A 144179-nucleotide genomic window follows, 5' to 3' on the forward strand; every position below is an offset into this window, starting at 1 on the left:
ATTGATTCCCGGGCTTATTACATGATTGTCTACAAATTCCTTAAAGACTTCAACTAAATCCTCTTTCAGCACTTCCCAGCAATCTTGATAAAAACCCACTGTAAATCCATTTGGACCTAGAGCCTTGGATATATCCATTAGAAAGACAGCTTTCTTAATCTCTTCTTCCTCAAACTTCCTTTCCAACCACCTTGCCATTCCGTCCTCATTCTTGGCCATTCCACCCCTCCCACGACTGCTCTCTCACCCAGAGGTCTTCTATAGATCGATTTAAAGTGCTCCACAAATTTTCTGGCTATGTTATCCTGGTTGGTATCACCTCCTCTTCTATCTCTAGCTTGATCACAAAATTCATTCTTCGTCTCCCATTGGCCAAGTCATGGAAAAATCTAGTGTTCCCATCACCTTAACGACTTGTGTCTAGATTTTTGTCTCCAACTGATTTCTTCCTTTAGTAACACCTCTTCAAAATCCTTTTTCACTTGTCTCCTTAACATTCTGTCATCCTCAGCCAAACCATTTTGGGATTCCTTTACATCCAAGCTTTCTATCCAAGAGATTAGGCTCATTTTTTGCTCCTCAATTCTGCCAAATTGATCTCTATTCCACTCTTTTATTTTGGCTCTCAACCTCTTTCACTTCTAATGAAACTTGACCCCCTTCCATCTTACCCCCTTCACCTCCTCACCCCACCATTCCTTCACTTTTTTCACAAAATCTAGATGGGTAAGCCACATACTTTCAAATCTAAAAGGTTTGGGTCCAGTAGAAAAAGACTCTGCGTCTATCTGGATAGGATAGTGATAAGAGGTGACCCTAGGTAATGCTCTAGCAACCAAGTTATCCCAACTATTCTCCCAGGCTAAGTTAAATAAAAATCTGTCCTACTTCGAACACAAAGGGGTTTCCTGAAGGTTGGACCAATAATAACTAGTTTGCAACAGAGGTATTTCCTTCAACTCACAATCTTTAACAAAACAATTAAATTTCCTCGTGCTTGTTGTGATTACCTATTGGGGATTACTGGTTTCTTCAGAGAATCTAATGACATTAAAATCTCCACCCAAGTACCAAGGGCCATCCCATAACCCCTTGATTGCATATAATTCCTCCCACATCTCATTTTTCTCTCTACAGGAGTTAGGGCCATAAACATTGGTTAGAACCCATACACACCCATCCTCTACATTCTTAAGCTTAATGGAAACGAAGAGTTTGCCTATCAATTCTTCCACTACTTCCACCACGTCCTCCCTCCACAGTGTTACAATCCCCCCCCCCCCGAGGCTCCCCAACAAGGAGACGAGGTCCAACCTACACCTCTAGACCTCCAAACTCTTAACCCATCTCCCATCTAATTCCATCAATTTGGATTCTTGTAACAGCACAATGTCGGATTTTCCCTTCGAAGTAGATCTTACCCTTCTCTTTCTTGCACTCCCTAGACCTCTTACATTCTAACTAATAATTTTCATCGAGACAAAAATAGCAAAACACCCGTGAAGAAGCCTTTGTCTCCTTATTTTAGGCCCTTCCCTCTTATCCCCTCTACCACTAAATTCTAAATCTCCCTCAATGTCTAAGATTAGCCTTTCCACTTCAGATCTTTTTTTCTTTATTCCTTTCCCCGGGCCCCCCCCCCTTCCTGATACAATAAGCATCATCTTCCTTCTCTCCATCCTTTCCAGCCAATGTCTGAAATAGATCTTTACCATGCCCGCACTCATTTTGGCTACAACAGCTCTCTATGACTCCTCCCTTTTTTTTAGTTCCTCCAGCTCTGTACAAATCAAATTCCAAATTTTGTCTACCTCCCCCTTACTACTTCCTTCCACCACCCTCTCTCCTTCCACTATCACCCTCTCTCTTCCATCAAATCCTCCTGGACAGGAAGTTGGAATTTCTGCTATAGGCATAGCACACAAGTCAGTGCCAAAAAAAGAAATGACACCCATACCTGGTAGGACAGGGGTAGGACTAGGATCACTGGATTTGAGTTGCTGACAAACTTTGTTTGGTTTTAAGGCCTTTCCCCTTTTTGGACAATGTTGTGAAGTAGAAATAGTGAAAGTATCACTTCCGAATGACCTACCCACTTGGAATTCCTTTCTTTGTGTTTTCGACACAAGATTATCCACACCCACCCTCACAGCAGATTGGTCTCCCTCTCCACCAACATCTTGCAATTCATTAGACTCAGGGTCAGCTCCCTCAGCGGAGGGGAGAGGAGCTTGCGCAACTTTAGGACCAATTTCTTCACTATTTCTAGTCTTCCCGCAACCTACATCTTCAAACTCTTCCTCTATAAACAACAACTCTGTGTGCAAACTTTCTGTTTCAAGTAGATTATTGTTGCTTTTCAGAGACACTTCCCAAACTTACAATTTCATCACTATCAAAATGATCATTGCATCTTGTTCACTCGACCAGTCTTCGAACTCTGTTCTATTAATATCCCTATGTTTCAAACATCTTGGGTTGCACCTATCAAGTGAGAGACGGTTTGTCGTTGTGAGCATCGGAAAACGGCTCACTAGGATTGGAGTCACCACCCATCAAATTAGAAAATGGAGGTGATGGGACCTCTAGGAATCACACCAAAATTCATTTCGGTTTAACAGTGACTCTAGAGCCCGAGGCACCAGCTAAACCAGTCTGGGTAAGCCTCAATGGGAGAAGGAAAGGGGTTAGGCACCTCTCTCCCGGGTCCAATAGGTGGGGCCCACATGGTATTATAAACAAATAAACAAACATAACAACTATAAAGAAAGAAAATGATAAGTCAACACAAAGAAAAAGCTTCCTATCTTTTTATTTATGTATATTTTTTATTGATTATTTTTATCATTTTTAATCTTTTTAATTCTCTCCCTTTTTATTATTGTTTATTCTCCCCTACCATCTAGATATGGTCGGGTGCCCGGGTCTATCAAACAAGCCATCCCATTTCATCTTTGCCCGATTTGCTTACTATTTTATTTATTTTATTGAATTTTCTTTTGTTTTATTTTATTTTATTTATTCATTATTTTTTATGATTGGTTTAACTTGACCTTCTCCAGACAAACCCCTTGTATATCGATGGCTTACTTTCAACATATTCCATATTCTCTTTACTTTAATTCTCTTTTTTCTCTTTTTTTTTGTTATTTTATTATTTTCCTTTTCATTCCCTGATTTTGGGCTATCACAACCAACTCCACACTGAGGGTTTCCACCAAGAGACTGAATAACCAATAGCTCCAGGATTCCCCATCAAAATCAAAATTTAGCGGGGTTAGACCAGCAGGTTCCTTCAGTTTAGATGCACTTACTCAAAATCATAAAAAACCAATCTACGCACCAGCACAATAAAAATTTGCATTCAGATCTACTTTAAACATAGCAAGTATTGCAAATTATTAAAAGGAAACAATTAGGCAAAAATAAATGTAATGAGATCTGAAACTCACGGGCTTCCTCAGTTTAACTAGACTTAATATTCAAAGGATTTAACATTTAAAATAAAAATAAAAACGAAACAAGATGAGATCAACAACCAAAAAAGTATGGAAGCGATTGGCTTCCTCTCTAAATCACTACTGACATCCGCATTCTAGGTCTATATGTAGAGACCCCATCACCAACTTTATCATAAATCACAGGGATCTCGTTATCAGCCTCGTTGTCGGTCAAGATTTACAGAGGACAGCTCGACTGAGCTTCCGAATAGCTAATAGTCAGATGGAGAATATTTTTAAAAGAGAGAGAGAGAAGAAGAAGAAATTGTAGGTGAGAGAAGGACACACTTGAGTCATATATTGGCCTGAGAACGGTTGACGCTGCAAATGATAATTCGGCCGATGACCACGATAAACAAAAAAACAAAGTATACAGATGGTGTTCTAACAAAGTGAGAATCCGGAGATTGAAGGGATAGTAACGGAAATGAAGGAGATGTAAGATGAGGGGGTTCAGTTGCCGTTGGTTACATTCAAACACAGTGCTGCAATGATTTGTAGCAACGGGAGCTATGCCCAGGGCGATCAGGGCTACATAGAGGGAATGACGGAGAAATAAAGAGAGAAGAGAGAAAAGGAAAAAGGACTGAATAGCATAGACTAGAAGGAGAGGTCAAGGGAGAAGGAGGTCGAAGAAGGGGTTGTCGTTGTTGGTTCGCCGTCTCTGCCGAGAGCTCCAAGATGATCAATAGTGTTTTTTCTCCCCTCTTTCGAAATAAGAAAGGATAGTTTACATTAGTGCGCGGTGGCAATTCTATAAATTTTTAAAAGTTTGGGGCATCTTTGTGATTTCACAGAAACTAGGTATTTTGGTTCAACCAGGTGTAAGGGGGTCAAACCGGGTTTCACAGGTCGAAAGGGTCAAACCAGGTGTACGGGGCATCTTTGTATTTTGGTTGTTTTGGAAGGATCGGAAGGGTTTGATTAAGCATTTGGGGTGAGTTGGAGGTTCAGGCAATGGACTGAGCAAAAATCGGGTGTTGTCAGTCGTGTTGGAGGGGACCCACTATAAAGAACTTCGAGACTGAGAACCTTGAGACCTTGCATCTGACGCGTTCGATTGATAGGAGGGATTCGATGTAGAAGAAGATAGATACTTATTATCGTCCATCAACTCATCCCTCCCCCCAATCACATGAGTACTTAAAGGGTCCCTTGGCCCATTTATCCTAGATTGAGCCTTGGGCTCGAACCTTTTAAATTGAGCACACAAATTAGTGGACTTTGCTTGGGCTGCCTTTTCTAGCCCACCAAGAATGGAATCCACTCGAATAGGCCCACCTCCTAAATCTTTTCCTCCCACGTGACTTTTTAAGAGGTCATGCCCCCTGTTTTAAAAGTTGAACCAGCTACCTTCCCTTTTGAACTAGTCTGAAGTTGTTGGTTCAACCCCTCCCCCCCCCTTTACCCACCTGAAAATTTGTCTTTTCCCTTGAAGCCACCTACGCATATGATCTGCCAATTGTCAAAGGGTTTCCTTGCTCTCTATGTGTTTGACCTTCCATCTGCCCTAAATTTTTTTGGCTTCCCAAAATTTGTTGGCCCTTTTTAGTGAAACATTCCTTCCCATTTGATCTAGCCAATCTCATAAATCCACATAGAGCTTCTTCTTCCTCCTTTTCACCTCCTTCCATGTGAGCCTCCTTCCACAGCCCTGCTTCAATGGAGGATGCCAGCCACATAGAGAAGAAACTCCCCCTATTCGTACCTCTACCTTTTGTGGAATATCTTCTGGCTTTACACCACTTAGCAAAATAGCTGCTGAATAAAGATCACCCCAAAATGCTCCTTCTAAGCGTCCTCCACACAATAATGCTATAGATTATGCTACTTGTTTCCACAAATGAAATGGCAGGCCTATTACATGCACCACCACACCATCTTCGACAAAGAAAGTCCTTGGAGTTAGATGTTGGACTCCATTTGAAGACTATGAATGATCCAAACTCAACCTGAACATTGAGAGTTTATATTTCCATTTCATTTTCTAATGGATCTAAGAGGGCTTTACAATTATCGAAGGGGGTTACTATGAAGACTCTTTTCAGCTTTAGACTAGTTGTTAGTAAATCAGCTACCCTCCTCCAACCATTAACATGTTCCTTGGTTTGTATCATAAATTTACTGGCCCAATCTTTTCTCTCTAGACCACCCACCATTTTGCATTGGCTTTTTGTTTTTGCCATGACCACTGGCTCTTGTTCTACCTTGTTGTTGCTCTGGTATGCCTTCTCCCTTGTGAAAGCTTCTTTTTCATTTGATACTCTTTGAGCAACCTGTAACTTCCCCATCCTTGGCTCTATTTTCCTACTGGTAGATACACCAATTGCCTTCGTCCCTTGCCAAAATATTCAGCCAAAGCTATGAAGGAGCCTTTTCTATTCCTCTTACATTCAACTACATATCTTCTCCCTTCTAATGTACCAAGTTCCCGCTAGTTTATCTGCTTGCCTTTTGAGCAGGCTTCAACTATGAAATCTCTTAGTCACTCAACAACTTCTAATCCTTCTAGCAATATTTTACCCTTTTTCACTTCCCTTACCTTCAGACTTACCTTCCCCTTGATTCTCATCTCTTCGATCAGAATATTTTTTGCTTCTACCTTCAAGGATCTCCTCTACCGATCTGCTTGCACAAACTCCATTTCTACACCCAACCAACCATTCCTCCAATCACTTGGTTTCCTTCTAAACATAGGGCACCAAACTATTGAATCTCCTAAAAAAAGACCTTTGTATATCTTCCCCTAACTCCTTTGTATATCTTCCCCTAACTGTTGTGTTTTTGTGCAAGTCTAATGGGGAGAACTATTACCACTTACTATTCTCCTGCCCCTTTGCTGCAAATATCTGGGAAAGGTTTTTTTTTCTTTGTTTGGGCGCAGGTGGGGAATTTGCAAACCGAGGTGGAAAATTCCGCCACTTACTTGATTCTGCTCCTTTGCTTAGGCCAAGCGAAAGTAGAAGGGCTGATTACACCCAATTTCTTTGCTAAGATATAAGAACTTGTTCCTACCACCTGAGTTTCAATCCGAATATTCTTTAAAAAAGGTACTAAGGATGTGTTTGGTTCGAGGAAATAGAAGCCTGGAATCAGAATTGGAATGGCCCATTCCGATTCTTGCCATTTGGTTGAGCAGAATGGGAATCCCATTCCCGAACGCTCCCTAGGGGATGCGATTCCCATTCCTGTCCATTTATTTTATTTTATTTTATTTTATTTTATTTTTTGACATAAAAACCCATGTTCAATTCCAACCCTTTGTTCTAAAATTTGAAGACTATAATCAATTCCTTCGACTTCCATATTAGTTACCGCCATCACCGACCCCATCCCCGACAAAGCCGCTACCGACCAACTCCATCTACGGTGAGGTAAGACCGTCGCCGACCAAATTGCGTCCTCTCCTCCTTCTTCTAAACCAGCAATCACCGTTCTTTGGGTTAACAAAGCAATCTAGAGCTAATGCTACTCTTCTTCTTCTACTACTTGTAACTATAATAGCATCTATCCCAGACACCGGAAGCTTGTTGTGAGATTTTGTCGCGCAAGACGTTCACAATCTCGACAAAGAGTTCGGGTCTCAAGCTAATCAACTAGTTTGGGTCAACCACCTTGAACATTGATTTCAATAGGTGTGGGGCGTAGGCTTGAGATTGGTAGCTCCCACATTGCAAGACACGAGTCAAGCAATCTACGAATCCGCCCTCTCTATTCATGAGACTCTTGAGGCGAGACTATGAGATTTGAAGATGGTAAAGGAAGCTAAGTGCTTCATCATTGGCTGTTGTGAACTCGAGTCCATCCTCCACCAATGTAGAAATGTCACTCTTAACTATTGTGAGCATCAGAAAACCGGCTCACTTACCACTTGGGCTAGAAATAGAGTCGCCACCCATCATTTATGAAATTGGAGGTGATGGGTCCTCCGAGAGTGATTTTCAAAATGCTTTATTTTAATAGTGACTCCAAAACCCAAGGCACCAGTCCAACCAGTCCGGGTAAGACTCAGATGGGAGAGGGCAGGGGTTAGGCACCCCTCTCCCGGGTCCTACAGGTGGGGCCCACATGTAGTTCCAAATAGGGAATGTACCTTATCAACATTTTTTATTGTTTTTATTTTTTACATTTTTTATTTTCATTTTTTAATAGTTTTTTATTTCTTTATAAAACCGTATATTTATTTGTTTATTGTATGGATTTATTATATATTTTTTATCTTAGATTTTTATTTTCATTTTTTGCCTCTTTTTTTATATTTTTTTTTGTAGCTGATTCTTCTTCTTTTCCCATCTCCTGAGCTAGCAACCTAGCTTTTAGGGACCAAACTCATTATTAGGGATTCTTATTTTCTCCTCCTTTTTTTGTGTAATCATATTTTTTTATCCTTTTTTTATTCTTTTGTTTCAACCTCTACAAACGGCACTCTACTCGCGGTTTAACATCATAGACGAGGGATTACATCGATCCCTTCACATCTTACTAATTTTTCTCTGTTTTGTTCATTTGAATTTCCTGCACAAATGTATATCCTATTTATTGAGATGAATTAGAGTGAATGGAAATCTCACACCTACCGTCTTTTCACTTTCTGATTGACATACCACACAACCCAGTCATTGTAATCCTAGAGATTGAACTAGAACATATTTCCAATTTGGACCATTATTTTAGCTAAGTGAAGACAATAAAAAGAACACGCCAAACTAAAGATTAGCAAGAAAGCATGGCAAAATTCTCCTAGCAGATTTGGTAAACAGTATTGGACAAACAGTTAAGAGAAATATTACACCCCAAATTAATCAAACAACTAAACAGAAAAAGCAGGTCCTCGGTTGATCTCAAACAGGGTACATGCGATAGAAATGAACAAGAAGAGAATGGAAACAACGCTTTAATCAAGCAAAACAAACGATGTTAACAAATGGGGCGAAAATATGCAAAAACTTTTCTCATCACCGTCGGCAAGGATTTCACATAGATCGGCTCAGTGAAACTTCATTGCCGTCTCTAATGGCGGATAATCGAATGCTGTTCAGCAGGAGGTGAGAAGAATACAATAAAATAAGATAACAAATAGGAAAGGTGAAATCACAGAGGGTGCGGAGACATACCTGAATCGAGATTTCGCCTGAGAAACAATGCTGTAAGGGACTTTTGATCTGCTTCGGTACTGGATTGTTAACACTTGAATGGTGAGGATTTACTTGGATTACAATGGGATAGCAACTGGAGTGAAGACGACCTTCAATCCCAAGGTTCAGCAACCAATTTACATCGGATTTTCAGATCGGCGCTACGGTATCTTACACAGTTCGAACAACGGAGTTTACAGATGGAAGGAGCTCGACGGATGATTAGGACCGGAAGAGGTTGGGTTTCTGCTAGAATCGAGTGGGGAATGAAAGGGGAGTTGCATCGCTGCTGTTTACTGGATAGAAGACAATGAACAGTGAGGATTTCGGGAGGATTGGAAGAAGAAGAAGAAGAAGAAGAAGAAGAAGAAGAAGAAGAAGAGAAGACGAAAGGAGAAAGAGAGTGGTCGAAAGTGGGAGATCGACTCTGGGTTCGCCGCCGCTGTCGAGAGGAGAGGAGAGGGGAGGTGAATAGTGTCTCCTTGGAGTTCTTCTCCCCGGTCAGGGCGAATGAAGAGTTTGGCTTGAATTTATATGGGAGGTAGGGCCATTTTCGTAATTTCGAGTAATTCGGGAACATTTTCGTAATTTTTGACAAATGAGTCAAACCGGGTTCAGGGGTTGAACCAATGGTGAGTGGTTTCGGGTCAAAAGGCGTAAGGTTGAATGGGTCTAACTGCAAAGAGGGGTCTTGTATCTATGGACTAGCAAGATTGGTCGAAATGGAATGTTTTTAGATGAAAGGGTAAATGATGATATTTTGGTTGAAATTTTACATGATGGGGTTTTCAAACATTCTAAGTTGATTAGCAGGGTTGGATTGGCCCAATTGGGATCGGAATGGGAAGATCGGGAAAGGACTCGATTCGATTAGTCTAAAGTCTCAAAACAAAATCTGGGTACGATGGAGGGGTAAACAAGGGTGCTTTGGGCTAAAATTTTACAAGTGGATGTTTAGGGGTGCCCGGGATTTGATGATGAGGTCTAATCAGTGTTAAAGGGTCAAGATCGTAGAAATTTAGGTCAACAAGATATTTTGGAATGGAATCTTGGTTTGATGGAATGGCAAATGGAGGAATCTGGGGTTAAGACTTTATGGGCATGTATTTTAATGGGTCCTGGGTCAAATGGTTGTGTCTGATCTAACGGTTGAAGTATAAGTGGGGGTCAATCGGGCCCATTGGATAGGTGTCGGGTTTTTTTGTGTTTTTTGGTATTTCGGATGGATCGGAAGGGTCTAATCGGGGATTTGGGGTGAATTGGAGATTCAAACGATAGACTGAGCAAAAATTGGGTGCTAACAACTCTTGACACCAAGAATTGAACTACCCCTACAACTTCCATGCATCTCTTGTTTATATTGCTTTCGGACACCATCAACTTTAGCTTCTAAAGACATCTCATTTGCAACTGTGGCAAAAGCATCATTTAGTATCTTGGCAATCTTGGCCTTATCGACGGGTGACTTCGATGTCAGGAACCATTCAATCCCTTAGAAAGACGTTGAGGGTGCACCATGCTTGGATCAATCGTCAGAGGGTGTGGTTTGGAGTTAAGTCAACATCTGACAAGACTTGTTCAAAATGTTCCTATAAGAGCGGAGACGCATACTGGGAAGCCATTAGAAAGCAAGCAACGGTTATCAAACGTCAGGAACCCATTTTGGCAAGTTTGCTTGTTGGTGATTGCAGCACTCAACCATGTTTAAGAATCAAACCGATGTTCAATAATGGATGCCATGTGTTAACAGAACATTTCGGAGTCATTAACAATGAAATTGTTGAATGTTGTCATGTTTGGTGTTCACTCAAACCAGCTTAAATCTTTCCCTAAAACTATTAAGAATTATAGGTGGGTTATTTCTTCTTCTTCCTCTAGTTTGGGATTGGTCACTTCTTTACTATTACCATTGAGGTTATTTTAAGCAGGGTAAAATTGGAAATTTAGGTTGATCTCTGATTCTGACTTATAATTGAACCAAATAGCAACAATCTCCTAACTAAACCAAACAGACTCCATGAATAGGTGATTCCAATTCCGATTCTAATTGCAGTCCTGTATGCAAACCAAACGGACCCTAAGTCTTCTTCTTCAAACCAGGTATGCTCCAATTTAAAGCTCGACTTTCTTCAGGCTTGCCCACCACAAACTAGTTGAAGAGGGGAGTGGTCTAAAATTGGCCTTGGCAAAGCCTGTTGTTTCAGGTTTTGAAATAGGTCTTCCCACCCCGAGGGGAACCAAATATCTATCAAGCTTTATTAGGACAGGATTATCATGGTTGTTTGTCCACGTAAATTAAGCCCCTGATAAAGGATGGTTTATCAATTCATCTTGATTTACAAAGTTTTCAAATCACCTCTTGTCTCTAACTCCATTTCTACCTCCATTTTTGTCTTCCAAAAATCTAGCAACATTGAAGTCTCCCCCTACGACCCAAGGAATTGTAGAAGACCCTATTGCTTCTAATAAGTCCTCCCAAAGCCTTTCCCTTTCTTCATTTAAAATTGGATCATAAACGTTAGTAAATAAACCCTTCACTCCCCCCTCCCACTCTAATTCAAATGAAATAAATAAATCGCCAGCATGGGAGTCAATCAACTTGCATTTCAATCTATCCCACATGGTAATTAGGCCTCCTACACTTCGTCTAGACGCCTTGCCGATCCATTTAACTTCCCCTTGCCCCTAGATACTTCTGATTGTTTCAGCTTGCATCACTTCCAATTTGGACTCCTAAAAGAAAACTACATCCAACCTCCATCTCTTCAACAAGTCATACACCACCATCCTTCTTCTCCCCAACCCTAAACCCCTCACATTCCAAGACAACTTTTAATTCCATAAAGAAAGATAAGATCCCCCCCCCTTGCCCTAGCCTTCCACTTTTCTCTCCCCCTTTTTCCCCCTCCCCTCCCCTTCCCCACCTTCTCATTCCAAGTTTCCAACCCCAAAAAGTCCCAGCATTTCCTTGTTTTTCTTGATAAAACTCCCCCCTTTTTTAACGTTTAATTTTTCTTTTTCCACCGACAACCTCTTCTCTATCCCCTCTAAGTAGTTAATTGTCTCCTCCTATAAGCCCTATATCGATACCCCCAAAAACTTCCCCAGCCCCAATAATTTTGAAGTCACCCAAGCCGAAGTAGAGTCGACTTTCTTCATTCCCCCATTTTTCTCACCCCTCTCCCCCCCCCCCTCCAAAAAAAAAAAAAAACACTTCCTTTCCCCTTTATTGTCCACCCTACCAAACCAAAAAGGAATCACATACCTGGAAATTTGAGGTTTCAACCGATGACTAGAGCTATTTTGTTTTCAAAACATCTCATCATAGCATTATTGCAATTCTTAAAATTTAACTTTTAAGCATTGCTTGCAAGTTATAAGAGCAAACAACTTTCTAATTTTCCTTTTCTCCATTCCTTTTTTCTTTTTTTTTTGTAACATTTATGTTTGGTTAGATTTACAACTTGGTCAATAAGGGGTTATTCAACAGTTTTGCACCTAAGAAGGATAATCTTTCTAAACCCTACATCTAGTAGAAACTTCTAATCCTAAGTGAACCCACAACCTACTTTTGAAGTTGGAATTTCATTGAGGGTCCATGATATCACTATGTTTGAGTCCCCTTCTATCTCCAAGTTCTTAAGGTCTGCTTGCTTGGTAAGTTTTAGCCCCTGTAGCATAGCTAATAGACACCCCTAGCAAGGAAACTCAATGCCTCGTTCACATGGATTAGGAGAACTACAAATGGGAAGGCCGATGTAGTTTTGTAACACTTCGTTGTGTAATGTATGCTTTCCACTTGTTGTAATTCTGTAATTGATTCTCTTAATTGAATAAAATTATTTTTTTTTATTGATAAAAAAATAAAACTCATTAAGGGAAGCCTAACCCTATCCATGAAAATTTTCAAACATCCTAGCTTTTAATTCTTCTTAATTCATGAATGCACAAGAAGGAAGTAAATAAGATAGGTCAATAGGTCATGATTCACTTCAACAATCAAAGCACTTAGAATGGGGAGAAATATGGCTAAGTAACTTAACACATGTCATCTTCATTTGCTCATCTCAATTTAAAACTTAGCTAAATTACAATCATATTTGGAAATTGAGTGAAGCATAAAATTATAAAGATGAATTCAAATCAAATATAACTGGATGCAGCCATCCCTAGTCCATGTTCACACACTAGTGGCTGTCATTCAAGAGCATAAGTTTTAGGCCATGACTAGAGACTAAATCTTCCAAGCAGACATTAAAGAGAGTGAGCTAACCTCAACGCTGAACTCTAAGATCATAATTTAAATTTCGATTATTTTGAAAACTACCCTGTAACTCACTCCAAAGCCTAACACTTTTGACCTTAGCTTCAATACTAGTAGTTCGAATTTAAAGCAAAACTTTGAGTAGGGCATTCAAATTTAGAGAGAAATCTAAGACTTGTTCTACACCATCAAAATTTTACATTGGCTGAAAATTATGCAACTCTTCAAGGACTCCTCTTACATTGTGCTATAGCTACTACCTCATCAACTTCTCATATAGTGCAAGAGAGTTGGTCCCCTTCTCTACAATAAGGTTCAAAGTATTGAAAATGCTAAGTGTATCGAAAAAACAAATTTAAGAGACGTATCGGGATACACCTTGGATACGCATAGAAACGGACGAAAATTCTCCCAATGTGATGTGCTCCATTTAGTTGAGGGGCAACCTATTATTCTTCCTTATGTCGGGGTGTAGGTTGGGTTAGTCAATTTGGGCCAACCTGGCTCTATCCGACTTGTCCCCACATGGCGCTAAGATGTCAGTAAACGGTTTGGATAGGACATGTGTCCTGTCATAATTGGTTAGACAAATCACCCTTCATCATATTTCATTGAGACTTGGGTCCAAACACCATATAGCCTCAAAACAAAATGGTTTAGGTCCATGACACCCTTAACAAACTATTTGAAACAATAGAGGGAGTGTGGTTTGATGATTAGAAGGGAAAATTAATCAAATTACTCTCCAAAAATTCACATCTCCAAGACACATTACTACTAACCCAACCCAAGCACTCTTTTGCATTACTATTTTTCCATGTGAATTGATTATCATTCATCTCCATTTCAATAAGGTTATAGTAGTCTTTTAAATCATTAAAAGCACAAGTTTGACTAAAAAGTACAATTCTCCAAACCAACTTGTTAGAAATGTTTCCAAGGGCACTAAAATCTCCCACTAGACACCAAGCCCCATTGGTGTTGTTAACAATATTTTTAATCTAATTCCACATGACCTGTTGTTTAGATTTATTTGGTGGAGCGTAAACAAATGTGTTAAACCAAAATTTTTTTGTCTCATGATTGGTGAAAATAGAATGAATTAGTCTTTCATTAGACAAAATCACACTGATAGAACATTGACTAGAATCCTAAAGTATCCATAAACCACCAAAAAAACCCCACATAATCAATAACATGATAGCAATAACAAAGAAAAAGATCGAACAAGTTTCTTAGCTCTAAGCAGGTTTACCCTTATTTCCATTAAAAAGAAACTTGGTTTGTGGATTCTCACAATCTCATTCACATGGCATCGAAGTCAAATCCTTCCAACACCCCTAACATTCAAACTTATCACTTTCATTGCTCATCATTTGTTAACTAGACCCATATTGTCCATGGCTTTGATCCTTCCATCTATCTTGCATTAATATCGATTGATACATTGCCATTCATGAAATTACCATTATGGTCATCCCAATCTTCTTTTCCTTCCTATCCATCATAATCTTCCTTCATAGCTTCATCACCCTCACCTTCTTCTTCTCCATAATCTTCATCACCATCTCCATTATCATCACCATTTATCTTAATATTATCTTATTATTATTATCTTTCTTAATAGATATGTGATTTTCACCCTTGATCTTGGCTGGATTAAAACCCCCATTATTCTTATTATTCTTGGATCCATTCTCATAGACAATGGATTTATACTATTTACAAACCCAATGTTGAGTATTGTTGGTAGGACGTTGAAGCAATATTGTGACATGGGCTTGGATTAAGAAATAGGGCCAAATTAGTTTAATGCACACAAAATTGTCTCTAAGACCTCACTTGAGGGCAATTAGTGGACTTAGACCAATTATTTATTCTATTGGAATTGCCTCCAAAAGTTTTTCGACCATTAGGATGGAACTACTTGTCAAGTTTCTTCTTTCCATTAACCTCGACCCATCCTCCATTCCCCTTCCCTTTGATGTTTAGTGAACAGTTGAAGTACTTATGCCCTTTCTATCCACAAGAAGTGCATATATCATGAGCATTCTCATAGAATACCTTAATGGTATCCTATTAATTGTCAAATGCAAGAGGAATCTCTAGAATGAAAGACTTTGATCGGTTGACTTCTACACAAACTCATGGGAATAAGGTGCAAGACATCCTTTTGGGTGTCATTGTCAAGTTTCACAACCAACCCCGCGTATCTAAGAATGACTTCAGTGTCCTTGCAAGGCTAAAATTCTAGGGGTAGGCCAAACAGTCTAACCCAAATGTCTACCTCTTCAAGCTTGGTGTTCAGGGGATTGAATCCATCTTTCCATTGGACAAACACCAGATACTTACCTTAGACAATCCAAGGCCCTTTCATAAGTATATTTTTGTAGTATGTCTGAAAGGTGAATGGTAATAATAAGAAGCCCCTACCAATTGTTTGTATGTTTATTTTACTCTCAAAATTCCAATCATGAACCCTATCAATAACCACCTTCAGGGATCCATCTTCCTTGAGAAATTTAGCGAACAAGAATAGAAACATTCATTCTCTAAAGATTTATTGGTTTTCATGTTGTTGATATTGATAGCTCAAGCAACTTTAGTTCCAAGATCCCCCAACAACTACCAACTCGCTAATATTAGTTTGATCAATATCCCTCTAAATCTCTAATGAGAGAGCGTTTGGCTCTAATAGCTTTCACCATGCCTTGGCCTTCACACAAATTGCTATTCAAAATATTATGCCACCCGTTGCACTATGAAGGATCCGAGGCCTCAATACCTTTCATCCAATTCTCTTTTATGTTTATCTCCACCAACTTAGTCATCATAAAACCATTATCATTAAATTGCATAAAACTCGTTGCACTATGATGGATCCGAGGTCTCAATACCTTTCATCAAATTCTCTTTTATGTTTATCTCCGCCACTGCCACTTGTGTGGCTTTATAACTATCAACACCCAATTTTTGCTTGATCCTTCAAATAGAGAGTTTACAAAGCCAAAATTCCATTCTAATGGCCCTACACAATTAAAACCTAGATTAACCATTTCTCTTTTAGATAAGAACCATCCACTTGACTCCTCACCTTAATCTGTGCATACCCACCAAATTCCATCACAAAATTCCCCCGTTTGGCCTACCATTAAGCATAGATCATATTTCAGTAAATCTCATTGATTAGAGCTTATCATCCATCATCCCAACTTCAGTTGACTAATCAAACCTCATCATTGTGATAAAAAACCAAAAAAAACTCTAACACGTCAAATTTCACTACCAAACTCCATTTGACCATTAAAAATTTGAGATTCCATTTTGGATCATCTCGTTTATTGATAAATCATTGACTAAAACCAAATATGCCAATCTACACCTTTGATTAAATATCCATCACCTCCATTAGATTCAAGACATTCAAAAGTGCCTACCCGTCAAATTTCATCCCAAAATTCCCTCGTTTGATACACCATCAAGCCTATATTTTATTTCAACAAAAAATTCCCCCATTTGTTAGCCATAGATCTCCATCATCCCAACCCTATTAGACCAATCAGACCTCACCACTGTGTTCAAAGACCCAAAAAACTCCATCATGCCAAATTTCACAACCCAATTCACTTGAGCTGTTTAAACACCTATACCAATGAAATTGAGTTTAGTAGAGCCAAAAAACCTAAAAACCCAAAGATACTCCCACTTAAAACTAAGAAAATACAAAACTACTTCTAAAAGTTCATCAAATTTACATTTCTGCCACTAACATACCCAAATACGAGACTGTCATGACAAGCACGACCCAAACTCCCATTGAACACACAAAACTCATGAAAACCACCCCTAAATCGAAGAAATTCTTTAATCAAAGAGGAAAGTTTGACTGAACATTGTTTTCTTTGAAAAATCCTTGCCTATTCTCTTGTAAAAGCTTTCTTGAAGTCCAAGTCCTCTAGTTGGACGAATTTTAGAATTCTCCCCCTCCCTTTCTCTATAAATATTGATCAAACTTAGGCTCAAGGGGGGAGAAATCTAGAAAGAAAGGGAGAATAAAAGAAAAAAATAAAAGAAAGAGCATTTTCCCAAACTCAGTGATGCCTCAATTCTACCTAAAATCCTAAAGTCCTTGAAGATCAAGCCTTAAATCTACTTCCCCTATTCTCTAGACTTAAGATTTAAAACCTAAAACACTCACCTCAACTCAACAACTCGTTCAAGATTCATTTTAACTTTTTCTAGTTGCTAAAAAACTCTTCCTAATGTTGCACACAAGAGGTAAGTCTCTCATTCCACCATTTTTCTAAGTTTGAATTTGTAGTATTTGCTTTTAGCTTTGTCTTGGGTTTCTTGAAATTCCAAAATCATGGGAAACTTGCATTCCCAATTTCCTCGAAATTGAGAAAAAGAGGTAAATAAGCGAGGGTCTTAGGGAAATCGGTACTTAAGACCCGATAACATCACCTCAAATCAATTCTAGGTGAAGTTGGGAGCATTTTTGCTTGATTTCAGGAGCTCTGAGCAACCCCTTTCGTTGTTGTTTTCCGTTAGAAAATGAGCCTGAACAATTCCTGTATTGAGCTGCTATAGCGGCTTGGAGAGAGGGGTGCCTAATATCTCCCCTCTCCCAATCCTTTCGGATTTAGAATCTCTTGGCTATGCGTCTTTTCCTGTGGAGAAAAGAATCACTATCAAAGAAATAAAATAAAATTTTCAAGTATGAAAAACGGTGGCCCAATTTCCTCTGAAAATTGGTGGCGATTCAATTTCTTTGAGCCAACCATGATCTTCCTAGAACTCACAATAACGACTACATCATTGATCTTATTTAAAAGACACACCTTGTAGATTCTCTCTTTAATAAGGGGAACAATAAAATCATTGAGTCTATAAGCATCCTCATTAATATGGTTATGGAGAAATGGTTCACATGACTAGTGCATTCCCCCATGTATGCGAGTTTCATAAGGGCTAATGATGGCAAGGTCATTAATGCCATTTTCACCAATGGTCTTTGGGTTTCCCACAAAATAAATTTTTGAATCATTCACAATTAACTTAGCTATGGAAGATTTAGATGATAGTTAACCTAGATCAATATCAACATCTAGAGTCAATAACGTGGAGTTATCCACACACATTAGGCCCTTCTTTTCATCCACATGCTCACTCAAATAAGAAAAACCAATAGGTTGGAATTGTTATGAGGTGATAAGTTCTAATAGATCATGATTTCTAGATATCTCATATGTGAAAAAAAAACATTTGTTGGAATTGTTCTAGAACTTTAAAGAAAATATCTCCTTCTTCTTGCCCTCCTTAAACCTAATAGGTGTCAAGTCACAACATGAATCAAACCCCCATTCATGTGATATCCAAAAATGGGTGAGATAGAATTAGGAGCAATGAACCCTGTCTAATCCTTTCGATTTATTTTCTTATCATTATTTTCTCCTCCCTTACTCTTCTGACAAGTTTTCTTCAAAGCATTTTTTACGATAAGGAGTAACTCCTTAGGGCCCAATCCCTCATTTATGGTTTTGTAGTATTTCCTAGACTTATTCATAAAATCACAGATGCAACCCTTCACATTTTGTGGGATGATCGCTAAACTTTTGGTCATTTGATTTTTTTTTCTCAAAGTTATTGTAATTAGCTTTGTTGAGAACATTACGAGAGCTATAGATTTAAATGAGTTATTTTAATATTTTATTTCTGATTCCTTTAATGCCCATGGAAAATAAGGGCACTATTAAAGTGAAAAGGAAACTATAAGGATCACTAAACTCAATCGAGCCCAATGATGAGACTTACAACATAGACTAAATTTTCGCACATCTACTCAAAAGAAAGACAACTGCGATGAGCCAATGAAGGCACCCACTCAAAAGGAAAATCATAATACTGAAAGAAAAGCAATACAATTATCAATTATAAATGAAACAAGAGCAACTAAGTAGACAGAGAGGAAAAAAGGAAACAAGGGTATCAAAACTTCAAAAGAAAAGACTAAGTCAAATTATGAAACCATAAATGAAAAAAAGGTACTAAGAGGATTAGATAGAGTTTATAAACATTTCCTAAGAAACATCAAATGATTGTTATTGATTCATCCATCTTTGATCATAAGCATTGCCAGATAATCTCATATGCCTTTATATGAAAACCATTAGTCATGGCTTCTTACAACAAAACCCATGAATCTCCTTCCTCTTTTAGTGACCTTTTAATTAAAAGAGACTTTGATACAATACTAGCAACAACAAAATCTTTCACAAACTCCTTTTCACCAATTGAATCCATTGTGCAAATGAGTGGTTTGTCATCATCTACTAATCTAGCTATTACAAGCTAGTAGAAGTATAGTTCAAACCTTTCCTAATATAGAATATAGGAGACAAGACTAGCAAATGTTATGGGTTTCATATCCCTTTCCTCTTGAGGACGACACAATTTGTGACAAAAAATGAGTTGCTAATAACATTTGAGCATCGATAACTAGACCTTGGAGGCCAATATAGAGCTTATCGTGAATCTGGTAGTCCGTTGGAAATCAATATCAATGGTCTCAAGCATTACTCTAATGTGACGGTTGTTGGCAATGGTGAAGCAATTCTTCCCTACCAATTGAGAGGCCATATGGGACCTTTGACATATGTTGGGTTTATCAAAAGACAAGGTATTGTAATTTTCTTTCTCAACAAGTTTGCTAGCCATTGGAGAAGACTTGGTGGACCTACTAGTGTTGGTACCGAGAGTTTGTCAAATATGGATGAACAACATTCGCTAATTTGCTCTAAACCCCAGGTTGTTTCCATATAGAAGAGTTTATAATTTCCTACTATTAGGGATGGAAACTTTCCCTATAAAACCGCCACCCTAAATGGTGTGCGTCTTCCCCAATCTTAAATGGGGACGGGGCAGTGACTAGGAATGGCAACAAGACGGGGTGGTATAGGGTTTTTCATGCCCCATCCCAATCTTGAACTCAAATCATATAAAACTTAGTCCAGGATGCATATTTCACTACTTTTTGAGGCACAAGAATGCCTTTCCCTTACCCAATTCCCCTACACTTTACCTATTCATAAGCCAGGTTTAGGCCAAGCTTTGTCTCTTTCTTAACATTATACATTAAAGCTTAAGCTCGAACCTAAAGATTGGCCTATAAATTGGGCATTTTTTTTGTTTTTATTCAATAAAAAATGATTTACTTATATTAAATGACCTTAGAAACCACAAAGTTGAAAGATCTAATTATGGCTCAATAAAAGATAAGAAAAACACATAAAAAATATATTATATATATTTTATTGTATAAAGTATTATTGGGCTTGGGTTTGAGCTCAGGTTGGGCTTTTTTGAAAAATGTCCGAGCCCAACCTAAATAAGTCAAGCCAGAGCTTGAAAGCCTCAAATAATGTCCAAGCCTAACAAAGAATAAGCCAAACTGAGCTAGCTAGCTAGGCTACCCGACCCATGAAAAGGTCTACCAACACCTAATTGTAGGACTGTGAATGTTAAAGTCACCTCATTGGACTTTTTTCTCTTTTTCTTTAAAATGCAAGAGATATGGTTTCAATATCCACATGAAAAAGTGATTATACCTACAACTAGATAAAGCCAAATATTTCACGGTCATATGGCTTGCGTGGCATTTTGTTGTATCTTCTTATTCGTGTATCATAGGTTGAAAATGCAATGCTAACTTAAGAGGCCATTACTGGAGCTGAAAGTTCAATGTATAAAATGCTCCACTTATCAATAACTTATTAAATCATGGGTCGGGTAGCCCAATGGCTCGACTTTCTTCAGTCAGGCTTGGACATGTTCTTAAGCCCATGGGCTTAACTTCGGGCCCAAAATACCAAGCCCATTTGTTTTTCGAGAAAGCTTGTGATTTGTCAAAAAAGTCAGGTCTGACTATTTCATATAATATTATATATACATAAATATATTTTTTTCATGACAATTCAAAATTAAAATTAGTGTTTGTCGTGATCTCCTGGATTCTTACTCGGTTGGGTTCTTAGACTTTTACTTTTAGTTCTCAACAATCAACTCTCAGGCTAGCAACGACAACCCTTATCTTTGGCATTGCCTCCTCCTCTGACCCTTCTCCTTGTTCAACCTCAATGTGCCCCTTTTCTCTGTTTAGTGGCAGCGGCAACAACACAATCACCACTTCGCACTCACCAATCACTAGTTAGGCAGTCATCGCCTAGACAAAGTAGAGAACAGAGCACCACCTCTCCAAGCCTGACCAAGTCTTCTCTCAATGTGTGTATTTTGTAAGACAATAAGTCAATAACTGTGTTTTCCCTTTTTTCCCACAGTCACCACCACTGCATAAGTCTATGACTGTACTATGATTAGTGGTTCTTCAATAGAGTTTGACTAAAAGGAGGGTGTTATAAACTCATATATCCACACCCTTGAGCGTGTTTTGATTTCTACTCAAAGCTTAAGGTTTAGAGATCTTCTTATTTTTGGAGATGGATTATCTATTTTTTACTTGATTTTATCTATATGTCTATGATTATTATAGTTTTGATTGATTTTTTTTTCTTTATTGATTGGATTTGTGGGTCATTTGCAAGTTTGTTTCTTAAAGCCTTAAAACCTACCCCAATTGGTATTCAATGCATATTTTTTAGTCATCTTTAACTTGTTTCCAATGATATTTATTTGGATTCCAGGCCAGACTTAAGGCTTGAGTATGGGCTTCGGGCTTCTATGAGGGTTGGGCTTGGGCCCAAGTTGTAGGCTCGATGGTTGGGTTGGGCTTGGACTCAAGCTTGAAGAAATCCTATTAATGAAGAGTGAAAGCCTGACCCTTGAATAGGTTTAGTCAGGAATGAAGTTATGAATCCAATATGTGATAAAATGAAAACACATAATATTATATGAATTGATTTACTTGTATGCATACATGAGTTGGGAGAAATAATATGTTACAACTTACAAGTTAAGGGGGCTAAAAGAACTAAGGGTCTGTTTAGTTCAGACATGAATGGGAATAGGAATTGGAATCAAATAGAATGGGGTTTTATTCTGGCGGGGAATTGCCATTCCCTCAAATGGGGGAATGCCATTATATCAAGAATGGAAATTAGATTCCAATTCCGTCCAACCAGACAGTTGGAATTGAAATAATCCATTTTGATTCCGATTCTAGACCCTTATTCTTGCAAACCAAATGAGGCTTAAGAGAAGTTAAAAAGGGACTTGGGTGGAAGTTGAAAGAAATAATTTAAACACCTATGATTTGATGATGGATGTGGCAATGAACAACATGGAATGGTGAATTAGGATTCATATAACCGACCCTATATATATATATATATATATATTGCCATCGGTTTTGGGTACGGTTCAACCGTCCAGTTTGAATGAATGGCCCGTTCTGACAACAAAAAACAAAAATTACAAGCAAAAAATTATGAAACTGTTATGGCCACCGACTTTCGAATTGACGGTTCGACTGTCTGGTTCGAACGGACGACCCGTTCTAACAACAAAAATTACAGGGGAAATTGAATGTGTGAGGTCCATTAAGCAGTATCATACGTGTTATGCCATTTGAGTGTGTGACTCATACGACTTGAAAATGGAACCGTTCTGGCTATCATTTTTTGGGTTGACGGTTCGATTGTTCGGTTTGAACGGATGGATGATCTATTAAAAAAAAAATGACCAAAAACCATTGAACGAGTCAAATTGGTTGACGGTTCGATCGCTTAGGTCAATGGGTCATTGACCGATTCAATGGTTTTTGGCCAGGGATCGGGATTGGGGTAAAACGGAACCGATTGCCTAGACGGTTCCTAATTAAAAAAATAAAAAAAAGCGGTAGTTCGACTGACCAGTTTGACAGATGACCCATTTTGACAACAAAAACTACAGGCAAAAAATTGAGTGTGTGAGGTCCATTAAGCAGTATCATACATGTTATGTCATCCGGGTGTGTGACTCATACGACCTGAAAAAAGAACTATTATGGCCACCGGTTTTTGGATCGACGGTTTGACCGTTTGATTCGAATGGATGACCCGTTTTGACAACAAAAATTAAAAAAAATAAATAAAAGCGGCCAGAAACCATTGAATGGGTCAACGGGTCGACCGCCCGAGTCAATGGGTCATTGACCGATTCAACGGTTTTTGGCTAAGGACTAGGATTGGGATAAAACGGAACTGGTTGCTTGGATGGTTCCCAATTAAAAAAATAAAAAAAAGGTCAAAAACATTGAACGGGTCAACATTTCGACCACCCAGGTCAATGGGTCGTTGATCGATTCAACAGTTTTTGGCCAGGGACTGAGATTGGGGTAAAACGGAACCGGTTGCCTATACGGTTCTTGGGCCGAAATGTTCGTCTGTCCGGGTCAATGACGGTTCGAAAACCATGGTTTTTTGTGCTTTTGGATTTTCACTATTTAAAGGTTTCTTCTACTATTGGCTTTATTTGAGCGTGTGCAATATGTCATTTTTTTTTCACTTTTTTTTGTTTGGTCATCTTCTTCAAGATCCTTCAAAATGGTATAGGGTTTACCACCATTTTATTTATTCCTCTTTGTTTTTTTTTTCTTTGGGTTTTCTTATGCAATGTTTTTTTTTTTAATTTTATTTTCTTACAAGACAATATGCTTTGTCTCTTTCTTTGATTTCATGTATATTTAACTCCGTTTCAAAGCGGAATTTTGAACTCGATTTTCTGATATTTTTTCATTGGGTTTTCCAGTTTGGTGGATTTATAGTTTTTTTTTTTGTTTTTGTTTTGTTTAAGGTCACTTTGGATTTATCTTTCAAGGTTTTGGAATCCTTTGCAATGTCCACCCTTCCCATGGCTATTACTACAAATTTATTTCGTCTAATTATTGACATCTAGAAAAAATGTCTTGGAAATGGAACCGTTCTGGCCACTAGTTTCCAGGTCGACAGTTCGACCATCCAGTTCGAACGAATGGCCAGTTCTAACAACAAAAATTAAAAAATAATTAAAAAAATAAAAATGGCAAAAAATGTTGAACGGGTTGATCGACCGGGTCAACGAGTTGTTGAATGATTCAATGATTTTTGTCCAGGGACTGGGTTTGGGGTAAAACGGAACCGGTTGCCTTGACGGTTCTCGAGCCGAATGGTCCTATTGTCCGGGTCAAATGAGAGTTCTTGATGTAAAACAAAGGACAACTATGAAGTAGAACTCAGAACTCTCACTGTATGATCATATTAATTCTTTTATATGAGATGCTTTATTAAAATAATATTTAAAAAAATGAACACATGATGATCTCTTTTAATTTTTTATATAAATTTCATGAATTGGATACTTATAATTGCAAGTTTCTTATTAAAAAAATTGTATTTTTTAATATAGTAAATACAATGTTATATAATTCCCAGCCTGCCCTCCTCTAGTATATACAAGCAATAACTTATTTTCTACATTTTTATTTTAAAAATCGATTTATTTTCAAACTAAATTGTTTTGATTTATTTTTGTAGTTGAAGCTCACAAAAAGAAAAAATAATTCAGAGTTGCTCGGAAGAACATCCCCCCGAGTTGGCGGGAATCGTAAGCTTCCAGCATGAAAGAGTTCACGTGACATTGTGGGCAGTACCTCAAAGACGGCCAACGGCTTGGTTGTGCAACTTTCACAGCTCAAAGCTCATAAACTAATCTCCCTGGCTTCATTCTCCAAAATGCCCATGTCACTGCCCACGACATTACCGTCATTTATTTCATGAATCACGCTTTGATTGCCTTGTTCGCTGGTCCGCTCTAATGTTATAAATAAAGGGTATTTTAGTCATTTAGATAGAAAATAAATGCCTGGCTTGTCCCGAACCGTTTTCGATCTCTCTCTCACCCACGGAGTTCCGGTTCTTTTTTTACCAACACGGTCGGTCTCTCTCTCTCTCTCTCTGGTGTGGTAACTTGAAGAAGCGAACACAACAGCCATCTCGCTCTGCTGATTCGACGAAGCAGTTGGCTTGTTTCGTAGGAAAAAGAAAAAGCCCTAGTTTTCATTTATTCAGATCTGAAACTCTGCTAGGCTAGGTCGGGAATGGCTTCTTCGGAAGCCGATTCCCGTTTGAGTCTTGTAATAACTCCAGCCCTAGAGAAGATAATCAAGAATGGTTCGTGGAGGAAACACTCTAAACTAGTTCACCAATGCAAATATGTAATCGAGAAATTAGCTTCTCCCGACAAGCTTCCTTCTACTCCCGACGATGCTGAATTGGATAAATCAGTTCCCGGTCCGTTGCACGACGGTGGCACTGTTGAATTCTCTCTCGCGGAGTCCGAATCGATCCTCAGCCCTCTGATTGCCGCTTGTGGATCGGGAGTTCTTAAGATTGCCGATCCGGCTATTGACTGCATCCAGAAGCTGATCGCTCATGGCTACATTCGCGGTGAAGCGGATCCTTCTGGTGGGTCCGAAGCCAAGCTTCTCTCCCAGTTGATGGAGTCTGTCTGTAAGTGTCATGACTTGGGTGATGATGCTGTTGAGCTCGTGATACTTAGGACGCTGCTCTCAGCTGTTACTTCGACCTCATTGCGGATCCACGGGGATTGCTTACTGCAGATCGTTAGGACTTGTTACGATATCTACTTAGGGAGCAAGAATGTTGTTAACCAGACGACTGCCAAGGCTTCTTTGATACAGATGCTGGTGATTGTGTTTCGGAGGATGGAGGCCGATTCATCCACTGTTCCTGTTCAGCCGATTGTGGTAGCAGAACTGATGGAGCCCGTGGAAAAGTCCGATACGGATGCAAGCATGACACAGTTTGTCCAGGGTTTCATTACGAAGATCATGCAAGACATTGATGTGGTCTTGAATCCTGTGACTCCAAGGAAGTCATCGGCGGGTGCCCATGATGGTGCATTTGAAACTACGACTGTTGAAACCACGAATCCGGCAGATTTGTTGGATTCAACGGATAAGGATATGTTGGATGCCAAATATTGGGAGATCAGCATGTACAAGACTGCTTTAGAAGGGAGAAAAGGGGAATTGACTGAGGGTGAGGCTGAAAGAGATGATGACTTGGAAGTTCAGATTGGTAATAAGTTGAGACGGGATGCTTTCTTGGTGTTTAGAGCACTTTGTAAGCTCTCAATGAAGACACCTCCCAAGGAGGTCTTGAATGATCTACAGTTGATGCGGGGAAAAATTGTAGCACTGGAGCTGCTGAAGATACTGCTAGAGAACGCTGGAGCTATCTTTAGAACCAGTGAGAGGTATTTCTCTCTCAACTTTCATTATCTTAATTCATTTTGTGAGGATGTGTAATTTCTTTTTGCTGCTTTTTCCATGCTGAAGTTGAATGAGCAGTGTTAAAGTTTCATATTACCCAGTAGTTTTATTCTTTTATTGTATCTATTTCAGGGTTTGGTTTTAGTGCGAATTGTCTGTATGTTTTGCTATTCCTGCAGCTTATAGTTTTGCTGCTGAAAGGGAGTTGGCTAGTTAATCTATAAATTCCCTTGGTTGGTCAGCTCCTTCTTCTTTATTGGTACATATATCAGAAATTCTTATTAGCAAAAAAGAGAGTCAATCTGCACAATTCAAGAGTCATTTTTTTTTGATCACCAACCACAGAAAATATTAATGATTAAAGGAAATAGATACAACAAGAAGTTGTGAGCAATTAACATGCCTGATGCAAGGCAAGCCACCCAACCCTTATTACAATTGTGTCCGGTACATAGGTTGTCTTTGAACCCCTTGCTTAGCTAAACTATTTGCCAAACTGTTGGTAGATCTTCTAACCCAATGAACTTGCAAGTTCATGTCTTTTGACAGCAACTTAAAGCGCCTAAATTCATTCCTAAGCTGCCAAGTCACCCTTTCGCCTTTGTCCAACAACCATCCCACAACTATGTTCAAGTCACCTTCAATAATCAAACTAGTAATTCCTAGTTCTTTGGCCTTCTCTACCCCGTAAACTGCTGCCATAGGTTCTGCTTTGACCGAGTCACCTTGCTCAATTGGACCCGAAAAGAATGCACAAATAATGCCACCTTCATCCCTGATAACCCCTCCAATACCTGAGGGTCCTGGGTAATCCACACTACTACCATCAAAGTTCAACTTCTTCCAACTAGCCACAGGGGTGACCAAACCTCTAGATTTTTGTTTCCTAGAGGAAGAGCCAACAATTCCCCCCCGCCCCCCCCACCAATTCCGGAAAATGTCATCCACTTTAAAGTCTGAAAGAAGTTTAAGGTTTTCACCCAATGTGCAACTTTAAGAGTAATGAACCCCCAAAGATTCTTGTGTTTCTTTCTTCCCACACTGTCCATAACACTGCTACCCTTGTACATCTCTACAAAACCCTGCCCTTTTTTTGTGCTTCTCAAAACAGAAGGGCTGAGTGGCCCATCCAAACTGCTAGGAGGGTTTCACTTGCAACCAAATAGAGAAGAAAACCATTCCCAAATACAACAAACGGAAGGATAGGAGATTAAGAGGTGGAAGATAGTTATTTATCAACAAAAAAAAAGAGGTGGAAGATAGTTTCACCATGCAATTTGCACAAGAAGCACCGATTGGGGGACAAGGTGCAATCTGGTCTTTTCCTTTATAGCAAATTACAAGTATTAATGCACACAGGGAATACTTCCCAGCAAAATGACTTGACCTTTGGAGTAATAGGGAAGCAGCAAATTTCTTTTACAGGGAAGGTGGGGAGAGGAAGTGGAAACAAGGGAGTTAAAACAAGACTTAAAAGAAAACTTCCCATCAGGGTTAAGGGACCACCGCCGACCATCTCTCTCATTATCAACAAGGACTAAGACTCCAAGACTCTCAGCAAGTTAGACACCAAGGGGATTTTCTGACTCTCTGAGATTCCTAGTGAAACCTAAGCTCCAATTCAAGCTAGAAGAAGGAGGAAGTAAAAAATCAGCCATGGTCTACCTTTGAGATTTGAAAGAACAAAAAGGGAAGGAAAGACATCTTTCAAAGGGGATTCACCTACCTGCATATATTTCTAGAACCTTATCTTTCTACTAGAAGCCTAATCATACCTCACACAATTAAGAAAAGAGGGAAGCAAGCCACAAATTGCTTTCCAAGGTGCATCTAGAGTAGCTCTTTGTAGACAATTAACATTTCAACCATTACTTGATAGCATGTGAAATGCTAGCCACTACTCTATGCCATAATCTCTCATTTCCACAGGAAAGTGCCAAAGCCATTTGCTCAAGAGGGCCTGTTTTTTTAAGCTCTCATTACCAATCCCCAATCACCTTCCTTCTTCTTGACCACTTTTTCCCATCTCACCAAATGATCTTTCTTCCCCTTCCCTGGTTCCCAAAGGAAATCCCTCATAAGTTTCTCAATTCTTCTTGCCATTGCCTGAGGCATCCTAAAAACTGACATAAAATAGACTAGGAGGTTAGCTAGAGTGGATTTGATCAAAGTTAGCCTCCCTCCTAATGAAATGTAATTCCTTTTCCACCTGGCTAGTCTTTTCTCAATACTTTCTACCACTGGATTTCAAAACCTAGCCAATCTTGGGTTATCACCTAAAGGCAAACCTAAATACCTTAAATGCCATTTCCCACTCTTGCACCCCAAAGTTTCTTCCATAGACCTTAATTCCTCGCCTCCTAGATTGACACCTGCCAATAAACTTTTCTTCCAATTTACACACAAATTAGACATTCTTCAATTTACACACAATCAAAGAGTCATTGACACTGACCACACTGAGATAAACCAAAAAAAATACCATCAAAATTAGTTTTAAAACAATAACATAACTATCTAAGAGAAAGTGCAATTTGTTGCATAAATCATGGCATAAAGAATAAGAAAAATATTTTTACTTTTAGAAAAGTACAAGAAGAATGGAGGTGGAGCTTTAATAAGATTTTACTATTACTCGTACAAAAAATGGAGGTGGAGCTCCTTTCATGCCACATAAAGGTCTTTGATGCACATGCATTTCTCATGTTGGAACAAAGGAGAAGGAGAAGAATACGGGGTGAAACCCCTGTTTCCAAAGCAGAAAGAAAGAGGCAAAGATTGGGAAAAATCCTTTTTTTTTTTTTTTCAAAGCACAAAAAGAAAGAGACAAAGAAGAAAGAAAAGCTTAAAAAAACTCATTTTGCAACATGCATATCCTTCATTAAATAAAAAGAAAGTTTAAAATGAGGCCTGAAATGCCTTTTATATTTTTTGATGGATGCCTGAAATGTCTTACTCTTCAAAACATTGTTAACATTAAACCGTCTTATTTGACTTCAAATTCCAATTTACAATTCTATGCAACAATTTACTCATAAATTGTACTGTAAGTCAAAAAAAAAAAAACAATTTGATCTTGTGATTTGGATACAATTTAATTTGAATTGTATAATTTTGAAAACATTGGTGTTTGCAGTGTTTAGGATATCGGACCAGACTGGCCAGTCAGATTGTGACTGGGGTCCTGGCCGGTTCGGTCACACCACAATAACCGTATTTGCTAAAAAACTGGTGAATGGTCCTAGTTTCAAGAAACTGCCTGGGCCATTAAATAATTGATATTTTAAAATGTGTTTGGCAAGACTTGAACCCATGACCTCTTATTTTGATATATTGCCTAATTACCACTAGTCCATTTTTTTTGACAAGTGAAGTAAAAATTCATTGAAAAACAAAAAAAGGTAGTACAAGCTGATGGGTGACAAGCCACCACCCTAATACAATGCAATCTGAAAACCAGAATGAGTTTTCCACATTACATAATTGAATACCCATACTTAATCCCCAGTTCCTCCTTATCAGCTTGCCTAAATTCTGTGAGGACCAAGATCCAGTCTTCCACTCTTCCATGGACCTGCTACAACAGCTACCACCCAAACCCTACTGCAAGCTCTGTCCTCAAGTGTTCTTATGTTATTCTCCTTCCGTATGTTCCAAACTGTAGCAAAAAGGATGCATATCCAACTCAGTTTCGCCTTCTTGCTTCCTCCCAACTTAGGCCACAAAGCAAAAATATCTGCAACTGAAAACTGGGTGATATCCAAAAACCCTGACCACAGTGGTAAATATTCGCCACATGAAGTTAGCAAACTTGCAGTTGATAAATAGATGACTGACATTTCCTCCTGCACTTCATTTCTTGAAAACAACATCAAGTCTGTGATTTCTCAGAAAATTTTTACCACCCTCTTCTTCTTCCAACCCTCAACCTTCTCACGTTGCAGGAAATCAACTTCATCTCCTGCCTCTCCCCCCTCTCTTCTTACAGCCCCTTCACTCCTCATCAGCCTTCCTTACTTCCTTCCCTTCCCCTTCCCCACCGGCTGCCCTTTTAAATTGTTCCTCCCTTCTGTTTCTTTCGAATTGTTCTATGGCCTTTCTGACTACCTCTTCCTCTCCCAGGAAAAATAATCCCAAAGACTTTCCAACCTCTACCTGTCTCTCTACCAACTTGTCTATATCCACTTTCCTTCTTCCAAGTGGTGTTTCCCTTACCAGAGTATTACTTAAATCTTCCCATCTCCCCCACCCTGACTTCACTATTCCCCGCCATTTCCTTCTTGCCTTTCTTGGACCTCTTCCTTCTATTAGAAACTCGACTACTCTCCTCCCCTTCTCTCTTCCTCTTCGAGCCAGACCTACCTACCCCTAAAACAAAGGAAGCCTTCCATGTCGCTACTACATCACCAGTGGTTAATACCACTAGTCCATCTCTTTACTTGTGTTATTTAATGACTCTTTATTTTATATATTACTTTATTGTACATGTATTTTAAAAAATATAAATTAACAGACTTGAACTTTAGTCATTTGCTTTAAAAATTAAAGGAATTTTCTATCCATCCACTATATTTGAGTATATTAAAGGTTGTAAAATATATTATATATAGCATTTATATGACTCGTAGTATATATGCCATGTCATCACGGTTCGACCTCCGGTTCCACCCCGGTTGAACCTTTGACCCGTGAACCTCTCCCTTCCCTGGTTCTATGCCCGGTCTGGTTCTCTGAACAATGGGTGTTTGGGTATAAATGTCCTAGTCAACAAATTCAATGTGATTTTGTATAACTTTGAGTCTTTGATCTGCATTTAGTTCATCCCCTTTATCAACATTTATGTTTATTACATTTTTAGTTGATAGTTTCTAGGGACTTGCTTACTTGAATAAAGTTCATGCCTTCCTTTAAAGAGATAGGAATTAGGATAATTTGTGATTTCACAACCTTTGTTGCATAGTCACATGCCCTTTTATATGGCTATTGTTTCTGAATATGGGGCCAACCTCAAGAATTTATGCTTTATCTTAATTAGATGACTTACTTGGATTGTACTACAATTCTGATATTTTTCTTGATATGCAACAGGTTTTTAGGTGCTATTAAGCAATACTTATGCTTATCATTGTTGAAGAACAGTGCATCAAACCTTGTGATTATTTTTCAACTTTCTTGCTCCATTTTCATTAGTTTGGTATCAAGATTTAGAGCTGGATTGAAGGCAGAGATTGGAGTATTCTTTCCTATGATTGTTCTAAGAGTTTTGGAAAATATTGTTCAGCCTAATTTTCAGCAAAAGATGATAGTGCTTCGGTTTCTAGACAAGCTATGCATTGATTCCCAGATATTGGTGGATATTTTCATTAATTATGATTGTGATGTCAATTCATCAAATATATTTGAGAGGTATTCTATTTTTAACTCAAGCATTGATGTTTCAAGAATTTTAGTGTTGGCCTCAGGGCTCACAGCCACGTCATTGTTTCTATGACAGGATGGTAAATGGACTTCTCAAAACTGCTCAAGGTGTCCCTCCTGGTGCTGCCACTACCCTACTGCCACCTCAGGATGCCACCATGAAACTTGAAGCAATGAAGTGCTTAGTGGCAATTTTGCGTTCAATGGGAGATTGGATGGACAAACAATTGCGAATTCCAGATCCTCACTCTCCTAATAAAATAGAAACAACTGAGAATGGTCCAGAATCTGGAAGTCTTCCTGTGGCAAATGGGAATGGGGAAGAGCCTGCTGAAGGTCCAGATTCTCATTCTGAGGCATCCAATGAATTTTCTGATGTATCAACAATTGAGCAGCGTCGGGCATACAAGCTTGAATTTCAGGTAAGTAATTTTTGCAATGTTAATGCACGTGTGTTATTCTTTCCCTCTCTCTCTCTCAAAGCATAATTCTCTGCTTGTATTTTACATTGGATCTAATGTGAGCCTTGTGGCAGGAAGGTATATCTCTTTTTAATAGGAAACCTAAGAAAGGCATTGATTTCCTTATCAATGCAAAGAAGGTAGGGGACTCACCAGAGGAGATTGCGGATTTTCTTAGAAATACATCTGGTTTGAACAAGACCCAGATTGGTGATTATCTAGGAGAGAGGGAGGAGTTACCATTAAAAGTCATGCATGCATACGTGGATTCATTTGATTTTGAAGGAATGGAGTTTGATGAAGCAATCAGGGCTTTTCTACAAGGCTTTAGGTTGCCAGGTGAAGCACAGAAGATTGACCGTATCATGGAAAAATTTGCTGAACGCTATTGCAAGTGTAACCCAAAAGCTTTCACTAGTGCAGACACTGCATATGTCCTTGCCTATTCTGTAATAATGCTCAACACTGATGCCCACAACCCCATGGTTAAAAACAAGGTGCATTATCGTTCAATTTCAAGTGAAACAAATTAGATATTTTGATAGGATCTTGACAAGCTGTGCTCTTTTATTATATTATGCAGATGTCACCAGATGACTTTATAAGGAACAATCGTGGCATAGATGATGGAAAAGATTTACCTGAAGAGTACTTGAGATCTTTGTTTGAACGGATTTCAAGGAATGAGATTAAAATGAAAGAGGATGACTTGGCTCCCCAACAAAAGCAGTCTGTAAACTCAAATAGACTTTTAGGCCTAGATGGTATTTTGAATATTGTGGTCCGTAAGCGAGGAGATGAAAATAACATGGAGACCAGTGATGATCTCATGAGGCACATGCAACAACAATTCAAGGAAAAAGCTCGTAAATCTGAGTAATCTCAACTAGCTTCTGCCTTATTAAAATTTTGTGACTTTATTAGGTCCATGACAGTGCAAGAAATGTCACCGAGTATATGCTGTGGATTTTTAGATACTTTATTTTCACATCTACCCTGGTATAAATCTTGCAATTTAATCCCTACATCTAGGTTTTTGGTGTTAATTATGCCTCTTGTAAGTTCAAAGTTGTATATGGAATGAAATATGAAACTTCTTCAACTGTCTTCTTGATCTGGATGTTCACTTGCAATTTGTAGGTCAGTTTACTATGCAGCAACAGATGTTGTAATACTGAGATTCATGATTGAGGTCTGTTGGGCTCCTATGTTGGCTGCCTTCAGTGTCCCTCTTGACCAAAGTGATGATGAAGTAATAATTGCGCAGTGTCTTGAAGGATTCCGTTATGCAATCCATGTTACTGCAGTGATATCCATGAAGACTCACAGAGATGCTTTTGTTACTTCACTAGCAAAGTTCACTTCCCTCCACTCAGCTGCAGATATCAAACAGAAAAACATTGATGCGATCAAGGTTTGTGCACAGTTTTCTTGTTTTTATGCTTTGGTGATTTCCCTTTTTTTCCTAGAAATTCTTTTTTTTTGTAATAACTTTCAGATGCACATGAATGATGTGCAAGAGAAACAAAAAAGACCCCAATCAGTTACAAAGGTAGAGCATCTGCACTATACAAATAACTTTTATCCACCCCCAATTTTGAAAGAGAATCAGCTAAGGTGTTCAACTCCCTTGGGATCCATCTAAAAGAGCATGAGAGGTCAAAGGAGGTCTCCCAATCTCATTTAACAGATGACCAAATCTCCTGGGACCTCTATCAAGGTTGGAAACCCAGCCAATAACATTCCTAGAAATACATTCCACCAGCAGTGGTCTTGCACTAAGAGACTTGGCTATACTTATGCTGATGAGAAAGGCTCTAGTTTCAGATTCAGAAGAGTCTGCCAAGTCAATTGGCCCACTGAAAGCCCAGGTCAGATTACCCCTGCATCTGAAATGTCTGCCAACTCCAGCAGGACTGTGGCTATAAAAAATTCTGCTCCCTTGACTACATCCCTTAGTCCAGCTTGGACTCCGAAGGTTATTCAGCAGGAGACATCATTAGAAAATGGAAAGAAGTGGCTTGGTCTGCTCCCTTGACTACATCCCTTAGTCCAGCTTGGACTCTGCCAGCTTCGGGGTTCATTAAATTGAACTTTGATGGCAGCAGTGAAGGAAACCCAGGCCTTTCAGGTATAGGTGGTGTTTTCAGGGATGAAGGTCAAATTATTGCTATGTTCTCAGGACCTATAGGTTGGGGGGATTCATTGAGAGCTGAAATTTTGGCAGCTCTGGAAGGGATTAAAAGAGCCCAGCAGCTGAAAATCAGCAAACTGTTGGTGGAAGGTGACTCTAGGCTGACTGTTAGCTGGCTGCAGAAGGAAGAGTCCAGTCTGTGGAAGTTTTCAAATGAAAAAAAGAAAATCAATCAGCTAACTCAAAACATGCAAATTCGGGTTCAGTGGGCCAAGAGGAGTGCTAACTCTCTGGCGGACACTTTGGCTAAACAAGGGGTGGGAAGAGCAAATCTTTTTTGGGCATTGTTGTAATCTGATGTTTAATGTTAGGGAGGGTTAAGAGTTTTTACCCCTCCCTTTTTGTAATTTTCTATCATTATTTTTCTTAATAAAAGTTGCTGTTATTGATAAAAAAAATCTGCAACTACTATCAAATTTTAAGAGGGAATCACAGGCAGGTCTTGTATTAGGACATTCTGGATCTGTTGGGTGGGGTCTGCGGATTGTAAGATCTTGAAGAAATTTTGCACTCAACTGGTTGAGAATTCAGATTGACACCTTGGAAGAGCAGGGAGGTGATCAAGCAAGAGGCAGTGAGTTGAAGGGCTTTCCTTCTAAGACCATCCAAAGAACTGGAAACTTGAAAGGATAGAAATAGAAATGAGTGTGATTTGGGATGGGATAGGGTTCCTATAAAATTAAAACATGTAGTGGGTCAATGAGTAAAGCTTAAGGGACTGATTTATGGATTAAATTAGATGTCATCGAATGCCATTGAATTCCAGAATCTGGAAGGCAAATGGAGATTTAGGAAAAAGGAACATTAAGAGATATTTCAAAGAGGTAAAGAAGCGCTAGCATAATGATATGCTACCTAATCAGACTCCTTAGTGGATGACATCATTATTTCTTTTATATGTGCAACACATTGTCCAGCAAATAGATTAATTGTCTTGTATTGAGGTGTGACCTTGTTTCTTTTCTTTTTTTCCCTTTTTTTCCCTGATATTAAGTTAAAGAAAATTCATCAACCAAAAGGAAGAAGAGATAAGGTGATGAGATGCCACCTTCAACAAAACAAGCTAACAAGCCTACAGCCAAAGAGTAAATAAAATAAAACAGCATAATCTATACTATATATTACAGCAGGGAGATGATTATGTGTCTCTTAGTTTTTAATAAATTCTCAAAAAGTTGTGAAGTTCAATTCAAATGGAGTCAATCAAGTGTTCCCTCTCCTTTTTCGTTATATTTTTGTTTCTCTTTTTTATCCTTTGTCTACCATGTAACCAATCACTATAGTCCACCTCTCACCTAACTTGCTTCCAGTTCCTAAAACTCATCTGGCTTTCTATCTTCTTTTGGACCAATAACTGTAACTTTTCATTAAGTTAAGAGAATATGAGTACAACACGAAGAAGACAGTGAGAGATAAGCTCTCTTATCTCTCCCCTCCAAGTACAATGATAATTACAGCTGTGCCCAAAACAATTGATTTCTTCCACCCCTTGTTTGGCAAGTGCATCAGCCTTAGAGTTTATAGTTCTTTTCACCCAATATTGTCTTAGATCCATATTCCTGGTGATCCACCGAAATTTATTCTTCTCATTATTGTACCTCCACATCCCAGCTTCCTCTGTCTGCAGACATGTCACAACCAGTTTGGAGTTCCCTTCTATTAATTAACTTCCTCGAGTTCATGGCTCCTGCCCTTTGTACCCCTTCCATCAGAGCCATCACTTCTTCCCTTAAAGGAGTCTCCCTCACCAGCTGGGCCCAAAAATAAAGCAATAACCTTACATTCCTGACTTCCTCATCCCTAAAAACCCCTCTAATTCCTGACAGACCCAGATTGCCCAAGCTACATCCATTAAAATTTAGTTTGATAAATCCTCTTTTCGGTGGGGACCAAACAGGGCCGATAACTTGCTTCTGAGAAGTTGAATCTGCAACCTCTTTCCAGTTTCTAAAGATATCATCAAAGGACACATTTGAGAAAGCTTCCACAGATTTAAGCCAAAAAGCCACTCTGATCATAATAGTTTCCATTAAGGCCTCGTTCGTTTCCCGGATTCTATTGGGAGTGAAAGTCGGTCAAGGGGATTGTGATTCCCATTGATCGACTCTCCCATGTTCTTTTTGAGGACTTAGGTGGGACCCATGGTAAATATGTTTTCCTTGGGTATCACTTACCCAGGAAATGTTACCCTTCTTCGATTTGGGAAAGTTAGCTTTCTTGAGTGGAGAACAAATGCTCAAAATACAATCTGTCAAAAATACCCATTAAAACATGGACTTGGGTTGGACCCAAGGGTAAAAGTGGCAAAAGATGGAAAAATTAAAACAAAGGAACATGGGAAAGTTGAGAGGCCTCATTTACCTGGGTAAATTTAACAAAAAAGAACATGGGTAAGTGCTTACCCGGGTAAATGGCCAGCTGATAAACGAACGAGGCCTAAATCTTCCTTCCTTATTTCCTCATCTTTAAAAATTCTAGCATTCCTTTCTCCACACACTGTCCAATAGATTGCTAACCTACCACACCTCCATTGCTCCACATGAGTTCTTTTTTTGTTGGCCAACAAAAAGCCGTTGAATCAAAGAGCCCTTTGACATCAACCGGTGGAGTCCACCTACATCCAAATAAAGAGGAAAACCATTCCCAAATTCCTACAACAAAGGAATAGGTAATAAGTAAATGAATGCAACTCTCACTAGTAGCCTTGCATCGAGTGCACCAATGTGGAGATAAGCACCACTTACTTTCTTTTTCTTTGGAGCCAGTCAAAGGTATTTGTTCTTTCGTGTACAACTTCCTAGCAAAAGGCCCCAACCCTGGAATGGCCTTGCACCAAACCTCTTTGATAGGAAAAGGTAGGAGGGAGTTCGGAGGAGGATGGGTAGAGACTTGAAGAAGAAAGAAGCACAAGAGTAAGATCCAGAGGGGGTAGGGGTCCAAATTCTTCTGTCAGGTTTAGAAGGGTAAAAAAAGACTTCTTCTAGGAGGTTGAGCAAAAGAAGGGCACTCTCAAGTTCAGAATCCCTTAATCTCCTTTTAAAACCAAGGTTCCAATCAAAGCCATTTGTGAAGTTTGAAGGGACCAAGAAACTCGAGATAGGTTCATTCTTAAGGCAAGGAAAGGCAAACAAGGAAGGGAAAAGGTCCTTCAACATAATACTTATAAAAAAAGGTCCTTCAACAGTAAGTTCGGACACCAAGTTTGTTCCCAAAATTTAATGTTATTTGCAGAGTTGAGATCATACCTTATAAGAAGTAGAAAACTAGAAATAAGGGAAGGATTGCATGTATTGCTTTCCAAGGAGAACTTTGGTAACCCTTGGCAGTGAACCAACATCCCAACCATTGTCCGAGAGTCTGTGTATACTCACCACCACTTTTACCCATAGTCTGTCCCTTTCCTTGGGTAGCCTCCACAACCATTTCCCTAAAAGGGCCAAACTCCTTTTTCGAACATTTCTAAGCCTAGACCCCCAAACTCCTTATTTCTACAAACTGTCTCCTAGCAAACCCTATGATCTCTCTTTTCTTCACCCGAATCCCCAAAAAAATCTCTCATTATCTTCTCAATGCTTCTTGTAACATCCTTAGGGGTCTTAAACACAGACAAGTAGTACATAGGGAGGTTAGCTAGAGCCAATTTGATCAATGTAATTCTACCTCTTAAGGCTCAGTTTGGAAGGAGTACAAATGCAAAAATGTAGAGTGCAAAACCTTGCATTTTGTATTATTTTGTATGTATTTGTACTGTACATATTTGTATTTGTACTCCTTCCAAACTGAGCCTAAAGAAATATACCTCCTTTTCCAGCAGACAAGCTTTTTAGTGAACACCTCTATCATTGGAGACCAAGAATTGTGGTCCTTAGGTTGACCCCTAGGGGTAGCCCTAAGTAATTTAGAGGTTACTGAGATACATTACACCCCCATATTCCAGCACAAAGTTCCAATTCCCTCTCCTTCAAGTTGATCCCCGCAATGCAACTCTTATCAAAATTTACTTTTTTAATTAGAGACTCCTTCGAAGAGTTGTACATTCAACTTCAAATTTCTAACCCAAGCTAAATCATTGGCCATTGCATTCACAAAAGAGGATAGTATCATCTGCAAATTGCATGTGTGTCAAGGGCACTCTATCCCTTCCCACAAGAAGATTAGAATTTGCCTTTAGAACTATTCTGCTCAAGACATCTGCAACTAGGGTGAATAAGAAAGGGGATAAGGGGTCTCCCTCCCTAATTCCACGCCCTGCTTCAAAAAAGTACACCACTGTACCATTTAGAAGTACTGAATAATGACATGTCTGAATCAAGGTTCAAAATATCGATACAGTCCGATACACCGGATGGGGCGTATTGGCCTGTATTGAAGCTTGCCTTTATTTTTTTTAGTTTTTTTTTTTTTCTTTGAAACTGGTTCAAGGGGTCAGTTTAAGGCCTGTCTACCCCTTGAAATACCTATCAGCCGATATGCCCCTGAAACACTAAAGTGTAGGGGTGTATAGGACGGCTCTGATACGACACATATCGGCTGATACACCTCGATACGTTGCGATATTTTGACCCTTGGTCTAAATACAACCCCACATCCACTTGCACCACCTCTCCGTGAAACCATAGTGACTTAGAACATCCATCAAGAAAAACCAGTCCACTGAGTCATAGGCTTTCTCCAAATCCAAATTACATATTAAACCCTTCTTATCAGATCTCTTCAAATCCTCAAAACATTCATTAGCAATCAAGATTTAGATTGTGATTTGTCTATCCTGTACAAAAGCCCCTTGACTAGGGGATGTTAAAGAAGGGAGCACCGCTTTCAACCTTATAGACAGGACCTTTGTGATGATTTTATACAAGCTAGTCACCAAGCTGATAGGTCTAAAACCCTTAGGGTGGGTTGCTCTATTCCTTTTAGGAACCAGGGCAATTAAGGTGGCATTGATTCCTAGATTAATCACTCCCTTGTCAAAGAATTCATTGAAAACATCCATCAACTCTTCTTTAAGAATCTGCCAACAATCCTAGTAGAAAGCCATAGTGAAACTGTCTGGGCTTGGGGATTTTGACCTATCCATTGAGAAGATTGCATCCTTCACTTCCTCCAACTCAAACTTCCTAGCTAGGCCTTAAAGCACCAGGGAGTGTTAGCCAATCCAAGCCATCAATCCACCTACTACCCACTCGAGGTTCTCTAGAAGTAGACTTGAAATGCTCCACCAATACTCTGGCAATCTCTCCTCTGATCAGTAATGGTCTCACCCTAAATCTCCAATCTAGAGACATATTTCTTCCGCAGGTTGCCAAAGGATGGGAAAATTTTGTATTCCTGTCACCCTCTCTAATCCACTTACGCCTGGATTTGTGCCTCCAACTAACCTCCTCCTCATACAAGATATCTTCCAATTGTTTTATCAACCCCCATATTTGTTCTCTGTTTATCTCCTCCAAAGTGCCTTGGGCCTCCTTTAAATCCAAACTCTCAATTCGATCAAGCACTTTCTGCTTTTTTCCCTCAAATCTCCCGAACTCCACCAGATTCCACCTTGATTTTAGGTTTTAAAAGCTGCAACTTCCTATGAAAAATCATTCCCTTCTGATTAGCCATAGGTCTACTTTCTGCCCACCACTCCTTTACTTTTGTAGGAAGCCAGGGTGGGACAACCACGTATTCTCAAACCTAAAGGGTGCTGGTCCTAAGCCAGGCCTCTCCTAGGTAAAGCTTTGGAAGTCAACCCTCCCCAGTGATCCTCCCAGTCTAAGGTAAAAAGGAACCTATCTAATTTCGATCAGATTGGTTTTGATTGCATATTAGACCAGGGGAAGCTATGTACTGCTTTAATTCTCACTGATAGCACCTTAGCCAAAATTTTGTAGATACTAGCCAATGAGTGTATTCATTTCATAGGCAGATTTATTCATAAGTAGTATTCATTTAGGATAATTGTGGATGTACCAGAAACTTTTAGAAATTTGCCAATCTGTTGGTTCAGCATACTGTTAGCTGTATGGAAAGAATAAATCAATAAATCCATATAATCTGCATCAGGGCCTCCAATGGCAATATATTGCTTGTTTTTCATATGTTCTATAGTCAGAAAATATTAAGATGCCTTCACCATCTTACAAGTGGTTATTTTCTTAGAACTACATTTATGCATCTCATACTACATGATTTTGCAATGTATTTCATTTTCTTGACAGTACTTTGCAAATACATATATTTCACAGGCAATTATTACGATTGCTGATGAAGATGGCAATTATTTGCAAGAAGCCTGGGAGCATATTTTGACATGTGTTTCACGATTTGAGCATTTGCATCTCTTGGGAGAGGGAGCTCCTCCTGATGCGGCTTTCTTTGCAGTACCTCAGAATGATTTAGAAAATTCAAAGCAATTGAAGTCAACCATCCTTCCTGTATTGAAAAAGAAAGAACATGGCCGTATTCAATATGCTGCTGCAGCTGTTCGAAGGGGTTCATATGATAGTGCTGGTGTTGGTGGCCATGCTTCGGGGGTCATTACATCTGAACAGATGAACAATTTAGTGTCCAACTTGAACATGTTGGAGCAAGTTGGAAGCTCTGAAATGAATCGCATATTCACAAGAAGTCAAAGATTGAATAGTGAGGCAATAGTTGATTTTGTTAAATCTCTTTGCAAGGTTTCTATAGAAGAGTTGCGATCTACATCTGATCCACGTGTTTTTAGCCTTACGAAAATTGTTGAGATTGCGTAAGAATCACTTATACTCTATATTGGTTTTTCTTCTTTATACATAACTAACAAAAGCTTCATTGATCCAAAGAGTATTGCATGTATAAATGTCAAATCTACCCAATAGGGGGAGGACGGTGCCAAGCAGAATGTCTCATCCTAGGGGGCAACCCATATCTATTACAAAAGAGACTAAAAAACAAAGGAAACATGATGTGGGAGGGGATGTATCCCAAATACAACTCAGCCATCCCAACTACTATCTAGCTAAACTATCCACAAGGGAGTTGGCTGACCTCCAGATCATCTGAATGAGATGTGAACTTTGGTCCTTTGAATGCAGAGCTTTGGCTGTTCTCACATAATGCCAAAAAAGACCCCTTCTTACCATCTCTAAACCAATCAGTAACAATGTTTGACGCTCACAACCTCCACCTGTGCTGGAGTTCACATCCACGCCCCACAGGTTCCCCACGTGGACATCTCAACGTGCATTGGGAACATCTCCCATACTTGTTATTGGGAGATGTTCCCAATACATGGTTGGGATGTGCTGTGGGGCGCCAATGTGATCTCCCTGTGCTGGTCCAATATACTCTAGACTCTACCACTCTTATGACCTAAGCCTCTATGTCTACAAACTGAGTTACTGATCTGTATTACATGAATAAGCTAAAGAAGATCCCCTGTAGTTTAGCTGAAGGGTCCCCTGTGCCTAATATGGGAGCTTCTTAATACCTTTAGTAGAAAGCCTTATGTGCTGATTTCATCCAAGCTTCTTGTGAAAGGAAGAGGAGAAAGTTGGGGATTTCAGCAATAGACAGAGGAAAGGGAAGAAAAGGAGAAGAATGTCGACTAGGATAGTAATCATAACCCTAGCCGCCAACCCCTTATTCTATTTATAATTAACTTAAATATGGGATATTACAAAGATGCCCCTAGTAGGGCGGCAACTCAACTAAGTACTTACAATTCCTTTAAAAATAAGACTAATGGGACCAAGGCCCAACAACTTCTTAATTTAAAAGAAAACAAACTAAACATAAATCGGCCCAACATAAATCAGCCCACTCAACACTCCCTCTCAAGTTGGGAATAGATGTCACACATTCCCAACTTGCGTAGATCATGTTCTAGCTTATTCTTCGCAACACCTTTTGTGAGAACATCAGCAAGCTGTAGATCAGAAGAAATGTATGGAAGACAAACTTCTCTAGAAGTTACCCTTTCTCTGATAAAATGTCTATCTACTTCAATGTGCTTAGTACGGTCATGCTGGACTGGATTATGGGCAATATTGATTGCTGCCTGGTTATCGTAGTATAGTATCATAGGTTCTTCTGCCTGTACACCGATTTCTTCTAACAGAGAACGGATCCAGAGAAGTTTTGAAACTCAATGTGCCATGGCCCTATATTTCGCTTCTGCACTTGATCTTGCCACAACTATTTGTTTTTTACTCTTCCATGAGACTAGGTTACCCCCAACTAGGGTGCACACTCCTGAAGTTGATCTTCTATCATCAAGGCATCCTGCCCAATCCGCATTTGTATAGGTCTCTAGCTTCAGTTGTCCATGATCATTAAACAATATGCCTCTGCCTGGATGTCCCTTCAAATATGCAAGGATCCTGTCAACTGCCTTCCAGTGCTAATCTCGTGGAGCATGCATGTATTGACTCACTACACTTACTGCATAGGAGATGTCCGGTCTTGTCGTACACAAGTATAGTAGCCGACCCACAAGTCTTTGGTATCTCCCAAGGTCCTTCACTGGTTCACCTTCTGATGCACTAATTCTATGGTTCTGATTAATGGGGCTGCTAGCTGCCTTTGTTCCAAGCTTCCCTGTCTCTTGGAGAAGGTCCAAGACATACTTCCTTTGAGAGATAAAAATTCCATGTTTCGATCTTGCAACTTCAATGCCTAAGAAGTATCTTAGTTCTCCAAGATCCTTAATCTCAAATTCCTTATGTAGGTTCATCTTCAGACTATCAATCTCACTCAGATCATTCCCAGTGACAACAATGTCATCCACATAAACAATTATGATTGACACCAAAGATCCCTTGCGCTTCACAAACAAGGTGTGATCAAATTGAGTTTGAGTCTAGCCAAAAACAATCAGGGCCTTTCTGAATCTGTCAAACCATGCTCTGGGAGATTGTTTCAAGCCATATAATGACTTATTCAGCTTGCACACCTTTCCCTTTTCAACATTATCATAAAAACCAGTTGGAAGATCCATATACACCTCTTCTTGCAGATCCCCATTTAGGAACACATTCTTTACATCCAGTTGAAACAAGGGCCAAGAGTATGAGGCAATAAGGGAAAGGAGTATCCGAACAGAGGTCATCTTTGCAACTGGCGCAAATGTCTCTAGATAATCAATGCCATAGGTCAGTGTGTATCATTTTGCAACAAGTCTTGCCTTGTACCTCTCTATACTTCCATCTGCCTTATACTTTACTGTGTAAACCCATCTGCATCCAACTGTCTCTTTGCCTTCTAGTAGGTCCACAATCTCCCATGTCTGATTCTTAATCAAAGCCTCCATCTCTTCCTGCATAGCTGTCTTCCACTCAGGTTTGGAGAGAGCCTCACTAACACCCTTGGGTATAGACACTGAATCAAGAGAAGAGAGAAAAGCACGGTAGGAAGGAGAAAGTCCACTGTAGGATAAGTACTGTGAGATACAATGAGCAGTGCACTTTCTCTTCCATTTTCTAAGAGCAATAGGGAGATCAAGGTTATCTGTAACAGTGTCAGTAGGATCAATGGGAACTGAAATAGTGGGATCAAGAGGAATACCTGAATCCGTATCAGCCGAATCTAGAGACTCCAAGGGATTGACAGGAAGTGGTGTGAGTTCTGCTGTAGTGGAATCAACCGCCTTTTGAAGTATCTGCCGTGAGTAATGCTGTGAAATGGAACGCAAAGGAGGTGGCAAGGTGGGTGACATCGGGTGGTGGTCAAGCATAGGAGTAGACACGGGAACTGGAACTGGGAAAGGGATAGACTGTTGACTTACTTCCCCAAAACACTCCCCCTGAGAAGGATCCTTTGAGAAGAAGTACGTAGATTCAAAAAAGGTAACATCCATAGTAACATACCGGTTCCCAGAGACTGGATCATAGCAGTAGTACCCTTTTTGATTCTCTGCATATCCAAGGAAAACACATTTCTTTGCCTTGGGATCAAGCTTCGAACGGTAAGGGCCAAGAATATGTGCAAAGCAGACACATCCAAACACCCTTAGAGGAATATGAAACATCTCCCCCTGAGGAAAAAGAAGGCTGAATGGGGTCCTGAATCCGAGTACACGAGAGGGCACTCTGTTAATCAGATATACTGCCGTGAGAACTGCATCACCCCCAAAACAAACCGGAACTGTGGCTGTGATCATCATGCTTCTTGCCGTCTCAATGATGTGTCTGTTCTTCCTCTCTGCAACACCATTCTGCTGTGGACTATAGGAGTAACTGCTCTGATGGACAACACCATACTCCAACAGATATGAGGCAAGATGTCTCTCAAAATATTCCCTAGCATTGTCAGATCTGAACATCTTTATTCTTGTCCCAAACTGTGTTAGTATCATCTGGTGGAATTGCCTCACCAAGGATGGTACTTCATCGCGTGATTTCATCAGGTAAATCCAGGAATATCGAGAGAAATCATCCACAAACAGGAGAAAATAGCGATAGCCGCCCATAGAGGGAACATGATAAGGGCCCCACATATCCGAATGAATAACATCAAAGGGAGAAGAACATCTTTTATTACTAGGTTTAAAAGAGTGTCTACAATGCTTTCCGAATTCACAACCCTCACACTTCAAACTTGACAGACTCACAGACTCCAACAATTTTGGAAACAAACAACTCAAAGAAGAAAAGGATAAATGACCCAGACGGTTGTGCCAAAGCATAATCTAACCCACAAATTTTGACTCACTTTCTCTGCAAACATGATGGCTTTGGAGAAGAGGGAGAGCGTCTAGAAGGTAGATTCCATTCACTTCACGACCACTCCCAATTGTCCTCTTTGAATCCAGATCCTGCAAAATACAGCATCCAGGAGAAAAAATCACTGAGCAGTTCAGATTCTTAGTCAAACTACTAACAGATAACAAATTAGTGCTCAATCTAGGAACATGGAGGACAGAGGGTAAGCAAATAGAATCATTAATCTTGATAGATCCCTTCCCAGCAATAGGAACATGGGATCCATCAGCTGTGGAGACCCTATCTCTGCCAGAACAGAGCTGATAAGAGGAGAAAATAGTGGAGCAATGGGTCATATGCTCTGAGGCTCCAGAGTCTATAATCCAAGGAGATCTCTCCTTACCTGAAGCAGAAACATAGTTTGCAGTGACATGTGAACTACCTGTGTGGGCAAAGGAGGTAGAGTGAGCTCCACCTGTGCTACCTGTACCTTGTTGTCCGCTTACGACTGAGCTGGAACTAGCTGTATCCCTCTGATTCAGAAGTAACCCAAACCTCTCAAGCTCGGTCCTTACTACAACAGCTGCAACAGACTCCAAAGCAGCTGTAGTAGGGGGGGCCGGAGTATCACCGGTAACTGCCATGTGTGCATTTCCTTTCTTATTCTTCAATCTGGTCGGTACAAGATGTGGGTGAAGCTTCCAACAAGTGTTTCTTGTATGCTTAGGCTTCTTACAGTAGTCACAGACCAAGTCCCTTTTGTCTTCCTTTTTGTTTTCATTGCCATTCTGTTTAGATTTCACAACACTTACCATAGCAGACTGATCATAACTGAGATTTTTCATCATTACATCCCTCCTGCACTCCTCTCCTGACACAAAGGCATATGCTTGGGAGAGAGTGACACTGTCCCTAGAAAGAAGATGCTGTCGTGCAATGTCATACTCAGGGTTAAGGCCAGCAAGGAATTCGAACACCCTATACTTCTCTAAATGTTTTTGATAGGTAGCTGCATCCTTGGTGGTTTCCCAAGCAAAGGTCTCTAGATGGTCGATCTCCTACCACAGGGTCTTAAGGACTGAAAAATAGGCTGCAACAGATCTATCTCCCTGCCTTATGGAAATAATTTGATTTCTCAGTTGATAAGCCCTAGCAACATTCTCCCTTTGTGAATAGGTTTCTGCAACCCCATCCCATATCTCCTTAGCAGTGTTTGCCCATAAAAAGTTTTTACTTATATGTGGCAACATAGAATTACACAACCATGTCATTACCATATAATTTTCCTGCACCCACCGGGAGTTGCCAGTTTCGGGTTTCACCTCTTCACCAGTAATATACCCCAATTTTCCACGAGCCCCAATGGCCATTTTTGCAGATTGGGACCATTCCAAGTAGTTTGTACCATCCAACCTAACTGTAGTAATGGTCCCAGCTCCGAAGGGGTCTCCAGCACCTCCTCCCACTGGTCCCATTTCATTCCCGGGCTTATATTCAACTCTGTGTCCCTCCATGTGTCTCAAAAGAGGTATAGAAAACAACCAAAAAATGCAGCAAGAACAAACAGAATACCTTCTGGAACCAACGAGACACTCCTTTGGTGTCCTGGACTTTCTTTCCACGAAAGATTCCTTTTCGGTGGGATGGGAGAAGAGAGAGAAGAAGCAACCGCCCTCTCTAGAAGCCTCCAAACCACATGGAACTTGAATCGCCCCTTACAAAAAACCCAGAGGAACCCTAAAAAATTAGGGCGCCACTACCTAGGTCAAAATTGAAGAGTCCAACAAAATCAGTACCATCCAACCTAACTGTAGTAATGGTCCCAACTCCGAAGGGGTCTCCAGCACCTCCTCCCACTGGTCCCATTTCATTCCCGGGCTTATATTCAACTCTGTGTCCCTCCATGTGTCTCAAAAGAGGTACAGAAAACAACCAAAAAATGTAGCAAGAACAAACAGAATACCTTCTGGAACCAACGACACTTCTTTGGTGTCCTGGACTTTCTTCCCACGAAAGATTCCTTTTCGGTGGGATGGGAGAAGAGAGAGAAGAAGCAACCGCCCTCTCTAGAAGCCTCCAAACCACATGGAACTTGAATCGCCCCTTACAAAAAACCCAGAGGAACCCTAAAAAATTAGGGCGCCACTACCTAGGTCAAAATTGAAGAGTCCAACAAAATCAGGACTCTTCCCCTTTCTCCAGTTTTTCCTGATTCTGATGAGAAACCCTAGACCAGCTACAGGGCATACAGATCCATCAAGAAAATCCAAAAACTGGGCTTACCTGAGAGCTTCGATCAGCCTCTTAAATCTCCATGCAGTCGGCCAATCTAGGGCTGCAGGAATGAATCTCTTCAAGAACCTTCAACCTGCTCTGATACCAAGTAGAAAGCCTTATGTGCTGATTTCGACCAAGCTTCTTGTGAAAGGAAGAGGAGAAAGTTGGGGATTTCAGCAATAGACAGAGGAAAGGGAAGAAAAGGAGAAGAAGGTCGACTAGGATAGTAATCATAACCCTAGCCGCCAGCCCCTCATTCTATTTATAATTAACTTAAATATGGGATATTACAAAGATGCCCCTAGTAGGGTGGCAACTCAACTAAGTACTTACAATTCCTTTAAAAATAAAAGACTAATGGGCCCAAGGCCCAACAACTTCTTAATTTAAAAGAAAACAAACTAAACATAAATCGGCCCAACATAAATCAGCCCACTCAACACCTTTAAATATCTTCACTTCAGTTTATTTATTTATTTATTATTTCTCTGCTGCTGTTAAATGTGGAAAATTCCTGCAAATCTTATAATACAGGCACTACAACATGAATCGAATCAGGCTTGTATGGTCAAGGATCTGGCATGTGCTCTCTGATTTCTTTGTAACCATTGGTTGTTCCGAAAATCTCTCAATTGCAATTTTTGCAATGGATTCCTTACGCCAGTTGGCAATGAAATTTTTAGAACGAGAAGAGTTGGCTAATTATAATTTCCAGAATGAGTTCATGAAACCTTTTATCATTGTCATGCGCAAGAGCAGTGCTGTTGAAATCAGGGAATTGATTATCAGATGTGTTTCACAAATGGTTTTATCCCGTGTTAATAATGTGAAGTCGGGTTGGAAAAGCATGTTCATGGTACTTGTTCCTAAATTTCCTTTTCTTGTCATGGTCAACTTATTACTTATCTTATTCAATATCTAATTTTGTACTTATGAATTTTTCCACATTTTAGGTTTTCACAACTGCAGCTTATGATGACCACAAGAATATTGTGCTTTTGGCCTTTGAGATAATTGAGAAGATTGTGCGAGATTACTTCCCCTACATAACTGAAACTGAAACGACTACTTTTACAGATTGTGTGAACTGTTTGATTGCATTTACTAATAGCAGGTTCAACAAAGACATTAGTCTCAATGCAATTGCTTTCCTTCGGTTCTGTGCTGTGAAACTTGCCGAAGGAGATCTTGGTTCCTCATCAAGGAATAAGGAGAGGGAATCTTCTGTAAAAATTTCTCCATCTTCACCCAAAATGGGCAAAGATGGAAAACAAGAAAGTGCGGAGATCATTGATAAGGATGACCATCTCTATTTCTGGTTCCCATTGTTGGCTGGTAAGGGAATATATGCATCTAATTTGTTCTTTGCTATGGTGGAAAGTACTATAGAATTGCTAAGTATTTCAGCACCCATTCCTATCATAGAATAATAGAACTTATTTTTTAATTATGAGAAGTCAAAGCAAACATAGAATATGAGAATTATCTTTCTTTTTGCAGGATTATCAGAACTTAGCTTTGATCCAAGGTCTGATATCAGACAAAGTGCCTTGCAAGTTTTGTTTGATACTTTATGCAACCATGGGCATCTTTTCTCCTTGCCTTTGTGGGAGCGAGTAGTTGATTCAGTCCTTTTCCCCTTGTTTGATTATGTCCGTCATGCTATTGATCCTTCTGATAGAAACTTACAAGGCCAGGGAGATGAAGGTGATCCAACTGAGCTTGATCAGGATTCATGGCTTTATGAAACATGTACATTGGCCCTCCAACTGGTTGTAGATCTCTTTGTAAAATTTTATGGTACTGTCAATCCACTATTGTGGAAAGTGCTAATGTTGCTGGTAAGTTTCATTAAGCGTCCCCACCAAAGCCTAGCTGGAATTGGAATTGCTGCTTTTGTTCGGCTAATGAGCAGTGCTGGGGCTCTGTTTTCTGAGGATAAATGGCTAGAAGTAGTTTTGTCATTGAAAGAAGCAGCTAATTCAACACTTCCTGATTTTTCACACATCATTGATGAAAATGATGTGGTAAGTGACCATGAAGAGCCTTCAATTGGAGAAAGTAATGGGGAATCTGCTGGATCTGTTCAGCCTGATGATATTGGGAGCCAGAGAAAACAGAGCATTTATTCTGCAATTTCAGATGCCAGGTGTCGTACTGCTGTACAGCTTCTTTTGGTTCAGGTATGCCATTTTCTTCTTTTCATTTTCCCTCTTTTTACACCTTTTTTCTACTAATCACATTATAAAGATTACCAAATGAATACAAGAGGTATATAAGAGGAAAGGGCATAGAAGGATGGAAACAAGCGACTAAAGGAGAACAGCAAGAGACCCTGTAGAAAACTCTTGCCTTCACAATAGATGGAAAATATACACCTGCTCTTATTAAAGCCAAAGTAAGACACAAACCTGCACTGCAATCAAACCACCACAAGTGGCACCAACCATAAAACCCAAGAAGATATACCCAACTACCTTCTTGACTCATTTGCCGATTCCTCTGCCATCGTAATATTCAGAACTTTCACTTTGTTGCTTAGGTGGGTCTATTATTTTGAATAAATGAACAATGATTTTATTAATAAGGATGGACGTGTACATTCTCCCTACGAGGAGGCACGAGATGTTACCTCCCCTTAGAGGTGAGAGCTTAACCAAACTCTTAACAAAATACAATCATAAAGTAGCGCAAAATAAATCTACCCTTGAGACCCCTTGTTTGGCAAAGAATCAGCCATGGCATTTGCCAATCTGCTAACCCACTGAAAACTGACCGACTTATTTCTTGTGAGCCAATTAACTTTCTTAAGAAGATCCCTGTAGCCCCAAAAACTGTTTCTGGATTCAATACACTACCACCTTAGAGTCTCCCTCAACTATCAGGTTTTCCACTCGTAGTTGGTTGGCAACCTGTATTCCTTGTACTGCAGCCAGTATCTCAGCGATCGTCCAATCACCGACTCCCACTGGTCCTGAAAATAGGGATAGAATGTTGCTATCCTTGTCTCTTAAGATTCCTCCTATACCCAAAGGTCCTGGATTACCTTGACTGCTCCCATCAAAGTTCAGCTTATCACACCCTCTGTAGGAGGTCTCCAAACTACCTGTAGTTCTTTTTACGGCTGTGGAGACCACCTCTGCCCAACTTTTCCAAAGATCATCAAAGGAGTAACATCTAAACAAATCTGAAGTTTTCAGCCAATGAACTGTTCTTGTCAAAATGAAAAACTGGGTGGGTCTATTATTTTGATAGTTGATTTGTTCAGGTGTTACTTTTTTTTTTTTTTTTTTCAATCCGGAAGGTCTTGTTTCATACATAGGATCTTATTTACTTTCCAATTATACCAATGAAATTTCTTTGGTAGTTATAAACCTGTGCCAGACTTGGGAATTGAACCATTTGGACTGGTACAAGAATATGTCAAAAGTTGTTTGTAACCGTAAGGTCAAAACATGATTTTTTTTTGATAGGTCAAAACGTGATTGATCTATCCAGGTCTATGCAGTTTGTAAATGCTACTCGCACCGATGCCTTTCTAACAAAACCCTTTTTTAAAACACTAAATGGTAAGAAAAATATACAGAAGGTTATCAGTGGACATCTTTTCTGCTGTAGTTGAGACATGGATAGAATCAAGATAAACTCTTCCCCGAACACAGGCACATAAAATGATTGAGCCATGGTTTTCAAAACTGGACTGGACTGGACGGTCGGACTGGAAAAAACGGGAACTGGTCACCTGACCGGTTCTGTTTTTCCCCAAAACCCCTTTTTTCCCCAAAACTGTTGATTTTGGTCAGCAAACCGCTGAACTGGCCGGTTAACCATTCGAACCATTTTGACCGTTATTCAAAATTTTTTGAATTTTTTATTTTTTTGTCAGAACGGGCCAACTGTTCGACCTGGTAACCGGACCCCTGACCGGTTCGGTCACCAGGTCGGTTTTAAAAACCATGGATTGAGCAATGCTGTTAGGAGGAGACTAACCATAAGCCTAAGGCTGGGATGTGATATATCTTTGGTTCAGAATCTGTACACTGGTTTTTATGATGAATGATGTTGCTGATCCACCCCTTGTATCGGAGCATATTGAATCTGAACAATTTGACAAGAATTCTGATTTCTGAATGTAGTTATGGGGAAGGTCACACCTGAGGCATTAGGTAACAGGATGCATGGTTTATGCTCTTTCCAAGTTTCGTTTAAAAAGCAATATTAATAAGACAAGAAATGTTAAGTAAAAGATGATAATTCTAAGACGGTATTAATGTTCTCCAGAGAAAAGACGAGACACTTTTTTAATAAACAAGAAAATAAATAAATGACAAACATAGAGGAGGAGAAAAAGGGGCATAGAAAGGGGTCTTCTATCCCAAGTGCATCGTATAACTCACATCTGAATTTGTGTCATTCAAGGGGGGGTTTCCTGTCTATTGGTCCCTGGAACATTCCATACATGCATGATGAACTTGTATTCTGTGCAGGAAAAAATTGTCACTAGATTGCTGAAGGGGTTTAAAAACAGAAACATATAATCACATTTCTTTTTCTAAAGAGTAGAAGAAAAGATTTCATTAAACAAAAAGAATAGTACAATCTGAGCGGTGTCAAGATGACACCTCAAGAAAGCAACTCAACAGAAAACTAATCTACTATGAATTGATCAATGTTACAAGCTTGAATTTCAAGTACATTCCAGAAACTCTCCCCAATTCTGCTCGATTAACTTGAGCAAAATCTGAGAGAACTAAAATCCAATCCAACACTAATTTTCCAACCAAAGCCACCAACACCTCAGTGCTCTTTGATTTGTTTTCAAACAACCTTCTGTTCCTTCCATTTCAAATGACCCAACACACAGCAAATGGAATACAGCTCCAAACTTTCCTTGATTTCCCGCTACCTCTATGCTTTGGCCAACTAGAAAACAGTTACTGTTGTAGTTCTTGGCTGAAATGCTCTTACCCCAAAGAGGAAAGAACAAAATTTCCAGATAAAATTTGCAATCTTGCAAGAGAACAAGTGACAGACTGACTCCTCTTCCATAGCAGTAGCTCAGCATGTTGAATCCCCTCCTCTTTAAATGATCTGAAATCAAGATACTGTCCAGAGCAATCAGCCAAGCAAAGGCTTCCACTCTAGGAGGAACTGGATTCCCCCAAACACCTTCCACTCGGTCTGATTCCAATTGGTCTCTAACCAGCTTCAAGTAGAAAGGTTTCACAGAAAACTTCCCGTCCCTGCACTCCTTCCACCACAGACCATCCCTTGAAGAAGGTGAAATATTTGTTTTCTTGAGCCTGTCCAGCAACGTTAAACATTTTTCCATCTCCTATTCCAGCAAAAGGTCTTCTAAATTTGGGACACCACACCACCTACACCCCCCTTACTTCATAATACTGATCAACCCTCTCTTGATGTTCAGACAGCCTGTAGAGTCTTGGGCACAACTCACTCAAATTCCCAATATTCAGACAGCCTGTAGATAATGACATTTCTTTATGCTCAATATTTTAAGTTATTTTGTTACATGAACATTTTCTTTATGAAGATAACTATCCAGTTGGTTAAGGTTTACTGGCACTTGTAGAGTTTTTACAACCCGTGTGTTGGGAATGGGTAGTTTGCAGTGTTAACATAAAACAATTTTGTTTTTGTTTTTGTTTTTTTGTTTTTTTGTTTTTTTTTTCTGGGGCACCACACTAGATAAAATCAAATTGGTTTAGACAGAAGCTTGGTAGATGAAAGATAGCTGTATAAATTGGCTTGCCATTTTTTTCTGAATGTTTAATTGTGACAAATACCTTGTAAATTTGAGCTCTTCCTTGTTTATGCAGGCTATGATGGAGATCTATGGCATGTATAGGACTCAACTTTCAGTAAAGAACACTTTAGTGCTATTTGAATCATTACACAATGTGGCTTCTCATGCTCACAAAATAAACAGTGACAATGACCTGCGGTCAAAGCTACAGGAGCTTAGCTCCATGACACAGATGCAGGACCCTCCATTGTTGCGTCTTGAGAATGAGTCCTATCAAATCTGCCTCACATTGTTACAGAATCTCATGGCTGACAAGCCTCTTGGTTATGATGAGGATGAAGTGGAAGCTCACCTCATTGATCTATGCAAGGAGGTCCTGCAGTCTTACCTTGATACAGCACACTCAGGGCGATTGCCTGAGCCATCTGCTGATGGTCAATCAAGGCCCTGCTGGCTGATTCCTCTTGGTTCTGCAAGGAGAGAGTTGGCAGCACGTGCACCACTCATTGTGGCAATCCTCCAGGCTATCTGTGGGTTGGATGACATCTCATTTGAGAAAAACCTGGCTGGCTTCTTCCCCCTATTATCAGGGTTGATAGGTTGTGAACATGGGTCAAGTGAAGTTCAACTGGCTTTGAGCGACATGCTCAGATCATCAGTCGGACCAGTTTTTTTTCGATCTTGCTAAGTGGGGCAAGGTCCGATTTTTTTTTTTTTTTTTTTTTTACTTAGAGATGTATGATATATATATATATATATTTTTTTTTTCTCCAATCTCCAATCATTTGTAGTTTCCATTTGATTTTTGGTTATAGTCATTAAGTGTAGGTTGCTAGTCTATGAAAAGTTAAGCTATGGTTTTGATTTGCCGACTTGCAGAGTGCTTATGAACATCTTGTGCACAAGTTCTCTATACAGCGTTGTAGATGTAAGGAGTCGTCTTGATGTTGTATGTGATGTCTTTTCAAGCCAATAAAGATTTAATGTAACAAACTACTCGTTAGGAATAAAAAAAGAAAAACAAAAAAAAAGTTGCGTGGTTTAGCATGCAAGCAGTGTTGTACATCAATCATCAATGAAGTAAATATTCTTCACCATGCAGGTATGTAGACAAAGTGTATAATGTAGACATCCAAAGGCTAGATGTGGTTGCAAGATTGCGGAAGAATCTTTACGTGGATGATGGCTTTATGCTTCTCGCCACCGAAGCAGTTGATGGGTTCTTTTATTGCAACCGATATTTGACGATGAGTGGTGTCCATTCTTTTCTTTTTTTCTTTATTTATTATGGTGGGTGGGAGGAGGATTAGAAGCCTTACCCCTCAAAAGATTCTCTCTCTCAAGTTGCAACTACTAGTTGAGTCATTGAGTGCACGTGTAAAAGGAAGAATAGTGGATAGGAAAATAAAGGGACCAAATGGTCTGGATTAAGGACAAGAGTAATTGAATCGCTACTTGCTTTAGTAATTGAATCACCGCTTGCTTTGTTGTTTTATATAACTAGTTAATGACCAGTCCGTACCAATTACGAGACTAGTATTCTCATCAGTTTTGTTTGACACCAATTTATTTTCAAGGTAAATTGCTGAAACTTTCCATGAAGTTTTGGACCGTTGTGAAGAGTCGAGGTTTTGAACCGTTGTTAATTGCAATCACTTCCCCTGAATTTTTTTATGCAGTTGTAAGTAAATCTTCTCTGTTGAATCTTAAAAAAAGCATGAAAATGTCTAAAATATCCATACAGTTATTATTGAATCGGGTTTCTATAGAAAAGAACTATACAAACTTTATGAATAACAACCAAAAAAGAGTTTAAAGTTGCACTTTTTCCTTTGAAGGGTTGATATGAAGGGAAAATATGAAAAATAAATCAACTTTGGAAAAGAGATTTGAAGGGTCTAGGGTAATAATTAATATTAGGAGAAATTTTGGAAAATAAATATGTTGGTCAAAACTAATTGCATGGGTATTTTGAATATTTTCATACCTCTTGTTATAGATTCTAAAAAATGGGGTTTACTTGCAACTGTGCCAGAAAGTTGAGAGGATGTGACTGCAATTAACAAACTTAGGAGAGGTTTAATGCCTCTTTTGATGTTTGTTTTTGAAAAAAAAAAAAATGATGCCACCATAAGGTTTTATTTTAATATAGAAGACGGTACATGTGTGTATACACGATTAATTAAACTTGGTCCAATTTAGGAGATGATCACATGACACCCCCTCCATTTAGAAGGTGTGGGATCAAACTTGTGGATATGTAGGCTCTCCGTGATGGCCAGTGGGCTTCACATGCAACCTGCTCTGTCGCATCCACCATTCTTCTATACCAAAAATAATAAAGCTCAAATCTCCAATTTGATTGCCTTTGGATTTTGGATTAATGACAAGAGTAATTGAATCATTAATACTCATGCCATTGCTCACTGATATTACCACTTTCAAATCTAGAATATATATTTTTTTGTAGAGTAATTATTGCCGGTCTTGTACTTTGTCTTTTCTTTTTTTTTTTTTTTTTTCTTTCAGTGTTAGATGAGTTGTGGTGGGTTTCTACCTAGGAATTTCTTAAATTATTTCTTTATAAGCAAAAGGATAAAATTTTGATTGTTTTTAATATTTTGTTTTTAAAATTCCTTTTATCCTATATATATGTGCGTTTTAATTTATTTTTTTATAATTAAAGAGAGATTGAGTATGAAAGGTTGATTAAAAGGGCAACGGGAATGAGAGTCTGTAGAAATTAAAAACTGGACTGGACCCACTTTTTAATTGGATACAGGTTCAAAAATTTGCAACGTATTGGGGTGTATCATATTGTTCCAGATATACCTTGGTATGCTAAATACTTAGTATTTGAAGCTTTGGTTGTTTGCAGGGGGTAAATCAAGGTAAGAGTTACTGATCCCTTGTAAAATTTTGGAAAGAAGCTAAAATAAAAGGGAAGCTCCGGCACTTGATCAAGATTGACCCCTTGTAAGATTTTGAAAAATAAAAAAAAAAAACTAAAAAGAAAAAAGCTACAGCACATGATTGTGCGTATCATGTGTGAGGTTTTCATTATATTTTTTCTATTTTCTTTTCTTCTCAATTTCATAATTGGTTTGAAGGAAAAGGTAGGGAAAGGTAGGGAAACTTATATAAACTTTGTATAAGTTTCCCTACCTTTCCCTACATTTTCCTTTAAACCAAATATAGCATAAAGGTAAACAATTCATGGGGGTTGGAAAAGATGGGACGGGAAGTTCCCTCCAAAAAAAAAAAAAAAAGATAAAAAGAAAATATGTACGATCCACTTATTAATTTACAAAAAGAAAATATTATTTTTATACTAAAATCTAAACCCTTAAATCCTAACCCTAAACCTTAAACATTAAACCCCTAAATTAAACCCTAAAATTAAGAACTTGGTTAGATGCATTCCTCTGACCAGGTAGGAGCCAAATTAAGTTTTATCCAAGTTGAGCTGGGTTTAGGTTAGGTTAAGGTCAACCCTATCTCAACCCGAGCTGTTGAATCTTCTTCCCTAACCTTAACCCAGCTTAGGAATGGGCTTGAATTGGTCTTATGTTTTCATTTCTTTTAGCTAAAATGTTCTTATTTCTTAGAGTTAGGATTAGCTTAATTATCAAGGTTAGCTGATTTTAGCATTATTATATGTACAAAGACAAAGTTAAGGTGCCTTACTATATGTTTTTTTTTCCCTATTAGAGTATTATGCTTATTCTTAAGTTATATTTAAAAATTTTGCCTTTGAACTTAAAATTGTTGTTTATCCAAAAAAAATTGAAATTATTGATATATACATTTAATGATGCATACATACATACCCCAACTGCCTGGCTTTCCTGGGTTGGGTTCAGGCTAGCTAACCCAGTCCAGGTTGCATCCACAATGTCCCACAGTGCATCCCCACTGTGTATTGGGAACATCTCCTGGTGATGACATCATTGGGTCTGGTATTATCATCGGGAGATGTTCCCAATACATGGCGAGGATGCACTGTGGGACATTGTGGGGCGCAGATGTGAAGTTGGTGTAGATATTAAGGCTCAGTTTGGAAGGAGTATAAATACAAATATGTAGAGTGCAGAACTATGTATTTTGTATGTATTTGTACTGTACATATTTGTATTTATACTCCTTCCAAACTAAGCCTAAGGGGGTGTTCTTTTTTTGGATTTTGAGAGCGGGGGAATGGGATTTTGGTTTCCATTGACCAAGAATCCCATGTTCATTTTTCAGATTTATGTGGGGACTAGGGAAAGTATATTTACTTGGGTACCCATCTCCTAGGTGGGTAAATAACTTTCCCACCTAGGGGGAAAGTTGCTAACACTTGTATGGGACAAAAATGCCCCTTTTAATAATGGATTTTTATGGCTCAAATGGTCATTACCTTATTTACCTAGGAAATAAAAGAACACGGATAAATTTACTTACCTGGGTAAATGTTTCTCAGGAAAAACTTACCCAGGTAATTGCATTTACTTGGACAAGTAACTTAACGAAAAACGAATGGGGACTAAATATCAAATTTGAGTTACTTGGGTTTCATGGCCTACAAGCAGCTTCCAAACACAAACTGCTTGTGTTTTCCCTCGTGACCAGGCATGTGAACATATGCACATCAGAAAAAAATGGGTCCTTTCACAGGAATCACCTATCCAAAATCAGATAAGCTTCATTTCAAAGATGACTTAATATTAATTAGCTGGAAAACCTTTTTTTTTAATCAAAACACATTCAAAATCTCTAAAATGAAATAGCCATCTCATATAACTTCTTTAACTCCCCATTTGTATTATTTTTTTTTGTGTATTGTGTAGGAATGTAGGAATAGCTCCAATAGGTGACAAAATGAAAAAGAGTAGATATGATTAGGGCACACACATAGAAGACCACTAATTGTGTGAATTAGAAGAAGTGATTTATTACACATTGAAGGGGCTAAAAGAGCTCAAGGTAGACAAAAAAGACGTGTAGAAATAAAATAAATGATTTAAACACTAATAATTTAATAGCGAATATGACTTTAAATAGAAAGGATTGGCAAAATAGTATTCATGTAGCCCCACCCCATATAATTGATATAAGCCATAAGTCATGGATGATGATGAATTTTTTTTTTTGTGTATTATTTTTCTTAAAAAGAGGGATACACACTTTGTATGAAGGCTTTCAAGAAAGAATAAAAAAATATTCTAGTTGATCAATCTAAGTGTATATATGTATATATACACTCGTCCTACTACCACTTCTACTTATGGGGCAAATTGCAGCTCAAAAACCCTTGTCACTTGTCCAATAATAGCCCTTCTCTAGGTTTAGTAATTAAAAATGTGTAGATTGTGCCAAGAGCACACTAAGGCTGTTTTGGGTTTGATAGAAAATAAGAGAGAAACAGACAGTTGAGAAGCAGAACAAACACTTTTTTTTTTCTTTTCCTGCACTCAGTTTGGAAAGGGTATAAGTGGGCGTTCCCATTGACCAAGAATCCCATGATCATTTTTCATATTTATGTGGAGACCGAGGAAAGTTTATTTTCCTGGGTATAGATCACTTACCCGGATAAGTGATACCAATCTCCTAAATGGGTAAATAACTTTCTTACCTAGGGGAAAGTTGCTAACACTTGAATGGGACAAAGAAACCCCTTTTAATAATGTTTTTTATGGCTAAAATGGTCATTACAATATTTACTTCGAAAATAAAAGAACAGGGGTAAAAGCATTTACTTGGGTAAGTGTTTCCCAAGAAAAACCTACCCAAATAATTGCATTTACCCAGTTAAATAACTTACCAAAAAGCAAATGGGCCTAAATACAAACATATACATTGCAAATACATACAAAATAATGCCAAATACAAGGTTTTACACTCTACATTATTGTATTTGTACTCTTTCCAAACTGAGCCTAAAGAGTGCAAATACAAATATGTGCAGTGCAAAATATCTTAAAAAAAAACAAAATATTCAATGCAAAACCTTGTATATGATATTTCTAAACCTTATTATTATTTTTTTTCACATTGCACTCTTCATTCCCAAACTGAGCTTAAGCAGGTTACCAAAGACTCTCCTGTATATGGTGTGTAACAGATTAGCAGATAGTTTGGCAAATTGGGTGAACGTTCTCAATTGGCAAGTATTTTCATCTTGCTAATTAACTCTGTCTTAGTCAAGTACTTTGTATGTTTTTGGTTGTCTTTTTCTCCGGTAGTGGTGAAGTTTCATGTCCCCCTCTTAGTATTTTGTGTTGTGGGCGGTTTTCTTTTATACGTAGGGTTATGAGTTCAGGCCTACCCCCTTCCAGTTTAGTTGTATAAATCTGTTTTATTTCAATTTTTAATAATATCTAACATTTGTGATACAACAGATAAGCAAAAGTCAGGAAAGCAAATAACATCTTAAAAGATTTTCCTTTTTTTTTTTGAGTCAAGAAGATTTGTAGTGGTTCTTTTCTTAGGTCGATAGACCATATTAAATAACTCTATCCCTACAAACAATGGAGAAACTATTATGTACCAAGAACCGAATAAATATGATCCCAGAAAAAGGTGACGCAAGAAGAGCTGGGAGAGGAATTCATCCGTTTGTTTTTTTTTTCCTACGCACAACAAAGAACTTTTAGCATTATTAGGCAATCTTGTATGCCTTTATGAGAACTTAGTATTTATTAATGTAATAAAGAAAATAAAAGCCTTTGCCTTAGTTTTTGTATCCCAAGTAGCACCTATCTTCCAGAGAAGAAAAAGTAGGACCTATCTTTTGTTTAATGGGTCTGTGACATACTTAGCTTTCTTTACAGGGACTTGAGTAATTATTTTAGCATTTAAACATGTTGATTGCAATCATATTCTTGCACATTTAATTTGATTGTTTATCTCGGCCGTCTATCTAGTATCGATTTGTTTCTTCTTAAAATATTGGGTTTCTTAAGAAACCACCATTTTTCAATCCTGATGGACAGTGCTTTTGGATAATATTTTAACCAGGTTCTTTTTAATTATAACAGTGCATGTATAGAATATATAAATATTTATCAACCATATATTATTCTTTTTGTTTGGGTGATGGTTGAGCTGTTCAACGATGTCACATGGTTATCTTCGTGGCCACCCCTTTTTCGGCTGACTTTAATGCTACACATAACGGAAGAGCATAACTAAGAAGGAGTATCCCACACAAACAAGGAAGTGGATTCCACTGGGGAAGAGGGAACCTCCCGAAGACCTCGGCAGACGCCCTCATCTCGACAACCCCGGAAACCCTATCTATCTAGGATATAGATGCCCAATTATAATTAGGTATTCCCCGCTTAAGGTAAGGGACTTTTGGAACTGCATTCTTTGAATACTTCTTTGCACTATCTCTTTGACTCGGGCCAACACTATGTCAATTTGCTTGTCTTAGTTACATCTCTCTTTATCCTATTGACTTGAGCATCGGAGTGAAGAGGACATGAAGCATGCACAGAAGTACATGAATGCCAAGGAAGCCCAAGCACTATGATGGAGTGAAGATGACCAAAATGATTGGAAGTAGAAGCACCATGGTGAGTGTAGATCTTACAGAGACGACAAGATATAGGACTGCCAACTTGACCATAGACCAAGGACCTTTCCATCGACGTATAGAAACTTTACTCCCTTGAACGCATTGCGGGCCGAAATATTGATGCAAATCTGCGACCATAGCTTTATTAGGTGGCCTGAAAAGATGAAGTCCCAAAACAACAAAAGGAATCAAGACAAGTACTGCAATTTCCATGAAGACCATGACCACGGAACTGAGAGTTGCCGCGACCTATGCCACCACTTGGAGGACCTCGTCCAGCGTGGGTACCTCGGTGGATTTGTAGCACCAGCCTGAGATCCCCTAGCTGGAGTCATCGTTGTCATCTCGGGCAGCATGGCCTCTGGAGGAGAGAGCAACTTAGCTTGCAAGGCCTATGCCAGATTTCATCAGGTTGAAGATAGGGAACTGTAGAGACAGAGGTAGGATGCTCCCATCACATTTGCTGATGACGATATCAGGGGGGTCATACACCACACGACGACGCTCTTGTAATAATCGCCGAGATCACTAACTTTGAGGTTCGACGCATACTAGTGGACATAGGAAGCTTAACCGACATCCTCTTTGAAGAAGCCTTTAAACAACTCGGTATCGGGAAGGACCATCTGATGTCAGTCAACACCCCTGGTGGAATTTCCCAGAGACTCACTGATACCCTAGGGGAAGGTCACTTTGTCGTTGCTAATAGGTTACAACCTCATCACCACCACAACAATGGTAGACTTCATCGTCGTTCGTGACTTGTCCCCTTACAACGCCATCCTCAACTAACCTATGCTAAATGCTCTATGGGCCTCAGTCTCCACGTACCACATGGCCGTGAAGTTCCCAACCCCGTATGGAGTGGGTGTATACCATGGAAATCAGAGAACTACGAGGCAGTGTTACTTGATGGCATGCAGAGGGAGACCACACACCATCGAAGCACTCACCACAAAAAGTATGGACTTGAGGGACAAGCTACGAGCACAATGCAACCGGCCCGTGGAAGACCTTGCCCAAGTGCCCCTCTTTGGCGATGACCCTGAGAAGACGTTCCATGTAGGACCTCTCCTAGAAGGTTGCCTTCGAGATGACATTGTGCAAATCCTCAGAGACAACGCCAATGTGTTCATCTGGCCAGTAAGACATGCCGAGGATCGACCCTAAGGTCATCACCCATCGCTTGAAAACTGACCCATGCTACCGAACCATGAGGCAAAAGAAGAGGAGCTTTGCCTCAGAACAGTGGCAAATGATCAGCGAAGAAGTGCAAAAAATGCTCGAAGTCGGCTTCGTCCGATAAGTGACATACCCGGATTGGCTAGCGAATGCGGTGGTGGTCCAAAAGGCCAACAGAAAGTGGAGGATCTGCATCGACTTCACTGACTTGAATAAGGCCTGCCCAAAGGACAATTTCCCCTTGTCGAGGATCGTGTAGCTCGTCGATGCAATGGCAAGCCACACACTCTTGAGCTTCATGGATGCCTTCTCTAATTATAATCAGGTCCAGATGCACCAAGATGACCAGGAGAAGACTGCCTTCATTACTAACCGGGATTGTACTGCTACAAGGTGATGCCCTTTGGCTTGAAGAAAGCCAACGCCACTTATCAGAGGCTAGTGAATCACATCTTCAAGGAATAGATCAGCCGAAACATAGAAGCCTATGTTGATGACATGCTGGTGAAGAGCAAGAAAGCTGAGCAACACCTAGTCGATCTAAAGGAAGTTTCGACACCCTTTGGAAGTACTAGATGAAGCTAAACCCGACAAAGTGTGCTTTCGGCGTTGGGTTTGGTAGGTTCCTAGGCTTTATGGTCACATAGAGGTGAATTGAGGCAAATCCAGAAAAGATCCAAGCCATCCTAGACATGCAATCACCATGGATATAAAAATCCGTGGACTAGTGCTTGCCCTTCTTTAAGGAATTGAAAAAGGCGAAGGACTTTTATTGGACCAAAGAGTGCGAATAGTCCTTCCAAGAATTGAAATGCTACCTGAGATCACCACCCCTTCTCACGAAACCAAGCTCAAGAGAACAACTCTTGCTCTACTTGTCCACTGTGATGAAGTGGTTAGCTCGGTCCTAGTAAAGGAGGAGGGTCAGACCCAAAGGCCGATGTACTACACTAGCAAGGTCCTCATGGGCATATAGACACAATATTCAAACCTAGAGAAGGTCGCCTTGGCCCTCATCACCTTGGCAAGGAAGCTCAAGCCGTATTTTCAAGCACATAATGTCCGAGCACTCACCAACCAGCCACTCAAGCAAGTCTTGCACAAGTTGGAGGCCTGTGGGTGCCTGATCAAATGGAGTGTGGAACTGAGCAAGTTCGATGTTGACTACACACCTTGGCCCACCATCAAAGCCCAAACCCTAGCCGACTTCCTAGCCGAGTGCACTTTCTCAACAAAGAACCTAGTCAAGGCCCCACTAGCTTGGACCTTGCATAGACAGGTCGTCCAATCGACAAGGCAGCAACATCGGGTTCATCCTCCTTGCCCCAAACACCACCACCCTGGAGCACACCCCGAGGTTTGAATTCAAGGTGTCTAAAAACGAGGTGGAGTACAAAACCCTAATAGTCGGAGCGAGGCGTGTGGAAACCTTCAACGACTCCCAACTAGTGGTCAATCAGGTAACTGGTTAGTTTGAGGCAAGAGATCCCACTATGGAAAGTCTACATGTAGAAAATGCAAGGGCTCATCAGAAAACTCGAGCACTTTGCCATACAACAAATTCCTAGAGCCGAGAACATCCGAGCCGATGCACTATAGCGTATCCCTTGCATTAGGGTTTCCATACCACAGTTAGAATGGACACTTTAGCGTAGCCCAGCATTTCAGAAGCAACCCTAATGGTCCTCCTAGTCCAACAAGAGCCATTGTGGATGGATCCCATCATGTAGTACCTCCAAGATGGCACCCTCCTAGTAGACCAAACCAAAGTGAGAAAGCTCGCCCACAGGTTGCTTGATATTGCCCCATTCGGGGCCAGCTCTATTTCCGGTCACACACTCTCCCCTACCTTAGGTGTCTCCCTCCTATAGAGGCCGACTATGTCCTCAGGGAGATACACGAGGGTATCTACGAAGACCACCTCGACGTGCAGACCTTAACGTACAAGGCACTTCGATAGGGCTACTTTTAGCCCACCATGAAGCAAGACACAATCCAACTCGTCCAAAGGTGTGACTGCTGTCAGAGGCACTCAAATCTCTAGAACCATCCAACAGCTCCCCTGATGTCCATTCCTAGTCCGTGGCCTTTTGCCCAAAGTGGGTCGAGGCCGAGCCTCTGGCACGCATTACTGCGCAGAATGCCCAAGGCTTCCTATGGAGAAATATCATTTGTCGTTTTGGCATTCCTCGAGTCTTTATCACAGACAACAACTCCCAGTTCATCGATTAGAAATTCAAAGCCTTCTGCATGGAACTCAAGATAGATCATCAGACCATAGTTGTTCATCGGCCATAGAGCAATGGACAAACTGAAGTGACCAATCGAACCCTGCTCCACGGTCCGAAGACAAGGCTTGACAAGGCCAAAGGCAGGTGGGTTGAGGAACTATCGAGCATCCTCCAGGCCTACAGAACTACACCGCACACGGCTACCGGAGAGACCCCATTCATCCTAGCGTTTAGAGCCACGGCGATGATCCCCATGGAGATCGGATCCCCTACTCTATGGACCGACCTCTACAATGGCAAAATGAACAATGAGGATCTTTGTGTAGAGCTCGACCTAGTAGAAGAAGCTTGCGCCTGAGCACACATTATGATGGTAGCACAATAACAGAGGATGACCAGGTACTATGATTCCAAAGCTTGGAGGAGGGAATTCACAATAGGAGACCTCATCCTCTCTAAAGTCATAGTGCCTGAGCCAAGAGAAGTAAAACTCGAACCCAAAGGGGAGGGACCATATAGGGTGGCCAGAGTCCTCAGCCCGAGCACCTACAGACTAGAAGATCGCAATGGAAAGCTGGTGCTGAGGAGCTAGAACATTGGGATTCTACGGATGTACTACTAATAATTAAAGACGAGCACCAATTGTACACAAAGTTCAAGAAATAAAGCCCCCTTTTTTGTGTTCAGTAGACAAGTACGCACAATACACACCTGCCCAGGCAAACTTCAACGGATAGGGACTTTGAAACACGTCACCGCACACTAGCTCACACATACCAGCCATACCGAGCCAATCTAGAATAACTGATAGACCCGACTGGCTTGAAATGGCCAAGGCCCAAAGCCAAACAAGCCTTGCAGGGCACGGTGGGAACAACGCCCCCATCGACTACAAAAGAGGGCGGAAACTGACTCCATAAAATAGCCCGGTTCGAAGTCAATATAGAGCTAGTTGAGCACCACAGTCAGCCCCTCTTAAAGAGCGTAGGCTCCATCAGACCGAGTGCCACTGAGCTCCCCTCAACCACGACGAGGACTTGGAATCACTCCGGTCGAGCAAGACTCGAACCGGGTTACTCCAAACAAAGATCCCTTAAGACCCAGACGGTGGCACAATTTGCCAAACTCCAAAATATGATAAAAAAGGGAAAACGGCAAGAAGGGAGAGATGACATATTAAACAAAACAAACACTTCATTAATTTAAGGAGCAGTACAGTTTTGAGCCCAACATACCGAGTTGAGTACAAAAAAAAAGGAAAACATAAGAATGCCATTCCGTGCTAACCGTGCTATCAATAGGGTTCGCTTCCTTGGTGGCGACCGTGGCATCGTTCTGGGTAGGAGACGCTGTTGGGGTTTGCTCGGCGTTGAAGGGCCCATACCCCGCCACGATTGTAGCTTTCTCCGGATACTTGCGCATAACTCCTCTCTGGCAGCGAGCAAAACCAGTTTGCTATGAGCCTGTAGCATAGTCGTCGAGGGCAATTTGGAACTCTTCAAACTCCTTGCACCTCACCACTGCTTCCTCTTTGGCATGGAACAGTTTCGCCTTCGCCTCCTCGACTATCTTCCATGCCTTTTCGAGGTTCCCCTTGAGCTCACGAGCATGGCTCTTTAAACTCTACATCTCTTCGTCCTTGGCCGCCGCCGCTTGCTTCAACTCGACCACTCGAGCCTCGGCCATCTGACAAAGGGCACACATCCGGTCAACTAGCATCATCACTGCATAGACATCCTACAAAAGGAAAACAAGTCAATGAGAATGACAAATCACATCGAAGAACGAAAAAGGGCGGTTCAGACATCTTACTGCGGTGAATTCCCGGATGACTACACTTTCTAGCACCCTGCTCGTGCAGTTGTTGGTCTCTCTTTGAATGTCGACCAACAGAATGCCCCGAGCCAATTGCTTGGGCACACCCTTAGTCTCCAGAGTGTCATCTGACCAGACACTCCAACTCGGCCTGTACACGTCGACCCCCAACTCTGCCAGACCCAAAGGGGAACCTCGAGGCTTCTCCACAGCATGGACCGTGGTGGAGACTCATCAGAGCCAACGTCCACCATGTCCCCCTCAACCAGCCTTGGCCTCTTGTGCATCAGAGGGTTCACGACCTCTAGGCGGCGTTGCTGTTGAGCCGCTGCCTTCTTCCGCGCGGTAGCCTGCATGTGCCTCATTCTCTCCTCTTCATCCATGACCACCTATCTGCTAGAGAAAACAGGTCAGTCAAAGCCGAGGAAATAGAGCAAAAGGAAACTTACAAAAGCAAGGACAGAACAACCGGGGGCTCCATTAGCCTGGCGTGGATCAACATGAAAAACGACGTGTACTCCTGCACGTATACTCTCACTATCCTCCTAATGGTTGCTAACTCTTCCCTAGACAGCTCGGTCTCGATCGGTGCCCTCACAACCTAGTCCTCAAGATTGACAACTCGACGGGGAATGGCCAACCCCTTGGACATGGCATGAAGAAGAACCTTTCCTTTAAGTGTTTCACCGAGGAGGGGGCTCCGACGAGCACCTTATTATGTTGTCGAGCCGAGAAGTAATAATAGCCTTACTGGTGCTTCTTAGGAAGTATGTGAACATCAATAGGGTGATGTCCACGTTGTGAACCGAGCAGTAGCAAAGAAGGTTGACCAAGTATCTAAAGGAATTGGGCACCAGTTGGATTGGCTAAATGAGGTACCACCTCAACACCGACGCAATACCCTCACTTAGAGGAAACCTTAGCCCAACTATCAGGCTGTGCTCATAGACGTAAAGCTCCCCCGATCGAGCCGAGGTGGCACTCTCACTGATGTCGGGGCACCTTAGCTCACACTCCTTGGGAACATAGTAAAGGGCCCTAATTCATGCCAGGTTTCCAAGTGTTAACCTACAGGGCGGAGACGCAAAGCGGCTGATGTCGGGGCACCTCAACCTCGTCCAATTAGCAAGATTATCTAATCGTGTCCTTGAATTGGATAGCATCGTATTCAAACACAACAAACCATTCAAGACAAGATCTCTAGCTATCTGGATATTACACAAATTTAGTTAACAAATTAAGCAAATATATTTAATGAAGTTTAGAATTTTAAATATACTAACCAATCCCATTATTTTTATTAAAAATGGTGAAACTTATTTCCCAAGCTGCGCTTAATTAATTGTTGATATAGGGGGTTGTCTAACTCTTATGGTACATTTGCATAGATAACTGGCACTTCCAAATAGGTAGGAACCAATTTATTAGTTTCACTTTATAGATATAGTTTTCTTTTCCTATATAAAAATGTTTCCATTTGTACTTTAAGTTACATATTAGCTAAGTAATTTTACTAAAAAACAATGTGAGAAACCATCTATTAAGAGTTAAGACAGATAATACTTGCATTAAGATTTAGTTATTTTAAATGGAACAAAGAAAAAGGAAAAAAAATGTAGACCTAGAGAATGCTACTCCTTAGGGACACTAAAGAATAATAATAATATATGTGCAAAAATAAACAAAAGAACTAATTTACTAGAAGATTTCACCAAGTACATGAAGCTAGCTAGTATTCCCTAGGATAGATGGCAATACCTTTCATTCCCAAGTTATCCATTTTAAGCAAAATATTGCACCATATCAATGAGGGCTTGAAAACCCTAAACAAAGTGAGATGGGTAATTATATTACTTTAATTAATTACCAAAATGCCTTAATTAACTACAAGGTGAAAGGACTATTCAATGCATATCCAAGGTAGATTAATGGTATTATATTAAAGGGTGTCTGGGGGGACAATTCATGTTGAACATGAATGAACTCGAGATCTCGATCAGTGTGAAAAGGAAACCGTTGACATAATGCTAGCCAATAGTGCTTGGGGTTCATCAGTTTCCATCATGTTTGAGCAATTGAGCAGGCAGCAGGTGAGGGTCTGAGGGATGATGACTAACATGATTCCAAACCGATCGCTATCCATCACGTGGCAGTTTCATTTTGGTCGGTTGTTTTGGCTCTAAAATAATCCCAGTGCTCGATGCAATGGGGATTGATTAATTAACTCCATTGGTCATCCCTGGAGCTGGAGGATAAGAAGATAGATCAGATGAAGTGCAACCCAACAATTAATCCGTGTACGTAGTCGCCTCGAACGGAAAGCTGTGTGTGTGAGAGAGAGAGAGAGAGAGAGAGAGCTTCTGAGAGAGAGGAAACATGCAACACAGTGCTTGCTAGATTCGAGGTGGTGATGGGTGCCAGTCACATTCACATGGCTGTTCTTTGTTTTTCTTTCAACTTGTCCATGGACCAACTTCCTCGCAAATAATTATTTATAGGGAGATGCTAATGGGTTGATTTCTTTAATCAAAACAGCAGCCTTCACATTGAAATTGAAATATTTATTATTAAGTCAGTAGCTAGCTCTTGAGTTATATAGTTTCTAATTAATAAGCTTTAATTTGTCATCATCTTTTCTTCTTCTATCTAAATGGGGAGACTAAGCTATGGCTTCATTTATTACCCAACTTCCCATGTTTCATCACTTCACAATGCTCCACATATTGTTTTTCAATGTTAATTAGGTGGATATATATATATATATATATATATATATATATATATATATATATATATATTCTAATTAGATATTGAGCCCGTGACCTGAACGTTTCTAACACCTGCTGATAATTGCAGACAATAAGTTACATCATATCCAAAGACCTTGTGAATTCAAGAGTCTTAGACTTGGGAATCAGCTGCCTATTTCTCAATTAATGAAATCATATTAGGATAAGAGCTCAAGAAAAGAGTTCAAAGTTAAAAGCAAGAGAAATTAACAAGTTCATCATTCTCTATGCCAAAAACATGTGAAGGTTTTTTTGGTTGCAGACAAAATGAAGGGAATAAGCAAATTGTTGCTTCGAAACTGATATTCAAAACAGAAGAAAAAAATTGTTTAACTAATAATATTCCTGGCGTTTTGTTTAACTTAGAGAAAGAGATATTAATGGTTGAGAAATATACAAGTAGTGTCTCAAGATTAAATTGATGAGAGGATCAAAAACCTATATATGTTGGAAAACTAGAAGAATAGCAATATTGTCATTTTCCTACAATTACTGCTCATTGTTTGTAATTCACTGTCCACAGTCATCAACCAAACACCATTGAATAGCATTTTCTGGAAATTAAACCATTCATTACCTTCATTTTACATCAATTAAACAGAGCCTAAAATCATGAGAATATAGTTGAATTACCCATGTGACTTTCTAAGCTATCAATTTGAATTAATCTAACAGGTTGTGGGTCGAATGCTGGATAGGATGGACCACAGCCCAAAATTGAAATCCCATTTCCCATATGGAAGTAAATCATGAAATGTCACTTGATTGTGAATCTGTGATCAGTTGCACATAAAATGAAAATGAAGGAAAAGAAATAATTTTCTTGAAAAATGATACTCAACATGAATCAATATAATTGAACTTGATTATTAGCTTACTAATTAAATGCCTCAATTGAACAGATTGTAATGGTGATAAGATCCACACTTACGGGGTGGGGAGGGGAGGGTAGTAAAACCTTGAAGGGTGGTAAAACTGAAACACTGTCGACATGAATCGTAAAAGGTGAAAGAGAATCCTTCGATAAACACATGAATTTCGATCAGTACCTAGCAGAGGAAAGATAGATGGGGTTTGCGTTGACTGGTTTTCGAAAAATGATGCTTCCGTGATAATTTATGTTTATATATTGTTTCAAGGACTGACTTTGGAGAGGGAGAGAGAGAGAGAGGCATAAGATGATATTATATAATATAACAACAACTGGATCTGGGTGATTGGATGGTTGAGAATCTAAAACGAGGAAGGGTTCCTCTCCGGGACGACCGGCCCACTTTCCTCTCATCTTCAGGCCACTCTGGCCTTTCTCTCTCTCTCTCTCACACACATACACACACAACAGACAGCAGCGGCTCTGAGCCACCTCATGTCGGTTAGCTAACAGAAGTGGGACTCCGTCGTCATTTATTCCTCTCACTCAGTGGTTGAAGAAGCATGGCTTCCACCCTCTTCAACATGTGTGTGTGTGTGTGAGTTAGAACGAATTAACATATTCAAGTACTGATGGCTAGCTATCAACATGGGAGTTCTTTTTTTATAAGTGAGATGTGGTTGTTTTATGTGGAGAATGCAGAAAATAAGTTTGTCAATCATAATCAGTAATCGGAAGGAGAAGGGGGTGGGTGAAAAATGTATCAATCAAGTTACATCATATACACGTGGTGTTATGGATCAGAGCTGCTGAAAACAAGAAAAGTTAAGAAGCAGCCAAGATACAAGAAAGGAGAGAGGAAAGAAAACAGAAGGATAAATACAGCATGATTTGAAGGTGTGAAGATTGCATTTGTCCAGCGTGTAATTAAGATGAAAGAATTTCATTTCACTGTAAAGGAAAAGGCTAAAACATTAATTCCTAGCTGTAGATAACCCCATTGGGCTAGATAATGGAATCTAATTATATTTCAATTACAAAAACAGGGTCTAAAATTAAGGGTTCCAGACATATTTCCAGTCGTCCGTCCGAGTTCCGACCAGTTTAGACTGAGGACAATTCAGGCTGTCAGTGTGCACTATACTTCGACTCTCGGGAGGTTCTAAGGTTCGAAGTTCGAACACTGCCTAGCTAGAGCTAGCTAGCTAAAGCTCTTCATAACAGAGAGATGGAAAATTTGCAGAGAAGGTAAATATGCAATAATAATTCGAACAAGGAAAAGAGTGAGTGAGTGGGGTGATCGATATATAACAAAGTGGGCCATGGGGCCACGACAAAGAGCATCTTTTGTTCATAGATTTTCGTTGGTGGGTCATGGCTCTCTATCTCAGATCCCAACGTAGAGTTTGATTCAACCTCAGCCTCAGCTCTCGGAGCATCGATCCAAGCAGGCCAGTCCAGTCCAGCCCCTGTGGAGCTTGTGCTCATCATCTGCGCAGCTGCCTGCCTGCTTCCTCCTCTGTGTCAGCTGCCTTGCACCCACGCGTCCTACTCACTCCCACACCCAGCTTGGTCTCTTCGAACAGTCCGGTCAAATGGTGGGTGTGTCCTTTCGTTGCATGAGCAGCTGGAGCTGGTTGAAGGAGAACCCCCAACCTACGCCATGGCCCACCAACTGGACTGATCATGATCGATCATCATAGTTCTGATATCTATCCAGCTATGGCCGCTCATTCTCTTTCTCCACGGCTAGCTACCTTCCTTGTATCATGTGGGCTAGCCCTAGATCAATCGAGGCGAGAAAGAAACATTAATCCCCCCTTCTTGCACTGTCTCCTTGATTTTGATCCTGTCTTATTACTAGAAGAAGTTCAGTTCAGAACTTTGTATGGAGAATGGAGATGCTATATATTCTTCAATACTTTGATGTCAGCTGAAATGGCTGAATTGAATGGCTTATGGCTTTGTCTTTCTTTTATGAGTAAAATATCCAAGTCACAGCATGTAATTCAACAACCCAACTCTAGCTTCAGCCATTAAGGAGAGTTTGCTGCAACCTCCTGAATATATAATTTATTCACTAAAAAGATCAAGCATAAATCATTCAGTTCAGCTATGTGATCAGGTATAAGCTGATAGCTCGTAATGGGGAGATGAATTAATTTCAAATATTGCCTCAATGTATGCCAACTGTTGAACTACATAAACTTGTTGTCTAATTCTTTTGTTTCCTTATCTTTTCATGATAATGAAATTTGTCTTTTCTCTTAATTATATATCATACAAACCTCTTGAAACGTTCTCCTTAAAAAAAAGAAGGAAAAGAACAACTCAGAGGACTGATAAGTCATAGGAAATGGAATCTATGTAACCAATGCCAAATCACTGAGGGGAAATTAATTTAATGAGAAATTAAAAAAAAAAAACTAGAAAAACTGTTACACAAAAAGATAGAACATACCCTATTTTGACAACAAAAAATGTTAGTGGACCATAGGAAAAGCTTTCAAGAGATAGTCTACTCATACATCTACATATAATTTTTCTAGAAGCACATACCTTATCCAAACTTGATTGGGTTACTGTATAATTTAATTTGAAGCAGCTTCATATAACAGGACCTTTTATTTCTTTTATTATTATTATTATTTTTAAATTTGATGCAATATCTGAAAACTTGTGAAAGAGGTTTTAGGAAGGATATGCTGAAAAGGCATAAAAGAATAGTTTTAAAGCAATTCTTTTCAATATGATTGAAAATAAAACAATATCTTTTAGTGAATTGGTAGATTCCCTTAACTCCTAAAGAAAGGGAGTGTGAATTGGAATATATCTATTTAAATAAGAAAAGGGTTTGAGCTTGACATGTCTGGCATATATAACCTTTGAAGAATAGCTTTGGATATGAATGTATGTAGCTTTCTGTTAGAGTAGTGGCTGTTCCAAATTTGATTGGGCCGGCAGTGCAACTTTGAAAGGTATTTTGGTTTCATGGGACAATTTCATGTTGAGTGTCTTGTCTTAAAGCAAATTCATCACTTGATGGGAAAACCTTGAAAAACAAGTTTTCAAAAGTTTTTTATATGTTGAGAACAGTAACCTCAACCTCTCCATAAGTGTTGTGAAACAAAAGACTTCACTTTGATCATCAGATCTCTTCCTTTTTAAAGATGGGTCCAGGGTCCAGAAACTGGGGGAGAAAAAAAAAGATTAATTGATGGATTTTAAGCTGTAATGGATTGTAGATGGGAAGTGACTGTCATCAAATGGCAATTCCTGTAACTGGAAGCACTCTCTGTGCCCCAACCAACCACATATGGTCATGCATTTTCTCTGGTGCAGAGATGCCTTGGGCAGAGCCATGGTGACTGCACCAAGAGTCTGTCAATGCAGTCAGCCTCTCTCTCTCTCTCTCTCTAGGGGGGGGGGGGGGGGAGGAGGAGGGGAATGCCTTAGTTTGGTTACCATGCGACTCCCTCACATGCAATGCAACTTTATCTGGAATACAACTCACCGTTGGCTGGGACAGTTTTTAAGATGACAGGATTGAATGACTGCATCTTGTCTAGCGCCTTGTTTCCACCCATCCCTTTGGGACCCCACCAAAGGGATGGGATCATGGATGGCATTAACATCACCATCATAGTGGGCTCCACATCCGCCCCTTGCCTTCAGCTCTTTTATGTCGGATCCAGTGATTCACTTTCCCACCTGGATCATCCGACCCCACCTCCTTTGTTTTTCCATTCGAGGACCATTTTACCCTCAACATCATGCATTATTTAATTTAACCCTGATAATGCCATTAATGGATATGGAGCTTTCCAAAGGGTATTTCCGTCAGTTCAAGATGGCCCAAGGGGGCATCACATGTTTCACGGTACTCAGCTTTCTCAATCCTCTCTGTACTTGCATGCGAAGCAACAAAAAGAAAGAGACGAAAAGAGAGACCGAGGAATAAATATAAGATTGAAAGATGAGAACTCCTCCATGGTCCATTAATACAATAAATACTCCCAGTCCCAGTTGAGTCCCAGAGGAGAAGGTGCACAATGCGCACACGTTTATCTTCTCTAGGTGTGCACGTGCGCCCAATCACCCAGAAGCTGGACAACTGGCACACATGTAAGTCTGTGCGTGACGTTCAGTTCCGGAATCCCACGAGACCAGAGGTTGACCGCAGCGTAGCCTCTTCATCATCATCATCATGACTTTGTGTGGTTTTGATCAAAAGTGGGAGTGGGAATGTGGGACCCCTCTCCCCTCTCCTCCTCCTCCTCCTCCTCCTGATGCCAAATGCCAAATTGCCTTTGCCATTTGCCAAATGCAAATGTTGGTAAGATTTGTGAATGCATCAGCACCGTCAGATACTTTTAGGTGGGACCCATTGTCCAAATTGGTCCTCCTACTACTACTAGCCAGCGTGGCGGCGATGTTTAGGTGGGACCCATTGTTTTCCAGATGTGTACAAGAAGTGACGTGGTCTATACTGATTGGTCTTTTGGAGGTTTAACCAAATGAGTGAGGAAAACCGGGAGGTGACACGTGTTATTGACAAAAAGGATGGGACCCACTAAGGTTAAAATTTGCTGGGAGAATCAGAGGGAGATTGGAAGCGTTTAAGACAATTAAGTTCTGACTTTTCATAGTGAGGGTCCCGCCTCCCGCGCTCTTCCGGTTCCTTCTACGACTGCCCAATTGGGATCTGCTCCTCACAAAGCGCGTCTCACACTCACCTCACAGACACATCCCGCCATCTATATGCTATCAAATTTGCACTGTTGGAGATGCGCTCCCCCCGAGTTCACATCTGCGCCCCACAATGCCCACAGCACATCCCAATTCATGGTCGGGATGTGCTGCGGGACTCGCTCCCGCCCGCTCCCTCCCTCTCGGTCTTTACCTGTCTTACTTATCCCTAAAAGTTATAATACAAATATTACTGTACTGTACTGTACCTTTCTCCTCAAATCAGTGAATTATTCAGTTCTACGGTGATTGTCCGGTGGACGGAAATAGAATGCCAGAAATACCCAGAAGCCATGTTTGTCATCACAAGCGCTAGCTTCTATTCTCTGTACCTTTTCTCCTTTTATACCTTCTGTGCATGCTAACGAGAAGCTTGGATTTAGCTTCTTCTGCCGCTGGAAACTGAAAACTCTAATCATGGCTTCCCTCATATCCATACCCGCACTTAAACTTGGAATAGAAAAAGGTTTCAACATGCAGAGCAAGAATGAAGAAACCATTGGAACATTTAAGATGAAACAAAATTATTTTGGGCATCAAAGAAAGATTGGCTGTCAAATTAATTTCTCTTCAGGTGGTTTTTGTTTAGAATTTAGTTACGTATTCGTTTTCTAGGACTAAGTATTTGGGCATGCATCAAAGCAAGAAACCACTTGGAACGCTTCTCTTCTCTGCTAGACTAGACTGCTACATACATTTTATATTTTCTTGCTTTTAATTAAGTTTTGTTTATCAGGAAAAAAAAAGAGTTCCAAATCTTCCATATTATCAGTAAAGATAAGTGAAGAATTCATGCTTTGAGACAATCAAACATTAGAAAGGTAAGAGAACCCATGAAAGAGGAGATGCAGAAGGAAAATGGGTCTGAGTTACTTCTAAAGATGTTGACAAGAAGAAGAAGGCTTAATTAACAGAATTTAGTTCTTACAAGAATTCTCAAATTGAAAAGCTGATAAAAGAAAGTTGGATTCAAGCATATTTACAAGTGATAACCAACGGAGGAAGAAGAAGAAAAGGAGGAGGACTTCTTGTGCAAAAGGGGTGATGAGATGAAATACTGTAGCTAGTAGGAAAGGAATAAGGAAGGATTAGACGGAGTTATTATTTACTTTCTTGGACATTTATATACAGAGGAGAAAGAGAGAGTGAGAGAGGGGGAGAGAACGTGGAATGTTGGGAGAGACAAAAGAGAGGGAGAGGGGGCCCATCCACCGCCCATGCGCACGCTATCTTACCGAAACCAAACCCATCAGCCACCCGTCTCCTTGACCTAACCCTAACCCAAAAAGAAGGACCCAAATCACTACTCTCCTTGGCTCTTCATCTTACCTCAACCCTCAACAACAGTAACAAATAAGAAACTCAGACTTCTTAAGAGACACCTTAATAAGAGGTTAGAGAGGAGAAAGATGGCTGGTTTAGCTAGAAAATCGGTGGGTGATGCCGAAAACCTCCTCCTTTTCCCTTTTCTGGTGAATGGTAGTAGCAATTAATTCATCAAAAAAACTAAAAGAGAAAAGGGATACGAGAGACAGCCTAGAAGGCTTTCCTGATCTTTTTCTTGCTGTGTGTTCTCCAAAAAGATCCCTCTATTCTCTCTCTCTCTCTCTCTCACTCTCTGTTACTTCTCTGATTTCTGGGGTTCAGTTACTTGGGTATTGTGTATGTGGAAGACGGGGTTTCGATTCTTTTGAAGAAGAGAGAAAGAAGAGAGAAAAGTAGAAGACATATATATCTTTATATATATATATATAGAGAGAGAGAGAGAGAGAGAGAAAGGAAAGAAAAAAGCTATGGATCATTCTGTAACAGCATCAGCACATGGCCATGGTCTCCCTCCTCCTTTCCACACAAGAGATCTACATCTGCACCATCATCACCACCAACAGCAGCAGAATTCTGAAGATGAACACAGCGGCAGCAGCGGCCTAAACAAAGGGAAGAAACGCGATCGTGATGACATCAACAGCAACCACGGTGATGGCAACGAAATGATTGTTGCAGCCGGAGAAGGAGAAATGACGAGAAGACCACGAGGTAGACCAGCTGGTTCCAAGAACAAGCCTAAGCCACCGATCATCATAACCCGAGATAGTGCCAATGCTCTCCGAACCCATGTGATGGAGATCGCTAATGGGTGCGATGTCGGCGAGAGTGTCGCAACCTTTGCCCGGAGGCGCCAGCGAGGAGTCTGCATTTTAAGTGGGAGTGGCACTGTAACTAACGTCACTCTCAGGCAACCTGCAACACCCGGTGCAATTGTGACCTTACATGGCCGCTTCGAAATCCTTTCTCTTTCTGGGTCATTTCTACCACCTCCGGCTCCGCCCGCTGCGACGGGATTGACCATTTACTTAGCAGGCGGACAAGGTCAAGTAGTGGGAGGAAGTGTGGTTGGTGCTCTGGTTGCTTCAGGTCCAGTTGTAATAATGGCAGCTTCATTCGGTAACGCAGCTTATGAACGGCTCCCCCTTGAGGATGAAGAACCACCACTCCCAATGCAGAGCGGAGGCCCTCTCGGCTCTCCAGGAATGGTTGATCAGCAACAACAGCAACAACAACAGCAACAGCTTTTGCCCGACCCTAACATGCCTCTTTTTCATGGCTTACCACCAAACCTTCTAACTCCATGCCAATTACCAGCTGAGGCCTATTGGGCCACTGGTCGCCCTCCATTTTGACAAGCTACTCTCAGTCTTGTTTTACCTTTCTATCATCTTTTTTTATTGCCAGAAAAGAGCCCAGAAAGAATTGGAGCTAATGAGAAATGTGGTGTTGGTGATTCGAGCTTTCTTTTCCTCCTTTCTTTTGTAGTGTTTGTGTTGCCTCCGGGGGTGACCGGATGATTAGTCTGCCGACGGTTGATTGAAGAATTACAATCATGTACGAATTCAATGAATTTTTGGTGGGGTAAGAAGAGCTTCGGAAACCATGGCCAATGTCACTACATACAGAAGAACAGAAAACTTCAACAGCAACAACAAGAGAAAGGAGAAGAAAGAAGAAGAATTGATGTTGGCTGGACTATCTTTCCTTCCCTCTTTCTAGTTCCTTTTCTGTTGCAGCTCCGGTAATTTGCCCGACAATTCTTCTTCTTCTTCTTCTTCTTCTTCTCTCTCTCTCTCTCTCTTCAAACGAAATTTGACGAGTATTGTCTTTCTAATTTTTGCCTTTATCAGTTTGTTAGTGGTTATCTTGTCTGAGTGATCAAGCTTCATTTAGATGATTCAGCCCCCCCTCCCTGCCCAAAATAAAAAAATCTTCAGAGAAAGAGAGAGAGAGAGAGAAGAACCCTAACACCCACCAAGCATTCAAGACTTAGATTGATTGAGCTCCTCTCAGTTTTAACTATTCAAGATAAGGCCTTCTGATATTCACTACTGTCCACCACTCCAACTTGAATCCATTTCGTTCTGTCAGCAGACTCAAACCCATCATCACGCATCCACCTATCTCTAAACCCTTTCTTTACTTCCACACTGAACAATTTGTTGTTGTTGTTATTATTATTAGAATTAGAATTACTGCTGCTGATGCGAGATCGATGAGATGAAAGGCTGATTTTCATTTGGTGAACCGGTGAGGGAAATGGGGAAGGTGGCAATGCAGACTGCAAAAGGGTAATGGGCTTCTTAGAGTTGCCTTGGACATAGTGTAGGATGTATCCATGGTTGGATGGTGTCTGAGGCGGGAAGGAGACATGAATATCGGGTATTGGATTACACGTGCACTGCTCTGAACCAAGCTCCAATCTCCTTTTCGAGGCAAACAATTAAACACTTAAAAAAAAAAGGCAACAAACGAGGACAAAGACGGAGTTGGAACTACGTTAAAGTTCTATTCAGTTTTCTCTCATCTCATTAGCCTGATCAATGTAAAGCTACGGCAGTAAAGGAATAGAGGATCGACAAGTAAGGTAAGTAAAATAAAAATCTGCTTGTCTGGAATGGGGCAGATGTTCAAAGCCCAGCTCATCATGTTCTTTGTACTCAAACTAGCTCCCAGCTGGTCCCAGCAGCTCCCCATATTTTTTTTTAATCTTTCATGTAGCTATAAGCTTAACCATTCTTCTCTTGACACACGCACTTTCACCCATTAAACAATGTAATTCAGTTCTATGGGAATCATCAGCTTAAGTCCTAAATATTTTCTGGCTTCCCCATTTCTTTCTCTTCTCTTCTGGGTTTTCTTTGGAGTCTCAATTAAATATAAATCTCTGCTTGCTATATACTCACACTGCATGCACTTTTCTCAGAAACTTTTTTCTTTTCACCAAAGGAAGTGCTTTCTTTTCCAGGCTTGTCCTGCTAACCAGTTTTCTGCTTTCCCAATGATTGTTTTTGGTCTTTCATGAAGCCTTGTACTTACTTTCTTTGTAACTTTTATAGAGTTTGAGAGTGCAAGCTTCGTACCACAAAGGTTTTGATCCCAGGAAGATCTAATTAGTGTTTTAATGTTTTCTGGTCTCTATTAGTAGTCTTTAATATTTATCACAAGTTGATAGTGGTCCATGTTGCTGCACTCGAGATAAACCTACTCCTTTTCATCATTATGTCAACCATAATCCAGTACAAAGTATTCATGCAGAGAAACTGTGCCCAAATTGATGGGAGTTAGGCAGCAGCAGCACACTAGGACAATTACACCGTGATTCTTTGATTCTTTAATTCCCCTTTTCTTCTAATGGCGGATATATAATTTATTTGAGCATATAATTAATTAACCCATTTTTCTTCAATTAATATTGTTATTAACTCTTGACCTCTTCTGGTCCATGCATGAAAAAATTAACACAGACGCCTCAATGTGTAAAATACAAAGATTTGAAAGAATTTATAGAGTTGAGCAGGAAATGAAACGAAGCTCTTTGAAATACCAGTGCAGCCTCTTGGTGATGGTAGTCTTTGATTTAGCAATATGATATGAATGATTTAGGGGGTGTTCTATAATGTGAACTGTTTTGTTTTGTTTTTTGTTGTTGGTTCCAAAAAATAAATCAAAACCATCTTGTTTGAAACAGATTGTTTCTTAAAACAAAAACACAAGAAACATGTTCTTGGTTGGTTGTGTATATATTTTCTGTTTTCAAAACTAAAACCAAAAAACATATTTTGTTTTTGTTTTCTGTTTTCAAAAACATTTTTTCATTTGATTAATTATTCAACATCATCTTCCATAATATCATATAAGTTCTATACTAGAAAATTTATTTTTGTTTTAAAAGCTAGTATTTTGTTGGTTCCGAAAACATGTATTGTTTTCTTGAAACAAAACCAATTTGTTTTTTCCATTTGAAAATACAGACAGAGTTCAAGAACATATTTTTGTTTGTTTGTTGATGTGGCGATTCCAAAAACAAACGAAACAAAAACATTCATGTTGTAGAACGATCCCTTAGCTGATGCCAGTGATTTTCCTTCCCTTACGTTTTATTCCTCAATTTAGTGACTGTTTGTTCTAATTGAAGGTGACCCATGTCTTCTTCTTCTTCCATGTAAGGCCAAGGGGCTTCATTCTTCTATTTCATGCCATAAGCCATTCGGTGAAGGATTCATACCCATTTGCGTCACTCTGATTTTCTGATCGGTTAGATCATTTTAATCTCTTTTTATCCCTCACTTCCTCCGTTCATATCTTTGGGGCCGAGAAAGAACTGGTTTTGACCCACTCGCAATGAAAACATGCACCAGGATTTGTTTATGAACGCACTGATAAAGTTAATCATATATAGGAGATTTGATGCACCTTTTGGGCTTAATAGTTTTGGTTTCTCTATTTCCCAACTCAGTGAAATTCTGTAAGAAGGCTGGTGATTTTAACCAAATCACTTCTATTGAATAAAAGATATATAAGCATGAGTGAGTATTCAGCCTTCTTGTGCATGTGGTAGTTCATCAACTCCCTCTAGTTTCACCAACATCTGCAATGTCAAAAACGAATTCTATTCTCAGACATCATATCGTGGGCTCTATGGCCACGAGCCCCTAAAATCACAAAGGACAAAAGGTCAAGGTCAGAGGTTGTTATGTCTTGTCCTTTTGTGGTTTAAGGCTACCGTGGTGCTGACTTCCATGATTAACATTATGTTCTGAAATGGCCCTTAGCTAAACAGATATTGGATGTTGATATCTCTTCTGAAGTTTAGTTCAAAGTTTCTTTTCTTTGTTCATATCTAGGTGTTTAAGTCAGGCTAGGTTAGTAGGTTAGGTAACATTGAGGTCAACCTTCAATCTCAACCCAACCCGAGTTGTTGAACTCCCAATCCTGACCCTAAAAATGTTAACCATTTTTTAAACTTAGAATTAGCCAATTAAGGTTGATTGACTTTAGCATTAGCTTATATATCACAAGAAAGTTATGGTGCCTAAGAATATTAAATTCATGTTTGGCTTTTATATATACTTATTGATGAATACATACAGACAGACATATTACAGACACACAATAAATGTCGGTTGAGTTGGGTTTTGGATTAAGAATTCTCTTCTAAAGTTCAATTCAGGCCCACGTAGACAGCCCAATGTATGGCACCTCCATGGTACCTCCCTTTCTTCAATTGACACAAATGATGAATACATTGGAAGGCCCATATATATATAGTTGGGATAAAGCTTAGACGATGATGATGAAATTAAAAATCATTGTTTTAGCTTTTATCATTTTAATGTTAAGCAGTGAAACTGAAGAGGAATGTTTTTGCTAAAATAAAAGAAGTTTGAAGATAGATTTAAGTTTGACTCAATTGAGGGTATTGATGAATTTATTAATGGGATTTTTCCTTGTTGCTCTGATCAACAAAATGAGGAATTGGGGAAGGATGTCAGTTATGAGTAAATTTTGGGAAGCCCTAAATTCCATGTAAGATCTATAGGCCCTTGAGCTAGGTGGTTTAAATGTTTTATTTTTTAAGTATATGTTTGGCATCGATGCATTGTTTTCTGAGAAAATGGTGTTTTTTTTTTTGTTTGGAAATATTGCTGTCAGGTAGGACGTTTACTAGGGCAACAACAACACTTTATGTTTGGTACAAGTGCTCCATATTTATTTTCAGCACTGATACCCATTATAGGAAGTCCATGTCACTACCACATCATGTCCTCGTTGGTAGCAACGAACTCCAAATTGAAAAAATGTCGAATTCAGAGTTTCCCTAGGTCATGCCTTCTCGATTTTCAAGGCATGGTTTAGAACCGTTTTTCCATAAAAACGATTCCAAATATATTACTATTTTCTGAAGCATCGATTTTTTAACGTGACATTGATGTGTCACCGTTTTCTGAAGTAATGACACCAGTTCCAAACACCGTCTAAGAAATCCCAGTTAACCATCAAAGATTCGGTTGAACAAATAATTCTGGCTTCTTCCACTCAGGGAAAATGACAAAGGAAATGTAGCTTTGGTTCTGAAGGTTGTAAATCCAGAAATGATTGATAATTTCTGAGCAATAAATCTTTGCAATGCGATATACAAAATAATGGTCAAGACTCTTGTAAATAGACTAAAACCAATCCTGTGAGGTTTCTCCTTTTCAAAGTGTATTAGTAAATGGGTGAATTAGGTAATGAAGTGTATTAGTACAATATCTTTTCATATTTCGACTAATGCCTCCTTCTAGGTCTAGGAGAGGCATTAGACAAAGTGATCCATTGTCCCTATACCTTTTTTTTTAATGTGGGGAAACTCGAATAAGATTAATTTGTAAGGAAGCCAATAATAAGAACTATATACTAGGGAGCTAAGTCTTAAGAAAAGAGCCAAAAATCCCTATTCTCCAATTCGTTGACAATTTCCTCATATTTGCTAGACCTTCAGTTAATTCTGCTCTAAAAATAAAAGAAATATTGGAGAAAATTCAAGCTAAACCTAGTGGATGAAAATAGAAGACTATCCCTCAATTTCTAATGAGATCCTTTATCTTTCTCAAAGCTAAGATGAAAAACAACAGTTCCTATGGGGGAATAAAGAAAAGAAGTTTTTTGATATTGTCAACTAGAAAAGAATTTGCTTACCTAGCTGATGGGGTGGTTGGGGTGTAAAAAAAATGGAATGGGTCAATGCGGTTAATTTAGCCAAATAAGGGTGGAGAATTATGACCTACCCAAAAACTTATAGGTCTAAGGCCATGTTTGGGAGTGTTTATGTTAAAAATAAGTGCTTAAAATCAAGTGCTTATTTGAATAAGCACTTATTTGCATTTGACACCCAACTTTTTCAAGTGCTTATTTAAAAAAATAAGCACTTATTCCATATTGAGCATTTGGTAGTCTTTTTCTCCAATAAGCAGTTAAATAAGCATTTGTGACTATTTTGTCCTTCATTTTCTTTCAAATTTTCAAAATATATCTTTATGAAAGTATTTTTATTAAATTACTTTTATAAAAACACTTTTATACGAAAACACTTTTACTAAACCACTTTATAAAAGTACTAAGGGTATTTTTGGAAGAAAAAATGAATAAGTGGTTATTGTATAAGTAGTTAAAAAAACTGGAAATTTGGGCTTTTTTAAATTAAGCACTTATTTCGGGCTTATTTATAAACACCAATAAGTGCTTAATGGTGTGGCCCTGGCCCAAATAAACACTTATTTTGAATAAGCATTTATTTTTAAGAACTCCCAAACATGGCCTTAGTTGTTAGAAATAAATACTAGTGCCAAGAAGAAAGAATATCTTGGGTTTGGAAGGGGATCCTAAACCTGACAGACCTTCTAAAAAAAGGGATAGGGAAAGTTATTGGTCATGGGAGATCCATTAACTAATGGAAGGACATATGGGAGGGTGATGAACCCGTTAAGAACATAGTGAGAGATTCAGGAAAAAAATAAAGAAACTTTGATGGTTTCTGCATTCTGATGTTATAAACCATTATATTAAACAATGGTAGGATCATAAAATAGCTTCCTTAGTCCCAGTGGAAGTTAGAAAATTAAATATCTAGTAATTCCCTCAGGCAACAAACGGGATAGAATTGTGTGGAGACTTGATCCCAAGGATATGTTCTTGGTCAATTTTGCGTACCTCCTTGCTGGACACTTGGATCAATACACTCTAACGGAGAGTTGATAAAGTTTGTAAATTTAATTGCCCCCTTAAGATCAAAATTTTCTTGTTCCTTCTGTAAAATAATAAAATTTCCACCAAATTATTTCCTAGAAATCGAGGAGTTAATGCAGATCTAAATTGTGCTTTCTGCAGTGAGATTGATGTGAATCACATCTTTAAGAGCTGCACTAAGCAAATTTGGATAACTCTAATTCCAAGCATCCCGGCCCCATCCAATGGTAAATAAGAACAGAAAAACATACAATACAAGAACTCCTTCACCATCCATTAGTCATTGATAAGGCAAAGAACCTTGTGTTAAAATATACAATGTATAATGAGATTGCAGGTACCATTCTAATAAAAAAAAAGGATCTAGGTGATGAAAGCACCGAAAGCTGATAGTATTAAAAGTTAAAACTAATTTTGGTGCTTCGAGAAACTTAAATGGTTATTGCACTATAATGGGGCTGGTTCGTGGCAACAATGGAAAAGTGCTTCAGTTTATAAGTAAACCTACTGGGATATCATCTAGGAGTTGTGGACTGCATTGAAAACCCACAAGATGGGAGGGAGGAACGTAGGATAGAATAATCATACAAGGAAATTGAAACTTTTAAGATTGTTATTGATTGTTTGAAAGGGTCTTGTGAAGCCGCTGTGGAGCATGCATCTGAGAGAGACAAGCTGAACGTAATCAATTAGACAAATGCTGTTGTAGATTGGTTGGTATCAAGGTTCAAAGCATGGTTTTTAAGACCAACCGGTGACCAAATCGGTCAGGGGTCCGGTTACCGGGTCAAACGGTCCAACCGTTCAAACCAAACACTTAGCCCGTTCTGACAAAAATAAAAAAACGATCAAAACCATTCTAACGGTTTAAACAGTTAACTGCCCGATTCAACAGTTCATTGAAAAAAATCAACAGTTTTAAGGAAAGATCCGGTTTTTGGGGAAAACGGAACTGATCACCTAATCGGTTTCGGTTTTTCCAGTCCGACCGTCCGGTCCAGTCCGGTTTTGAAAACCATATGCTCATACACAAGTTATCAATAGTTTCTATCAATCAAAACTATAGTTTTTTTCATTATCTTGGTCTGCTATTGGGTCAGTAAATATGTCATATCATTTAAGAATATAAAACAAATGAAATCAAACCGTTGTTAGTACAGAGGCAATAAAAAATACACATTTTTTTCATTGCATATACATCGATTTCTACAACATTTCTCTCAAGAAGCTATACTTCAACGGTCCACTTGAATAAAACAATACATCGGAAACAAGAAAAGAATATAGACAAAGGGCTCTACAAACGTACCCATCTAGAATTATGATTACAAAGGCCTACACCCTTCTAAGTTCTAACAAAATTTTAAATGGACCTACCTATCTGAATGCCCGCTTATTCATCCCTAAAAGATCAAATCTTCTCGTGCAAGCGACAACAGTGCGATCTATAATCAGCTTTGGCTTCTCCACGCTACTATAACTAGTCTACACAGAGATACCACAGAGCCTACCACTAGTTAGCTTCAAAAACTCATCTTTGGCTTCTCCACACCACTACAAGAAGTCTACACAAAGATATACCACGAAGAGCCTACCACTAGTTAGCTTCAAAACTCTATCCGCAATCGCCGCATTTCAGCTTGGAAGGTAGGGCTGGAGGTCAGTGTCCGTTGGGCAAGATTCCTTATGTCCTCCCGGGAACAGTCTCGGGAAATACGAACAAGCTCCCATAGAGCACCACCACTAATCATGTCCTTTGCATTCACTTCTGCAAAATAGAAACCACCGCTTTCAGGCAACCAAAAAAAATTCTGGTTTTGGGGTCTTGAATAGAAAGACCCACTTACCATGCTGTGCCAGGTGACACAGAGCAAGCTCAATATGGCGTCTGATTGGTGAGGCTTCATTATTTGCATTTTGTACAATCCAAGGAAGCGCTCCATCATCAATCAAGAATGACCTCCCAGTCTTTGACCCTGTGATATTAAGCAACACCAGTATCACAACACATCAATATAGCATTCCTCCAGTCCTTTGTCTTGATTCCAAATTGCATGTCTAGCTTAGATAGGTTTCCTTATTATTTAGCAGTAACTCCCGATGAAACATGAATAGACGACTGAATAACTAGGGTCTCTTCAGTATCTTATTGTGAAAAGTAAGATACAAAGAAAAATAAAACACTACAAGGAATACACCATTAGAAAGTAGGGGTTTTTACGATCCACTCCACCTCAGAATTCATAACTTCATCGTACAGTTTGGGTCAGTGTCAAGGGGGGAAAGATGCCAAATTCACGGGGGGATGGTGTTTATAAGTGGAGTGGATCGTAAATACATTGGGGAAATAGTTCCCCTATTCTGAGGTGGACTGGACCGTAAAAATCCCTAGAAAGTATTGACACCTGCAAACAATTGCATACATCCAACAAAAGTGTTTGCCTAAGACTCACCCTGTGTCGATGCTCTAGACTCGCATTTTGCAAAGTTGGCAATTCCACGTGCAACTTGGGCAAGAACATCGGGATGTCCGCATCTCACCATTCCTAGCAAAGCCTTAATACCACCTTCACCTCTCAGTTTAGTTTGTAGCTTATCTGGACAAAAAATATGTAATAGTAGTTAGTGACAGCATGTACCTGTCAGTACCTGTCAAAAGACATGCCTACAAGAGAAACTCTGGAAAATAGAAATGTGGCTGAAATTTATTTAAAGACAATGGCACAAGTGAGGATTCAATCTTGTTTGGTGGATTGCACAACCATGTCAGTTTAGCCATGCTAAATCAACTTTGTTTTCTTTCTTGACAAGCAATAATGAAAGCAGTTTATTCAAAGAATCCAATTGATAAATTAGCAAGATGACTTCTAACAATAAACATTGTAAATTTCCCATCAAGATGATGAGCCAAAAGAAGATAGGAAATGGGGCTATTTTTTGGGAAGATAACCAATAAAGCTAGTAAGGTGATTCATGACATATACTGATGATGTACAATCAGATTTCTATATTATCTTCCCTTCAGTAATCATTGTCATTAGTTGTTTCCCCCCTTCCCTTGAGGTTGTTTCTATTTGTTATCCAACTTATGTTTTATTTCAACTCCAAGCAGAAACTTCTTAAGATATAGCATTGCCAACAAGACAAAAAACTATAACCAACAAGACAAAAAAGATGTGGTGGTTTACCATTGCCACAGAGATTTGCAATGGCTCCAGCGACCATTCGGAGAGTTTGAGGATCCTCGGCATCAGCTGCTGTCATCGACAACAAACTAATGCCACCTTGAGCCATTATAAGTTCTTGGTTTGTTTCTGCTAAAATTAATGATGGTTAACACCACAATATAACTGGTAAAAATATGTGCCCAAACAAAAGCAAGACAGAAAACAACCTAAAGACCTACCACTCATTGCAAGGTTAGCAATTGCTCCTGCTGCTACTCTGCATATCATCTCATCCTCTGAGCTTCTAAGAAGCATCAACAAGGAAGTAAGGCCACCAGCTTCAACAATCTTCTCTTGATTTGCTTCTGCATATGACATTGCAAGCAGATATAACTACTATGACGGAATTCCCTTCCTGTTACATAAACAGCTAAAGGATGGTGTGCAAAAATACCTGTGAAAATAGCTAGAACACTGGCAAGAGTTTCATATCTATCTTCTTTATTTACCAATTTTAGTTAAAAGGAGCAAAAAAGCAGTCACATAGGAATAACAAGGAACTGAATACATTAAGAAGTTCGTAAAAAACAGAATGGCACTAATTTTTTAAGGTAACATGCATGATAAATGAAAAACAGAAATGTCTCAGTATTTTTTTTAGATGTAAGGTACAATCACTAAAGCAAAAGTGATTGCATTGCAATTTACATTTTTTCTAAAAAAGGCATAATTTGTATCACATTTTAAATAAGCTTTTCAAAATACTAGTAAGTATGCATGTGCTTTGCATGTGGCAATTTTTTATGACAGTGATAATAGCAAATAATATGTTTCTAAAATTTTTTAATATTTTTATGTCTATAAAAATTATTTTTATTTGTCACACTATGATGAATATATGATATTACATATGTGCCCAAATGTTTTCTACAAATTTTTTTTTGTATTTTTTATACTTTTGTGTGTTTTCATCTTTTTTAGTTATTATTATTATTATTTAACTTTGCCCAGAAGGTTGAATTGTTGACTCTCCACTCATTTTTTGGTTGGTTTTAAATTTGTATTTTATTTCTATCACCAATAAAAACAATTATTTTTTATCACACTTATTTTTCTTTAATATAGGATTCAATGAAGTAATGAGAGTTAATACCTTAAATATAAGACTTAATGAGAGGGAATTGAATGAGAAGAAATGTAGTAGTTCAAATTACATTTGTCCTTATAGAGAGGAACCAAATTAAAATATGAGGATATTTTAGTCAAACAAAAGTTCCACACTCTCATTCACTTTTAGTAGTAGTATAGAACTATAGATATACAAAATGAACCATATGGCTCACAAACAATGTACAATTTCTAGTTACAAACAGAAAGGGTTGACAATGACCAAAAAAAGAGTAGCAACAGAAAATTCTCTTTCTATTTTAAGGCTATACTTGTCTTTATTAATTTGGTTTTTTAGTTCAACTTGATTCCAAGCATACTTGCTTAAGTAGTTACTAACCAATATGAATTGATAGTCTACCATCAATTTCCATTTGTTGCAACCACACAACTACGTAAATCAATTTTGCTTTCTCTTCCTCTGACTACTAAGATGTTTCAGTTTACAAGGTTCTCTGGATACCAAAAGAAGAGCTGTTTAGTTCTACATCAGTGAGGGGTTTAAAAAAGAGAGAAAATCTTGTGGAGATGTGTTAGAGCAGCTGTTTGTTGGACGGTGTGGGAGGAAAGAAATCAAAGAACTTTTCATGAAAAAGAAAAAGTAAGGAAGCCATCATTGAATTAATATATGTTAGGGTGGTTCACTGGGTCAAGTCTATGAAGCTCTTTGAAGCCTATTCAGCAGGAGACATCATTAGAAATTGGAAAGAAGTGGCTTGGACTGCTCCCATGTCTACTTCCCTTAGTCCAGCTTGGACTCCGCCAGCCTTGGGATTCATTAAATTGAACTTTGATGGCAGCAGTGAAGGAAATCCATGCCTTTCAGGCATAGGTGGTGTTTTCAAGGATGAAGAAGGTCGAATTATTGCCATGTTCTCAGGACCTATAGGTTGGGGGGATTCATTGAGAGCTGAAATTTTGGCAGCTCTGGAAGGGATCAAAAGAGCTAAGCAGCTGAAAATCAGTGATCTGTTGGTGGAAGGTGACTCTCGGCTGACTGTTAGATAACTGCAGTCCAGTCTGTGGAAGTTTTCAAATGAAAAAAATAAAATTAATCAGTTAACTAAAAATATGCAAATTAGGGTTCAATGGGCCAAGAGGAGTGCTAACTCTATGGCAGACACTTTGGCTAAACAGGGGGTGGCAAGAACAAATTTCTTTTGGGCTCTGTTGTAATCTGTTTTTTCTGTTTTGTCAGGGAGGGTTAAGAAATTTTACCCCTCCCTTCTTTTTGTAATTTTCTATCTTTTTCTCTTAATAAAGGTTGCTGTTATTGATCAAAAAAAAAAAAGATAGAGCACCTCATAAAGAGCAATTATAATGAACCAGCTCATAATTTAGAACAAAGAACAGCAGCAAGAAACTAGTTATAGTTCAGAATAAGTCATCAGTATATATCAAATGTGAATGTGTGAAGTAATAAAATATGCATAATGTAGATATAATATAATATTACATTTAAAGGTACCTAGTATACAATTCCAAATATTTAGCAAACATTTTTTTTGATGAATTATTTAGAAAACAATTTTTCAACAATACTATTTTTTTATTGGTTTTTTCAAAGATATTACTTTCCACAGACAGGTGGCATTATCAGGGTAACATTTTGAAGATAAAATAAAATGAACTGCTTGGGCTGCAACTCAAGCATACATAATCCTCCTCTTTTTGGAATCAAGGATAGAATGTTACAATTTTTGTACTTGTGCTTTTTCCTTGCACCCACATCTTAAACTGAAAAGCTAACACAAGTAACAAAAACACCTTGAATATGTATGAATCCCTTTTATTCATGTCCCATGTTGCAAAATTGTACTTTTTCTCACCATACACTATCTGAACACATTTCCCTACCCAGAAACCCAACAAATAGAAACAATAGTGTCATTAAATATAGGCACCAGGTGAAAGAGTTGACATCTAGACCATAAGGAGTTGCCTATTCATATTTGGAGAAGCCAAATAACTCCCACGTTCCAACAAGATTGGGTTGTTTTAAAAAAATCATGAATTAGGGTTTCACTATGATACCAGAATGGCATGGCACTGGAGAAACTTGTAACCAATAAACTGGTATCATAAATGTGGTAACCACACAGATGGGATTTATCAAAATTCACCCAGGCAGGGGGGGTGGATTGATTGGTCAAAGCTCTTCCGGAATCACGTATTTCTGGCAGCACAGTTATTTTCCTAAAAATTAAATGATGAAAAGAACATTTAAGACTGCAATATTTCACCCTTCTGATAACTAAGTTTTCACCAGGCATAACTAATCTCAGAGCCTTCAAGAAGCATGTCAAGGTAGATTGCACTTGCAATTTAACTGCAAAGCAGTACAAGCAGGATTCCTTGAACACGAAGCAAAGAAAGCAGCTATATGAATAAAATTAAAGAAACAATCAAATAAGTACATAAAAACTACCTTCTGCAGCTAGATTTGCCACCACTTTCACTGCATGAATCCGCACATCAGCATCTTCTGATTCAAGCAATGACAGAATCTTTTGCAATCCCACTGTCAGGTTAAGAGTCTTTTCTTAGAAAAAAGAAAAGAGCTTGATTTGAAACCATCAGGGCATAGTATAAGCAGTATAACTCATCCATTCAGACTTTTTAAGTACCTTGCTCAAAGAGTTTGGCAATTGAGGCTTTCGGTCCATTCCCTGGATCTTTGAGATGTGGATGCCTGACTTGAGACATAAGAGAACCTAGGCCGTTCAAAAATTTTCCGGAACCACCTCTGTCAAGACTCCTCCTCGTCTGCAAAGATGAAATTTATGCATCAAACAGGAAGAAAAATTTATCCAAGTACCATGTTCTAAAAGAAAGATGCATAAAGAAGCACAAGGGCTTAAGTTTGCAGAATGTATTGGTTAAATGAGATTTGAAATATGTTATGAGGAGGCTGAAGAATGATTGCAGTGGGAATTTGCAGGCACAAGAGAAATTGAACAGATAGCTAGGGGAATCATCTTGGACTGGAGTTGACTCAGATCAGCAAACAACCTACTTGATTCCCTAGCAGGCAGGGGGTTTACAGGGATCAATTGTATTGAGGATTAATAAATTAGTTTAATGTGTAAATAGTACACGGGGGCAAGTAGTACATAGCCTGTAAACTTTACCTAAATTCTTTTACCACGATTAGTAAAACTTTTACTGTTACTCCTCAAAAAGGAAAAGTGCAAGGGACTTGTGCCCAAGGTGAAGGGCAAGGTGCAAAATGAAACAAGGCGCAACTTTTTGAAACAAATCAAAAATATAAATACATAAAAATGGAAACCTCAACTTTAAAACAAATGTTTTGAAATGCTTATTAGCTCAAATAAAATACATAAGCTTAACACAATACAAATTAAAGGTAAAAGTGAAAGCAAATAAATATGGATTGCATTTAAATGCTTCAAGCACTCGACAATTCAAGCATGTAATACGCTCCTCTGATGGTCAGATATAGATATGGACACAGACATGGATATGGGTACCCTTTTTTTGTCTATGGGCCTACACAACAGGGGGTATCTAATCCCCCAAACCCTGGTAAAGGCGGGATTTGATCCCAAGTCTCTGCTATAAATAGTCAGAGACCTTACCAACTGAACCAGTCGGTACCTTCAATATGGGTACAGAAATACAGGTATCCAATGTAATATGCTTATATCATGCATTTTATAGCTAAAAACTTGATAAAATTTATAACATGTGCATAGATTTTTATAGTATAATTTGTTAAAATACTTCTGATATATTAAAAGTGTCAATTATATATGATATCGGTACACTAGGTATGTATTGGTTGCAATTCATTCTATTTTAGGGTTAGGGATGAGAGATCAGTTATATTAGTGTTGCTTCTTCAGTGGAAATTTTGCTAGCTGAGAACCTACCTGCAACAACTAGGGTTTCAAGTATTCAAAATGACTTTGTTTTTTGTTTCTTCCCAAATGAAGTAGACACAACACTGGTGTACAAGCACCAATAAGAGGTAATTTTAAAGTTGGACCATTACAATGGTGTAAAACACATCAGAATGTATTAAAAGCATGGTTTCAAATGTCGCCAAATGTCGCTAATGTCGCCCGACATATGTCGATGTCGAGGCTCACTGACATGAAAATGGATGGTAATATAAAAATTACATTTAAAATATTTATTAAAATGTTGCCAAATGTCGCTAATGTCACCCAACATTAAAATATTTATTAAAATCAGAAAATGTTTATTAAATTTTATAATAAATCATATTCTACATTTAATATAAAAAATCAGAATAAATTTAATAAATTTTATACTAAATCAAAATTTATTATAAATTTAGTACTAAAAATCATAATAAATTCATTAAGTGTTATAAGAAATCAGAATTTATCATAATCTTAATACTACAAAAAGGAGAATCAGTTTATTAAATTTATAATAAAACATAATGTATTATAACTTTAATATTTAAAAAATCAGAATAAATGTATTTCTATTTACTAGTGTGAAATAAATACATTAGAATTTATAATAAATCCGAATTAAAAAGAAGAAAAGAAAATATCAGATAACCTTGTAAAAACATCAAAATGCATAATAAATCAGTAAATCATCATTTACTAATTTGTTATTGATCTTAGTTTCTTAGCTTTATATAATGGTTGGGAATAAGATAATAGTCTAGAAATATGTATTCATGCTTCTTTTATCATTTTACAAAATATCTTTGCATATTTCCACATATTTCATAATATTTCCACAATGTTTCTAATTTTTACAATATTTCCCCACGACATTTCCGACATGTCCTATATTTTGGTAAGCGACATTTCCATCGACATCGACATTTTAAACCTTGATTAAAAGGTGATGAAAACAGAAAACAGTTTGTATAAAATAATTGCAAAAGTTCTATCCCTTAGGATTAAGAGAGTTCTCCCTTCTATTATTGCACCCAACCAAGGTGTGTTTGTGGAAGGAAGACAAATCACTGATCAAATCCTGATTGCAAATGAGAGTCTGGAGAGCTTTAGGAAATCAAAGAAGGGAGTGGCTTGCAAACTAGATCTAGAGAAGGCCTATGACCTAGTGGATTGGTCTTTTTTGCTAAAGGTGTTGAGATGTTTTGGTTTCGAGAACAAATGGTGCAAATGGATTTGAGGTTGTGTTAGAAGCTGCCATTATTCTATTTTGGTTAATGGAACTGTGGTTGACTTCTTCCCTACCTTGAGAGGGATAAGCAAGGTGACCCTCTCTCCCCTTTTTTGTTCACCCTGGTTGCAAATGTCCTTGGGAGACTAATTCAAAGAGCTTATTCAAGGAACTTATTGAGAGGCTAGAGAGTAGGAAGGGAGGAAGTTCCACTCACCCACTTGCAATTTGCAGGTGATTCTATCCTTTTTTGTGAAGATAGGGACATAAATTGGATTAGAAGTTTAAAATTGAGAATACAACTCTTTGAGCAAATGTCTAATCTCAAGGTAAATTTTGATAAGAGTTGTATTGTGGGGGTAAACATGGAGAGGTTTCCATTGTGAAGTTTCGGATTGGCCTTTGACTTATTTAGGCCTCCCCTTAGGAGATAACCCTAAGGAAGAAAGCTTTTGGAACCTGGTGGTGGAAAGATTCGAAAAAAGACTTGCTTCTTGAAGGAAAAATTATCTTTCTTTTTGGGGGGGAGGACAGCTTTGATTAGGTCTACCCTAGCTGATCTACCTGTTTATTTCTTGTCTGTGTTTAAGATCCCCACTAAGGTATCCAATAGGTTGGAAAAGTTGATGAGGGTCTTCTTGTGGGAGCTAGGCGATGAAAAAAGGGACCATAGAGTGAGTTGGAAAGTGGTGACTAGGAGTAAGAAGTTAGGAGGTCATGGGATAGGGGGTGTCAGGAAAAGAAATATGGCTTTGTTGGGAAAATGGTTGTGGAGGTTTCCATTGGAAAAGAATAAATTATGGACAAAGATTGTGACTAGCATTCATGGGCTCTAGATAATCAATCCCATATGTCTGTGTATAGCCTTTTGCAACCAGCCTAGCCTTGTACTTTTCAATGGTGCCATCAGCATGATATTTGATAGTAAAACCCACTTACAACCTATTGGATCATTCCCTTCAGGCAAATCAACCACTTCTTAAGTGTCATTCGTGTGCAGGGCATCAATTTCGATTCTCATAGCATCCCTCCATTCTGGAATAGTAAGAGCTTCTGACACGGACCTAGGAATTGGGTTAGAAGCAACAAAAGAAAGGTAGGCAAAATATGAAGGAGAGAGCAAACTATAAGAAAGGTGTTTGGAAATGCAATGTGTAGTACATTTCCTTTTTCCTTTCTTAATAGCAATGGGGATATCAAGGTCTGGGAAGGATGGCTCCAAAGGGGCTGTAACAGTACTTGTTGTCTCATCTGTAACTGGAAGAGCATGAGGCTCATGTGTTGGAGGGGAAACAATCTGCTCATTTCTGGTTCTCTGCCATTGGTACAACCTGGGATTAAAAAGAGGGTGAGGAGGTAAAGGAGGAGGAATAGGAATACTAGAATGAGAGTGAAGTGGTTGATCCTCCCTTAACTCATTTGAAGGAGGAAGAGACTCAGCAAAAGACTCAACTGGGACAGGAAGAGGAAGAGCCAACACCTGTGACAAATCCTCCCCCTTTGGACAATGTCTCTCCGGAGAAGAACCATAAAAGGAAGAAAGCTCATCAAAGGTGACATCCATTGAGACATACTGAGTGCCAGTCTTCGGATCAAAACAATAGTAACCCTTCTGTGTGGGGGAATAACCAAGGAAGATACACTTGTGGGCTTTTGGTTCAAATTTATGTCTCTGGACACTTGGGATATGTACATAACAAGTGCAGCCAAAGACACGAGGAATAGGAAAAATATCCTTGTCCGGATGAAGAAGATTGAAGGTAGACTTAAACCCTAAAACCCTGGATGGCATACGGTTTATAAGGTAGGTAGCAGTGAGAATAGCATCACCCCAAAATTTTGTAGGGGCATGTGAGGCAAAATAGAATACTTCTTGTAACTTCAACAATATGTCTATTTTTTCTTTCAGCAACTCCATTCTGTTCTGGGGTCCTAACACAGGCGCTTTGATGAATAACCCCTAAATCAGTGAGATAGCAAGTCAGGTTTTTCTCAAAATATTCTTTTGCATTGTCGAATCTGAAAATTTTAATTCTGGTATCAAATTGGGTTAGGACAAATTCATGGAATTGTCTCACAAGTCTGGGAACTTCATCACGGGACTTCATCAAAAATATCCAAGTGAATCGAGAAAAGTCATCAATGAACAAGATAAAATATTTGTAGCCACCCATAGAAGGTAAGTGGTAAAGCCCCCATACATCAGATTGCACAATATTAAAAGGAGAAGAACATCTTTTATTACTCAGAGGATAACTGTTTCTACAATGTTTTGACAGTTCACAAGACTCACAATGAAGACTGGACAAACTAATTCCCTTAAACAATTCTGGGAATAAATGACTTAATGTAGAAAAAGAAAGATGACCCAAACGAAAATGACATAACATGACTCGACTGATGGACTCTGTAGATGTAGACCCAAAAGCAGCTTTTCCAGGTTGTTCATGGCACTGTCCAGGAGTATCCAGCAGATATATTCCATTCACCTCACGGCCACTCCCAATCACCTTCTGAGACTCCAGATCCTGAAAAACATAGTAGGAAGGGAAGAAGGTTACACAACAGTTAATGACTTAGGCTACTTACAGATAACAAGTTTGTATTTAGTCTGGGGACATGAAGAGCAAAAGGAAGAACTAAGGAGTCTGTAGCCTTGATGGTTCCTTTGCGGGAAATAGGGGCAAGAGAGCCATCGGCTAGGGTGATTTTGTCACGTCCAGGAAGTAAATCATATGAAACAAACAAAGTAGAAAAGCTGGTCATATGATCAGAAGCACCAGAATCAATAATCCAAGGGATCCTACTTTTACCTGAAAATGTTGTATGATTGGCAGAAGCCCGTATACCTGAATGAGCAAATGCAGAAGAAGTTGAATTTCCTAGAGGGTTGGAAGAAGAGGTAACACCCTCTAGGTGACTGATCATCCTCCCAAACTTCTCATAATTTGCTTTCATAGCTGCTAACTACTCACTAGCCGTCATCTCTTCAGTTTGGTATCTGTCACTATTTGGACCAACAGCAACATTAGCACTCCCTGCCTTTATATTATCAGACTTCTTCTGAAACCGAAGTGGTAGGAGCTTAGGATGCAAATTTTAGCACTTGTCTTTAGTGTGTTTTGGCTTTTTACAGTACTCACAGATAATCTCTTTCTTCCTTGAGCTACTTGGGAGTCCCTGCAACCCCCTTGGGTTTCACTCCCATGTTAACAAAGTGATCATTTAGACTAGCCCCTTGGACCTGGACAAGTCTTCTGCTTTCTCCACTACTTACCAAGGCATATGCTTGAGATAGTGAGACACTATCCTTGGATAAAATATTTTGCTTTGTAATGTTGTACTTTGGATTTAACCCTGTCAAGAACTCAAACACCTTGTTTCTCTCAACCAGCTTTTTGTAGGTCTCAGCATCCTTAGTGGTGTCCTAGGCTACAGCTTCTATCAAATCTATTTCTTGCCATAAAGACTTCAGTGTTAAGAAGTATACAGCTAATGGTTTCTCCCCCTGTCTCAAATTCTTCACATCACTTTTCAACTTGTAAACCCTGGCCACATTTAATTTTTGGGAATATGTTTCAGCAACACTATCCCAAATTTCCTTTACTGAATTCATCCACAAATAGTGTTGACTAATCTGTGGTTGCATTGAGTTCACAAGCCATCCAATAACAATATAATTTTCTTGCATCCACTTTTCATATGATGGATCATCTTCCAGATGAGCCTTTTTGCTCTCGGAGATAAAACCTCATTTGCCTCTACTACAAATATAAATTTTTACTGATTGTAACCAAGCCAAATAATTAGTTCCATCCAACTTGACTGTGGTCACAGCCAGTAGAAAGTCTACAAAGGCTCCCGGAACTTGTCCGGATTCAGCAACATGCTTGTTTTCAAAGTCTGAGGAGTTCATCTTCTTAAATACTTCAAAAATGACTTCAAACAACTTCGAATAACAACAAATGAAGACAGAACAAAAACCGTGTTGTGAGCCAACCTCTATGCAGCCGTACCAATAACCTACGTCACACCCGGAAGTTGGGAGAAACAGAGAAAACTCAGCCGCTCATTGTAGACTTCACAGAATACCAATCCACTTGATTCGATCTTCAAGAAGAATGAGTAGGCCTTCAGTCACTGAGTGCCCAGGTCAAACTCTCTATGGGGCCTGCAATAAGATTTCTCCAGAAAATTAGGGTTTTGGGCAACACACTTGAATCTGTCAAGAGGACAACAAAATCAGTCCCCTTCTCTCTAGAAACCACTAACAACTGGGCTGATATAGGTTTCTTTAACTATTCATACGATTCAGTTCTCCATACACATTGTGTATGGAAAAAAAAAAGTGAAAAAAAGGGAAAAAACGAGCCTGCTTTGATACAAAGAAGAAAAACAGCCTTTTGAGAAGAAATGACTGTTTAGAAAGTTGCAAAAATTCAAAAGAAAGTAGCAGAAATCAGAGTTCAAGAGGAGAGAAGAAGAAGAAGAAGGTGGCGGCAACTTGGGTTCAGAGAGAGATTTTCGAACATAATCTCTTCTCTTACTCCCTTAATTCTATTTCATTAAGTTAAACTTTAGTAATTTATAGAGAAGCCCCTAGTTGGGCAGAAAAGTAAAAAGACATAACATAAGAAAGAATAAAACCCAGATTAAGGCCCATTACAGCAAAGAACATAAAAGATAAAAAAGGATAAACAGCCTATGGGCCATTCGGCCCATCTTCTCTACAGACACCTTCTCTTGTGCCTCGTTTTTTGATACCTTATCTCAGCCTTTTGCTCCTCTTGGGTTGCCCTTCCCTGTTATTGAGATTTGGAGCAAGTCCATTCCTCCTCGGGTTGGTAGTTTTTGTTGGGAAACTTTCCTAGAAATGATCAACACAATATCTGCTTCAAAGAAAGAGACCCAATCTTTGTTTATCCCCTAATAGGTGTTCCCTTTGCAAAGCTGATGGGGAAATGGGCTACCACCTTTTGGTTTCTTTCCGCTTTGCTAAGACTATTTGGGGGTGGGTTTTTTCCCTTTTTGTTGGGTTCCCCTTGTGGATGTGCAAAGCTTGTTTTCACCCTCCTTCAGTTGGCCTAAGAAAAGAGGGAGAATGGTGTGGAGATGCATTAGGGCAGCAGTTTGTTGGTCTTTGTGGGAAGAAAGGAACTCACGTATCTTTTCTGACAAGGAAAGAACCTATAAGAGTTTAATAGAACTGATTCTGTTAAGGATGGTTCACCGGCTGAAATCTGTGGACCTATTCACAGATGTCTCACTTAGGAGTAGGCAAAAAAACTGAAAAACCGAACTGACCGGTATACATATATTTCTATATATTTTATATATTTATGTATATTATATGTTTTATATATATTATTTTTTATATATTATAAATTAATAAATATGCATTATATATAAATATATATTTATATATATTTTTATAGTATATATTGTAAAAAATTAAAAAACCAAAAAACCGATGGTTAATCGAACCGGTCAACTGGTTAACCGATTGGCTTCGGTTTGGTTTCGGTTACCAGTTTTCCAAAAACCGATAGTACTAGTTCAATTACAAAAAAAGGCCCACGGTTCGGTTAACCGAACTATGAGCACCCCTAGTCTCACTAGCTGACTTGATGAGAAACTAGAAAGAGATAGCTAACACTGCCCAATTTAAGAGGTCTTCTAGCCCCTCTTGGACGTCCCCACCTTATGGATTCATAAAACTGAATATTGATGGCTGTAGTGTGGGGAATCCAGGGCCTTCTAGAATTGGGGGTGTGTTTAGGCATGAGGAGGGGATTATTTTAGCTTTGTTTTCAAGCCTTATTGGAGAAGGAGACTCACTTAGAGCTGAGATCTTTGTGGCTCTGGAAGGTATCCAAAAAGCTAGGGACCTGAACATCAGGAGGTTGATCCTTGAAGGTGATTCAGAGGTGGTGATTAGATGGATAAAGGAAGACAACAGCTGCATGCGGAGGTTTAGCAATGAAAGGAAGAAATTCAAATGGCTTACTAGGGGTATTGAGGTGAAGCTCAGCTGGGTGAAAAGGAGTGCCAACTCACTTGCTGGTGGTCTAGCCAAACAAGGGGCGAATAGGGATTCTTTATTTTGGGCTAATTTCTCTTATTTAATAAAAGTTTTCAGTTACTGATAAAAAAAAAAAAAAGAAAATATATAAAAGGAGAATGTTTGGGCTGAAATGCAAGGCAACCTAGGTATGCACCTTTCGAAAGGAGTTGTGCCTGGTTGAAGTGAGGTGCAGTGTTAAAATGCACCTCTCCTATGTGCCTAAGCACACCTTCCAAAACACTGACGACCACTTCTGTAAAACTAAAGCTAATAAGAACTTAAGCACATACACAGACCTCTTCAGCTTCAAAACTCAATTGCAACAATTGGCTTCTTAGAATCGTGATTTCTTCTTCAAGTTTTACTTTTTGATGTGCCTCATCTTCTAGCATCTTACGAAGCTTTATGATCTCTGCATTTCCAGCAGCCTGGCACAACCAAAAAAAATTGCTTTACATGCCACCAAGCAAGCAAGAAGGAATTGCCTAAGAGAACCATAAGATGATGGTAAAAAAGATACTTAGTAACCTGATGGATATACCATACCTCTGACCTTTTCCATTGTACTAATTGACTTTTAAGATTGTTGACCTCCTCCTCAGCAGCCTTCCTTAAACAAATTTCATTCTCAAGGGCCTTCTTCACCTCAGCAACTTCCTCAGAAATAGATGCCGAAGACCCCTAGGCACCAGAAAGGGAATGAATCAAGAAAATTATCATTTAAAAAAATTATTCAACAGATTAATATTCAGTGATGAATGATCTGAAGACAACCTGGCCAAAATTATTATATCAAGATCATACCATAAACTGTCTTGATTAATAATAAATATGTCTTTTTACCTTTTATTACAATGTTTACTATAACATAAGAAATGACCTGAAGCCTACCTGGCCGAAATTATTATATCAGAGATCATAAAAATAAATGACATTGTTTAATAATTAAAAGATGTATTTTCACTTGTAGTGAAATCTCTGTTATTTATCCAAAAAAAAAGATGTATTTTCACTTGTATATTTTTTACTTTTTAACAAGATTGGGAGACACATTACTGAACCTTTGTATCTTTTTACACAATAATCTTTCTCCTCTCATTCTTCTCCATAATCTTATTTTCTTCCTTTTGCTTTAATCAATCCCCTTTAATATGGTACCAGAGTATTTCATAAAAAGTACCAACCAAAAGTCAGTTTATCCCTTCTAATAAAATGTTAATTTTGGAATCAATCAACAGAAATAAAAAGGAAAAAAAAAAGCTTCATCATGTGAGCGAAGCATCATAAAGAATTAAACATCCATCATGGATCTACTCTATAAAATCAACAATCAAAAAGTTGCAACCAAAGAAAAATTTAGTCCTATATGTCCCAACTAATCTTTTTCTTCACCTTCTTCCAAACAAGTTCTCTTTGCAATTGATACCAAAAAGGAAAAAGAAATTGTGACTTGTCATTATGCAGCATTTTCAAAGAGAACCCCTGATGTATCCCTATCTCATACTGCTTATGAACCAGCTGTGTAAGTTGAGCCATGTAGTTTGAAGTAATAAATAAGTTCCTTTCACAGATCCTGCTGGTGTTTAGCATTTTCAAATGCCACAGGTTCTTCAATCTGAAGCTACTCATCTTCCTAAGCGCAAGGAACTTGTGCCAATTCAGGATCTTGCTCCTCTTCCTGCTCCACCTCTTGCTCTGGCTCATCGTTTTGACTGGCAGCATGGGCAACCAGAATCCCAACAAGCCACATAAAGAAAAAAAAAAAAGAGACAAATTTGGGTAGAAGCAGGGATAAAGTCCATTAAAAAGTTTATTTTTTCCACATGCCAAAATGGCATGAGTGAAAGAATAGTTATTTCAGATTCATAATACATAAGGAAAAAAAAAGAAAGATATTTCAAACAGGAGAAAATAATATAGAGATGGAGTTTGAACCTCTCTATTGCATGTCTTATCCAAGCACCCGTCTTTGGGTCCAGATCCAATTCGATCATTACAGTGCTTTTTCTGATCAATGGCCCATTGTTCCTCAAGATTCTTTATTGATTCCATGTAGTCCCTCTGGTATTTCAATCTCTCCTTCTACAGCCAAAAAAAATGAACCAAAAAATTGCAGCATTAGCAGCTGAGACATTAAATCAAGCACTATAAGAGCATCTGGAAACAAAATCCACCAACACCAAATTAAGAAATTTCTAACAATAAAACCCAATAAAAGATTCATTGTGAAACCATAACAAATCCAACATCGATTTCTGACCCAATAGAATATTTTAGAATGGATCATTATAAAAATTTTGATTTCAAAGGAAATTTCATCAGGAAATGGAGAAATTCCAAAATTTTTCTAAGAGGTTCGGAAAGATCCAGGGAAGTCATGGAAACATTGGGCAGAAGACTAAGAAAAGCACTGAATGTAGCAATGAAATGCCAGAGAGTGTTAAAATAAGTATGATTAAACACTAAATCCCCAAAAAAATACAAAATCCACTATGTAAGTGAGCGAATGTTAACAGACTTTATAAGCACTTGGAAACATTTGATACATACCATGCAAAATCATATTACACATTTACGCTAAGGGCCATATGTGCATGCACTCAAACACAATAAACTAAATAGAATTACTTTTTCATAATGATCACTGACACTATATGCCACATGGAGTGTTTAGGTGGTTTGAAATTCATCCATACCCTTGTGTGAGAAGTCCAATGTATTCATAGCCAAAATAATTACAGTAATGCATGTTATAGAACAAGTGAATGTACTATAATGAAATGACTTTCCAATTACACATAGTCTAAGTATACATTATTTTAATAATTTAAACAATTTCTTTAATAATTATTAAATCACAAAAAGAATTAGATAAAGTTAACAAAAAACAAGATGAATGAACATCAATTACAAAGTATGCCCAAATGCACTATCCTAGATCTCTTAAAGGATACAGTGCCAGAGACTTGCGGTGAGAGACTTCTATACTTGTATATGACTTGGCCTGACATCGTTTATGTTGTGGGTGTTCTCTGTCAATTCATGCATGCACCTAAGGCCACTCACCTAGAGGCAGCAGAGAGAGTGCTCAGATATCCAAAGCAATTCCAAAAAATGGGTCTCCTCTTTAAGAAGCATGGGCATATGAAAGTCGAAGTCTATATTGATGCTGATTGGGCCGGTTCAGTAGAGGACAAAAAATCCACTAATGGTTATTGTACCTTTGTAGGAGGAAACATTATTACTTGGTGAAGTAAGAAACAAAGTGTTGTGGCCAAGTCTAGTGTGGAGGCAGAATACAAAAAGCCATGTTCCATGGATTTGCAGCAGTTCTATGGATTAAGAATCTGTTAGGTGAATTGGGATTTACAGTTGATGGTCCCATGTCACTCTATTTCAACAACAAAGATGCCATCAATATTGCAGCCAATCCCATCCTCCACGACAGGACAAAGCACATTAAAGTGGACACACTTCATCAGGGAGAAAGAAGGGGGAGGTGTGCACTCCCTAATGTCAGCTCCAAAGACCAACTTGCAGATGTTACATAGGGTCTTCATCATTTGTGACATAATGAACTTTGTAACATGTTTAGGATCGATAGATATCTACACCCCAACTTGAGGGGGAGTGATGTAATTCTTGGTTTATGTGCCATAGGGGCACTTTAGTCTTTTGTTCTTTTTGTAATTGTCACCCTACATATAAATAATATAGTTGGTGCCGCCAGTTTAATCTTCTGTTTCTCTTTCAATCTTTTCTCTCCTCTTTCTTCTCTTCTCCTCTCCCCTCTCTTCTCTTTTCTATTGGTTTTTTCCTTCACCACAACAAGACTAGTTAATAAAAACTAACTTACCATTTACCAAAAAAAGAAAAATAAGGATAATAACCAACATAGTTTATATACACTGGAGGTCATGTAGGAAAGGAGATCATATCCTACTTACAAGTATATTTTATGCAATATCCCCTTCGGCACAAACAGCTTCAATCATAAATTGCGGTATGAGCTCTAACAAGAATTAATGCATAGGCACTTGACATATTTATGGGTCAATAGTACATTAGCTCCCATATACCAATGAAACTAATCTTATAGACAAAATATAGAGAAAAAAAAAAGAATCTACCTCCAGAGCATCTGCATAGCTTTTTTCTGCCTCTGAGATACGATGTTGTGCATCTATAGTTATTCTCTCAATTTCATCCTCAAAAGCTTTCTGTTGCCTTTCATGTTCAGAAATGAGCTTGTCTAATTGTATGTCAAGCCTTCTAGCCAACCCTTTATAATCAAATTCTTCCTTTATTTTCACCATATTCTCCACCTTCATAGCCTGTTTCATTAAATATTTGATATCAGGAACTCTATAGTCACAGAAAAAGAAAAAAAATGAATAAAGTTGCTAAGGGAAACCATTAAAATAGTCCTATACTAGATGGATGTACATCCATATATATAATAAATATTATTAACCAAAATACAATGCTAACCAGAAAGAGATGCCAATGTAAGGGTAGAAAATAAATGTGAACTACAAAATTCAGAACACAATACAGTTACTGTATTGTATGAGATTAAGTAGGCTATGAGGATCTAGTCATGTTCACAGAAGACCACCCACTGCACCAATAAGAAAGAGTTAACTGTTACAAGTTGAGAGTTTTAAATGACCACGGGAGGTTAAAAAGCATGTAACTTAAAGAAGCCTGGGAAGATCCAAGGGCAAACAATCTAACATAGCATATAACAATGGATGGAGTACCATGGCAAAACAAGGTTCATGCAACAGAATCCCAGTAGCTTGGGCAAGGCATTTTTGAGTTTCTGATGGTCAAAAATTTAGTATAATATTAGGATTTAAGAACCAAACTACTAGAATCACTCTTGAATAAGGTCAGTGAAACATGAAACTTTTTGCATGGTAAACGCAAGCATTTTGGAATGAATAGTCCCATAATGCTAGGTAGTGAGCCATCTATAATGCCCAATTGTGGAACCAACTAAGGGATAAAGATACAGGAAATAATTGTCAAAAATAAATAAAGATACAGGAAATGGCATACGACTCCATTTCCTAAGATCCCAGGCATTGATACCAGCATGGCAATTCCAACTTAATATGTTTGTATCATGCTTTTACGTTTATTAACAACACAGAAATAACATGTTGCAAGGCTGGCAATGAGTATGGAGCAGAGTGTTGGAAAGTCAAAGGAGCCTAGAATAGCTCCAATAGGTGATCAAATGAGGGAAGGTAGACTAGGATGGTTTGGTCACATGCAGAGAAGACCGTCTACAACACCCATAAGAAGTGATCTATTACAATTTACAAGTTGAAGGGGCTAGAAGAGCTAGGAGCAGACCCAAAAGGGCATTTGGCTGATAGGGGAGAACATTATTTGGATAAAACCGACCTGAAATTTCCAGCTTCATTTTTTTTTTCAGTTCGGTTAATTCAGTTTTAGTATATTTTGTTTATTGGTTTCAGTTTTCAGATTTGAAAATTCAGTTCACCTTTAAAACCAGATTAATCAAACTTTCTGGGATAATATAATATAACATACACGCATGCATGCATGCATATATATATGTGTGTGTGTGTGTGTGTGTGTGTGCACGTGTGTGGGTGTAATGAAATTTGGTACAAAATAACCAACAAACTGAACCAAAAATTTCAGTTCATTTATTCCGGTTTTAGCCTAATTAGGTTCAGCTTTTAACCGAATAAACCGAATGCTCACCCCATACAGTTGGGACAATGTTTGAAGCCAAGTGTCATTTGTTAGTACCTAAATCTTTCCAAATCAAACTAAACTTCCAACATTTACAGAATTTTTATGATATAATTTGTAAAAGCATAATATTTTACATATTTCAAACGTGATAATGCAATAAAGCATGCTGTAGAGTCTCCACAGATTATCCAGTGCCATACCAGGTGTATAGTGTACCCAGTGCTGTTATACTATGTATGTACAGGTACCCAGGTATAACTAGGGATGACCATGGGCTGGGCAAGGCTGGATTTTGACAGTGTATTAACAGTATTTAGAGTTGCCTGGGTGTGATGTGCCTTAGGAGAACTCACCCCTAAAAGCTAGCTGTTAGAGGGAGGGAACCCAAGCACATATATACCCCACAACAGCATCCCATACTACCAACATGGGACAAATGGATCGTAACATTCCACCACGCTCCACAGTCCTGGTGCCCACACAGGCTGGCTTTACACTAGTCCACCTAGTCCCGGACGAACACTGCAATACCGACGTCACCACCTGCGCCGCATGATTGCAACTGGGAGGCATAGTGTAGGCTCTGATACCATTTGTTATGTGCCTTAGGAGAACTCGCCCCTAAAACCTAGCTGTTAGAGGGAGGGAACCCAAGCACATATATACCCCGCAACAGCATCCCACACTACCGATGTGGGATACCTCACATTAGCATCCCATATTACCAACATGGGACAAATGGATCGTAATACTGGGCCTGATAATATATGTCTGGGACAGGCAGGGCCAGGCATCCAGGCTTGTCCATATTAATTAATAAAAACTATGGTTTTAAACATTTTAATTTAATTTTAAAATTAAAATTGCAGAAAAATATATAAAAATTTATTATCTATATATTAATATATTATACCATATATAAAATGGGTTTGACTATGATACCAGAAAGACATGATATCCGAAAAAACTTGTGACCTATCAACTGGTATCACAAATGTGTTAACCAATCAAGTAGTATTTATCAAAATTCATGGGTGGGTTTTGATTGATCAAAGCTCTTCAGTACCGTGTCTTTCTGGCATCATAAATTTTCCCATATAAAACATTTGCCATATTATAGGGCAGCCCAGTGCACAAGGCTCCTGCCAATGCAGGGTCTGGGGAGGGACAGATGTACACAGCCTTACCCCTGCACATACAAAGAGGCTGTTTCCAAGATTTGAACTTGGTCACTCAGATCGCAATGCAGCAACCCAACCATTGCACCAAGGCCCACCCTCATTATAATATATCTATATATGTAACTTTCAGGCCAGGCTGGGCCATCCAGGCCTAGGGTTTGATTGGCCTGGTCCTGGCCCACATTATTTGTGAGCTTGGTGTGGATCCAAGCTGGGATGGGCCTGGAAGAAAAATAGCTGCTTGGGCCAAGAAATTCACCAGCCAGGCAGGCTGGCTGGGTCATAATGATCATCCCTAGGTATAACAGTGAGCTATGACATTAAAGCGCTTAAGGAAGTATGCATATTCTTTCAAAAAATTAAATGCATACAAATGACAAAACAGAACTTTCTTGAACAGAAAATATCACTTACCTTTGTTTACAATCCATGTACTGTGATATTTATAAGTTAACAAACAGAATTAGGTTATTTTACTCAGCAATATTTTTGAGCAGGAAACAAAAAGTTTGATATATAACAAAAAAATGACACCAAAGTGCTTGAGATAGGTTCCAAATCCAGTTAGCATCATTTACTCAGGTATGAAATTTGTTGCTGGATAAAAAGATGACTTTTATTACTTTGCAACCCATATACTGTATACTGTGATATTGATATCCTTAAGTTAAATTGTTACAACTTCACAATTGGAAGAATCGAAGAATAAGCAATTACAAAGAAAACATAACACTGCAAAGTAATTGCTAAACCCACCCTTTGCCCAAACATTATGGTACTTGCAGTCTCTCCTCGATGGCGTGGAGATGGACCAATTGTCACAACCAATGAAGTTCGTGCAGTGCCTGTTAACATTTAAACATGTAATGTCAGGAAATAAATATAGATCACCAAACTTAAAAATAACCTTGACTCTGAAATATTTTCTCTGAAGTGGCCTATTAATAAAATAAGTTTGACAGCTAGGCAAGGGAAGGTCAGAGTTAAGCAAGAACTGCTCATAACAAAAGAAAGAAAAAAATATGCCAGAAGCAGAGGATCACTGAACCAGAGAAATGTGTGGAGCTAAAAAATCAGGGTAATACACCATGCTGCTCTGGCTTACACCCCGTTGAATTAATATCAGCAGAAATTCAAATTTCCCCGCATACAGAAAATGTCTCACCTCCAAATGAATCTCGAAGCAATCTCGTAAGCTTTGAATCACGCACTGGCACATGAGCACTATTCTCTGCGAGAGCATTTATGCACTTACCTAATGCACTCAGTGAGAGATTTATAGACTTAGCTTCCTCTAGTGTATGCCCTTCACTGCCTGCCAACAAAGGGTATACAATGAAAACATCAGCAAATGATTAGGAGTCTGAGTACAGAATACAAAGATACAATATAACATTTAAAATGAACAAAAGCCTTTTAATGCATTAATGCAAAACATCAGTTTAAGCTCAAGAGTAGCATGGCCAACAGGCATATGCAAACACCTGGACACCCACTAGTGCATCTGCATATATTACTTTTGTTAGTGGTGTTAGTGAAGGGGTATTTCAGTCTTTGTACTTGTTGAGAATGCTGATGTGTACTGTTATGTTAGTTCGAGTGCCTCTTACTTAAAGAAGGGCACTCAACTCTTTTTCAATAAGTCAATAATATAATAATAGGTCTGGCCGAATCAAGGGATTAACTTTTTTCCCTAATTCGAACCAGCCTTTCTCTCTTTTCTCTCTTCTCTCTTTTCTTCTTTCCTCTCCTACTTCTTGCTGTCTACTTTACTCTACAGTCAACGAACAAGACAGAATTCTATGGCAGGTCAAACTTCAACATGGTATCAGAGCTAGGTTCACCAAATCAGACTTGCTAGAATTCTGCCTTCTGCGCATTCGAATTAGGGTTTCACTTGGGGTTCTCAGTTGTGAGTTGGAGACTGGGAAAAGGGCTGAAAAGGAGTGATCGCCCTCTTCCCTAGGAGGTCTCTATGCCTCCGATTGTGTCGTTGGTGATTGGTTGCTGTGGTTTCTAAGCCCTAGTTAGGGCTGGTACGTGTGGTGCAGTGGTGTCTCAGCCCTTCGTATGGTTGGCCTTCAGGCGATGAGGTAAAGTTTTTTTTTATATATTTTTTTTTGTTATGGAATACATGAGAGGTGTAGTACAGTTCGCATGATGGGTTCTCAGATTGCAGTATGCTAGGGTTTATGCTAGGGTTTATTCTGGTTTGTGTGTGATTCGAATGGCAATAGTGTCTACTTAATGGTGAAGCTTCCTATAGTTGTGGATTAATGTTGGTGGTGTTACAAGTGTGGTTTTCAGCTTTTGATATCGCTGAAATTAGTGTGTAGACCTCGGTGAGTAGGGGTTGTGGTGTTGTAGTTTTCAACATTTAATACTGCTGAAATCAGTGTACAGACTTCGGTGAGTAGGGTTTGTGGTGTTGCAGTTCTCAGCTGTTGAAATCAGTGTGCAGATTTCGATGAAGTGTCTGTGTGTAGTGTGCAGTGTGTAGTGCTCCTAATTCAGTGCTCAGAATTAAGGGAGTTCGGCAATGGCAGATAACAGTGATAGTAAACCTAGTGTCATGATATCTACTGACTACCTGAATGTCCAAATGACCTCCATTAAACTGAATGGAGAGAATTATGTCCCTTGGGCCAAGTCTGTAGAGGTTTTTCTGAAGGCGAAGAAGAAAGTGAAGCATATAAGAGAGGAGAAACCCCCCGCTAATTCTCAGGAGTATGAAGACTGGGAACAGGAAGATGCACAGATCATTACATGGTTGTGGAACAGTATGGAACCCAAAATCAGTGTGAACTTCATGTTTCTTGACACAGCCAAAGAGGTGTGGGATCATGCCAAGAAACTGTATTCAGGTCAGGATAATACCACTAGGGTATATCAACTGTATCAGGAATACTTCAATCTGCAACAGGGAAATCAGAGCCTTGAGGAGTACTATGCCAATGTGAGGAATATCCGTAATGAGTTAAATGTCTATCATCCTCTCACTTCAGATGTCAAAGTTCAACAGCAACAGCGAGAGCAGCTTGATGTAACACGGTTTCTGGTGGGGCTGAAGTCTGAGTATGAACCAGTACGAGCCCAGATACTAGGGGGATCTGCTCTTCCATCTTTAGAGGAGGTGTTTGCTCGTCTTCGGAGGGCTTCCATTGGATCTATGGACTCTAATGTCTCCGATAAATCAGCATTTGCAGTGTCAAGAGGCCGAGGTGGCAGAAGTGGGACTCGAGGAACCCAGCCTGGCAGGAGTGGTAGTGGTGGATCTACACATATCCGTGGTGGTGGTCGTACTGGAGGCAGAGATTCAGGGGGAGCTCGTGGTAGAGGACGTGGCGCGGGTCCACGGAAGTGTACTCACTGTGGTTTGGATGGACATACCATTAACTACTGCTATGACTTACATGGTCCTCCCTCGACGTGGGCCAACCATGCCATGACTAGTGACACCAGTTTCAGCCCTACACAGGAGAAACGGTCAGCTGACCCGATGCCTTCTACTCCCTCAGATGGTCCAGGCAAGGAGATGGTGAGTGTTCCTCGTGATGAGTATGAGAGGTTTGTTCAATCCAAGTCGCAGCAGAACACAGCTTCCTTTGCACACTCAGGTATGGCTTGTTTGGCATCCACACCCAACCCCTGGATTATTGACTCTGGAGCCTCCGATCACATGACGGGAACTCCAGGTGTGTTTTCATCTCTCACTCATTGCTCAACATCACAATCTGTTACCCTTGCTAATGGCTCCACGTCATCTATCTGTGGTGTTGGTAATGTTGACCTAGACCCTGTATCCCTATCCTCTGTTTTATATGTACCTAAGCTTCCATTTAATCTTATGTCTGTTAGTAAGCTGACCAAGTCACTTAAGTGCTCCATCACTTTTTACCCTTCTATGTGTGTTTTTCAGGATCTCAAGACGGGGATGAAGATTGGTGGAGGGCATGAAGCCGGTGGACTGTATTATCTTGATGGTGGTGGACGAACGTCAACGGCTCTTCAGTCATCCATTTCTCCTCTCCAGTGGCACTGTAGATTTGGTCATCCTTCGCTGAAAGTGTTGCAGTCCTTAGTCCCTTCATTGAGTCAACTTTCTGTTTTAGATTGTGAGTCTTGTCAATTTGGGAAACACCATCGTGTTCCCTTTCGTTCTAGGGTCGATAACCGTGTGTCGAGTCTTTTTTCTTTAATTCATTCAGATGTTTGGGGTCCTTATAAAGTGATGTCATATAATGGATACCGATATTTTGTTATTTTTGTTGATGACTGTTCAAGAATGACGTGGCTCTATTTAATGAAAGAAAGAAGTGAATTATTTTCCATCTTCCAGAAATTTTATGCTGAGATCCGCAATCAATTTGGTGTTCACATCAAAATTTTCCGTTCTGATAATGGTCGTGAATACTTGTCTTCATCTTTTCGAGAATACTTGGACCAACATGGCATTATACACCAAACTTCATGTACCTATACTCCGCAACAAAATGGGGTTGCTGAGAGAAAGAACCGCCATCTTGTAGAAACGGCACGCTCCCTCATGCACCACATGAATGTTCCCAAAACTTTTTGGAGCGATGCAATGCTCACCTCTTGTTTCTTAATTAATCGGATGCCCACGTCTATCCTTGATGGTCGTTCTCCTTTTAGTGTCTTATTCCCCAACATGTCTCCGTTTCCGCTTTCTCCTCGGGTATTTGGGTGTGTCTGCTTCGTTCATAATCTGAGTCCCGGGACTGACAAGTTAGATGCACGTTCCATGAAGTGTATCTTCCTTGGTTATTCCCGAACTCAAAAAGGGTACAAGTGTTATCATCCTAGTTCTCGTCGTTCCTTGGTATGTGCTGATGTTACATTCTTTGAGTCTACTCCGTTCTTCGTGGGGTCCGGTGCTGCTGCTTCCCCCACATCACCACCTCCTCTTCCTCTTCCTGTGGCTGATCCACCTCCTTTGGTTCCAGTCATGCCTACGTCCTTGCCTCCGGTGCCACCATTGGTTGACCGTCCACCCATCCGTCACGTGTATACACATCGCCCACGTGTACCGGCTGCAGCTCCTCCAGCTTCATCACCGTCGACAGATCCAGCTCCAGCTTCGACACCAGCCTCCGACCTAGATCTTCCTATTGCCTTACGGAAAGGTAAGCGTACTTGCACCCTTCACCCTATTTCCAATTTTGTTTCACTTACCCACCTCTCCGCTTCCCATCGCCAGTTCATATCTTTGTTATCCTCCGTGGTTGTTCCTAAGGATGTCCAGGAAGCCCTTACCTCTCCAGAGTGGTGCCGTGCTATGGAAGAAGAGCTCTCTGCTTTGCATCACAATCACACTTGGGATCTCACCGCTCTTCCTCCTGGGAAGCAGGCTGTCGGTTGTAAGTGGGTGTATAGTGTTAAGTACTTGCCAGATGGTCGTGTTGAGCGCCTGAAGGCGCGGCTGGTTGCCAAAGGGTACTCCCAAACCTATGGCATTGACTACACGGAGACGTTCTCCCCGGTTGCTAAGATAGGGTCAGTTCGTGTCGTCATCTCTCTTGCAGCTATGTCTGGTTGGCCTCTCCATCAGCTCGATATCAAAAATGCCTTTTTGCATGGGGATTTGCTCGAGGAGGTCTACATGGAGCAACCACCTGGGTTTGTTGCTCAGGGGGAGGATGGTAAGGTATGTAGACTTAAGAAGGCTATTTATGGACTTAAACAGTCCCCTCGAGCATGGTTTGGTAGGTTCAGTGAGGTGGTCAAGAAGTTTGGTCTGAAACAGTGCCAAGTTGATCACTCTGTCTTCAGTCTTGACTCTTCGGCAGGTAAAATAATATTGGTGGTGTATGTGGATGATATCGTTGTGACTGGGAATGATAAAATGGGCATTGACAGATTGAAGGCATTCCTACAGGAACACTTTCAGACAAAGGACCTTGGCAAGTTGAAATACTTTTTGGGCATAGAGGTAGCAAGATCTAAGCATGGCATTAATTTGTGCCAGAGGAAATATGTGCTTGATTTACTGGAAGAAACAGGATTGTTGGGTACTAAACCGGCTGAGACACCTATGGAAACAAATACGAGGCTGAGCAGTGATATAGGTGAAGTGTTTGAAGAGCCTGGCAGATACCGACGACTTGTAGGCAAACTAAACTATCTAACCATTACTCGGCCAGATATTTCATTTGCGGTTAGTGTGGTGAGTCAGTTCATGCAGAAACCTTTGGTCCCACATTGGAATGCAGTGCTAAGGATTGTGAGGTATCTGAAAGGAGCTCCTGGTCGTGGTTTGCTGTACAGAAGTGGTGGAAAACTGGTAGTAGAAGGATACACCGATGCTGATTGGGCAGGTTCTATGTCTGATAGACGATCTACCACAGGCTATTGCACCTTTCTGGGGGGTAACCTGGTAACATGGAAAAGTAAGAAGCAAACAGTTGTGGCAAGAAGCAGTGCAGAAGCGGAATATAGGGCCATGGCACATACTGCTTGTGAACTAGTGTGGCTGAGGAACCTTCTACAGGAGATAGGATATGACATCAGTACTCCAATGAAGCTCTACTGTGACAATCAGGCAGCGGTTCATATCTCTTCCAATCCAGTGTTTCATGAAAGAACCAAGCACATCGAAGTTGACTGTCATTTTGTGAGAGAGAAGGTGCTGAATGGGGTGATAGAAACTGCATATGTTAGTACGGGAAACCAGTGGGCAGACTTGTTTACAAAAGGCTTGAGTCGGGGGAGAGTGGACTACATATGTAACAAGCTGGGATTATATGATATATACTCACCAGCTTGAGGGGGAGTGTTAGTGGTGTTAGTGAAGGGGTATTTCAGTCTTTGTACTTGTTGAGAATGCTGATGTGTACTGTTATGTTAGTTCGAGTGCCTCTTACTTAAAGAAGGGCACTCAACTCTTTTTCAATAAGTCAATAATATAATAATAGGTCTGGCCGAATCAAGGGATTAACTTTTTTCCCTAATTCGAACCAGCCTTTCTCTCTTTTCTCTCTTCTCTCTTTTCTTCTTTCCTCTCCTACTTCTTGCTGTCTACTTTACTCTACAGTCAACGAACAAGACAGAATTCTATGGCAGGTCAAACTTCAACAACTTTCATAGGACTTGGTATTCAAAAAAACATCCAGTCAATGACTTGTTTAAAATGTCCTGCTATTTTTTGTTTTAACTCCACAGCAGAACATGGGTGCAGTAGAGTGCTAACCATAAGTTACCACCCAAACATGCATTAACTGCACATTGTAGTGACTGTTGACTTCAGTTTCAATTTACTATTATTAAGATATTCAACATGAATTTTAGGCCATTTCAGGCTAAACCAAAACTATCCAGGATTAGAACCGTGGCACATTATAACTCAAGCATGTGTTGGTATGATCCTCAAACATAGGCCGTGTTATTGCAATTGGAGAAGGTTCAGGACAATAGTTCAGCCTAGCTTTTAGGTCATCAACCAGGGCCAAGCAGTCCCCACTCCAACCTTAAACCTAATACTTTGAACCCTCATTTGACAAATAACAGAAAGCTAGGCTGACCTTGCTGCATCATTAGCATGGGAACAACAGTCCTAGTCACCAAGGGAAGATAGCCATAAGGAAATAAAGCTAAAAGATTGCTAGTCTGCATCAAAGTTTATATAATAAAATTCTTGTTTGGAAAAAGAAAATGATCTCACCTTAATTAAATCCTACCACTCATCACTGTAATCAGTATGGAACCAGTATGTTTCTTATGAGCCAAGAATATAATAAGTAGATGTTCAAGACTGTTATCAGTCTTGAACCCTAATAGATTTCAGGTTCGAAAAAGGAGAAAAAAGGTATAGAGGAGAGAGGAGAAAGAGTAGAGAGAGAGCAGTAGAACACAAGAATTGAAAGGAAAGACAGAATCAGAATGTTCTGCCGCCGCCACTTCTATTTATTATTTATAGGTTATGCTAGTTACATGAAAGGACAAATCTGCCATTGGTATTTGCATAACACATAAAACAATATAAAACTGAAATATAAATAACTGGAATAACAGATTGACCATCAGCTAACCCTAAGATGACAAGGGCACATTCTACCCTACGGACAGAGTGGGACCACAACTGTGGGGCCCACATCAGTGTTCTCCACACTCCCCCTCAAGTTGGAAATAAACGTTTATCATTCCCAACTTGGATAGATCCGCCTCTAGCTTCTTCCTTGATACGGCTTTAGTGAGGATATCTGCTAGTTGCATACTGGATGTGATGTAAGGGAGGCATACTTCTTGAGATGAGACCCTCTCTCGTACAAAATGTCGGTCAACTTCAATGTGTTTGGTTCTGTCATGCTGCACTGGATTATGTGCTATATTAATAGCTGCTTGATTATCACAATACAGCATCAGGGGCTTCTCATACTCAATACCCAACTCCTCAAGTAGAGATCTCAGCCATAGGATTTCAGCCACTCCATTAGCCATTGACCTGTATTCTGCTTCAGCACTAGATCGGGAGACAACACTTTGTTTCTTACTTCTCCAAGAGACAAGATTACCTCCCACAAGAACACAATATCCTGAGGTAGACCTTCTGTCATCAACACTCCCAGCCCAATCGGCATCCGTATAGACCTCCCCACCTTCATGTGGTTATTGTTCTTGAACAGTATACCCCTACCCGGGCATCTCTTCAAGTATGCTAATATCCTTTCTGCCGCAAGAAGATGTGTAGTTCTAGGAGAATGCATGTACTGGTTGACAACACTAACAGCATAAGTAATATCTGGCCGAGTGAGGCAGAGATATAGGAGCTTTCCTACCAATCGCTAGAACATAACTTTGTCTTCAAGAGGCTCCCCACTCTCTGCACTAATCCTGTGGTTCTGTTCAATGGGTGTATCCGCAGGCTTGACACCTAACTTTCTAGTTTCTGCCAGCAGATCTGGGACATATTTCCTCTGAGAGATAAAGATCCCCTGTTTGGATCTAGCAACCTCAATACCTAAAAAATACCGAAGTACACCAAGGTCTTTCACCTCAAATTCTTGATGAAGGAGCTGTTTAAGAGACTCAACCTCATGACTATCATTCCCTGTCACCACAATATCATCAACATATACTGCAAGTAGTGTCAAGGAGGACTCTACCCTCTTGATGAATAGAGTATGATCTGACTGGGCCTGTACATAACCGAACTTCACAAGGGCTAGTCTAAATCTATCGAACCAAGCCCTAGGTGACTGCTTCAAACCATACAAAGCCTTGTTGAGCCGACAGACCTTCTTACCTGTTTCTGCATCATAGAATCCAGGAGGCAAACGCATGTAAACCTCTTCCTGCAGGTCTCCATTCAGAAAAGCATTTTTCACGTCCATTTGGTATAAAGACCAAGTGTGACTTGCTGCAAGGGATAATAGGACTCGAATGGTGGTCATCTTGGCTACCGGGGCAAAGGTCTCCAAGTAATCTATACCATAAGTCTGGGTGAACCCTTTTGCAACTAACCGAGCTTTATACCTCTCAATGGATCCATCTGCATTGTGCTTTACGGTAAATACCCATCTGCAACCAACTGGTTTCTTTCCTTTGGGCAGATCAACTAGCTCCCAAGTGTTATTTTTCAACAGGGCATCCATCTCAACCTGCATTGCATCTTTCCATTCTAGGACAGATAGGGCTTCTTGCACTGTTCTTGGAATAGGGACATTGGCAACAGAACTAAAGTAGGACCTGTAGGTAGAAGATAAGCGATAATAGGATAAAAACTGAGAAATACAGTGGGCTGTAGATGTGGTACAATGTCGTTTCCCTTTACGGATGGCAATCGGAAGGTCAAGATCATCTGCAGGAGGTGAAATGGCAACAATAGAGGAAGTCTCTGTGGGCCCTGGGACTGTAATACCTGGACTTGGAGCTGCAGATGAGATTGGAGCTAGCCTGGACTGCTGATGACCGGGATCAACCTGCCTGCATCGCCTGTGGTAGACCCTCAACTCCTGATCCCTCTGACCACCCTCACCATTGCAGCTCTCATCGCCCAATAGAATAGGTAAAGGAATTGCCCCACTCTCACTGCTCTCCCCCTGAAGAAAAGGACTCAAACCCCCACTCTCACTGCTCTCCCCCTAAGGAGAAACCCGAGGATAACAGAGTGTCTCCTCAAAGAAAGTGACATCCATGGAGGCAAACTTCCTCCCTGAGACAGGATCATAGCAGCAATAACCCTTTTGAGTTTGTGCATAACCGAGGAAAATGCATTTGGAGGCCTTAGGTTCGAACTTGGAGTGATGGGGTCCGAGAAGCTGAACAAAGCAGGTACAACCGAATGTTTTAAGGGGAATAGAAAACAACTCCTCACTTGGGTATAGAAGGGAAAAAGGAGATCTCATATCAAGGACCCGGGAAGGAACTCGATTAATAAGATATACCGCCGTGAGGATAGCATCACCCCAGAAGCGAATAGAGACATTGGAGGTAAACATAAGACTTCTGGCCACCTCCAAGATGTGCCTATTCTTCCTTTCTACAACTCCATTCTGCTGAGGTGTATGAGGGCAAGAGCTCTGGTGTATAAACCCATGATTAAGAAGGTAAGATGTCAATGGTTTAGCAAAGTATTCCTTTGCGTTATCGGATCTAAGAACTTTGATCTTGGCATCAAATTGGGTTAAGATCATTTGGTGAAAGTTTTGGGTCAGGGCAGAAACCTCATCTCGTGAACGCATGAGATAAACCCAAGAAAAACGGGTATGGTCATCAACAAATAACAAGAAATATCTGTACCCACCCATGGAAGGGATGTGATAGGGCCCCCAAACATCAATATGCACAATATCAAAAGAATTATTACTCCTTTTATTACTCAATAAATAAGACTTTCTACAATGTTTAGCAAACTCACAACTTTCACACTTCAACTGAGACAACTCAATAGACTCAAATAAAGCAGGAAACAGACTCTTTAGAGACCGAAAGGACAAATGACCCAATTGGTTATGCCAAAGCATAACCGAACTCACACTCTGAGAAACAAAAGACATCTTCTCTACTGGCTCTTCCTGACGAGACCTCTCCCCGAGCAGATAAATCCCATTCGTCTCACGGCCAGTCCCAATCACCTTCTTCGTCTCCAAGTCCTGAAAAACACATCGGTCAGGGAAGAAGGTTACTGAGCAGTTCATATGCTTGGTAATACTACTGATTGAAAGAAGATTAGTATCAAGCTTAGGAACGTGCAAAACAAATGACAGGGAGATAGTTTCTGATAACTTAATGTCACCCTTCCCAAAAATAGGGACCAGGGAGCCATCAGCAATAGATACTTTATCCCTACCCGAAGACAAATGGTAAGTAGTAAACAGTGAAGGCAAGCTAGTCATGTGGTCGGATGCACCTGAATCTATTACCCAACAAGGTTCAGTAGTACCTGGAGCTGAGGCATGGTAGGCTGAGGCTCGAGTACCTAAATGTGCGAAGGCAGATGTGGCAGGAGTTGATGGTTGAGCTGAACTTCCAACTTCCTTTTCTAACTGTATTAGGGCAGCCCGAACTGCAGCTAAGGTCTCTAAAGGTGTTCCTCTTGTGCCAGATGAGGATGCTGAATCAGTGTTCACGGCCACATGAGCATTGCCCTTCTTGCTTCTCAACTTTGCCGGAACCAGGTGAGGATGCAGTTTCCAACATGTTTCTTTTGTATGTTTGGGTTTCTTACAATGCTCACATACCACATCCTTTTTGTCTTCCTTCCTCCTGTCCTTCTCTGAATCACCCCCTGATTTGGGTTTGACAGCTACAAAGGCTGGTGTGAGAGGCTGAGGTTGCATCATAACTTTCCTTCTGGTCTCTTCACTATGTACTAAGGAGTATGCCTAAGAGAGAGTCACACTGTCTCTAGTCAAAATCTGTTGCCGCACAATATCATACTCTAAATTTAGGCCCGCCAGAAACTTAAACATCCGGTTTGTCTTGACCTGCTTTCTATATATCTGTGCATCTTTGGGACTCTCCCACTCAAGAGTCTCTAAGTGATCAATCTCACGCCACAGAGACTGCAAGGTAGAGAAGTATACTGAAATCGGTTTCTCTCCTTATTTAAGGTTTTTCACTTCACATTTCAATTCATATGCTCTGGCAACATTAAGGGGTTGGGAATAAGTTTCTTTCATAACATCCCATATCTCCTTAGTTGTCTTTGCCCATAAGTAATTTCGGCTAATATGAGACTGCATAGAATTACACAACCATGTCATAACCAAGTAGTTTTCTTGGATCCACTTGGTATACGTAGGGTCTCCCTTGGGAGGTTCTTTCACATCTCCCAAGAGGTACCCTAATTTACCTCTTCCCCCAATAGCCATTACTACCATAACTGTTGTTCCCAAAACTGCATTCTGCCTGATTTTTAAACTCCATCTCGGTCAAGTCTCAAAAATAGCACTTGGACTACCAATCACAATCAAAACAGTGTAGGACCAATCTGTATTCACAGTGTATGTGCACAAAACAGGTAGAAATCTGATCTGAAACCAACTAGCAAACACAACAGCAGCAGTCCGTACAGTTCTCACCCCTTAAGAGAGTTCGAAAACCCCAAAAGAATCTGAAAAATCAGCTTAGAAGCAGGTCTGACATGCTTGGCAGAATTAGGGTTTTAATCAGTCCTTAAAGAAAACATTTCAATTGCACATTCCAATCAGAACCGTACAGATAGACTTGCAGTAGGGTTAATATGAAACCCTAAAAGCTTATCAATGCTAACAAAAACTTGAGGACAGCTCTAGGTAAATCGCAGGGTTTAATCTAACATTAGGGCTTGCCGCAAGCTTATTAGGGATTGCCACAAGATCACTTTCAAACCCTAGAGTAGGAGAAAAGAACCCTAAGGCAGTTCAGCCCAACAGTAGGGTTTGCTGTAAAACCCTAGAATGGTTCGGCCGCCCTTTCCAGATAGGTTCAACCTATCCTCTCTGATAGTACTTCTCTTAGAAAATAGGTAACTTACAAGAAAAAACTGTTCGCTGCCTTCCAAGGTTACCCGAACCCTAGTCTTCTCTGATTCTTCCTGATCACCAACACTCTGCAACCGTGACACGTCTTCAACAGCTGCTAAACCCTCTGGCGGTCTCCAAGAATCAGTCCACGAACTCCACTTTCTCAACTTCCAGCCCTAGAAGATTCTCATGTGGTTGGCTGGACTAGACTCACATGAGAAACCCTAACCTTGCTCTGATACCAAGTAGATGTTCAAGACTGCTATCAGTCTTGAACCCTAATAGATTTCAGGTTCGAAAAAGGAGAAAAAAGGTATAGAGGAGAGAGGAGAAAGAGTAGAGAGAGAGCAGTAGAACACAAGAATTGAAAGGAAGGACAGAATCAGAACGTTGTGCCGCCTCCACTTCTATTTATTATTTATAGGTTTTGCTAGTTACATGAAAGGACAAATCTGCCCTTGGTATTTACATAACACATAAAACAATATAAAACTGAAATATAAATAACAACTGGAATAACAGATTGACCATCAACTAACCCTAGGATGACTAGGGCACATTCTACCCTACGAACAGAGTGGGACCACAGCTGTGGGGCCCACATCAGTGTTCTCCACATAATACAAATTAATTGTACATAGGATGACCTTGCATAACCTGATGTAATACAGATTATATTTCTAATCTTTCCAAAAAAAGCTTCAACCTGTAAGATTATTAAGGATTTAGATATTTATCGGCAAATTTTTAGTATTTGACTCCATCTTCAGCAGTAATACCAAAGACATCCTTCCGGCCCCCAACAGGTGCAGAAGTTAGTAGGGTGGGATAGGGGCCTAAGTCCTAACCCACCTAGGCTCTGCCTATGTAATATTTATCATAGGTCTAAACCTCTAAATGCCCAAAGGAAGCCAAGTGACTGCAGAACAGCTCTTTTATTGGACCATCTGATTGTTAACTAATTTTTTTTAGCTAAAAGATGTCCTTTTAAATGGAAAAAAAAAACAAAAATAAAAATAATTGCTCATATGGGTAGTCAAGTAGCAGAAAATGTTAACTAGAACAATTCCACCAACATTCACTCATAGATTTTACTCAACATTTAATAAAGCATAAGCAAGTGGTGGGAATGCAACAAGTATAATTATCATAATTTCCATATGCGGTAGATGTCAGGAAGAACAGAATAAAAGAATACTGAATCCATTTGTGGGGAAGAAATAAAAGAAAAAAATAAAAATAAAATGCCATAAGTTACGTATGGTTAGATACCAGATTTATCAATACGCTCTGAACCTGCAAGATCCACAACAACTAGTTTGCCTTTCCGTACAAGTGATGGCTTAAAACTTTTGACCAAGTGGGAGGTGTTCCCGTTTTCACTTAAAATAGAAGATTCTCTTCCCTTGATAGACCTCTTAACATGTACCTACACCAAGAGGGTATTCTATCAATTCGCCACCAAAATACTCTGAAGATGGTAGAACTACCATCACCATGATCCAATGAAATGCTAGCATCAAACTAAAATAACAATCCATTCATTCACCATTAGAATAGCATGACTCCGAGAAGATTCAGTATTCAGTTTTGTGTTTGCAGCAAATCGATGTGCTTCACCAAATCGTAGCAACTCAACAAAACTTTGTTGGTCTCTGACTTCTACTAGGGTTGCACCAGGTAACGAAACATCTCCAGTTTTTGGGTCTTCCACAATGGAAATGTTATCATTTGCAGGATCAAGGAGATCTTGAATTGTCTCCATATAAAGCTGCGCATATTGGTGAAAGAAATAATGTTACAGAAATTTTAAAAGAATGAAGTCTAAAAGAACCCTGATAGAATTTAACTAGGCAGCTCTCACTTGCAGACCAGATTGAATTTGACATGTCCAAATTCAATAAGCAACTAAAAGAGACAATAAAAAGTAACCACTATATAATAATAAAACTACCATGAAATTATATAGTGTTAAGGGATTAACAACCTGCAAGTAGGAGACTGACACAGAATCAGTTTCTGGAGATATATTTGCCAAAATATCCTCCATTGAGCGCACCATAATGCCACGATATGCTGTATCTTCTTCCCCAAGTCTTCCGAGAGTGAAAGTCTTCCCTGTGCCAGTTTGTCCATAAGCCATTACAGTCCCATTATAACCATCCAGAACACTCTACAGCATGAGAAAAGACATCAGAACATGTCGCATAGAGTTAAATTCACAGGAAATGAATTACTTGATAATTGGTTCCAGAAAATACAAACTGAAAAGATAAAAAAGAAAAACATCAGAGCCGTATGCCCATCTGGCATGAATCATAAGTCACCCAAAGTCATAAGAACAGTGGCATGAATCATAAGTCACCCAAAGCCGTATGCCCAGATGAAAGAAGTTTTAGGACAATGTCAAGCAAAGAACAGGCATCTGTTGCTGTGTTGAATATGATGCATATTTGGTCTTTACACATTTTGTGACTTTCATTTTATTTATATGATACATCAATGAGAGGGTCAACTAACCGAGTTGATTTTTTTTTAGCTCTGATGATTTTATCCTCTCTTCTTTCTCTTCTTTTATTTCCTCTTCATTCTAAATGCTGAAATTATGTCTATTTCATATTCTGAAAACCACTACAGTATCAGAGCAAGAAGCAAAAGGAACCATCTTCATCCTCAACTGATCACTTTACCACAAAGGCACAAAACCCTGCTGGTTGTACTTGTATGATGACCTTGACAAGCAATATGATAGCCTGTGCCTCTTAAAAAAAATAGAATCCAGTACACTTGATTTATGGAATTTTTTTGGTATAGATATTAAACCTCTTTGAATCAGATTGGTGATTCTTCATAAACTTTTCTAAGAAAATTCAATAAAAAATTGCAGATCTGGATAATCTGCTTGGTACATGTCAGTGCATTCTGTTAGTGATGGGGAATGCAAGTGCCTGATCCTAACCTATTTTTTGGAGGCACAGAATTAAGTTTCAGGCTATTTGAGTAAGCTTTGAGTTTCTGGTGAATAAATTCCTATCTCTACATTGTCACCTCGCTCTGGAAGTCTATTTATGAACATGAAGTGTATTAAAAGCAAGAAGTGCAAGTAAAGTTCAAGGAGTTTCTAGAGCCTGAGGGCCTGAGGCACAAGGTACAAGGCAAGAAACATGCCTGAACAAAGGCACAACTTTTGAAAAGGCAAACAAAATTAAAACTCAATATACAAAAAAAAAGCAAATGTAAATTCAGGAAGAAATAAAATATTTCAAAAAGAACAGAAGCTCAATTGGTTAGATTATTGTACTATCAATACAAAGGTTGTAGCCTTGTATGTTTAAGTCCTATATAGGCTAAACAGTTTACATCCTAAGCATCATAGTTACAACCTACAGTATAGTAAATTATGCATTCAACAACAAATTCAATGTTAATCGTCAAAAGATAGCAACAACTAGGTGAAGAAACCCCACAAAATGAGCTTCATCTGTGAACCTAAGGGCATTTCTTTATCATGCTGATCTTTGATTTGCATGTTGTTACTGATTTTGTGAACCTACTGAATCTAAGGAAGCATTTTTGGAACCATGTGATCTTGCTCCAAATCAAGTTGTGAACTTCTTATCAGTTGGCTCTTACAAAATGAACCCTGTTCCTTCTCAAAGCTATAGAGTAGCCTACATTATTGGGAAGAGGTTTCAAAGTTTTGAAGGCTGTCAACTAAGCAGGAAAATTAGGAAAACAACAGGTTCTGAATTTATGGGAACAAGCTACAGTCACAGAACAAATATGAAGCCAATTTTCTGGAGTGGCCTTGGTCAGCAAAACTGTATGAAGGTGACAGAAAAATTGGATATCTTACTGATAACGAAAAGCAATCTAAGGTTGATGATCCTACCCACTCAAAGCAGAAGAACTTGATGGAAACATCATGGCTAGTCAGTTTTATGATGCCACACATAGCAAAAAATGATATATTCATGTCAACAGGAAAATAAAATTGCAATAGGGTGCCTAAGACCTATTCATAAGTCTAAAATTCTGTTCAGGTCTATCAGTTGAGATGTGGGTGATCTTCATGTATTTCTCTTCTCTTCAGGCACTACGAAGCAAATTGATCATTATGAGGTGGTTGAGTAGTGGGACCCTGATGATTCAACACAATACAAACAAATGAAGGAAAATGAATAATTTTGATATGAATCTTTCACCTGTAGGCTCTATTTGGCCACATGGAAAATGAAGGAAAACGAATCATTTCTACAAAATAAATGCTTTCTCAGGTTTCAGGTTGCATATAACATGGATTTAGAAAACAAAATAAATGCTTTCTCAATAAGTGACTACTAGCTTTTTTTGAAGATAAATAAAAAATAAAATTTATTAAGGAAACAGATTAAAGAGGATACATCAGGGTGATAAGATACCACCCAACAAAGGACAGACCAAGACTTTCAGCTTAACCCCTTAGGCCTAAGCTAATAAACCCTACAAACATCAATGACAGCCTCAGAACCCTACCCAAGTTACAACTACAAAGAACCCAAAAAGCCAATTGCATTGAGAAGCGACCTCAAGCTTTACCCATTTTCTCAGTGCATCCAGTGTCTAAGACAGAACTCTCACTTCTTATCTGGGAGGCTTTCTTTATCTTCTTCCCTAATCCCCTTCTTTAGCCACATCCCAAATACTCCCAACTTTAATCTGGCAAAAACTTTTGGAACTTGCACTGTTTGATTAGTTTTTTGTCTTCTAAATCTTCTTGCTGCAGGAATTTTCTCCATCGTTGAAATGGTCTCCTTGTTAGCATTGATTCTTTCCGATTCAAATATCGCATTATTTTCAAAAAAAAAATGAACTGCACCCAAATCTTCTCTCTTAGAATTCCCCTCCGCTTTCTCTCCATCAACCTTCAAACTCACATTCCCCTCAACCATCCGAGAACCAAAACCATCCACCTTAGTACCTGAGATGAATGTTTCCATTTTAGGAAAATGGCATTCTTTCTGATTTTTTGCAAGTCATCTGCTAAACAGAGGGTTGGCTCTCTTGGTTCAATCTGGCAGCAGCACCCTTGTGCATTTCAATAATTCAGGTTTGTTACTTTGTTTTCCATGCTAAGCCAAAAACCAGTCAAAGTTAAGATTTATTTTCCTATTGAATATATGCCTCCAAGAAAATCTTCCTCATGTTCAACCAAGTGCAACCTTAAATTAAAAGCCAACTGAAAATATGTCTTTTCTTCCATTTTTCTTTTTCTCAAAGATCATCAGCTCCAATCAGTTTACTAATCATAATTGTGATTTGTTTAATTTTATTTCCACGATATTTTTTATCCACCTTCCAAAAAAATTGGCAAAAATAAATATACAGCAAATTGCAGAGGAATGACAAGAATACTAAGATTGTTTTTGGTTTGAAGGAAAAGGTAGGGAAAGGAAGGCAAAGGTAGGGAAACCTATACAACAAACCCCTACCTTTTCCTTCAAACCAAACACAGCCTAAAGGGAAGATATGATGTCTCTGCCACTGTCTACAGTATTTTTATTGCTTCCATTATACATGGAATAGTGACCTGCCAAACTTGTTCACTTCGTCAGCAGAAAGAAATGCAACATTCGAATCCTTTTATAACAATAGCATAAAATAGACTATCATTTGATATTAAAAGGACTTCCTGTCTTCTAACATATGTATCCTGTCAACACTAATAAAGAAATTCCAACTCACTATCAAGGTCGTGACCACATAGATCGTAATGGTAGTGTAGTGCCTGATCTGTTACAGTGTGACAAGCTATGATGTACAATCAATACATCACATGAAAGATGCATCAGAAGGATAAGAGTGAAGTATGTTGAGTTATTGTCGCCTCCTCATCTACGAGGCAACAGTTTTTTGAGGCATGGTCTCCTCCAACAGGTGGCTGGAAGAAGCTGAACTTTGATGGGAGTTGTGTGGGTAATCCAGATCCTTCAGGCATTGGGGGGGCCATTAGAGATGAAAATGGAAACATTATTGCTCTGTACTCCAGTCCTGTGGAGCAGGGTGATGTGGCAAGGGCAGAGTTTCTAACTGCAGCATATGGGGTTGAGAAGGCTAAAGAGTTGGGTATTAAAAGACTGATCATCGAGGGAGACTCAAAAACTGTGATAAAATGGTTGCAGAAAGGGGAAGGGGTGACATGGCAGTTGAAGAATGAATCCGAAGACTTAAATGGATGTCAAGGAACATGTCAATCCAGGTGGGATGGGTTAGGAGATCTGCCAACAGTTTGGCAGATAGCTTAGCAAAGCAAGGGGTTCAAAGAAAACATATGTTTTGGGCACATTTGTAATTCTGTTCTGGGTCAGATTACTAAAACTGGCTTCTTTCACAACTTCTTGTTGTATCCTAAAGTTTTCTAATTAATGAAACCTTTTCAGAGTTATTGATCAAAAAAAAAAAAAAGGTGAAGTACGTCGAGTGACTTTAGTCATACATGGTTTAGGGAACTACTCATCAAACCTCTTGTATCTACATACTTCAAGTGTTATAAAAATCTTACAATTTATGACATGATTTGCAATTCAAATCACGAATCCCAGGGGTTTCAATTTGAATCTTATGTCATCCTTATTTGCAAAAATCTTTGACTTTTTTGCAGGGTTCAAAATTTAGATATGATATGCCTTGTATCAAACATATCATATCTTTTGATGCCTAATACACCTATTTTAAAGGCTTTTCCAAGAAAACCCTTTTTAAATGTTAAATAACATTAATATCATCCCCCTCTGAAAATATGAAAGTAAAAAAAAAATTTGATACAATCAAAACACTTGATATGCATGTTCCTGTGTATTTAGGGATGGCAATTTCTACCCTACCCGATGGGTACCTGCCCCTACCCTACCCGAGGGGGCAGGTTTTTTTGCTTGAAGGACAGATTTTGGGGCGGGGACGGGTTTTAGGATTCTACAACCCATACGAGTACGGGTAGGGTACGGTATTAGGCTAAACCCGACCCTCCCAGACTCGCATATTGTTGGAAAGCATATAAACTTTATGTACCAAGTGTTGAATTTAATAATATTTTGAATTTTATGTAAAAGATAATTGATAGTTTGTGTTTTCTACATGTCTTAATCAAATAATTGAAAATTTTGTTGTTTATTTATGTTATTTTACTTATTTATTTCTTATATATGACAAGAAATAATAGGAAATTAGATACGGGTTCTAATTTGGGGAGGGTAGGGTCGGGAAGGGTTTTGGGTTTTCATGTGCAGGTAGGGTTTGGATTCTCAAAATCCAACCCACTACGGGTTTTGGGGTGGGTCCAGGTTGGGAGGTTTAGGAAGGCAGGTAGGGTCAAGAATTTACAAAACCCTCCCCGAACCCACCCTGTTGCCATCCCTATGCGTATTGGGTGTATCAATACTTTGAACCTTGTTTTTTGTTTAAATCTTATGATTCGATTCATGAATGTTACAATTTATGCGATTCAAATCAATTCAAATTTATTCAATTAAGAATTAGCTCTACTTTCTCATTTCTTTGTTTCTATTTAGTTTTGATATGGGAGACTTGTTTTAAAGCTCTTACTAGAAAATGATTTATTTAGGTTATTTAAGACCAGATATTGAGTTAATTTTGCATCATATGTAGAGCCATTGTATGTTGGATTATTTGGCATTCGAGTCAAACTCCATTATATCATCTTAAGCTTCTAGCATACAAGTAGTAAATTTTGTTGTTTTAGGTACACATACGGTAGATATGGATTAGAAATAGGGTAAAATCACTTTTCCATATATATTTAGATTTTTAATATCTCTAATTTTTACTTTTTTGACAAATTTATTCACAAATCGATTTAATTCAGCTTTCTCTATGATTTACAATATGTTTACAATTTTCAGAACATCACACAGAAGTTGTTGAATGGAAAAATCATCATATCCTTATGGTTGCAAGGAGTTGCATGTTGGCCCATGTCCATACTCATTTTTAGAGTTCTACCATTCAAACTAGAACTTATTTCGCAAATGGCATGCCATCCCTTATTCTTCAGTTACAGTCCCTATATTACCTTGTCTTCCTAATACACTTCCATTTTCTATTCCTTTGCACGTATATAGGTGCATCTATTCCATTTACATTTTGGGTCCACATTGATCAAAATCTGATCCCTATATTTTCTTACCAGTTTTATCTCTAGGGTATTCATGGTGTTCTTCAGGGGCTTTCTTTCACTGAGAAAGATTGCTTGTGTTTTGGTATGATGGATGTCACTTTCTTTAAGTCCACTCCTTATTTCTCTCCCTGGGCTTCTTCAAGGGAAGAGATGTAATATTGGAGAAGACTGAGCCCTTTTTCTTTACGCTAAGTTTTTAAGAATGAAAAGTTGTGCAAGGAACATTAGAAAGAAGAGGGAGAAGGGGGGGAGGAATAAGAAGAAGAGATGGCAGGTGAAGAGAAAGAAAAAAAGCTCACAGTGATTGGCTGTCTTATTTAATTTATATTTTGTGTTACAATAACTTTAATTTCAAATGACCTTATCACCCCACAAATGGTATACCAATTACTCTCTACATTTACATTTACCTAGTCTTATTGCAGATGGTACTACTGTAATTACTCTTGCAGACATGATGTACAAAGAATTCTAGGCATACAGAAGAAGCCAAAGGTAGCTCTTATTGCTAATCTACCACACCATCAGATTATTTGGAGCGTATTCCAGGTAGTTCCACTCCTGATATTCTGAAGTCCTTGATCCCATTGATCTATCTCATTCTAAAATCCCTTGTAATATGAATACTCCTATTGCCTTGCACAAAGTCATCCCATTACACAAATCAAAAGCCTTTGAAAAAAGAACCCAATAGAGATAATAGGAGGTTATACGAAAACATATCCCGCCAAAGGATGGGAATAGCAATCAATTAAAGCCAATAATTAAGGCACAGAGATCACTCCTCTAATTGCTGAGCAAATTGAAGAAGGAATCAGGCAGATGGAATATAGCACAAGTTCATATAGGCAACACTAATCATAAGGCAAATGCTGAAATTGTTCATTTACAAGACATAAGCTTGTATGGACAGAAAGTGTAGCACAAATGCACAATAATGCATATTTCCTGAACACATTAAAACAAAAGTTAAAAGAAAAAATGTGTCAAGATGAATTCCAGAACTAATTAAATTAAGTTGAAAGAAATCCTCTACTTGTGATAATGATTCACAGAATATTAGCTAAAACACTTACAAATAACAATTCTGAAAATCATTTTATTATTGTAAAAAAAAATTATTGATAACAGTTCATAGCTTTAGTTATTTTAGTGGAAAAAAGTATGTACAAACAGTAGTTTGCCTAGCACCCTGTTCTAAATAAAACGGTTTTGGATCATAAAATTCTGACTAGAATAAATCTCCTTATCTTCACTATGAATTATAACATTGCTCCGACACCCATCAGGAGAAATAATTTTGTTCTATTTTTTATGGCAAGGAAAAGAAAAATTGTTAAAAAAAATTACAATGCCAAGCAAAGAATGAAGGGATGTCACCAAATGCATCAAAGCAGTCATGGACTAAATGCAACCACTCATAGACAACAGTCCTTTACACTCCAAAGACCACAATCACCTATTTCCCAAATCATACTCTAATACTGCAATGATATCAGACCAATGTTTTTATTGGTGAATCTGACTGAAATAATTCTGTTTTACTATGACTACATTGGTTATGAGACATTTACAAGATCTGTTGAACTTCTCAGAATTTCAGAGACCGGAGATGGAGAAATGTTTACAACTGGTGGTAGGATGGATGAGGGATGATAATGATAATAATGGCACTTGGCTCTTGCATCATCACATGCAAGAATCTAGATCTTTGCTAGCAATAGTTCAATTCCTTAGCTGATACTACACTAACCTAGATCAGGAGTTGACACAGCAGAGCTCTATTGTGGTGCTACAGTCCTGTAGAGAATTTTTGGGGCTGTTTTGTTTCATTGAGTTGTTCTCTTTCTTTAGGTGAACCTGTCTTCAAGCAATGGATGTGGATTTTTTTCGTGCCAAAGGATTTTTTTTCTCTCATTTATTTGTATCTTCTTTTCCCTCTCCTTGATAATTTAATATTTTTTGTTGTTGGTCAGAAAAAATTGATATTGTTCAGCACCACTAACTTTTTTTTTATTCTTCACAAGTCATACATAAAATATTATCTTATTCAGCATGGACACCAAGATTGGTAATACCATGTTCCAAATGCTTCCACAAGCATAACAACCAAAGCATGGAATTACAAAATTTAGGAAGGCCTAGATGTGAGTCGCAAAATTCCATCCAGAGGAAGATCAAACTCTCGAAAGGAAGCAAGTCTTCTAGGTTATGATTGGATGCTATTACTTCTTTCTCTCTTTTATTTCCTTTTTATTTTTTCTTTTTTCTTTTTTCTTTTTTCTTTTTTTTTTTTTTGGGGGGGGGGGTTAGGACTCGGGATGGTTGCTCAATCCTGTAATGGTAATAAAAAAAGGAAATCATAAAGTAGACCAAATGGTCAAACACATGTTAAACGAAAGCCTTGATAGCAAAGTGGATTGGCCCAATATCTATTAAAAAAATATCAGATATTCACACAACATTATGCTCTTTTATAGGTCAAACAATACTTGTATAAACTAACTACAAGGATGTCAAACAATTGCCTATAATGCATACCTCCACAACTGGTTTTGCCACGACTTCATAGACCCGTTTCTGCGATGCAAACTCAGTGAGCACTTCATCAAATTCATATGTGTCAGAGTCCCAATTGTTTTTGCGAAGTTTCAACCTTTTAAGCTATAACCCAAAAGGAAAATTATCAAGATAAGAGTAGAAATATTCCATTAAATAATGTCTCTAAGGAGAACATTAAGGAGGTAAAATAGTTTTGATATTGGAACATGGGACATACAAACCTCTGGCTGCAACTCCACGCAATCAGCAAAATCAGCATCTGCAACTAATTCCTCTGCATTACGTGGCCTCAGTCTCACTGCCACTCGAACTCTTCCAGAAACTGTACACAATGATAAAATCAATTAGAACAATCCAACCTATCCAGACTCCATCATGCATGGATGCATTATGTGCATCAGGATAATGCAACGTCCATCATAAAAAGAGAAATATGAATAGAAAATAAGTATGAATCAAGATGGATCAGTTGGGAAAAAAAGAAAAATAAAAAATGAGCATCTAGACACCTGTTTGCTAGTTTAAAATGAAAAAGAAAAAACTGTCCGCTCTTTTGTATAAACATTTTTGAGAAGAAATACAAACATATTTTATCAAAATTCAATTTGAAAATGGCATTATGTTAATCAGTTAATCAGCAAGGAAATCCTATGATTCTAACAATTTGAAGATATAAAATGAGAAGTATAATATTCTTCAGAGTCCAAATTAGAGCAAGGAAATTAGGAAAAAAACGAATTATTGGTTATAATAATACCAAATACCATAACTCAGATGTCATCCAAGAATTACGCGGTGTTCGGCACGTCTTTCAGTCTGCAAGAAGATTGGAGGACCAAAATTGGTCATTTCCCATTTCGTATTGGATAGATCAGAAGACCCCAAGATGAGCATGCAAAAAGACCGGAAAAGGCCAAAAATTGGGAAGCTTCAAATGAAGCTTTTAGTCTTTGCATGCTGAAAATAGCCTCCCCAGCTGTTTTTAACAGCCTGGTAGACCACAATGCTTACCAAACAGTCTTGGTCTTGAAAGACAAGACCCCAAAAGCTCAACGCATCTTCTTGTCTACTGGGCTGTTGAAAGATCTACCTAGAAAGGCTTGCTAAACGCCACCTTAGTCACTCAATCCTTGCATGTCTGTATGCAATGAAGTTATCCTCATAAACTTGATGTCTTTGGAAGCAAAAAGAACTAAAATAGGTTTCTGTTAAAAGAATTGTAAAATTCTATTACCAGATTATAACTCCTCCAAACATTCCACATTTTTTCTTTATCACTTACATATTCCACGATCAAAGTTAATCAGAATGAAAATACCCAAAGATGAAAGCTACTACACACACCGCTGACTCAAAAACCAAATAAGAACTAACAAAGTAACAAACATAAGTTAGATTACCCTGTTATGTTAAGGACAAAATTGGGTTACAGAAGGTTGGAATAAAAGTAAAACGCCAGACAGGGATATTTTAAGCATCCAGGAAATATACAGCAAGAAACTCCTACTATGAGAAGAACAACTGGTTCATGATTATATGCAAAACTCATGACCTTTCATAATGCTGACCCCCAGAGCTGTGTACCCCTCTGTTATTATCCCGTTTTATCAAAAAAAAAAAAAAGGAAAAAATAAACTGACAAAATGCTGACCAACAATCCCATCAACTAAACCCAGAACTACTTTTTGAGGCCAGAAACAGCAAGTTGTTGTGACACTCACACACATATACATCAAAGTTACTCAAGTATATCATTGACCAAGCTCCAAAATAGTTTTAACTAAACGTGGAATATAACAATGTTATCTATTGCATCATCTTTTCTTGAAAAAAAAAAAAACTAAGTAAAGTTATTAATAAAAAAGATTGTCTGGTGGGTCAGTGTGTGACTGTAGATATAATCCAAGGAGAGAGCAAAGAATGTGAGTCATTTTTATCTTTCTTTGATTGCAAAGATATATATATATATATACACACACACATAGTTTTTATCTTTCTTTCAAGTTTCAAGCATTGCATTTGTTGTTCAATTATCACAATTTACAGGATGAAGGAATCATGGATTGTTGGTCCGTGATCCTAGGTTTTTCATTAGAAACAGTTTAGTTTTACTGCTGATGAATAAAAGAATGAATGTTGGTCCGTGATCCTAGCCACGCACCTCATATGCATAAGTTAGCAACTACCACCTGGCCCTTCCCCTCCCCAATTACATGTAGTTCTTTTACAACCATCCCCAAAGATATTGACCTCCATTAACCCCTTGTCCAGCCATTTTACCAGCCTATCTATTTGCTTATCTTTGAACCCAAGTAAGGGAGGATACCACTCCATTAGCCAAGCATGTTAGGATTTTGAAGGTTTTTATTTTGATCATTTATGAGGCCAATGCCGTCGCATTTTCTTCAACTCTTCTTTTGATGTTGATGCAACTGTGGAAGCAAGAAAAGAAACCATGGAAGAAGAAATCAAGCAAATAGAAGTGGATTGTTATAATTATAAAAGACATCGACCAGGGGGGAGAAAAAAAACAGATAATAATTTGCTTAAGGTATAGCACATAGGAACAGACAGAGTTGCAGAGTCAACAATTTTCTCAATATTGTCACATGTTAAAGTTGAAACATAAATATGCTTCATAGAATACCAAAAGGGGTGCTAAAGAGTTTGTTATTGTCCCAGGGTCATTCTTGCATCTCACCCAATATAATTTCGTCCCCAAGACCATAGGTTGATTTTCTTTTTTCTTTTTTCTTTTTTTTTGACAATTTAGGTTGATTTTCATCTGTATAACCTAAAAACATAAATCAATTTGTTGAACCAAAGCAAACACGGATAAATAAAGGAAATGTTCCAAGCACATAAAGCAGGAATACTTTAAATTTTATCATATGTCAAACAGACCCGTTATCCAATTAAAAACAATCGGTATGAAAAGAGCCTACCAGGTTAGTCAGTTTCAGAAAGTCGATGGAATGGAATCTCCCCAAAAATGTGTGTGTGTGTGTGTGTGTGTGTGAGAGAGAGAGAGAGAGAGAGAGAGAGAGAGAGAGAGAAAGAGAGAGAATTTTCCCATCTCCATTTCCATCTACCTAATATCCATTTCCACCAAAAGCGAAAAGCCAATCTCAGGATATGGCAACTCAAAAGCTCAAAATCCCTTTCCCACAGTAATATTTAGTACAAAAACAGATCTTAAACCTCTTCGGTTATCAAATTCAGCAATCGTAACCAAAGAACAGGGGAAATGCCATAACCCGATTGCTGATTCAGTTCCAACTTAAAACATGAAGCGGATATGAGAACTCGTACTTACCTACGGAGTCATCCTTTACAGGCCCGGCGGAACCACTGATCGGGGCCTGGCCGCTCCGACGAATGGCAGGAGCATTGTACGGAGATTGTGCGGACTTGGATTTTATAGAAGAGGTCTTCACGTTCGAATTCATGGACAATGGTCTGTCAACCTTCAAGGCCCCCTTCGTGGTTCCATTTCTATAACCAGAAGCCATACCTTCTCCCTTCCTTCAACAGTTCCCCGCCATTAAGACTGAAAATCGAGAAACCTCAAGAAACGAAACAAGACAGAGACCAGAAGACGAGAGATATGCGTCTGCAGAAGCTCTCCCAAATTTAAATTATGAGATAGAAAAAGATGGAGGATACAGGCTAGTAAAGAGAGAGAGAGAGAGAGAGACTGGTTTCGGAAAACACGCACAAGATGACTTGCGGTCACTGAGTAGAGTCTGTAGAGAGGGGAAGTGGGTCCACTGAGCATATGCTCGTCTGAAGTGGTAAGCGAGGGAGAGAGAGAGAGAGAGGCCCGAGAGATGAGGACGACATGAACGCCGCTTAGTGGGTCCCGCTTTTCCTCTTCCTTTTAATTTTCTTCCTCCGACGGTCCGACCTCCATTTTTAATAATGTAAAATAAAGTTAAATTAAAAAAAAATAAATCTGAAATATCCTTTTTATTCGCATTTCACACTTCACAGAGAACTGATATGAACCGCCCTCGTGACGGTCTTAAATTACTCCGACCGGTTATATACTGTACCAACGCGGACCTATGAAATGACTGAATTGTCCTTGAATTTTTTTATAGAAATTCGTATATTCCTCTGAATCAACTCAAACCGTGTTAATCATACGGCCCGTACCATAGCTTACTCTAAGGTTCTTTGGTGTACGGAGGTTCAAAGTATCGATCCGGGCGTATCTTATTATCTTTTGGTCTCCATACATATCTATTTATATGTGTTTCGGGAACTTGATTTATTTCAATAAAAAATTTATTAAAAAAAGTTTTTTAAAATCATATTTTAAATAAAAAACTAAAAAAAACCATTGAACGTGTGTTTTTAAGTACCGATACATGGGCGTATCGATACTTTGAACCATTGAATTTACTACCATGGCTTATTCCGGGTTATCATAGGGGTTGTGTCAAGTTAGGGCTGCAAAACGGGTTGGATCTGATTCGGTAGGGCATATTCTATCCGATCCGTTAAGAAAATCCGGTTGATCTGAACCCGGTGAGGATTCATCGGATTTTCAAAAGCATGATTCGAATTCAAATTTGAATGTATTATCGGATATATGATTATAATTATATTTATATTATGTAATATAAATAATATATTATATATAATATTATCGGATATATGATTATATTATTTATAAAATATAATAATATATTAAATTATATAAATAATATATAGAATATATATAATATGTAAATAATATATAATATATAATAATTCATAATGAATGGATCGGATTGGGTCACAGCGGATCAGATAATCCAATATCCGAATTCCATCCGTTAAGTTAACGGATTGGTATTGAATTTGATTTGACTTATTTGCAGCCCTATGTCAAGTCAGTCCTCAGACTTCAAAACACGTCTATGTAGTACCCCAAACTTTTAAAAATGCATCCAATAGGTCCTTGTCATTAACGATTTATCAGTAATCTATATCACGTGATGATATGTGTCACTTAAAACTTTTAAAATATCAAAACTACCATTGAAAAAATACATTTTTATTGTCTTCTACGTTGAGACTTGAGAGTTGTGCCATTATTATGACGGTGGCACAAACATATTTGAACAAACCAACGATGATGCCAAGAACTGACCAAGTTCCGGCAATAGCTGAAACCACCATTGCTATGGTTTCTTATATATTCTTTCTTTTTTTTTTTAAATTTTATGTAATCCATGAAAATCTTCTATATACTCTAAAATCTGTCTTGGATAGTTGCTACAACCTTCCTATCTCAACTAGGATGCAAGGGGAAATGATGTCGATTTTAGCATTGTTGATCGTTAATGTTTCATCACAATGGTATAACTTAGTTTATTCTTTGCTTATTTCAGGATTTACTTGCATTTGGATTCGACTAAGTGTAAACAAACCTTCTTATGGATTTGACTTCATTTACTTGTATTTGGAGTTTTGTTTAAATTGATTTATGTGGAAATGGTAGATAAAGAAAATTAGATGACAGCTGATGGGTAGTTTTGACATTTTCAAAATTAATTGATGGACCGTTAATGATAGGGACCTATTAGACACATTATAAAAATTTGGGGTACTACATAGACATGTTTTGAAGTTTGGGAACTGACTTGACACAATCCCTAAAGTTCTAAAGTTCTTTTCAAGAGATATTTATTGTATATTTAATTTTTATTGGTTTTTTATATGTATTACCCCTAATCCCCATTCTCTCCCACTTATCACTTTTCTAATTGTACAAACTCATAAAAATTTATGAGGTGGGATGAACAATAAAAACCCTTTTTTTTTAATTACAACAATGTCATTTTGTTGTTTTGTCAAAAAGTTGCTTTTATAAAATCAAGATTTCTATATCTATATATTATAATGGAATGTGCCAAGTTTGCCTTGTGGTTTATTTCCAAAGTCACGCATCTTTTTTTTGGTTTCTTCTCAAAGGTATTTATCTTTTTCTTTTTATTTATTTTTTTATTTTTTTAATTTTAAAATTGAACAAAATAACTAAAGTGACCAATCACCTTTAAGACTTCCAACACTCCTCATTAATACACCATTAACTCTCTCTCTCTCTCTCTCTCCTCATTAACTATGTCATTAACTATCTCCTTCAATAATTCATGCCACTAATTATCTCTCATCTCCATTACTCCATTAAATTGCATAAAATACATTAACTTTATGTGTATATATACATTTCAATCTAACTATATATATATATATATATATGCATAAAATTATAATTATTAGTAAAGATTAATTATAATGAAATTGAGATTTTCAATGATATATTATTGTGCTAAATAATCTACTTTCACTTAAAATTATAATCCATTTATATTCAATTTAAGAATAATAAAAATTAATTAACCATAATAAAAATAATTTAGTAAGTTACTTAAATAAAATAATAAAAATATTTTTATTAATATAATAAAAAGAACTCAATTAATAAAAGGAATAAGATAAATTAAAAACTAATATCGATTTAAAATAAATATAAAACTAATACAAAATAATCAATCAATTAATAGTTTTATAATTAAATTTTATTAATTTAAAACCAACTTAAGTTCCACTAAAAAATAAAAATTTATGTAGTTAATTAAATTTTCATAAGGAATTTAAATTTAATAAAAACTTAATACACTTAAATAAATTAAATTTTTAATAATTTCAAAAAATAATAAAAAATATTAATCTTAAATATAGTTTAATTATTTTAAAATCAATTTAAATTCTATTTAAAATTATAAAAATCTCCTTGGGTTTTCTAACAATCATATGAAACTCCCTGGTGCTTTGTGACCTTAACAAAAACCTCCCGTGTTGTTTTAAAAAAGGTGCAAATACCTTCATTTCATTAGCATTCCGAATAAAAAATGTTGATGCAATTCATTAATTTTACTCCATTTCACCATTTTTACCTTACTTTGTCAAAGAAGAGTAAGGAGAATTATTCTTTGGAAGTTGTTTTGTTAGCGAAAAGCAAAGGGAAATGAGGTATTTACACTTTTTTTCTCAAAACTATACGGAAAGCCTTTGTTAGGGTCGAAACATAAAGGTGGCTTATAGAATTGTTATTCGAGGATTTTTTTTATAATTTTACCTAAAAATAATAATAAACCAATAAAATTAATAAAAAATTCTGTTTAGAAAAACTTCAAAATATACAAAAAAAATTGATAAACAATTAACCAAACGGCATTTCAAACTCTATTGGGAAAAGTCCTACGTGGCACTGAGCAAGCATTGTTTTTCAAAAAAACAAATGACAATAAGATAAGAGTAAATTACAGCAATATTCCCTAGTCCCTACTATGTCAAAAAATTCCATTGACCTCCCTTATTGAGTTATGGGGGTAGCCCGTCCGGCCGTCCCCCATCCCCTTAGCCCCCTACCTTAATGGCATCAAGATTCGATCCCAAATTTATGGGACAACGAGTCAAAGATCCTACCAATTGCTCTACCATCAATTATTAGTTCTAAAAAATTATTTTTAGTTAAAATCAAGAAAATAAATGTAAAATACCATTAAACCTCATTCTTTTTATCCCAATAAGACTTTTCTCTCCATTATCACTTTTATCCTTGTGGGCAATTTAGTTCCCACAAAAGAAAGTGGCCCAAAAATTTACATAAGAGAAAAACACTTTCCATGAGTCCTACAATTCCCTAGGAAAAAAATGAGAAAATTGGTCCCCCACCTCCCATATAGTGCAAAAGAATGGAGCCTAATTGAAAAATTTTATGAATCCACACCATTAACAAAGTAAGGGAAAACCTATGCTACCAGAAATGTATGATATCACACTATTTCAAAGTTTATTCCTAGACAGTACACACACACATATATATATATATATATATAGAAAAAAGATGAGTTACATAAGCCGGGGGTAGCTCTTCTCCTTAAATTAGCATCACAAATAAAATTAAAATCACAAGATATAAAATCCATACTGTACATAGAGTAGTTCAGTGGGCGAAGAACCATCGGAACCATCATTTTGTGTTACAAAATTATCCCAACTGACTACTAAATGTGCAAGACTTTGTAAATATTCAGTTCGCTTAATATAGTTTGTTTATTAATTTATCAAAAAAAAAGGCATGATGCTAGAAATGCTTTGACTGGTTTATTTATCAAAAAAATAAAAGGCATGATATCAGAAATGCTCTGACCAATCAAACGCCCTGTGAATGCTGATATTTTACCTCAATCGGTTCAGTCTCAAGGTAGAAGATAATGAACAGTTTCTTCTTTTAAATGGTAGTTTTGACATTTTCAATAAATAGCTGATGACCGGTTAATAGCATGGACCAATTTGATTCTTTTTGAAAGTTTAGGTACTGCAGTGATACATTAGAAAGTTTGGATGCTAACTTGACACTACCCCCAAAGTTTAAGACACTAAAGTGGAATTTTTCCTACAATATTTTATTCCATGAGACACTATTGGCCTCAAGCAACAGCTTGTGATTAACTAAACATATTGTTTTAAGTTTTATCGGATGTCTTCGAAGAGGCAAACAGATTGTTTTAACTTTTAAGTTACACAATCATTGTTTTACCAGTTAGATGAGTAAAGAATGGTTTTTTTCTTTGTTTTTTTTTTTTTATTGGGGGTAGGGGGTCGAAGGATTAAAAATGGCTCGGCGCCATGAACCAATCACTGCCTTGGTTTTAGTAATAATAACGAGTTAATATCATTAATCACAAAAGGACAGAACTTAATCATAACTAGGCAAAAGTAAGCTAAAGAGAGCAAACACGAGAGGACTCTCTTTTGATTTAAAAGGACACTATGAAAACATCTACGTCTGAGCAGCAGATCGGAACTCCTAAAGGATACCTGCCAGCTGCACTGTTCAATAATGATGGAGAGCCTGTTTAGTTAAATTGTCATCTTCCTTTAAAAGGAAAAATGCTTGAGCGAGGAGGGAAACATTAAAAAGATGTTCTTCCAATAAATAGCTATCACTTTTCACACAATTCAATAAAAACATTTCTTTGATAAATAATTTAATCAAGGTTTAAAGTATCAATACCGGCTGATATCGATATATTTTTTTTTTCAAAATCGGTTCAAAGAGGTTGATTTAAGGCACGACTACCTTCTGAATCATGGTCTGACCCGATACAATCTCTGAAGAGATATATCGGGAAACCATCAACACGATACAGGCCAATATGTGTCAATACTTTGAACTTTGAATTTAACTAAACAATATTTCAAACTTCATTGAGAGATGTCTATGTGGCATTGACCAAGCCCTAATTTTCAAATAAACGGCAATGGTAGACGGAAAACCAAATACCATCGTAGTGGCATACAATAATGTTTTGATTGGATCAAAATTTTGAATTTTTTTTATTATTATGATATTGAAAAAACTTACAACTAATCAATCAATATCAGCGAGTTTTCATCAAAATTCACGAAGGGTTTTGATTGGTCAAAGCCATCCCGGCATCATAAAATTTTCCTTATTTTTGTTGTCATGATATCATAATTGACCCATTACTTTACAATTGAATCAAAATATCAAATATTAATCCACCACAATCAAATTCAAATATTCAATGTATACTTACCAAAAATCATAGCTAAGAGTCTAACAAATCTTATTTTTCGAATCATTTTATTTATAATGTACAAATTAGAGTTATTAATATTATAAATATCTTTAATATTTATCTTTTTAAAGTTTAGTTTTAACAATTCCAATATGAATCTTTCCATTTGTGGCCCTAATTGTCTGGAGAATGTCAGAAACAATAGAATATCAATATATCACTGAAAAGAAAGATTGATAACAAATAGACAGATTGATAGGGTAGCCCTGTCTAAAAATTAACAATATAAATTAAATTAAAATCAAAAGTTAGAAAAATAGTATGGGTGGGGGTGGGCACAATGAAATAGGACCAACTTCAACCCAATCTAACCCCAGGTCCCACTGGTCCAAATCAATGAGTCATACCTCCAATTAACCTTGATAAATTGATTTTGTCGTTTAAACCTTACATTTGATGTTGATTGTGGTTTGTATCATGGGGTCTGCACAATGCACATCCCTTAAGAAGGGTGTTTAGGTAAATCCAGGGAATTTGATACACGCAAACAAAAGAGAAAGTTGTAACTTAAAAAGGGCCTGAAAAGGAAAGGAAGGGCTCACTGGGGGATGGATGTGAAAGAATCTGAATTATGAAAGCTTTCAAAGTGAAAATTAGGTCTGATACAGATATTTGCATGCAAAACTGAAAAGGACCATTTAAAATGAAATCCTTTGTGTGCACACAACCAATCTGGAAGGCGCCAAAAGGGTATTTTGCTTCAGGGGAGGATTTGAATTAGAGCTGGATTGGATTCGGATCAAAATTCAATGCGATTATTGATAGTTTGCATCTGAGTTCGATCCAAAATTCAATCGGGTTTGGACTCGTATCTATCTGATTTCTCTTTTTTTAATACAAAAGTTAAACTCTTATATATAATAAATTAATGTAAATATAATATACTGAATTTATTATATAAATAAATTTATATAATGTAATTTAATATAATATATAAAAATATATTTTTTATAATTTTAAATATAATTATATAAAATTTATATATTAAAATAAATAAATATTATAATATAATCTAATCGGATGAAGTCAAATCCAAATCTGATCTAATTATTAATCAGATGCTAATTGCAAAATACAAATTCAATCCAATTACATAAACAAATAATCCGAATCTGAGATAATTAGATTGGCTGGCCTAATTTGAATATATCAAATTTACCAAAGTACCCTTGATAGAATGACTCACACATTCCTTTATATTTCAACTTCAATGGTGGAAATCCTGGGAACAGCTGATCTAAGAAGCAAGAAAACTTTGGCTCCGGTGGATGCTCTTATTTCTCAATCATCAGTCCTTCTCAAAAGCCCTTTTGCATTGCAATTCTTGATCCGACCCACAAAACCATCCCAACCCACATCCACATTCCGTCCTATTTCCAGGTTTCCACAGGTCAACCCATTTGATGGGTTTAACTGGGTTTCAGCTAAAATCTCCTTATTGATTGACTTTTAACCAAAAGAGCCTGAAACATGTTGTGCTTATAAGGTCAATATGTCCAGTATAAGGCATTATTACAGACCTAATTGTCGTTCACCAAACAAATTTTTGTCTACGTTGTATATAAGAGGCAAAAGCACCGTCCAGGGAACCTATTTCAAGTACTGTACAACCATGCCAGATCTGACTAACTGGGTTGGCTGTTCTGAAGCTTTCTGTACATGACATATTATCCTACTTGGTTCTTCATTTGTCTTTTTATTTAAGAAAACATGATTGCAATTACTCTTTTACCTCCACCCAATGCTAAATTGTTATGCACATGAAGCTTCAAACCAGCCCAATGCTAAATGTATACTGGCTGTAAATAGGTGTCAGATTGGGGCGGTCGGAATTGATAAGATGACACTTTAGTCCCAACCTTCTTCAAATAATACAACATAGGATTAGCTGAACGCAAAAGCTGCTCAACAGTTTGTGGAAGGAATAATAACACTCTACACCAGTCATAAAATATATGGGCCTACAACCATTCAACTTCTCACCGCTGGGCATCATCATTAATTCCACAGCTTTCTTTCTATACAGCAAATGTATTCAGCTAATCTGAATTAAAGTAATACACCATGAATCAAACCGATCTATTATTAAAGCTATGTTTGGTTTGAAGGAAAAAGTAGGGAAAGGCAAGGAAACTTTTAGAAACTTTGTATAGGTTTTTATACCTTTTCCTTCAAACCAAAGATAGCCTAAGATCCAATTATTATAACATACAGTCCTTTATCCTACTGATTTGATAATGAACCTGTTATAGCATGCAAATTCTTTTTGTTATGGCAATCTTCCTGTTATCATCATTGATGAAGGAAGATTTGGCCCGACCTCGCAATCACTCCACATGGCAAAAGCAAATAGCTCGGCACAACAACGCACCCAAGGCGTAAGCACCAAAGGGAAGAAACCAGTAGTCCGAACTCCCTTCAAGGAGCCTGAACTCCCTACGAGGAGCCCGACCTCCCTACGAGGAGCCCGAACTCTCCCTTAGGCCCCGAGCCACACAAGGCAGTGACCCGAACTGGCCCGCCTCATGGCAGTTCAAGACACTCCCCTATCCGAACTCAAGACTTCACCTCGTTCGCCACTCCAGCACTTCGCCTCCGAGACGCCGAACTGAACAAACGTACCATACCTGACACCGAGGAGGTCCGTATCCAAGGGCGGCGCATCTGACTGACTTGGGATCTGACGCTTGACAGCCGCACTTCAACGGTCACCTACCACCGCCACCTGCCACCATCATCGCCAGTCGTAGAGACGGCTCCAACAAAAGGGAGCAGTGGCGGTTCTGACCAACAGAGGGGATGACACCCGAACTGGAAGGAGACCAGAGGTAATCGTACCCGACCTCACAGAAGCTTAGGAGTGAGTGCACAAGGTGGTTATAAAAGGCTCCCTACCCCCAAGAACAAGGTACGTGAACTTTGCGCCATCTGGTTTTATCTTGCCTTTGAAAGAATTCTAACTTGAGCTTCGGAGCATTCATACCGGGTTCCCCCTGGAGCTTCCTCATCTTCTCTGTTTCAGGCTCCCTGTAGCTCCGTTCAGAGGCAAGGTCGTTGACAGCTAGGACCAGCCGGATTGCGCACCATCAATCATCATCATCATCTAAGTCTTATTCCAACTATATGGAGGGTTAGTTGGTTAACCTTATTTTACCATTCCTTATATATGTTTAATCCCATGTCCATTGTTATATACAAAAACTTCCATAACCTCTGTAAATTATCAGTGGTGAGGATTTTCCCATGTTTGAGTCTAAGATTCAAACATTTTCCCGTGACAAGTATGAAAAATATTCCCAATGCACACACAGTTGGATATGTTTTCGTAGGAAACGGTCCGAACTCTTCATCTCTGTGGTCTGTGCAGAAAAGGCTACCCCTATCGACAAAGACAAAAAGAGTCAACTGTCCTCCTCATCCTAGGTGGATGCCATCATGGGCACTTAAGACCATTGGACTGGATCATCATGTCACCATGGGCCCATGTATACACCAAATTATGGACCATGAAAAAGGGGAAATAAGGAGTGAAAATGATTCAACTTTGGCGGTGAATGAAAATGAGATGCCAACTACAAGGAAGGGTGACAATTCCCTTCTACCATAACCAAGTTCATAAATAAACAAATAAACAATACTGGCTTTAGCCATAAACCATGGCTACCACTGAACTAATTGAAGTGACCATTGATTAGGAGTTGCCACCACCCAGCAGTACTTGTACTCTTCACGCCTTAAAATGAATGCATTTGATGAACCCTTTTTTCCCCGTGAACCAATATTGCTTACAAAATGGACAACTTTTTGGGCATTTTGTTAGGAGAGAAGAGCTCAAACTGAACAAGAACATATCATCTGATTACATAACTAGTTGCCTTCAGAGAAAGGGTACCTCAGTTGATGGTCTAATTTGACGGCAATTTGCACATGTGACAAGACCCTCCACAGTTATAAAGTAAATGAATGATAGAGAAAGAGGACAAATGACAGTCAAAGCTCAGTCTAGTCTGTCTACTTTGTATTTGTATTTGGAAGTTGTGAATTAAAAAGAGTAGTGCATAAAGACGAGGACACGGTATGATCCACCTGGGCGGGCCTTATGAGTGGTTTTTCTCCTTTTTCACTTTGTCTTGACTGGGACATACCTATTGTTCATGGTGGAGATTGGGTGTGGAGGTCCAGAGGACATGTGACAGAGCTTCTGTCTTCACCATAAGTGGGCCCAAAAAAACCTCAGCACATCCCATTTCTACAAGTATCAGAGATGTTCTTGATGTGCGGTTGGGACTTTTTGTGAGGTTGGAGTGTGGAGCCGATCCAGACATGTCATATCCCAACAAGTTGTTAGCATTACCGCTATAGTACCTCAGTCCACATCACTAGGTCCGCCTAGGCCAGCTCAAGGCTTCCAAGGGAGTTCCCTAGGGCCTTGGCCACACCCACAAGGTACAAGCCAAGCAATATGGCCTACATCCCACAAAGTTCTTCTCTTTAGTGATGTAATTCATACTAAGGGGCCCTTTGATAGCAGGTGAACTCGCTGGTCTGAGACTAATTCATAATTTAGTGATAAGGGTATTCAAGGGTATAATAATTTACCCAATTTCAACTTCAGTTTTTCAGTTCAGTTGTTATCATCTTGGTTACCCTTTTTTATTTGACAATGATATATTAATTCAATTTAGAATAAAATTTAAAAAAGAATAAAAAGTATTTTGTTGTGAGCAGATTCTGCCCCAATTGATATCAATTGGTATAATTGATACACAAGGTTCAAAGTATATTGACACTTATCAAGCATATAATCACTTTGTTACTCTTCTTTCGTTTCTTTCTATAACTTTTTCAGTTAGATAATTTACACACACATACATTGATATATTATGATATTTTGAACTTTATTGACATCATGCAGTTTCTTTTTACTATGCAGTTGGCCAATACGAAATAACTAAGGTGACGTTTGATAACAATAACATTTTCCTTCAGAAAGCTGTTGCTTGATTCCCGGAACCCCATAAAATCATAAATGTTTTATGGGATTAATGTTAGCAAGTGAAGCCTAAGATGTCAATCTTTCCACAGCGATGGTCTCTTGGTGGGGATCAATAGGGCGCCTCATAATTGCAGGCATGTGTGCTGCTAGAAATAAGTCAAA

General features: G+C 38.8%; 5 protein-coding genes across 10 annotated transcripts in view; 2 read left to right on the plus strand and 3 right to left on the minus strand.

Annotated features, from left to right (window-relative positions):
* The window catches only part of ABCI1 (non-intrinsic ABC protein 10), a 13089-nt gene extending 3947 nt beyond the window's left edge, over positions 1-9142 (minus strand). Inside the window, exon 1 of the mRNA XM_010277978.3 lies at positions 8615-9142. The gene's annotated coding sequence lies outside the window, so the exon portion shown is untranslated. The remainder of the gene's footprint in view (positions 1-8614) is intronic.
* Positions 9143-24818: 15676 nt separating this feature from the next.
* On the plus strand, positions 24819-53724 carry LOC104611051 (brefeldin A-inhibited guanine nucleotide-exchange protein 2-like). Its single transcript, XM_010277969.3, has 11 exons — positions 24819-26150; positions 31255-31572; positions 31661-32006; positions 32120-32542; positions 32629-32921; positions 33186-33459; positions 40470-40975; positions 47718-48039; positions 48137-48518; positions 48684-49366; positions 53024-53724. Exons 1-11 carry the CDS (start codon positions 24970-24972, stop codon positions 53636-53638), a joined length of 5343 nt encoding a protein of 1780 aa, XP_010276271.1. The 5' UTR covers positions 24819-24969; the 3' UTR covers positions 53639-53724.
* Positions 53725-75285: 21561 nt separating this feature from the next.
* Positions 75286-78406, plus strand: AHL22 (AT-hook motif nuclear-localized protein 22). Its single transcript, XM_088902766.1, has 2 exons — positions 75286-77218; positions 77662-78406. The coding sequence occupies exon 1, from the start codon at positions 75942-75944 to the stop codon at positions 76827-76829; it is 888 nt and encodes a 295-aa protein (XP_088758892.1). The 5' UTR covers positions 75286-75941; the 3' UTR covers positions 76830-77218; positions 77662-78406.
* Positions 78407-84371: 5965 nt separating this feature from the next.
* On the minus strand, positions 84372-133186 carry LOC104611020 (kinesin-like protein KIN-UB). Of its 6 annotated transcripts, none has more exons than XM_010277933.3 (20): positions 132673-133186; positions 129578-129678; positions 129336-129458; positions 120609-120794; positions 120171-120392; positions 119894-120050; positions 106822-106971; positions 106413-106501; positions 102870-103073; positions 100675-100821; positions 99286-99420; positions 99036-99167; positions 90167-90305; positions 89968-90060; positions 86612-86737; positions 86394-86522; positions 85659-85802; positions 85053-85181; positions 84801-84973; positions 84372-84690 (listed from the first exon to the last, which is right to left on the minus strand). In XM_010277933.3, the coding sequence occupies exons 1-19, from the start codon at positions 132866-132868 to the stop codon at positions 84813-84815; spliced, it is 2763 nt and encodes a 920-aa protein (XP_010276235.1). In that variant the 5' UTR covers positions 132869-133186; the 3' UTR covers positions 84372-84690; positions 84801-84812. The 6 variants fall into 6 exon arrangements, with proteins under 6 accessions (XP_010276235.1, XP_088759576.1, XP_010276229.1 ...); XM_088903450.1 differs by having other exon boundaries at positions 86394-86519; positions 132673-133183; XM_010277927.3 differs by having other exon boundaries at positions 84372-84973.
* Positions 90312-99026, minus strand: LOC148800856 (uncharacterized). Its single transcript, XM_088903453.1, has 2 exons — positions 95489-99026; positions 90312-95203 (listed from the first exon to the last, which is right to left on the minus strand). The coding sequence occupies exon 2, from the start codon at positions 94591-94593 to the stop codon at positions 93655-93657; it is 939 nt and encodes a 312-aa protein (XP_088759579.1). The 5' UTR covers positions 94594-95203; positions 95489-99026; the 3' UTR covers positions 90312-93654.
* Positions 133187-144179: the final 10993 nt, after the last annotated feature.

This window comes from Nelumbo nucifera, chromosome 4 (assembly GCF_055504915.1).
Source record: "Nelumbo nucifera cultivar China Antique chromosome 4, China Antique-T2T, whole genome shotgun sequence".
Lineage (NCBI taxonomy): Eukaryota > Viridiplantae > Streptophyta > Magnoliopsida > Proteales > Nelumbonaceae > Nelumbo > Nelumbo nucifera.

What these genes read in the sequence shown, in the direction of transcription:
- LOC104611051 (XM_010277969.3), top strand. Translation starts at nt 24,970, where the DNA reads ATGGCTTCTTCGGAAGCCGATTCCCGTTTGAGTCTTGTAATAACTCCA. An exon ending in CATACAAGCTTGAATTTCAG is followed by an intron (nt 32,007 to 32,119) that starts GTAAGTAATTTT and finishes GCCTTGTGGCAG; the next exon opens with GAAGGTATATCTCTTTTTAA. An exon ending in AAAACATTGATGCGATCAAG is followed by an intron (nt 33,460 to 40,469) that starts GTTTGTGCACAG and finishes TATATTTCACAG; the next exon opens with GCAATTATTACGATTGCTGA.
- AHL22 (XM_088902766.1), top strand. Translation starts at nt 75,942, where the DNA reads ATGGATCATTCTGTAACAGCATCAGCACATGGCCATGGTCTCCCTCCT.
- LOC148800856 (XM_088903453.1), bottom strand. Translation starts at nt 94,593, where the DNA reads ATGGAGTTGCTGAAAGAAAAAATAGACATATTGTTGAAGTTACAAGAA.
- LOC104611020 (XM_010277933.3), bottom strand. Translation starts at nt 132,868, where the DNA reads ATGGCTTCTGGTTATAGAAATGGAACCACGAAGGGGGCCTTGAAGGTT. An exon ending in CCATAATGTTTGGGCAAAGG is followed by an intron (nt 103,074 to 106,412) that starts GTGGGTTTAGCA and finishes TTAATGAAACAG; the next exon opens with GCTATGAAGGTGGAGAATAT. An exon ending in TGAGTTTTGAAGCTGAAGAG is followed by an intron (nt 90,306 to 99,035) that starts GTCTGTGTATGT and finishes TCATCTTTGCAG; the next exon opens with ACGAGGAGGAGTCTTGACAG.